Consider the following 144,179-nt stretch of genomic DNA (forward strand, 5'->3'; position numbering starts at 1 on the left):
GCCCGCGCAAACTCCCCTGCCCCTTGCAATGACACGCCCTTGAGCATTGCGCATGCCCAGATCACGGGGAGCAAACTCCCCTGCCCCTTGCAATGACACGCCCTTGAGCATGGCGCATGCCCAGATCACGGGGAGCATGACATGCCCGGGCACGTCCCAAACAAGGCCTAACCCCCCCCTTTTTTTACTAGCAGACAGAGAGGCATGGCTGCTTGCTGCTTGCCTCTTGTGAGCCTGGTTGGCTGCTTGCCTCTTGTGAGCATTTTAATTCCTGTTAATATTCCTTTTCTTTTGCTATAGTGGGGAGGGGGGCAGAATAAATTTTATTCAGGGTGCAAATGGCAAAATATGTGTCTTTAGATTTTTTACAAAGGTAAAAACCAGCTGTGGGTTTTAAAAGGGGCTGTGTTTGTTTGTTTTTTCCCCTGCATTCGAGGAAATGCTTTTAAAACCACCTAGACATAAATACCTTTTAGAAAAAAATATCTTTTAGAAAAAAGGGGTTAAATGCAGGCTCTGGCTGCCTTTCAGGGGCTTCTTTTTCCCCAGCTTTTGAGGCACTGATTTTTAAAAATCCACAAAAATTAAAAGCATCGTTAGGCTAGAATGATTAGAAATAAAAAGCCTTTTTTTATTTTTTATTTCACAGCTCCCCAAAGTAGGGCTTGTTTCCCAAAAACACAGGCCTCTGCTAATTATTCACTTAGCTCTTTGGGGTTTTGAATGTCCATAGAAATAGTCTAGGGTTAACAGCTCCCCAAAGTAGGGCTTGTTCCCCAAAAACACAGGCCTCTGCTAATTATTCACTTTACTTAGCTCTTTTTGGTTTTGAACGTCCATAGAATTAGTCTAGGGTTAACCTAATCATGTACCCAGAGGATTGCCTGCCAATCTTGATGGTATTAGGCCAAAACGTCACATCCGGAGGGTGGGGGCTGAGCACGTCACTTCCTTTTAGGGCTGTGCCCTGTTGACGTAATCAGCACGTGGGTTTGTTTACTTTGATGACGTCACTGATCAAAAGTGCTGATAATTTTCATTAAAAAAAGGTATACACTACTTCTACTGATGTGTTGAATATGTTTCTCACCTTGAGTTAATTGTAAAAATAATGAAGGTGGAATACAGATACCATGTTACATTTAAAAATTTTTTTAAAAAAATATTACATTAACAAATACTTAGAAATTATGGCAAGCAATTTGACAAACAGAATCTAAAATCAATAGAAAATTATTCTCAAAATGTTTAAGTGCCTTTGCTAACGCTAAAATTAAATTAACACTTGGCAAAAACTTTTCAAACTGATTTTATGTACTAGTGCACTATTCTATTAATCCTTAAAGCTGTTTGGCACTGTGGAGAACTGAAATGTTTGTAAGTGCTTTTAAATACATTAGCATTTTCTGCTTCTTTTGCATATTGTAGACAGAAAGAAATGAGCCAGTCCAAACACAGGCTGTTCCTGAAACTCATATTTTCAATACTTTGAACGTGTCTTCTCCCAATGGATTGGTACTTACCTTTATTGGTCAAAAATTTGCAGGTTTGTTAAATAAACATTTTTTTTACAAAAGAAATTGTGTTAATGTTCCATCAGGTAATGAAAACTCTTATGTTACTTCCTGAGTACACAAGCTTTTCAGTCCACACAAAAAGAAAAAGCAATATTAGCTTTAGTGGCTAAAATATCCTTTAGTAAGCATATTGAAGGCAAACAGGAAATATAGTAAACTTAAGATGAACTGGGATCTACTCAGGTTTTTACTTCAACTATATAGGGATGGTGACATATTTTCTACCAAAGCTCTGGATGGGAACCTACCCCAGTTCAGCTAGAATGAATTTACATCTAAGGATATCTGAATCAGGGAAAATTCACTTTTTAATCTTCTAAATCAGACAGAATTCTGGGATGATTTTCCCTGCAATAAAAAATGTTCATATCCATTTTATTTTTACAGCATATATACATGTTCCCATACTTAGTTGTTTAATTTCCCAGATAACTTTTTAACAATATGAAGCACTCTGTTTTCAATCTTTGATGCATCAGTTTCCCTTTTAAATGAAGTTTTCATCCATGTAACCTCACTTCAAAGTATAACTAAGACTTTCAGCAAGATACCTGTGTCAGAGATACTTCTTTAGGTTGCAGATTTAAGATTGGGAAATGCTGAATAGTAGTTGGACTCCATTTGATGCTACCATTCCTCCTGTTGAAAAGACTTTATTTGTTCCTAATACAGTAAAATCTGTGGTGGCATTCTGCTCAGTTTATGGTAACAAGTATAGCTAATGAAACTAATGGTAAAGGTATTAATTTGCAGGATTAAAATATATATAAATAGATCATTTGTAGCGTTACATTTGAACTGCTGCCTTTCCTCTCTGACTAACCTTTCATACGAAGAGGTATAAGCATAAATTTGGGTCAGTATCTGTATTGTTCTTACTGGGTTTCCAGTTTTGACATTTTGTAACATTGGTGAGGTCCACAAGTTTCCATAGACAACTGTTACTATAATAATTTTAACCGATTAACAAAATTGTTTTGCTATGTAAAAGGTGAAGAAAAAGGAGAGAAAGACAAGAACGATGACGAAGAAAGCAAAACAGATGAGACTAAATCAGGTGAAGTCAAGCTGGAAGAAATCAAAACAGAGGACAGCAAAGAAAAGCAGATTCAGCCCCACGAACCTTTAGCTAAAGACAGTCGAGAAAAGACATTCAATGCTAAAGCCAGTGTTGAGTCTGGAGCAGATCTTACTGTCAGGAATGAGACTGCCAGTGACAGCAAGGCTGAGATGGAAACAGAGGATAACAATATGGTCAAGGAATCTCCTTTTGAAATATTTATTAGGCAGAGCTATCCACAAAGAGTAAAACAGTCTCAACTTCACAAAATGGTGAAGAAACCAATAGAGCAAGAAGTATCCAGAGTAATAACACGACAAGGGACTGTTGTAAAGTACATGATAGATGGATCCACTCAGGTATACTTATATTCGTTTAGCTTTGAATGTAAAGTTCACTTTTTATTACTGAATTAAATCCCAACTGAATCATAACATCCTAATTAAGTAGACCACCTCAAATTATGACAACCTGTGTTTGAATATATATCCCTGCATGTTATGTTTTTTCTGTAAATTATTTTTCTCTTAGCTTAGATGCACATGGAGAAGCCATTGTGCTTTGCTAATATTTTCAAACGGTTTCAGTCATTTTTCAGTATGAAACGTGGCCACTGAGGAAGTTTAATTATTGAGTAGATTTGAAATCTATAAAACTGTTTCATCCAAATGTAAATATAAGTCTGTAGAAATGTTAAATCCAAGTATAAAACTTTGTTGAATTCTTTACATGTTTTGGTAATTTTTTTAAAACTTGAACATAGTATTGTATCTGCTGTTCTGCATATCTTTGTAGCTGATCATGTTTTCCTTTGCTGTTTTTAAGATACTCTTTGCTGATGGCACGGTGATTAGGAGTCCCGATTCTGGCCCTGTGATCCCACCTCCACCTGCACCCAGCACACCTCATACAGAGATCACACCAACTCCGGAGACAAGCAGCAAAAAAAGCAGTAAGTCATATAGTCCAGGACTGAAGAAGAAGTTGAAGTTGAAGAAGTCAAACAAACAAACAAATCTTATTGAGTAAAATAATATAATGTTGTATAATTATAGTGCTTTGTGTAATATATAATTTATATCACATTGTTCTGTAGGGCATCCGTAATGCAAAGAATCATATTCAATATTTGTGCCTTTATAAAAAATAATGTCACATATTCTCAAACAGCAGTAAGATGCATTTATCCAGTACTATTCCTTCTCAAAGAAATAGGCTGACAACTGAAAGGATAAAAAAAAAAAAACCTAGATACCTCAAGAATCCTTGGAAACAAATCTTTTCGTAAAAGTCCATCTTGAGTCTGGAAGTCAAATTCTTCCAGATCAGAATCTAAACTGTCTGTGAAAAATAATGATTTTCTTTTTTTGCTCTTGATCTATCATGGAGCCATAGGATTCCATGGAGCTGAAAATCTCTGGTCTAAGTTATGATTTTCTTACAAACAATTTCTGTGTCTATATCCTTTATTTTAGGAGTAGGTATGCTTTAAGGAAAAAGAGTTCTGTATTTTGACAATCAAAGAGTAACCATGAAGGAGTAAGTCTTCCAATGTCCACATTTTGTGGCTAGGTAGTTATTGGAAAAATATATGCTGGCACTTTAGCTGTCCTTCACACAATGAAGTTCTTAGAATGTTATCCAAGTGTATGAATAAATGTTATTTTTTCCTGTTATTTTCTAGGAAAAAATACTAAAGGTCTGCTTGCAGGAAAAAATGAAGCTATTGAAACAATTGCCCAAGAACATCTGCCTGAGCCTGAACAATCATCCACTGATGCCTTTGCTGGCACCTGGATAACGACTACCCCATTAGGCATTCAGATAGGCACCAAGGGAACCGAAAAGCTTGACCTGAAACCACTCTTGTCTTACCAGGCCACTGATCCAGTTAATGGAACGGTACTGTTTCATTATCCTGATGTCTTTATAAGTGATACAATCCATTTTCACAACTTAAAAGATCAAATTACGTTTCCAATGTTTGTATTAAAATATTCTGACATGTTTGTTGAGCATTTAATCCATTTGTGACACTTCATTAATAATTTTCTATTCTAGGTAATGGTAATGAGAGAAGATAAAGTATTAATAGTGGAGAAAACAGATGGATCCCGAATAGTAGATCATGCCGATGGCACCAGAATAAGCACCCTTTTCCAGGACTGTGTAGAAATTGTTTCTCCTAATGACAGTGAAGAAGCAGGTAGATAGTAGTAGATAATAGTATGTTGATAATTTCAAATACTTGTGGCTTTAATTTCTCATTACTTTATTATATTTCTAAAAATATAAATGTAATCACTTTTCAGTGATTAAGTGCAGCTAGTTCATTTCTTTATATATATTCTTCAATTAAAATTGAGGCTATATCTAAGATTAGTCAACAAGAAAAATTCCTGGCTTTTCACTTATTCTTGCAGATGTGGTGCATAAATAAATCACATTGAGAGCTATATCTATTACGATCCGTCGTAGCAGCTTTCTTCGTACTAAGCTTTTGCCAAATATTTATGGTGATCAGATTCCCCATGATCAGATTCTCTTATTTGCAACATGCAGAACCTAATGGTGGGCAAAAAACTTCCAGTTTCATTTGAAATTAAAGCTGACAATTATTAATTTGGGAACTCCTTTTTTCCTAATTTTTTAAAAAAATATTATTAAATGTCTTCCCCCATAGCACCTCGCAAGTATGTGGCTGGGAGATAAGCAGGGAAGTATTTCAGTAAGATTAAAATTCAAACTGGATAAAAACCTCGAGCATCTACTTATCTACTTATTTTACAGATCAGGGAATTCAAACTACAGTAAGCTGTTTTACATACTGATTTGTCTGTGCGAAATATTTCACACAGACAAATCAGTATGTAAAACATGTGGGTTAACACATGCAGATTAAAATATGCAGGTTAACATGCAGGTTAATATTTGGATCAAATTAAAGAACTTATATACATTATACTGCACGTGTGCATACACACACAAACATGCATGATTTTTATTCCATTGTCAAGATCAGTTGCAGGAAGCAGTTAATCAGGCATGGGTTTATATTATTCCTTTTAACTTTATTAAATATTGTTTTACTGCTATAAATAGGAACAAAATAAAGGAAAAAAACATACAAAAACAAAATATACTATAAAACAATCAAATACTATGCCATATTTTAAATCTTTACCACATGGAATCACATTTGACATTTTCCATTTTGCACCTATAAAGAACCACACGAAGGCTGAAAATAAATATACTTCTTCAATTTAGAATTTTTTATTCATACCTTATGTATTCTCCGTGATGCCTCAAAATTGACATATCCATGATTTCTCATAAATTAACAAATTCCAAACAATTTACATATATGATTGCACATGAGGTTCATATCTTTAAAACCTAATTTTCTTCTCAATACCTTATGAATAAAAATATAAATATTAAACAAGAAAGAGACAATCAAAGTGCAGGTCCAAATAATATATATTAAAGTTCAGGGAAATCTGATTATTTTTTTCTTTCATATTGTATATTCAATAATCCAGTCCTAAATATAGTAAGTAAGTAAATAAGAAAGATTGTTGTAACTATAAATCGTAACATAGGAATGCCATAAAACACAATAAAACCAGTGCTTTTTTATTAAAAAAAAGAAAAAAGGTGCTGGAACTCAACACATCATACAACCCGCCTTGCCTACCCTACAAGGTTCCATCCCAAAAAGGTGCCGGAACTCCGTTCTGGGTGTTCTATGAGAAAAAAAAAAGTCCTGAATAAAACTATAGAGTAACAAATATATTAGATCTAAAAAGGTCATAATACAGTAAAGTCAAAGTTACAACTAAGAACTTAAATATTTCTTTCTAAATGATAGTAGAGCAAAAAAGTAGCAACTTGTTTGCTGACAGTTGGAAATATATCTACAAAGGAGATAATTCAGTTTTTCAAGGTCAGAGCCCTTGAGTTCATTTACCATTTGACCCTGATTTGATTGAAAATGAGGCGGTGGAAAATATAATAGATACTGTCCTCCACTTGGCCAGCACTACAAGGACAGAGGTATTGTTTGACAGGGAGCTTACAAAATCTTCCTTCAAAATATGTGTAGGGCAGATAAAGGGATGTTAAAATCTTTCTCAATGAAACACTGGTTATGTTAACTGGGTACTGGAGAGGTTTCTGTGTGTTTATAATGATAAAATCAAGGTGAAAAATTACACTGGCGTTTTTATTAGCATTAGCATCCTTTTCAAAAAAGGCAATCTAATGTTTTCTCTGCTCCAAGATCTAAGTTCTCCCAATGGCGGTAAGGAATACATTTGTAGAATGGGTAACAAAAGTTCTAAATATATGTTTTAAAACTATCCCAAGCAATCGTAAAATTTGGTGATTGCTTATTGCTATTTTTTTAAAAATGCACACTCTATATCTCCCCAGCCATCTGCCCACTCTCACAGGCCCAGCAGCAGCCTCCCCACCAGCCCAACCATGCTCAGGCTGCACCTCCTCAGCCATCTGTGCCTGCTCCAGTTCCCATCGTTAACAAATTGAACAAATGAGAAGTTCTCCAAAAGCATTATTTTATCACAGCATTTCTCTCCAAACGATGGACTATCCCTTCAATAATTCTAGATCATTTGGATTATAGTCCAAATAATTAAATTAGCCTTTTTGAAAGAGAACTTTTGCCTTCTTTCACAAACATACTTTGTTCAATATGAATGCTTTTTTAAGATGAGTTGGTTTTTCTTTTATAGACAGTTACCCTCAAACCACCACAAGGAAGGTGAAATGCATGCGTATCGAAAATCCACACTTTGCAACAGTCCTAACAAACTCTGAGGACAGCACTTGTTGTGCCATTTTTGCTGATGGCACTTCAATTATATCCAAGCCACAAGGAACATATCAGGTTAGTTGGAAATTAAGATCTGTCAAAAGTTTCATTCTTTTTATCTCAGAGATCAATTTATCTCAGTGCTACCAATTTAAGTAAAAACAGTCTAACCATTACTATTGAACGCAATTATATGCACCTGAAACTAATGCTGGAGAAATGATTATTCTAGAAAGGGAAAAGCACCAAAAAAAAGAGTGAGAGTTATACTAAATAAGTAATCACTCCTGATTACAGTCAGGCTTCCTATAGTGCAGTGATGGCAAACCTTTTAGAGACCGAGTGCCCAAAAAGTGGCCCCGCCCCCGCTCCATCCCCCACTCCGTCCCCACCTGCCTGCAGAGCCACTCACCACCTCCAGGGCTCGCTGCAGATCGCCCAGGCAGCCCAGCAGCGCAGTGGCCATGCCCTCTGCCCGTACCAAGCAGCATCAACTGTGTGTGATGGGGCATGAGGGCAGAGTCTTGTCTATGCTGCCTGGCTGCCATGTCCTTGGCTGCGCTGCTCCACATGGGCACGCTGGGGGGCGACTCTCCTCCAGGGGGGCTGCTGGTGAGGAGGGGATCATGGGGGGAGGCAAGGCTGTGTCAACGGCATGTGTGCCCACAGAGAGGGCTCCAAGTGCCGCCTCTGGCACCCATGCCATAGGTTCGCCACCACTGCTATAGTGCCTGATAGATACACTCCTCTTCTTATGATACTAGATTTCTTTTTAAATGCCATATTAGGAGGAGGTACAGTAGCCTCCAACATAGTCTTTATTTGTAAGAATGCTTTTAAGACAGCTAGAAGGAATATCTACTGAATATTTATATTGTATTTGTACAGTTTATTTATATAGTTTTTCCTGCTTTTTATTTTAGCCAACTGGCTTGTCTAGGTATAGTGTATGTTTTGCCAGTGGTTTTGTTTTGACCTGGTGTACATCTTGTTTGCTTATTCTTGTGTAATATGGTGAATCTTTCTCTGAGTTTCACCAGTTGCCTGCTGTGAAGTAGATATTTTTTAATTTGGTACTCCAGAAGCGGTGAATGCTCCAACACTGGAAGTTTTTAAGAAGAGACTGGACAGCCATTTGTCCAAAATGGTATAGGGTTTCCTGCCTGAGCAGGGGGTTGGACTAGATGACCTCCAAGGTCACTTCCATCATCATCATCATCATCATCATCATTATTATTATTATTATTATTATTTTGTGACATTACTTATTTCTGAACTTCATAAATTTGAAGTAGATGTTGGAGCATAAAATTAAGTGCAAACTAGTAGTTTTGCATGGTAAAACTCAGATGCCATAATCTGTTATCCATAAACTCACAAATACTTTATATTTCCTTTAATCTTACTAGTGCGTCTTTTTAAAAAATGATATTTTGTGACTAAGGGCACACATCATGGTAATAGTTGTGTCAGACATCCATAATATTCTTTTGAATGATATGCACTCTAGAAAGAGTGCAGAAAAGAACAACAAAGATGATTAGGGGACTGGAGGCTAAAACGGTTGTAGGAATTGAGTATGTCTAGTTTAATGAAGAAAAGGATGAGGGGGAGACATGATAGCAGTGTTCCAATATCTGAGGGGCTACCACAAAGAAGGGGAGTCAAGCTATTCTCCAAAGCACCTGAAGAAAGGACAAGACACAATGGATGGAAACTAATCAAGAAGAGAAACAACCTAGAACTAAGGAGAAATTTCCTGATGGTTAGAATAATTAATCAGTAGAATGGCTTGCCATCAGAAGTTGTGGCTGCTTCATCATTGGACAGCCACTTGTCTGAAATGGTATGGGATTTCCTGCTTGAGCAGGGGGGTTGGACTAGAAGACCTCCAAGGTCATATCCAATTCTGTTATTCTGTTTTTCTGTTATTCTGTAAATTGCAAATGTGCTCACTAGTTACAAATATTAAAGACCTCTGAAGTGTTAAAGACTAAGGTATGTTTTCTGAATTTCTTCCTTTATTATTGTGGTAGATTTTACCCATAAACAAAGGTTCCCTCTTCATAGATGAAAATTACTCTGCAGTTTACTCGCCAGAGGCGTTTGAAAAAAATGAGAGTGAATTGTCCAGTGATGAGAACCAGCATGTAGGGAAATATATTATGAAACACAATTCCAAGATTGTCTGTGAGATGACAGACCCCGCAGGAAATATTTTCAAGGTAAAATGGAAAGGTTAATGTTCAAATTATTCAATGCTTTTTTCTATGTAATTTGTTTTTAAAATTCTTAATGGATTAACTATAAATTGTGATGTATTTAAAAATGCTTAACTTGAATATCATATAAATAAAAAAAAATTTCTTAACGATACATTTTGCTCCTGGATAATCAAAGGTTTATTTCCCCTAGGCCATAATTGATATTTCATCAATTTACAAATCTGAAATATAGGCCAAAATTACCTGAGGTAATCTCATTCCAGAAATTTCAGAACTGATATATTGTACTCTGCACTTGCAGCTTTATTTGGTTTAAAAATATAATAATTTTAGTATTATCTATTAGCACTGGAGGAATATTGGAAAGAAACCACTTTTTGCATCTTCTCCCACCCAGCAACAGCCAGTTACCGGTATTTCTCTGCCAGTCTAATTGTGAGCCAGTTCTAGCAACTAATTCCACATCGGATACAAAATTGACTGATTAGGGCTTCATCTCATTCTCCAACTCTTATTAACTTTCTCCTCTGGATAGTTAGTTCCTCGCTATCCCAATGAAGCAAGGCTTGGATGTTACTACAGCAGACTGATGAGTCACCTTGTGGGTTATTTGGCCCTAATAAATTCTCAATTTTAGGCCGAATGGTACTTTAGCCATTGATTGATGATGAAGGCTCAGTCTTTGATGCTTTTTGCCTTTGTATTTGTTGTCATGCTTATGCTTAGTTTTTGGGCAAATTCTTTTTTTTTACCATGTTATTGCTGACATTTCCCATCTTGGTCATAGAAGCAGGGAGGAGAGAGAATGGTTGCAAAGTCTGGAATCAAATAGTAACCAATCCAAATATTACATGATTGTGGTAGCTCTGTATGTTTATATGAAAGATGCTTCTATGTGCACTCTACCAAAGTAGGCAGAAGGATAATTAAGAAAAAGCATTTCTTTTGTTTTGCAGGTCATGGCTGATGGTAACATATCTACATTCATTCCTGCCATTGAAATTGAAAGCAAAGTAACTGAACCCACAGAAATTCAGACTCCTGTAATATATGGGGAACATGCACCCAGGTATGTTGTGCATAAATATTGTGGGTTTAATTGTATTTGTCAAGTAATTTGTATGGAATTTTTTGTTTAATTTGCTTTGCATAATTGAACTGATCTCATTTGTGGGAACGATGACCTAGATTCTTCATTGTCCATGCGGATGGCTCAGGAACTGAACTCCTCCGCAGCAAAGATACAGAAGAATATCTGGCCATGGCATATGGTCATCCCACTATAACTGTTCTTCAGGAGGCAATACAAGAATGCCCAGGTAAGAATGCACCATTTCACAGAGATATCTCTTGTTTCTCTGAGCCTGACTTCAGAATTAGATTTTTGCGTGTTAATAAGGAAACGTTAAAGCAAGGTTCCTCCGAATAGAGACAGATGCAGTTTTGTTGTAAATGTATATATGAATTTAAGAAAAATTCATATGCCAGTTTCAAAATTAGTTTTAGCCTTTACATGATTTTCAAATATTGTTTTTTTTTTAATATCACAGAAATATATCCTCTGGTTACATGGCTGTATGAGAATTTTGAAAATTTTCTGAGATGTAATTATAGATACTTGATACTCTTCTATGAGCCTTCTATTTGTTTTAGGAAATGTTCAGAAAAATAAAAATATAAATATTTTTGTACGATATGTATTCTGTAACATAGACCAAGGCTTTTCAACTAGTGGCATGCGACCACCTGGCTGGTGGTACGTGGCGTCGCCTTCCTCCCCCCTGCTCCACTCCTTCCCAGCTCACTTGTTTATGGAAAACATGCTGCTTGGCGGCAGCCTGCACGAACCCTACCGAATGTGCCGTGCAGGAGGGCGTGTGAAGAGCGCAGGTGCAGAGCAAGGCCCCGCCCTCCCCAGGGACTCATTGTGCAGCAACCGGATTGACTTCTTGTGCACGCAGATCAGCGGGATCCATATCGCCCTTCCCCTCTCTCTTCTTACTTCACAACAAGTGCTAGTCTGATAGGAGACAGAGCTGTCCACTCCCTCGGCAGGAAGGGGTTTGACACCGCAGGAAGGGGTTTGAGACCGCTTGCGTCGCGGCCCTGAGCAGCAACATAACAACCGTCCCTCCTTCTTTTCCCCCTCACTCTCTCTCTCTCTCTGTTGTGGCCTCACTCTTCCATCTTCTTTTTCTTCCCCCACCGCAAGCTTGCGATACCCCTCAGGGCCCTCATGTTGCCTCCTGGAGGACTCAGCTGTTCGGCGGCCAGAAGTCGGAGCCGCTCAGCTGTTGGTCGGGATGCCCATGGAGCCAACACCCACGCTGCCAGGTAGAACGGTGCTGACTGCTGGTCTCCTTTGCCACCCCACACGTCGTCCTCAATCCCTCCCCCCGCCTGTTCACATCGAGCCCGCGGGGGCTTGACAGGGAGAGAGGGAGGGAAGGAGAAAGGGACTCCTCCTCCTCTCCTAAGGTTCAAACATGATCAGCTTCCCAAGGGTGCCACAATCCTCACGAAAGCAAGGAGAAGCAAAGGGGGCGAGAAAGCTCGTGGCGGGCTCGAAGGAGCACCTGTCAGCATCAGAGACAAGAAACTCCCCCACAAATCCAGGGAAAGGGGTAAAGAAAAGGAGCCCCCTTTGGGAGGAAACCGCCACCTTCTTCTGCTTGGCTTTGTGCTCTCCTGTTTCTCAGCAGCCGGGCTGCCAAGCCTCTACTGGCTGGAACTCCACGTTTGTTTTGTTTTTTACGTCTCGCCTTCATGTGTTTCTGCCATACCTCCTGGGTACTCCCGGGAACAGGGCGGATGGAAGAAAGCTTGGCTAGGCTAGGCAAAGAAAAGCCACAGAGCAGCAAGCTAAGATCGCAGGTAGGCCGGGGAAGGGGGTGAAGAAGAGGAAGGGGATTGGGAGAGAGAAAACACCAAGCTTGTACTCGCCTCTCCCAAGGACCTCCTGCGCCACCTCACAGGAACACCTGGATTCAGATTTACACCGTAAAAGTTTTTCTCGTGCAGAGGAGAGAGAAAAAACAATTGCGGAACACTTGGGAATCTCTTGCAAGGCACCATGTACCTTGGTGCTTATTTCCTAACGCCTTCCCCCCGTGTTTTCTGCTCTACCCCGAATTTGCCTCCCTTCCACTCTCCTTATGCAGTCATCTATCGTCTTAATACAGCCCTAAGTCTGTCTCGCTTTCAACACCCCCTAAAATTCTTCATTCAAGCAGGCTTCCAGAGTTTGGCTGGCAGGATGCAGGTAACCCCTCCCCCCTGCAGCCTCCCATGGCACCACGCTGTTCCACATCCTGCACCTCCATGTCTCAAGCCTCTGTGGCACAGAACCGCTGGCGTGGTCTCCAATGGTCGCTGACGTGCTCCCCGCCACGGGTGACCATGCAAGCCCTGGCAACTGCTGCAGCCGAAGAAGCGGGCGGCTGGGAGGCCGCCGTGACGCTGACCTCCTGCGCCCGTCAGCTGGCGACCTCCGGACTTGCGCCCATCAGCTGGAACATCCGGCAACGCTTTGGCCGGTGAGGGTGAAGGGGAAGCCGCCGCAGCGCCAAACTCCTGCGACCGTCAGCTGGTGACCCCCCAAACTTTCGCTTGTCAGCTGGGAGGTCTGGCAACGGAGCCAGCTGGCGTGGAGGGCAATGGGGAGGCGGTGGCTCGGCGGGGAGGTTCCTGCCTGCCCACAAATGTCAGGCCACGGGGCTCGACACAGAGTCGATGCTCCGACATAACCTCCCTCCTCGGATGAGAAAGAAGGAATCTCTCCCACCCGTGTCCCTTCCCCCCCCTCAAGCGACAACAGGAGGTTGCAGACAACTAAGTCAGCTGGTGAAGGAAGCCCTGGAAGGGCCGGTCCAGGCTGTCTGGTTGCAATGCTGGATGTCTTTTGCTCCTCCTAAAAGGCAGTGGCAAGAAAAAGAAGTTGTTCAAAGTTCAAGCTAGCTACTGGATGCCTATTCGCACTTTTTTTTCCTTTTTTTTTTTTTTTTTTTGAGTATTTGTCTGCCAACCCGCCCCATCTGTAAAAGAAAAAGTCTTCTGTCCAAGCATAACTTTAAAGGATTTTAAGGATCTTTGAGAGGGAGAGAGAAATAGAGAGGGAGAGAAAGAGGGAAATAGAAATAGAGAGAGAGGGAGAGAGAGAAAGAGGAGAGGGAGAAAGAGGGAGAGAGAAAGAGGGAGTCAAAGGGAGAGAGAGAGAAAGAGAAGGAGGGAGAGGGAGAGAGAAAGAGGGAGAGAGAAAGGGAGACAGTGAGAGAGAGAAAGAAAGGGAGACAGAGGGAGAGAGAAAGAGACAGGGAGGGAGAAAGAAATGGAGAGAAGGAAAGAGAAAGGGAGAGAGAGAAAGAGAGGGAGAGAGAGAAAGAAAGAGGGAGAGAGATTAAATTAGTAACATGGTTGTTCAGTGAATCTGGTTTCCCCACTAACTTTGCTTGTCACAAGGTTGCAAAAAGTGATCACATAACCCTGGAACAATGTGACCACCATAAATAAGAATCATCTGAATGTAAATCACATGACCCTGAGGATGCGGCAATGGTCATAAGTGTGAAAAATGGTCATAAGTCACTTTTTCAATGCCGTTGTAACTTTGAACAGTCACTAAGCAAAATGTTGTAAGTTGAGGACTACCTGTACTTTATCACTTTTTTCCAATTTTTTTGGTCATCAAGATTTTGACACCTTGCTAGGTGACTGGTGGTACTCGAAGGTTGCCATATTCTAAAAGAGGTACAATCGGTGAAAAGGTTGAAAAGCACTGACATAGACTACTGTCCAAGTAGTTTTAATACCAGATAGTATTAAATTCTAATTTATAACTATTCTTTTCCATATTATGTATTTTTTAAGAGTGGTACTGAAAAACTACAAGAGTTTCTGAACTGGGAGGACTTATTAACCTTGATTTTAAAACATATTTATATTATTTATCTCTGTTAATAAGGACAAATAGCCTCATACAAATATTCCACACTACAAGCAGCTATTCGTATATTATTGTATTCCCAAATTTTCTCTCATCTTTCAAAACAGGAGTCTTAAGCATTACTGTTCTTTGCCCTTTGACTGAAGTATCTCAATGGATAATGAAAAAAGACTCTGACACCATTGTTCCTTACAATCTCCAGTCCAGGGATTGGGAAAACTTTCCTCCTGTGGAGGTAGGTAGTTTTCACATCCTTCAATATTTGACTATGATATGACATTTTTGATCTGTTAAGTGACACTATATTATCTTTTCACTTTTTGTCTTTGAAGCCCTGTACCCTGCTGCATCTGTAGGGATGTGTCTATGTCAAAATCTGCACGATAGCGAATATGATATTTGGATCTGAGCTTTTCACCTTTTGTGTATATGTTGACATCACATGCAGGCACAAAACGGATAAGGATTGTACTATGACGTCCCACTCTGTCATCTTGTACATTGTCACCGCATCCATGGATGCTTCTGCCCATTTCATTGGCATCTGGCCGGCTAAGAAGCTTAATAAGTTAAATAAACAAAGTATTAGTTTTTGACAAATTCAGAATTTTAATCACATTATAATTTACAAGAACAAAGAAAAAGCCATAGGAATATACAGTGATTTGTGCTAATTTTCTTTCGTTCCATTAGTAATGCAATTGCATATAAGACTGTGAAGAAGAAAACAAGAAGAGCTCAGTCCTTATTACTAGTGATGTCTAATTCTTTATTTATCTCCCAAGAACCATTCTTTACATTTATTCAAACTACATAGAAAACACATTTTAATGTACTCACGATTACAACATCATGTAACAATTTTGGTCTCAAGAACATTACAGGTAGTCCTTGCTTATTGTTCACTGTATGCAAGTGAATAGTCACTTGTTCACTGACTGTTCAAACTTACAAGGATGCTGAAATTAGAGAACTACAACCAGTCCTCAAAGTTGTTTGCAATCATATAGACACATGAGTGCTATTTGCTATAGCTATTGATCATCATTTGCAACCTTGACAGCCAGCTTCCATCAAGCAAAGTCAGTGGGAAAATTGCAAGAAGTCACAAGTTATGGTCACATGGCATTTGCAATTTACAACCTGTGGTGCTTCACTGAACAATTGCAACTGGAACTGCCATCGGTGTAACCACATGACATCACACATAATTACTGTGCTGCTTAGCAATACATTTTCCAATTCCACTATTGCAGTAGGTGAGGACTGGTTGTAATTTTAGTTTTCTAAATGTACTTACATTGAGATATAATTCCTGTTACGTAAATAGCAAGCATTTCAGTCTCTGGCTGACATTTGATTTGATTATATGCTGTTACTGACATTTATGTAGAAGAAAGTTCAGTAGAATTACATGATAAGCACTCCTCTCCTTTTCCCCTTATCGTCTCGATTCAGAGGAAGACTCCTGGTCCTCCATTTGGAATGCATGCTTGGAAAGGCCTGTGCATTGAGTTCAAGGAATTAGCAGTTTCTCCTGCACCTATAAAAAAATGTCCAAATGTGCTCCAAATTCGTCGACTAATCCAGTATGAGCCAGTCACTGATGAATTAAGACACAAATTGCAATCTTCTGTCAAGGTAAAGTGCAAAAATAAAGTAGGTGATTAATGTATCCCTGAAAAAAAAAGTGGCTTGCTTTTGTAAGTAAGGGAAGAAACTACTGAAAAGATATTTAAACCATAACGTACATGAAAGGGCTGAAATGGTGGGAAGAGACTGCCAGATTAATGTAAGGAGCTGGAGTCAGGTGAAACAGCTTTGGTGTGTGACAATAGAGCAAATGGAAGATGGGGTGGGATTTGTACAAAATTTGTATTTAAAATATGTTCAAAACTAAAATGATTTGTGAATTTCCACCCAAACAATTTTAACGACAGACTGTTTTAATGTAGTTGAGAGCAAGTGAGACATGAAATATTAAGAAAATCAAGAAGAATGGCAGGCATAAAAAGAGAGATAATCAACGTACAGCAGATCATATTGATTGTCTCTGCTCACCCAAATAGATCTGGTGAGAGGAATATGTTTCAGGACCATGACAACTACTTTAGATATTACAAATATATGAGAGAATTAAAATCTCAAGTCTCTTTACTTCCATTTCCCTTAATAAATTTATCAACTTGAAACAATTTAAGGAATCTTGTACTGGCTTTCTCAAATAATATTATTATAAAATTCAGTCAAATTTGGCAAGGTTATTGAAATGAATATTCATTTACTTAATATTAGTTTTCGTATCTACTGTTAGTTACCCTGATAAAATATGCTTACTCAAAAGTAGCTGTCTCTGCATTCAGTGGAAATTATTCCTAGGGAACTGTACAAAGAATCAAATTAGAGATTTCAAGGCTTGGGGGAAAAAAATTTTCTCCCCCCCCATGGGAAGATTATGAAATATATTTTTAAAATATATGTAAAATAGTTAAGATGTTGAAACTTTGGTCTGTATTTATAAATCCATTTCCAAAAGAAATCAATTAACAGGAATTGATCAAGTAGCATGTCTTACTTGTCATATTGTTAGGAATACATTGACAAAATCATTAAGCAAGAAGATGAGATTGAAGATAGGGTGATTAAAGAACCAAGAACGGAACAGGAAAAGAAAAATGCTGCAGACCTTCTCAAGCTTGTTATGGTGAGAAATGTGCTTTTTTCCTTGTGACTTCTTTACAGTTCCAGTTGGGGTGAAAGTGGAAACTACATCAGGCAAGCAACATAGTGTGTCCTATAACACTACTTGCTGCCCCCAAAGTCAGATTATTGAAATTTCATGGATAAATGTTAATGGCATGATTTGGGTGAAATATTTCAAACTTGAATCAGACATTTCTGTTTCAGATGTGAAACAGATTCTTTCTTACCAATAAAGGAGAATATTTGTAGCTCATGGTTGAAATGAGGGGTCCTTCATGCTCTCTGAGCTTGGTTGTTTTCTTGCAGACATTTCATTAACCAAACTAGGTAATATCATGAGTGCAGATTATTTGTTCGATCATTAGAAAGTTTTGCAATACTTTCAATAACTGGATGCAGGTTTTCATGCCCAGTGTCAACCCAGTGTCGGTGAGCACTTTCACCTCTGAAGATACCGGCAAGAGTTGCTGGTGAAACATCAGAAGATCAAATAATTAGACGTGGCTTATTAGCTCACAAACTGAGCTAATAAGCCCATTGGACTTTCAGTCAGGTTTCTATCTTTTTCAAACAATACTTCAGAGTTTGAAGCATGGTATTTTGAGGCCAGAAATTTTTTTAACAGAATTCTTTTTTACAAGCTCACTTTCAACTATTAAAATCCTCCAAAGCCACCTCCTCATCATAAGAAAAAATTCAGCCCAGCCTCTTCTAGTGAAATGGAAGACTTTTGCTGTTGAATTTTGGCTTCTTACTCATCCTTAAATAATTTTAATTATCTAGGTTTATGCACTTATACAAAAAAAGAACAGTCATAACAATCATGTTATTGCTTGGTAGTGGTTAGCTCATTCTGAAATTGTGTGTGTGTGTGTTCTGTTCTCTTAATTTCATTTTTGTAACAAATCATAATTTATAATTTTACCCCAACCACTGAATTATGGCTTGCTTGATTCTGATTTTCTATTCTAGTTCTAAGTACATAGTACAAGGAGTAGATTTTTCTTTATTAGCCAATCATAGATTCATATTCTTTAAAAATTTTATATAAATTATGCACATATTGATGCTGGCTTTTTATAGGCATTTTTAAATTATGAGTTTCTATTCAGAGAATTGCAAATAACTTCTTTATTTCACGACAACGTTCTAAAATTACAGACGACACTAATATTTCAGAGTTTGCATCCTTCCAATTTAAGATTAAGATAGTAATATCATGATCATCATCAACAAGTAATAATAATAGCAGTTGTTCTTATAGAAATAATATTTATGTATGGTGAATACTGCGGAAGTATTCGGCTGTCATAAATGTTTCATGGGTAGAAAGGTATATCCAAAAAAACACAAAATAATGAACAAATAAAATGTTCTTATGCTTGGATAAGTGGGCATGCTTTTGTGAAACTGATACACTTTTGTAAAATAGGCTTAGTTAAATAAGTCAAAATTCAAAAGGAAATATATAATTGTTTTTATGGAAGGAGAATTATTCCTTTTAAAAGTTTTCTGTGTTTTTTTTTTAAAGCAAGTTACATAGCAATGTCATTTTTTCCCTCTTTTATATTGACCCAAATGCATTCAAGACATTGTTGTGCTCTATTTCTGTGGAGATATTATTTCTTACATAGAGAGCAATTCCACCTCCTCTTTTATTTGGTCTGTTTCTTTTAAATAATTTAAATCCCTCTAGCTGTGTGTTCTGCCTGGAGGAATGTTGTCCATGGGGTCACGATGGGTTGGACATGACTTCACAACTAACAACAACAACAGCTGTATGTTCCATTTGTGGGTTTCATCCCATCAAGTTTCCATTAATGACAACAATATCATATCTGCCCTCATTTACCTGAATTTCTAGTTCACCCTATTTATTGCTCATACTCTGTGCGTTGGTGTATAGACATTTGAGTCCTTTATGACTGACCCTGTGTTTACTTTCTACATAACCTGTGTGGTGCCTGAGTTCCCCTATTTTCTTACCTTTTGTTTGATTAGTACACTTGATGTGGCACTCACTATTAAAAGCTTGATTTTGCTTGACAGCTAGGTTGATATTCTTGTCCTCTATGGACCTCTATGTTACACGCACTGATAATCCTATAATTTTTAGATTGACGGGAACAGGAATGTTCTGTATCAATTAACTCACTGTCCCTGTTGTTTAGTTTAAATATTTCTCCAGAAAATGTGTGAATTTATTGCCAAGTAACTCAATCCGTTTCTTTGATGGATGCAAGCGGTCTCTTTTGTACACTTTTTCATTGGACCAGCTGCAAACATAGTGACTAATATAACCAAAGCCTTCCCCTTTACACCACTCCTTTAGCCACATATTGAATTCTGCTATACGCTGGCCTTTTCCATTTTGTTCCTTATACACTGGTGAAACTTCTGAAAAAGTAACCCTACAGCCTATCCTGCTATGTTCCTGCCCCAAACTCTGGAAATCATTCTTCACAGAAAGTACATCTTTTTGGGATAAAGATGATTGGGGGACTGGAGGCTAAAACATATAAGGAGCGATTGCTGGAATTGGGTATGTCTAGTTTAACGAAGAGAAGGACGAGGGGGGACATGATAGCAGTGTTCCAATATCTCAGGGGCTGCCACAAAGAAGAGGGAGTCAAGCTATTCTCCAAAGCGCCTGAAGGCAGGACAAGAAGCAACGGATGGAAACTAATCAAGGAGAGAAGCAACCTAGAACTAAGGAGAAACTTCCTGACAGTTAGAACAATTAACCAATGGAACAACCTGCCTCCAGAAGCGGTGAATGCTCCAAAACTGGAAATTTTTAAGAAGAGACTGGACAGCCATTTGTCTGAAATGATATAGGGTTTCCTGCCTGAGCAGGGGGTTGGACTCAATGACCTCCAAGGTCACTTCCAACATCATCATCATCATCATCATCATCATTATTATTACAATAGCATCCACATCACAGTCCTTGCTGGCATTCTTGACTATCTTAAAAATACGCTTCTTGTCCCTACTGGCAGTAGCACCTGGAAGACACCTGACTTCCTTCGAAACATCTGTATCCTTTCCTAAATTTACATCCCTTATAATTGAATCACCAACCAGAAGGTGGCTTCTCTTTTTGGATACCTTGCTCTTCATGCATGACTGATGTGTAATACCTGATTCACACTTTCCTCTGTCCAAAACATGTTCTTCATCTCGGACCACGATTCCCTGCTTATTTGAGTTATCATCATCACAACCTTGACCTGTCTCCTTGGTGTCCCTATTAAGGCCAGCAAGGGCACTGTATTAGTTATGCAGGGACACAGCGAAAGCTTCGTGTTTATGGTTCACAGGTCTCACCCTGCCAGATCCCATAGTTGTCCATACTGCCCTTCTCCTGCAGAATCTTTGTGGTGAAGGGGGCTGATAGCACAGCACCTCAGTAGAGCAGAAGGGCTGAACTGGACACCTAATTTCTGCCTGAAGAGCACAGATTACAGACCCTAGATAAGTAATATGTCCTAGACTAGTGATTTGTTTACACATAGGACAGTTGCAAGTTTGAAAAGAGTACTGCAAAAGACAGCTGCAAAACAAGTGTTGCACTGAACTAAGCCAATCAGAAGCTCAGCCCTTAACTCATAGCTTGCAGCTCCACCCAGCAACCCCTGGGAAGTTCAAATGCAATGGAGGTCCAACCAGAAGTTCAGCCCCTTTTCTCCTCCACACTCCCCCTTAACTCACAGCTTGCAGCTCCTCCCAGCAATCTCTAGGCAGTTCAAATGCAATGATAAACCACAATCAAATGGCTTGTATTAACAAAAAAAAGTCAATATGTAACATACCCAATTTGCACTCAAATTTTATTTAATGTCATTTTGTGCTTGGAGGTTTAGAAATCCCTTAGAAATCCTGGTTGAACATGTTCTAATGACTCTATGTCTTTATATATTGCAATCATTTAGAAGCTATAAGATAATTTTGTTATTACTTTGACCTCAAAAGCTTTTAGTCTACCTGGTATATAACTTTTTTTACAGAAAAGCCTTAAAATAACAGCTACCTTCTTATTATCTTCTCTTTTGATTATTGACATTGAGCCCCCTACAAGTGCCTTTAGTAGGAAAATATTTAATTAAATTTAAAAATTTAATTGCAAGATATTTAAAGATCTGTTCAGTTAGAGTCCCATTTTTTTGGCATCTTTTGGTAATTACTTATCTGCATATAAAAATAATACAGTAGATTTACTATCCAGATCTGTGATGGCAGGTTTGTGAGTTTTATTTATTATTTATTTATTTATCAGATTTAGAGACTGTCCACCTAACTCACAAAGCTGTATCATTGACACAAAAAATAAGTAGCAAGAAAGCTAAAACATACCCTTGTTTGGCAGACTGGAAAGTAGGATTACAACAGAAAACTGACTTGGTTTTAAAGCCTAATTGGATATAGGCATTATGAGGCAACATTTTAATAAGTGCAATCAGGTCTCTAGCAAAAGATGAGATGTACAGTTTGTCCCACAATCATTTTATATGAATAGAGTCAAGAGAACTTCTATTTATGTTTATTGCAGTCTTTTCCCAGTCTTGAAGAATCCTCAGAATTTTGCAGTAGAGGTAAGAATTTAATATTCTACGTTTTTAAATCTTCCCTTGTGGAGTTAATGATTATTCATATTTTGAATAATATTTTCCTCCATTTTGTAAGTCTTCTTCAAATTCTAATGTGTGTCATTCAAAAAGGATACAGAATTATTAACTATTATTTACAAATGGGAATCCTAGAAACCATTCAGGAAATCTTGTAAATGTTCAGGATTGAAATTTGCCGTACATTTATTAAAAATGTTGGGATGAGTGTGAGCATTTTAATTTGGCACTACAAAGTATAGAAAGTCAATTGCTTCTTTTTGGAAAATGTGTTTCATGGGTCCTAACATATTGAAAATCAGGATTTTCATAATTTGAGGGTTTTTTTGAAACCGAGAAGTATCTGAGCATTGAGTGCTGCAATCAGTATGTTTTAGAAGTTTATACCATGTATCTAAATTAACAGCAGTTGACTCTAAACTGTGTGTATGCACATACACACACCTATATGTATGTATTTTTATGTATACAATTTGCATAATTGTCTTGCAATTGTCCAGTCCAGACCTAGATAGTATCCTAAGACAAGGATTCATGTGTACTTTTGTAGACTGCCTGACAGGAAATTCTCTTCTCAGTAGTTAGAAGCCTTGGCTTCTCACTTGTTCTCGTCAAATTATATTCATAGGGTGCTTTACACCTGTCATACCAATGCTCAAACCTGTCACAATCTATTCAAGAAGCCAGCTAGATTCTAAAAGACTTCTGTTGTGACAAACAAGTGATTTGCAGTAGGGGGAAGAAGGCAGTATCTAGCAATTCTCTTTGCTTGCTTTATGTAAATGGCACCTGCATGTCATCCCTTGATTTACTGCATCAGCCATTTGCAAAAGGGTTTCCTTGCTAAATACTGTGCATGTTATCTTCATTTGCTGTCCAACTGCATTCCAGTGCAAGTGTCAGTCGGGAAGCCCTAATTTCAGTTCCAGTGTAGATTGAAAATGGCAGCTGTGAGGGTATACATTCTCAGCTTGCTCAGATTATTGAAGGAAGAGACCAGTAGAGGAAAACCCAGCAGTTCTGTGGCTCTGTCAGTTAAACCATTTGACCATATTCCCTAGGTTGAGCATTGATTTGGGTAAAGCTTAACTCACAATTCATTATGGTAGCCCAATGTTTGCATTTTACATTGCTAGTAGATAAACCTGTGACCCATTGGATCACTCTTTTGAGATATTTTCTTGTCATGTTCCTCAGTGCTTTAAAAAAAATGACAGAACTTGTAATGTACTACATTCAATTGAAAAGTTGGGATACATATAGAGATATATCTGTCTTGAACTGCATAGCACAGTCAAATATCAATACAAGAATGTTTCATAACATTTTGTATTATGTACTAAACTGTTTTATGATAATGTTTATGTCATAAAATGTTTTATAAAATTTGCTAAATTTTATTTCCACGGGAGTTATTGGCCCCAGATTTTGGATGCATTCTATAAGTTAATCCGTTTGAGGTACCTTGATTCAAAAATTGTTGCCCTATAATGCACTTTTTCTCCTAGTTAAAGGTATACGAATGAGAATTCTAGCATAATTTAGATAGCAAGAATTGAGTACTACTTAAAGATGTTCATATGGAAAATGATCAATGATTCTTATATATTCCCTGTTTGAGAAACAATGACTGCCATGTCTGGAGGCCATTGGTACTCGTATCCTAATTGGAACTTCTTTGTACAGCAAAATACCTGTGAACATATTGTTTTGTGAAGGAGCTATGACATCTTGGCACTGCCACCTTGCCACGGACATGTCGCCACAACCACTTCGGCATAGGACAAATTGCCATGGAAAACTTGCCACGGGACAATTTGACATGCACCCTCCACAGCACCTCCCTTCACATCCTGTCTGCTATTCACCCACTAGGGAGGCCTTCCCTCTGGGCCACATTTGGCGGTTCTTTTTTCCCCACAGGCCCTCATAGGAGGGTGTTCTCTGTGCCAGTCTCAGTACTGCACTGCACATAAGAGGCATGTCCCACCCATTCCTTTTTCCTCATGGGAGGATGGTATCTGTGTCAGTCTCAGTGTTGTGCTGCCCACATGCGAGAAGCATGTCCCGCCTGCCTTGGCATTGCCCATGCACAAGAAGCATATCCCACCCATTCCTTTTTTCCTGCGGGTCCTCACTGGAAGTGTGCCAGTCTCGGCATTCTGGACTTCTTGACATGCTGCGCTGGACCCTGATGGCTCCCAGGTGGGGAGAGGGGCAAGCAGGGATGGTGACAGCTGTCTGGTGACTGTTAATGACGCCTGCTTAGCCTGCCTTTTATGGGGGAGGTTCATCTCCCTTCTCCAAAGGTTTCTTTGCCTCGCTTTCCAGCACACACAGACCCACGAAGGGAGCTGCCGTGGGAGGCTCATCAAGTTATCCCACAGTGAGTTTTCCATGGTGATTTGTTCTGCGCTGAGATGGCAGTGCAAAGATGCCCCTGGTGACATGGCCATAGCAAGATGGTGGTGCTGAGATGACAGCACTGAGATGTTCCATTTCGTTTTGGAAATGGATGAGATAGATCCAACCTTATTCAGTAAAAGAATGAATGCAGACTTTAAGTGAAAAATGGCAACAAATGTAAGATTAGTTTTTGTTATTTTTTTTCCATGAATTTCCAGCTCCAGTTTCTGTACTGTATGAGGAGGCAATGATTTCACAGGTGCAAAGTTCATCACGGGAAGTATTCTCAAAACAAACGGAAGAATATTGGAAAATGATGAAGATGAGGTAAGAAAATTTGGTGCAAGAAACTTTCCCAAAAGTTATAGCAATGGTTTTCTTATTATGTATGGTTGGATATGTGTGATGGAATGTAGTGCAGAGTCGCAGGAGGGAGGATTCTTTCCTAGAGAGCAGACAGCAGAGCTTGGAATCAAGAGGGTGAAGGCGGACTCACCCCAGCAATTCACAGTGTATCTAATAGTTACGCTAGTAGTTGTTTTAGTCTGCCAAGATTTCTGTCTATAGGTGAACAAAATAAAAAAGACTACTCGGAAGTAACTTCACGTGTCATTCTTGACTGGGTCTGACATTAATCTTGCCAGACTAAAGCAACTACCTGCATAACTACTAGAGGTAGTCTGTGAATCGCTAGGGGCATCCACCTTCAGCCTCTTCCTGCTCTCTGGGAAAGCTCTCCTTCCTCCTATGACTGGACAGTATGTCTTCCACACAGTATGTCTTGTAGAGCAGAAATAAATTTAATAAAAATACAAATATTGTACTGTAGTATTTTACAAAACATGAGATTAGTGAAGGAAATCTCCAAAGATTTTTCTGCTGTTGTTACTAAACTGAACTCTCTTCTCTTGGAGATATTGGTATCTAAAACAATCAGATTACTTCAATATCATCATCATCATTCTATCCACTGTCTATCCACTGCAGGATGAAAGCCTCTTCCAAATGTTTCCAACCAATATTGTCCTGAGCTTTCTTTTGCCAATTAGGCCCGCAATACTTGCTGATGTTGTCAATCCATCTTGTTTTAGGTCTCTTTCATGGATGCTTTTTATCAAGTGGGATCTATTCTATGACTGCCTTGGTTGACCTGCCATCAGTTCTTCTTGCTATGTGACCAGCCCATTTCCATTTCAATTCTTTTACTTTCTTGATGATATTGTATAGTTTTATTTGTTCTCTAATCCATGTGCAGGTCTTTCTATTTTTCTTGTAATGCCGAGTGTGTATCTTTCCATAGCTCTTTGTGCCACTTGTAGCTTTTGTATTGATTGTAAGGTTAGTGTCCATGTTTTACTTGCATATGTTAGAGAAGGTAGCACACACTGATCAAAAACTTTTCTGTTCGGGCATAGAAGGAGTTTGTTCTTGAAAATTATGCTTAGCTTGCCAAATGCCTGCCAACCATATTTAACACACTGTTCAATTTCCTTTATTGTATCACCTTCCATTGAGATCTGTTGGCCATGGTATACATAGTGGTCTACTACATCTACTATAGCTCTTTTCCAGATATATTTTTTTCTTTCTTTGGTAAATTTATTAAACATAACCTGGCTCTTTTTCAGGTTTATTTTTAAGACAAATGGTTCTCCTGCTTTGTGCAACTCTTGCATGTGTCTTTGTAGTTCTTATTGGTCTTGTGAGAAGAGAACAACATCATCTGCAAATCTGAAGTGTTTTAAATAGACATCATTGATTTTTATTCTATCTTTTGCCCAATCTACTTTGTGAAATACTTTTTCAAACAGGCGGAGAAAAGGGTAGGTGATATTGTATCACCTTGTCATACACCTCATTCTATGTTGATTTCTACTTTAAGGTCATTACTGTAAATTGTTACCATTGTTTTTTTCATAAATTGATTGTTGTAAGTTTATGTAAGCAGTGTCTACACCTTGGTTGAGCAATGCCTTAATTATTGCTTGTTGGAATACTGAGTCAAATGCCTTTTTGTAGTCAATGAAAGCCATGCACAGAAGCATGGTGTACTCATTGTGCCTTTCAATGACTTGCTGAACAACCTGGATGTGATCCATTGTGCTGTAGTCACTTCTGAACCCTGCCTGATCCTTTGGCTGTGCATCATTTAATATTCTCAATATTCTTTTTGTTATTATCTGAAAACCTTGTAGATGGCTTGAAAGAAGGCTTATTGGGCGACAGTTCTTTAAATCATCTTGGACCCTTTCTTGTGTATAAGAATCACTTCAGCATTTTTCCATGCATTGGGTATTTTTTCTTCTCTGAGGCATTTTAAGTATAGTTTTGCTAGTATCTTGTGTAAACTGTGATCACCAGCTTTTAGCATTTCAACTGTAACACAGTCATTTCCTGAAGCTTTGAAGCAATTTTTAGAGAAACCTCCCAAGAATGAATTTCCATTGACTCCAGTGCTGTTGTCATACTCCAAAACTACTGTTTCTCTTGTGCAAAAGCAGAAAGAAATCGGGAATTATATTCTCATCTAGTTTGATCCTAAAGTATAAGTTCTTACATGGAGAGCTGTTGGAAAATTCCAAAAAAAATAGCTTTAAAAAATGTTAGATTAAAACTCTTCCTGGGTGCCCTAATCCTGATACATTTGTGAGGAATAAATATTCAACTCCAAGGTGTTGGAAAACAAAACAAGTTTTATTAAAGCTTTTTTGCAAAAGCTAGTGGAACTCTTGGTAATGGCAAATCCCAGAGTTCACACCTGAATCAATTTTTGCATAGTTTTTTGTACCCTGTCCCGTGGATCACGCCACATCCTTCCAAAGTGAGCCCAGTTGATAGGCCCACCCAGTCACATGCTTTCTGACTGCCTAGCAACCATTACAGTTACCAAACCCTCCAATTATTAGATCAAAAAGCCCCCTTTGTTCCTGTCTTATCCTCCCTCCCTTTTCTGTGGCATGATTTGTAACATCCTGCTAACTACCTTATCTACAAGGTGAACTGTTACCCAAACTGGATAATTGCAATTATAAAAGATTTATGTCTTCCCTTGTTTATCTATAAGAGTGCCTACTTTTCATCTAAAAGCTATGTGTGTAACAGACTTCATGCTTCAGTTAAACATAGCTGCACTTTGGTTCCTAGTTATACTTTAAAATACTAACTCTAGGCAGTTTTATAAAGAATAAACCTTATATAAATGAATAATATGTTATTCATAAGCTATAAGCTATTCTACAATAGTGTGCACTATTCTAAAAGTATGTTTTAAGTCAGTGTATATAGTTTCTATTCCTCCAGCTTACCATATCTCCTTTCCTAAAAATACCTTAGTTAAGTGCCTCTATATGCCTATTCCTTTAGCAGAAATGAAAAATTATAACATGTACATTTATTGTGTACCTCATACGTTGTTTAATAGATATTGAGTAAGCAAACTACCCTTTAGAGTAGGCATTAGATTTGAAGGTAACACCGTTATTTCAGGTATTGTTTGCTCTTTCATGGACAGTTTATTTTATTTAATTTCATATTTGGTGGACCCAATATTGTGATAGAGGATATCTGTTAGTGTAGCAAGATTTTCTTTTTGACTCCATCCCACTACCAGCTTTCAGAAGTTACTCTAAAAGCAGGTGTTTCCAACCTGCAGGCCATGGGCCGGTACTGGGCCGTGCTCTGTTCGGAACTGGGCCACACAAGTGGCAGATGAGTGTGCCTGTGCACACAGCTCCACTTGCATGAGCAGTGGGCACGTTCGACCACCACTCATGCAGATGGAGCTGCATTTACAGTACACAAGATAAAATATTAAATTAAGGTAAAACCATGATAAGTCACCATAATATGGTGCTATAGAGTCACAATAGGATAGATGTTATAATGGGATATCTAAGGAAGCTAACCATCTAACTCTTTTTAGTGTTGCTGAAATGAGATTATTCCAGGTGCCTTGAAATAGAAACATATGATTGGATTTTACCATATGAAATAGAGCCATATGCCATGTCATATTTAAAATAAAATGGAATGCTTTTTAAATAACTATGAATTTTATGAAATGTTTCATTTTCCTTTATGCAGCCATGACGAGTCCGTGAAGGCTTCTGTCTGGCAGAGCAAATTAGCACAGACGAGGTAATGGTGCATTAGTTTTAGGATATATTTAGAAGCCATAATCAGAAGCTGGGGGGGGGGGATTTTGAAGTCTGAAGATTTTGAATTAGACAATTATTTCTAGTATAAATTTCTGGAAACTGTTTCTCATTTAAGTACTATTAGGAATAACTCTGAGCAGAATTCCATAGTGCTCAGCAAAGATTTGGGAAGAGAGAATCAGAATTGGATGTCAACTTCAAAATAATCTCACCAATGTCCTACTTCATGCTGTTTTTTATAGGATGTTGCTGTAAACTCCTTGTAAGATAACCATGCAAGATTTCCTCTAATATCTCTAACAAATGAAAATCTACTACCTATTTGAACCAACAATTCTATTCCCCATATCCCCTTCTCCAGGATAAATATAGGAAAAATGTTTAAGTAACCTGTTTTTTTATATTGTTTCTTGTATTCTTCCTAGTATTTTCATCTCCTTTCCTTTATTTTCTATTGTGTAAATTTTATTTAACTTAATCTCACAAATTACTACTAGCTTCCCTAATGGGAGAATTCCCACTCCTTTAGCTATGTACTTAATATGGTATTTCCAAGACCTCTTAAAAGTTTACATTGTAAGCAGGTTTATATTTTTATTATATTAGCATGCTCTTGGAGAGAACCAATAAAGAAGGCCTTCGTTGAGCTTGCATAACTTTTTTCTCTGTATGTGCATACACACATACACAAATGATAGCACATGTTAGTAATTTGTAATTTGTCTAGTATCAGTGACATATCAAAATAAAAACATGTATTAATGAGAGAACAGAAAGGCTTTAATTCTTCAGTTGCATCCTGGAATTCTTCTCACTCCCTGGACCTCGCTTCTCCTGCTTTCCTGTATTCTATAAAACAGAGTTGGGGAACTTTTATGATCTATGAAATGATTTTTTTCATTTAATTTTCAGTAATGTACTGCCAGAAAAAAAAGTATATCATTGCAACTGAAAATTATTTTTCTATAAGTGAGCAAGAGAATTACACATGAAAAATGAAAACAGTTTGTCAGTCCCTCAGCTTTTTGTGAATCAGTTTTTTTTTAAACTTACTGTCTTCCAGAGTGGAAGAAATAACTTCTAGAATATAAAAAGTAACTATTATATAAACAGAATAAAGTTTACAAATCTATATGCATGCATAAGGCTTATTCAGTAGTCCTTTCTCTTTATTAATTTGAGCAAAATTGAAAAAATAATAAAGATCTATAAACACATCTAAATTGTCTTTTTTAAAACCAATAGTATGCATTAATAATCACCGGAATAAATTATAAAATAATGTGAAACCATTATATTACTATATATATATTTCTGCTTTACTCCTATTTAAAAAAAAATTCAGGCAGGAAATTGAGGACGGAAAGAATTGTCTTAGGAGGATGAGGTACAAAATGATCCCTCCCTATTTCAAGTCTGAATTTGGAATGCAATTTCTTCAAAAAGAGGTGAGCAAGTTGTGGACGATGGGTCAGGTTAGATTAGTTCAAAGAAACCTTTCTGAAAAGGATTAAGTCACCAAAAGTTGGATATGACTTTTGGCGATTTAACCATTGACTTACAAAATGGTCTAGAATATCTCGAAGAGTTGTAGGCCAGCTACAACAGAAGAACTCTACTGTCAAATATTTTGGAGTTTAAAAAAATGTTACGTATTAAAAAAGTGGAGCACAAAATTGCTATCTATCCTGGTCTCCCGGGCTATGGTCTTAGATTTCAAGTAAAAGCATTTATTCTCTATTGCCTTTAAACAGCACTGGATCATTTTAGTCTTTGATTCTTATTTTAGCTTTATTTTCGCTTATATTTAAGCTAGTCTTAATGCCTTCTTATGTCTGGTGACTCCCTGTTTGAGGCCATAATGGATATGTATGAATATTCTTCATAATTTAAATAAAAATACTTCAAAACACTAGGGAAGAGGAGGAGCTGAATTATGACATTTTGTGTATATTTAATATGAAAATAAATTTTATGGTATTGATCTATGGATTTGCAGTTTTCTTAAGCACATCACAGTTTTTAGGAGAGTTTTTATCAATAAAATATGGTCAAGGACCAGCAGATAAAAAAAAGAAAATCAGACCATATTATGTAGGGCCCATTAAGTTAATCTCTTGTTTTTGTCCTTCTAAACGTATAAAACAAATCCACTACAAATACTAATAATTGACATATACAAATAAACCATTTGTTTTAGAGATTATTGTTTGTGTTCTTTATTTTGTTTTAGCAGTGTTTTTGTCAGAAAGTGCATTTCATCGTTTTGTTCTTTTCTCCCCTTAAAGTTTCCAGATGTTGAAATTGTCTCAGGAATGCTCCCTCCTTTTCCAGACAGAGAAACAAAGGAACCGTTGTTGGATACATTTATAGAGTCTTCTGAAAATGAAGCTGCTAGAGAGAGAGCAAGTAATACTGCATTTACTGCATTTATTGGGTGCTGGAAACTTTGAAGGTGGTAACACTACTGTATAACAAATGCTTGAAAAGTAATATGGAAAGAGACCAGTAATTCATACTGACAGAAAAGAGAATGGGAAAAAAATGCTTTTAGGCTATTGCAGATGTATTTTACAGAATTGTGGGACTGAAAAACAAACATGATGATGATGACGATGACGACAATGTTGTTCATTCAGTGGTATGGACACTATCTTTTGGCAATTCTATGGGCAGATCTCGCCAGATCTTCTTATCTTGCACTACTACTTCTATGCTCTGGCTGGTGTCAGGTTTGATGGCATCCAACCACCATGTTTTTTTGGTGGCCTGGTTTCCTTTTACCTCTAACTCTTCCAAACAGAATTGTTTTCCCCTGTGAATTCTCCCTCATGACATGACCAAAATAAGTAAAATGCAGTTTTGTAATTTTTCCTTCCAGTGACATATTTGCTGTTATGCGCTCCAGTACTTGCTTGTTAGTCACCTTTACTATCCAAGGAATATGCAGGAGCTTTCTCTATTATTACAATTCAAATGAATCAATTTTCTTCTTGTCTTGCTTTGTTAATGTCCAACTTTCAAAATCATGAAAGTTGTGAAAGCTCTGGGGAATAGGTACTATGGGGAATACAATAGAATGGATTATCCTACATTTGCTTGCCAGGCTGATGTCCTTACTTTTCCATATTATGTTCATCACTGCTGTGTGACCTGATGCAACCCGACATATTATTTCTGGGACACATTCACTGCTTTGAGTAATCTGTGACCCTAGTAAAGTGAATTTTTCCACATAGTCTGTCTCTTCAATGTCAGTTTCTATTTTGATGTTTCCAGTGGTCATGAACTTGGTCTTTTTGATGTTCAGAAAATGACCAAAATTCTCACTTTCTTCTTTGATTTTCTTGATCAAATGTTCCAGATCTTCTTTGGTTTCTGAAATGAGAGTTGTATCGTCAGAATATCAAAGAATTTTGATATTTCCACCTCCAATCTTTATCCCGATTTTTGATTCTTTAAACTGTAGGTCAGTGGTGGCAAACCTATGGCACGGGTGCCAGAGGTGGCACTCAGAGCCCTCTCTATGGGCACGTACACTGTCGCCCCAGTCCTAGGCCTTCAGCTGGGTTTTATAAAACCTTTTCGTTTTAGGCCTCCGCCGCCTTGTATAAAAAAAAAAGGTTCAATCAATCAGTCAATTTCAACTTCTCGTGGGAAAAAAAAAGATCTTGCAAAGTTGGAATTGATTGATTGAACTTTTTAATCCCACCCAGTCTGCTGTTACCACCGCAGCCACATCCACCCACTGGGCCACACCCACCCGGCACCCGATGATGGGTAAGTGGGCTTTGCTTTGCAGTTTGGGCACTTGGTCTCTAAAAGGTTCGCCATCACTGCTCTAGGTTCTTCGCAGTCATTTTGGCATACAGATTGAATAAGAAAGGGGAGAGAATGCAACCTTGTCACATTCTTTTCTCTATCTTAAACCAATCAGTGTCTCCATATGGTATTCGCAAAATGGCTTCTTGATTTAACCAACTTGACCAGATGTGCTGGTACCCCCTGGTCTTGTAGGGCTCTCCATAGCTTCTCATGATCAACACAATTGAAGGCTTTTTTGTAGTCAATGAAGCAAATGTAAATAATATTTTACACAGTGTTGTCAGCAATAAATATAAATTATTATTTTTTTATTTCAATGTCCAGAACTTTGTAACCTCCAATGAGAAAATACAGAACTCTTAAAAAATTTGGTTATTTCACACACAAAAAAATGTCCTAATTTACAGTCTGTGGAGATTCTCAATCATCCAGGTATGTCCCAATGGTGCTTTTCCAAAAGGCAACTGGATTTTTTTTTTTTTTGGTTTTTTTCTTTGAAAATGTTTCACTTCTCATCTAAGAAGCTTATTCAGTTCAATTTTTCAATTCTAATTTATATTTTTAAAAAAACCACAAAGAAACCATAGGTGGTATTTAGGAGTGGCATAAGTATAGCATCTTGGACATTAAATTGCTAGCTAATTGCTAATATCGTTAATCGTTAATCAAGAATTCAGTTTCTTTAGAATTTTTTTTAATAACATTTGGTAAGGAAGCTAAAGTGGATGTGCAGATGGTCAGATGGTCAGACTTCTTTCTCCCTGGTAGCTTTTCATCTACTTATAATTAGCTATTTATTAATTGATTTGATTTATATGGCCACATCTCTCAGCCACTCTGGTTGGCTAATAGCACAATAAATAATGCAGAATAAATAGATCACAAAAAAATTGGTTGATCCTAAAATTCATAATTTTGGTCGGTTTTTCCTGAGCTTAGAAACTAGGTTACTCTGGTGCAAAGCTTCTCTGCACACTAATATCTGCAAAGGCCTGGTGAAAACCTTGTAGCATATGTCTATCAGATTCAGAGTGGCTTCTATGCTACCAGTTTTTATTTAGAAAAGCTGACTACTTGTATACATTAAGTATACTTTAAAAAAAAAACACATGATAGAGAGAAATATCCGCAATAGTTTCTGTGTTTTCACTTTTTCTCTCCTGCTATTTATTTTAAATTCTGCAGTGAATAAGGGCAGTAAGATTAATTGGATGCTTTCCTCTTAAAAATCGCATTGTTCTAACTGATTGGTTACCACGAAAATAGATTATGAATTTTCTTCATAAAACTTAACAAACCATATTCCTTGAATGTCCTTTGAAGCATGTTTCTTGCAATTGTTAAATCTTTCACCTGTCAGACCCATCAATACCTGCTGCGGCTAGCAGTCCTGCTCCCACAATCCTGTTCCCTGGATTACTGGAACCATCAACGTGGAAAGTTTGAGTTACACAGCAATGAAATCACTTGCCTTTTTACAGTTAAGATGGCACAAAACTCAAAGAATTTTTCTTGCGTATTGTGCCTTCAAGTAGACAAGAAATTTTAAAGACATAGATAAGCCAACAGTTCTTTAAAATAATTTAATTTTTTGTCATTCACATTTCATTTTGTCCCTCTTTTTCCACCTTTTATTTAAGGATTCTATTCCACCATTTCTTTGTTATTAGTGTTACTCTTGTCCCCTGGTAAGTTGCCCTGTGGTGAGTTGTCCCATGACAAGTTGGCCACTGCAAGTTAGCTGCAGTGAGTTGGCCGTGGCAAGTTGTCGTAGTGGCTGATTTGATTGTGCTGTTGCTGCCATAGGGGAGGGATAGGGGTTTTTTAAATGGATTTTTATTATATGGTGCATTTTGAAAATTTTGTAAGCCACCCAGATTCACCTCTGGTTGAATTGGGCAGATATAAATTAGCTTAATAAATAAATAGCAAAATAGAAATGCTCAGATGAATTTATATTTATGTTTTAGGAGCCAGAGATGACTTGCTCAGACGTAAGCATTCCAAAGAACTGCCCCCAAACACCATTTCTTCCTCAATCTATGCTGAAACCTATCCATCCCATTTTACAAACGGTAAACCATTCCAAAGGACTCTTTGAAAAAAGCAATTATTAATAGAACTTTATAACATGTTAAAACATCTTCTGTATACATTTATAGCTAGTTAGTTGATCCCCACTTAATAATATTGGTAAGTTGCATATATCTTATGTGTTCTACATGTAGCATATTTTGTTGTCAACAGCTATTTTCTTGAGTACAAAAAATATTTATTCTGACACATTAAGCTTTCTTTGGAAGAAGAGAGATCAAAGGCTCAAAATGCCATAAAAGATATATTACTATTTGTGAATATACTATAAGTATGTAACACAGTGGAGAAAATGAGATCTATAGCAAATTACAACACCCACAACATCCACTAACTATCATCAGTATTGGCAATATTTTGAGATGCCAAAGCTAGCTTTAAAAATGCAGGTAACTCACCTTTGGCCCAATAGCCTCCTTTGATCCCTAAAGTATTAAAAATGGCTTCATGCATCTATAAAACTTAATTGACTTAATTGAGATTTTTAATGTAACAAAAAAGGGAAAATATTAAATACAAGATCGAAGGGTATTTGCATTAATTCTATTTAATTTGTTACTTAAACCTCTGGCATGCCACTCAAAAGCCTTCAACCTAGAAAAATTGCATAATTCTGCAAAAATGGAACTCTAGAATAAAGTTCCTTTTTTATTCCTTTGGTATCTTAACTGGATCCTAAAATTAAAATCTATTGTTTATGTATAGGCATATTGCTTTGTTTAGAGTTTGATCTGAGATGACCAAATTGATTTTTTTTGAGCTACTGAAGTAGCAAAAAATAGAAAAATAAAAAATAGCAAAATTTTGGCACTTAATATATTTAATAGTACAGTTGGAGCCTTTGGGCTTACCTCTCCTCAGCGAAAATGGATGCCAGTCTCTTTCCCTTGAAAGAATCAACATTTCTTCCAGGTTAGTTATCAATTGGTTATCAAATAAAATTCCATATTTTTTTTACCAATCAGGTTCTTTTTCTCCTAAACGATCTCAGAGAGCATCACCACAAACAAACTTGTCTTCCTCCGTCACAAGGAACTTTGCTCTCACTGTACCCTAACCTCTTCGGCGAGTTGTAGAATTAGTCTAGGGCAGCGGTTCTCAACGTTTGTGTGACAGCGACCCCCGTCACACAAACGTTATGTGCATGCACGGCACTGCCCCCGGAGGGGAGAAAATGGCGGATCGCTGCCTTTGGCGACCCCCCAAAAATGGTCGATCGACCCCAAATGGGGTCGCGGCCCATAGGTTGAGAACCGCTGGTCTAGGGCATATGCTGTAGTTTTAAAACTCTTTTCCTTTTCAGTAGATGTAGAAGGAAGTGAAAACGGAGTCCCGATCCATCCAAAACTTCAATCACTTCTTATGGATGCTACAGGATCCCCAAGAAAAGAGAAAGTGAAATTGCCCGCTTTGATACAAAGAAACAAGCCACAATCAGTGCCAAGGCAAAAAGTAACATAATTCCTACTTTACAATTACTTTTCTCTTTAATTTTCCTTGACTTTGCCTTCATTATATTTGGAATTGTTCTGTCTCTTGAAACTTTTTTGTTCTAGTTAAGATTATCATGTTTAAAAGAGGTATGAAAGATGTCTTCTATCCAGTTCTCAAGTTTTAGAAATTTCAGCAGAGGTTTCAATGCAATCAGTTGAGCTTTCCTACTGGTGCAGTGCAGTGATTATAGTATTGTACTGGGACAAATTCCCACATCCCAGTTGGAGTTTGCTAGTTGAATCAGAAAATTCCTTTTCCTCAACTCAACCTATCTCAAAGTGATGTTAACGTGAGGATCACATGAACACCACTTTTGAGTTGTTTAGAGGAAAGGTAGACTATAAGAAATAAATGCTGTATAATGATTATTTTCCTCCTAAAACAGCCCACTCCAGAGAAGTACCTTATTGGCACTTACTCAATACCAGCATTGTTGGGCTTAAAATCCAATAGATGGAATTCAGAGGGGTATTTTCACAACAGATGGGTAGAAGATTGAATGTTGAACTTGATCCAAGAACATATCCTACCTGGAATTAATGACTAGTTCAACCATTGGTTAAGAGATGGCATATTAATCAAAGAGCCAATGAGATGTGCTTGATCCTATTTTTTAAAAAATTATTTTATTGTTTTCTTAACATAGTAACCTTAATATTTGGTAAACAGTGTGTTGTCTGGGTTTATATTTAAAAACAATCAATAACAATTCATTTCTATAATTCCTTAATCCACATAGTAGCTTTCCTTGATTTTCTCTTCTTCCAGTAATATTCTCTTTTACCAATCTTAAATTAGTACATTTCTTAGTATTTTGATAGATAAAAATTGAATATAAACATTTTTCTAGTATTTATACAAGTAACTACAACATCAGTATAAGGCTTCTTTTCTAATTAAACATCTTAATTACCTCATCGTAGATCCTGTTTTCAAAGTTCTTATTTAGATTTATTTTCCCATCAATGTTCAAGACATTCTTATCTGTTAAGATTTTATCAGAGTTAATTACACTTAAGTATCTAAGTCTTTTTCCTCATACAAGTCATCCCAACAGTTTTACATTTCTCATATCTTAAAAAGAGAGAGAAAAAAGGAAGGAAATACTATGCCACTTAAAAAACGTATCCCTTTTAAGCTAAAATACATTTATATCATTACACTTAAGTATATAAAACATTTCCCTCATATTAACCATCCCAACATTTTTATATTCTCATATCATAAAAAATACTATGTTATTTGAAGGGCCCATCCCTCTTAAACTAAAATTCATTTATATTCAGAATTTTTCTATTTCTTTAACCTTATTCAAACAATTGTTTAATCTTTAGATATTCCATCTGATAAATCCCATCGTCTGATTTCTTGATTCTAACTTTAGCCTTTTTTTGCCAAACCTCTTTCCTAATCAGTATACTCTGCTAAACCAAAAAGTCTTCCTGTAGTCTTGTAGATGTTGTTGTAAGTGCAAGAGACAAGTCAAGTAAAGTGTTTTTGTAGGAAGGTTTTGCCCATTTGTATTCATTGAAATTTTCTTTCCTTCTTTCTCTCTTAATTTCTTTTATCATTTTTTGTCTCTCAAGTTCTCATAGTTCTCCTGACAGTTCTATAATCCATTTTGTAGAATCTTTTTTCTTGTCCTCACTTATTTTGCAATCTTGAAGTATAAGTTATCTTTTCCATGTCCAATATTTCCTGCAAGTTTTTCTCTGCCTGGGTTAAGTCATAATTCCTTCCATTGATGTTCCATCTTTAAATCTTTTTATTTTGGTTTATATTCAGTTGTCTGATTTATCTGATCCCTCTCTATTTTTATTTTCTGAAAGTTTTTTTTTTTGTTGTGAGGTTAAATTAAAAATGCGTTCATTTATATTTTCAAAGTTGTTTTTAATTTCCTCGTTGTTTAAAATCATTGTCATTTGAATTAGTTACAACATGGCATACATTTCCTCCTGGAAAGTATTTGTTTTTTCCTGATATGTTCTTTCTGCAGATGTTCCATGATAGCCAAAAATCAAAGTTTTCCTTTTTCTGCAAACAGCTTTAGAGTCACAGTTCAATAAGTATTTATAGTCCAGGAAGGTCAATTTTTTTTCCTAAGGTTTATGATTCTCGCTTTGTCGGTATCCAAAATGTTTTCTTTTCTTTGTTGCAGTTGTTCTCTGTTTGGTTAGGACATTGAAGGTCAAAGAAACAAGTTATCTTTTTATGGGCTTCCTGCCAATTCCTGTATCAAAGCGACTACAGTTGTATATTTTCATCCACCTATATGTCAGCACCAATTCATTTTTCAGTTTTCAAAACAAGAAATTACTTTCTTCTGTTTTCATCAATAGTGTTTTGATAAGAAAATCTTAACTATTTCCACCAATTCCAAACTTATCCAGATTTTAGTCTTATATTCATTTTATTTCAATATATTTCTATCCCCCATAAAAGTTTAATTTGCCTGTCTGTGAGAGGGTGGGCAAAAGTCCCCCTCCTCACTTTCGGAGGAGTTTTGCTTCTTGGTTATTTTTTTTCTCCAGGAAATCAATTATCAAATAGAACAGAGAGAATAAATATTCTTACCCAGTTCCAAGCACATTGTTTACGATCCAGCTTAAAATAGTGCTTTTGGGCTTTGGCTGTTTGTAGCTTGGGCTAGACTCTGGAGTGAAGCTAGCCTTTCTCCTGCTGGTTTCTGGAGGGCTTTTCCCACACTGATCAGATCGTCCGCCATCTCTCTGTGGTCGATGGGAACCTCTCCTTCTTCTTTGCCTCTCTGGGGCGACTTTAGGCCCATTTAGGGTCCCCTAACAGGAAGAATTCAGCCGTAGGGTGCAGAGCCGCGCGATCTCTTGGCTGCTGCACTACTGCGCAAAATTGGAAGCCTTGAGATGTGCATGATCCTAAATTATTCTGAATTTATCTAATTTATCTTTTGGGGGGGGAATCTAGAAAAGCTGCTGTCATAGAATGTCACAAAAAAGCATACAGGGTCATCCCTCTACCATTGTATACTCCTTTCCTTCCTTATCAGGATATCAGTTATGACTTAAAGGTTACAGAAGTAGAATAGCAACTCAAGTACCTAAGAGTACTGGATTCCTGCCACAAATCACCACCACAAGTAGCTGTTTTTTCCCCCAGCTGTCACTAAACAATAGCCAAAGGGATTGGAGCAAATTGACAACAGTGTACCATAATCCTCTCTGTCTCCTAGAATGCTTGTAGCTTGGTTTTGGGGCCTGCCTTAGATGGATTAGAAGGAGGGGACTTTTCGTCCCTCCCTCTGAGCTGCTTATATAGTGAGTACAAAATGAGTTTTGCCCCTCTTGTTCACAAGGACAGAAGAAGCTAGGATTGGGAACAAAGGAATTAATTTCAAATCTTTGCTACCTTGTGAACATCGCCTTCTGCTGTTGAATGGCTTCTGCCTATTTTCTTGATAAGTGGTCCAATGATAACCAACCATAGCTTATCATTTAGTAAATCCTGTCCATCTGATTGTGTAAGACTAAAATAGGCTTGATGGCAGCTGAAAGTAAGAGAAGTACAATCCAACATTATGGAATAATACTCAATATGCTCTGAGTGTCCAAGGAGTGTGCAGTATAATTTTACTGAAACAAAAATAAAACCCTTAGCAAAAAGTATATTGCAAATTTCTGTTTCTCATCCAGGAACTTACTGAAGGTTAAATAGATTTCCATGCCTTAAGTTCAAATCCATACTACAGAACATAAATATTGCACATTTGTGTACATGTTGAATTATTCACAAGACTGATTTCACATACCATATTTTCTAGCCTATAAGATGACTTTCTAAAGCGTGGAAATCGGTGTTGAAGTCGGGGGTTGTCTTATAAGCTGAGTCATCTTATACGCCGGAAATTACGGTAGTTTCCGGCAGAAAAGATGACTTTCTAGGCATGGAAATCGGCGCTGAAGTCGGGGGTCGTCTTATACACTGGGTCGCCTTATATGCCGGAAAATACGGTAGGCTAATCCACTTACAATTCAAGGTATATTATGTTCCAATTTGACAAAAATGATTATTTTATATTTAGCCTATTGTGACTTCTGAATACAAATCTTCCTTTCAGAATTGAAGTATCAATAGCTGTGAATTGGTAGAATATCAATCTATAAATGCCCTTTTATTCTTATCAATAGATATATGGATTAAAAGTTTTGATCTGTCTATCCATCCTAAATAATCTCTCTCGTTTGTGAAGAATGTAGATCTTGTTTCTGGCAAAGTCCGCACATGCTCTGTCACAGCACCTTCCCAGAAAATGTCAGGATTCCTTCTTATCCCACCGAAGGTGACATTTGGCATTCTTAAGGAGGGCTGCATTTATTCAACCACAGTGGTTTTGAAGAATGTTGGAATGGATTTCTGCAGGTTTGTATATATTACTAGCAAGTTTTGTATCTGCCAAAGGATAATACATCAAAATATTTTGCTTTTTGGCTGTTTGGAGATATGCCACGGAACTGTTTGTAGATAACAGATTCTTTTCTATATCAATGATGTCAGAGTGGTACATTGTTCAAGGAGAGAGAATTTCATCAGTAATAACAATTTTCAAAATAGAAGCATGCAGTAGCCTTGTTCTTCTATAAGTCATGCATGTAGTTTGTATAACTCAGATGGCACTTTTTAGAGCAAAACATTACAATGGTAAACCTTTTGCCTTCAAGTATTTATCCAAAAGGTGAAATGCCTACCTAATCTCCCTTCTGTCCCCATTGCTGCAGTGTTAGCATTTAGCAACTTTGAGTAGAACTGCCAAGGATACACCAACTTCTGAGGTCTAAGGTTCTGTTAGAATAACATGGAGTGAAGGTGAAATGGCAGTGGTGAATCTTATCCGGGATGATAATGAAGATTCTTCTAGGGAGGAGATAAAGATTTTTCTGGACTGGTGCAATAAAAATAACCTGGTTTTGAATGTTAATAAAACAAAGGAGATCATTGTAGATTTTAGGAAGAGCCTGCGTAGTCATACTCCACTTTGTATCAAAGCTGCAGCTGTGAAGGTGATCAATAGTATTAAGTACCTGAGGTGCAGATAACTAACAATCTGACTTGGTCTCTTCATATGTTATCTTTAATGAAGTGTGCAAAGCAGCAATTGCATTTCTTGCATCAGATGAGGAGAGCACATCTTTCTCCTTCTGTCCTGGCCACTTTTAACAGAGGCACAATTGAGAATGTTCTAACAAACTGCATCATTGTTGTTTGGTTTGGTGGTAGGTCCATACAGAGAGTGGTAAGGACAGCTGAGAAGATTATAGGACGCTTGCTTCCCATTATTCAGGATACTGCTTATAAGTTTTACATGCTTAGAGCTCAAAGAATTGTTAGAGACCCCACACACTCACTTCATGATCTGTTTCTGCTGCTCCCCTCTGGGAGGAGGTTTCAAAGTATTTCTAGCAGGACTACTAGATTAACAGCTTTGTTCTTTATGCCATCTGTCTTGTAAATTGACAGGATTCTTTCCCCCCCCTGCCATGTATACAGTACATTTGAACTAGACTATGATGTTTGTCTGTTTCATATGTGTGTGGGGGGGTATATGCATAATGGTATATTTTGAGGACTGAATGCAATGAAATTTCATTTTAATGTATGCTGATTAGTGTACATTTAAAGTGACAACAATGTTTTTATTCTATTCTATTCTGAAGGTGCAAGTCACCTATAATAATTGAAACTATACTTTGCAATGGCATGAGACAGAATTTCATTTCTGATGGCTTTTTTCAGCAGAACAATCTTTTGATTTTAGAATAAAGGTGACACTATAATGCCCAGTATTATCTGCCCTGGCATTTAAAAAGAACAAGATAGTTATAATAGTCAAAGACCATTTAGTTCAACTACATGGCCTATGGACCCACATGGACATACCTGCTGAATGTTCCAATACCCTCACTTTTACTCAGTTTGCCTATTCAATCCAATGCAGAAAGAAATGTAGTGGATTTCAAACACAATTTTTTGGGTTCATATCCATAAAGTTGCATCTATGCTGAGAGTGAAATCTTCATTTTGGGAGGGAATTATCATGCTAGCATTGGTGATATCTTACAAGTTGTCATGTGGGAGTTTTTCTTCTTCTTCTGTCAATGTTCATCAAAATCTTATTATTCAGGAGAATCTAGTTTGGACTATAGATGAGACCACCAGCAGGAGCATGAAGGGGGCAGTTGCCTGAGATACTTCCAATCCTTGCTCTTTGGACAGATATTTTTGCCTAAAGGAAGCAGGCATGTTGTTTCTCACTGGCCCTTTCCTCCAGAAATTCTAATTACATGACAATTTCATTCCTAGGTTTGATGATAACAGACAGTATGTTTAATAGGCAAAACCACTGTATCCCACATGGCTCTTAAAGAATTACAGCCATAAAGACTAAAGATAGTTTAAAAAACTTTCCTCCTTCTGAAGAGATCTAAGTCACTGTTGGACTGGTTTTTAATAGCCCATCTGAGAAGCTTTCTCAGATGCTCTGTCCATAGTCTGGATCCAAGTTTTCTGCACAATTACATAAAAATCTTCCCATTAATCTAACTGGAATAAGAAGTTTTCAATTGATCCCTTGGCCAAGTGATGTTTGCCTTTTTACTACTTTGCCTTTTCCCTTGTGATAGAGACTACAGAGAACAGCTGGAGGATGTGAAAATTTACATAGCAGTCTCACTTTGGTCCTTTAGATACATATCCTGTTTGAGACCACTTTTATCTGTCATCAGACTGAAGAGATTAGGAGGGAGGCTGCATCTATTTTATGATGCATACAGGTTGCAGTGGGACCAGATTTCCAACCAAACATTTAGCTTTAGATGGCTTCAAATGAGACCCAGTACAAATGATCTTTCAAATACTAATGACAAGGAAGCAATATGCTGTTCCCTCATTAGAAATATCCAAGCCACACTATATAATGTCTTTATTTTAGATAAAGACGGTAGCTAGGAAATGAAAAATGTTGAATGTAGCTTTAGTAACCCATTCTAGGTGGATATTTTGAGGCTTCTTAAGCTATGAATTTAAACTTTGCCTCCATGTCCAAACTTATACTTGACACAGACTGAAAATATCTTAATAATTATGGAAGCCAACGTCTGTGTGGATCCGTTTTCCTCCATGGTCTGCTTATTTCTCTGGTCCAATACAAAACAAGAAATTAATTTTTCTATTACTTGGCAGGTTTCGGGTGAAACAACCACCACCTTCTACAGGATTGCGTGTGAACTATACCCCAGGGCCTGTAAGTTGTAGAGTGTTTAATTAATTTGGATTAATTTTCTTCTGCAGGCAGAACACTGTTCTTAAATATTGCCTATGGGCCTTTCCTCACAACTGAGTTCAAGTGCTATCCACCCATCTAGAACTGGCAGAATATTACGAGCTTCTTAGCTGATACCTGTCTAGTGTCTGTTGCCTCTGAATTGTCACTGAATAATGCTGCTCGTGATTAGTGATTAATAGAAATCAGTGCACTAAAGATTTTCCTGGGCTAATGATTAATCACAAGGGTTCTCTGCAATAGTTAAGGATTTAAAAACGACCAAGCACATCTGTACAACTACTAGCAACAAATTAATAAAGAGGCATAAAATGGATTATCTTACTTCTATGTGGGATTGACTTGATACTCCAGGTTTATTGAGATGGCCCTTCTTTTCAAATAGCAATAAAATATAAGTTCTGAAAACCCGTGGTAGAGAGAAAGCAGAATACCCATGTTTCCTTTTACTCTGCAATAGTGGAGAGGAGTGATCACATTTTTTGAGTCAGGTTTTGTTTTTTTAAACTCTTCAAAACAATTCTGAAGGGTCATGTACAAATGTGTATAACATTCAGGAGAACCTTCTCCTTCGCCGACTAAGATTATAGAAGTCGTTGGAGCAACATGAGAACGTCTGATGCAAACTGGAAAGCATCTCTTCATTTAGCCAGTAAATTGCCCCAAGAATGAGTGCTACTCTAATGAAAATGTGCCCAAGCAGCATATATATGGGTGTCAGGACAAATGGGCCGATTGCTGTATCTTAATAGAATGATGTAGTAATCTCCTTAAGATATTTCATTAAGGTATTTCATATAGTCTCCTATATGTAGTCTGTTTTATCATATAGGCTTTAATAAAACTTCATTTCTTCTAATGAACACATTTCAGCACTTTTTAAAAAATGGACTTATTCCTTTTCCTAAATATGGGAAATCCTTTAAATGCTACTTATCCACAATTCTTTAGTTTTCTTTCTGTCCAAATGCTGTATCATCAGCTTTGAGGATTATACAGTATAGTAACTGGAACAAAATTCTATGTTGAGCACACGAAGGATATATTGCCATAAAAGTGGTTTGGCACTATTCATACATAAGAAAATTACATGGGATTTAGCTTTCTTTCATTCTATGATCCAAACAAGTCATTTGTTACCACAGTTTCAGGTAGAGAAGTTTATAGTAGTAATGTTATGGTGAAAATTCAAGTCACAAATAAAACGTCTCACCAGCAAGTTTATTTAGGGGTGATGGTTAGGAGTAATTTAAAGAGGGCAAGATAGTGGGGTAGGAGACAAGAATCTAATTTTCTCCATGGTGAATTATATGATCTGTCTTTTCTAGGTGGCTGCTGGACTGCAAACTGTACTGGAAATAGAGATTTTTGCCATGGCTGTTGGAGTGGAAGGAGATGAGGGCTTGGACAAACTTTCCCATCAGATTGAAATTCACACAGAAACTGAAACACTATTTCTTCCTGTAGAAGCAAATATCTTTCAGTGTTTTTTTTTCTTTTGTTCTACATTGAATTTATATAGGATAAACTAATGGTCTTCACTTCACTGACAAGTGGCAATCTTACCTTTCTTTAAATCACTTATTTAGTATCCCACCCTTGTTATTTTTATTTATTTCCAGTGCTGTCTTTCAGAGTAAAACCTTTCCAAGGCTTTACAATATCCATCATAAACATTATGCATGTTTATTTTGTAATTGTTATAGGAGCAGTCATGCCTACCTTCTATTGTTCTCTTCAGCTGCTGGCATAATATCAAAAAAAGGTGTTTACATACAATTACATTGCTCCCATTTCTAAGAACCAGAATATCACTTCAATCTATTGTATAACAAAGTCTAAAATGTTTGGAATTTTTCAGTGTTCTATTGTTGTCCCACTAATTTACATCTCCCAGGAGATATCTGAAAGGACAAACACACATTACTGGTTTGTACAACTGAGAATAATGCAGCATTTCATTATCAGCCCCAGCACTGTCAAACACGAGTTGCTATATTAACACCGAAGGAATTATAAACAGTTTATCTGGTGTGCTCTATGACCCTGTGCCACTCTATTACATGGACAAAAATGTAAGCTAGCTGCCATAGGGACATCATTATTACTTTTTCTGCTAAACTGTGTAAGAAAGAAAGAGACTCTGGAGTCTCTTGTCTCATTGTATTATCTCAATGCTTTTTGTGTTGTCAAAATGAAAGTAGAAGTTAGTGGTTCAGGCAGCCCCTTTTTTAAAAACTGTCTTTATGCTTCATTATTAGGCTTTATTACACTCAAGGCTGGAGAAGGGGTTTAGCAAAACAATGTATCTCCTTAACTTGCTTTTTCACCAGTCTTAACAGACACCGTCTATGATGAGAGACCACCAAACTATCCCAAAGGAGGGCAGGCCTCCAACATCCAGTTGATTCCAGCAAGTCCAATCTCTCAGTTTAGAGTAATACTTCCTCACAAGCTTCCTCATTAATGTAAGCAATTGTATTTCAGTGTGGAAAGTCTGGGTTTCAAAAGGAGAGTTTATGAATGGCAATTAAGCCACTATTGGGGGGAAGAAGTAAGGAGCTTGGGATGTACTGGTGGGGAAGGGGTTAGGAAAGCTGGGGGGTCGGGGGTGGTGGTGGAGGGCAACCAAGAGACCATTTGGGTGTAAGAGACATGAATGGCATTGATGGGGACGGATCCTAAATGAGAAAATTACAAGACCAGAATATTCAAGCAACCAAATACATACCTGTTTCTAAGTATTACATATCACAATTTAAAAATGTGCACAAAACCTATTGGGACACTGTATGGTACACATTAAGAGGTGGCTTGCAGAATTCTAGGTGGACACATTTGAATGCAGTTTTGGGGTAGGTGGTACAGAAATACACTATGCTTCTTGTACTCAGGAAAAAAGAAACAGTGAAAAAAAGATTTGGCAAATTGAGATTCCTTTCCCCTGACTCTTGTGTGGCCAACTGCTTTCTGCCAGTCACCTCTGCATCCTGAATCAAGAAAATACTTGGAATATATATGTCTAGTAGTCAGAAAATGCAAATTAAAAACTACAGAAATTCATAAGTTCAAATCATATGCAAGGTTTTTTGCAGAGATGATCACTTGAAATAATTTTAGAATGATTGGATAAGCAGTGATATGCCTTTGGCATTTTTGAGGAAAATGAGACCTATAAGAGGTAGGACAGGATTTTTCTTTCTTTTAGACAGACTTTTAATTCTGTCATCAGTTTTCAGAGGACAGCAGAGGCCACAAGTGATTTCAAGCCCTCTGCTTCATTAAGTAAGAATTCTGTATTTAAGGAAATGTCAAAGGCAAAAATCTGCTTCCATAATTACTTTAACTTACTTTAAATGCACAAGGCAAATAAGATATAAATGATTATATCGACCTGCTGAATTTAGAAGGCATATGCGTTTTGTCAGTCAAGTTAGTTGTACTAGAAAGTTACATCTGAAAACTTGCTTAAAAATGTGTCCATATGCTTATATAATTTTTTATGTTTGTTTTGCAGAGCAGACCTGGATTAATTTTTTCTAATGACAGTCCTGCAGTGTCTAACATTCTTAATATGCCAAGAATGTTAAATCGATGTTTTAATGAAATTGTTTTTAACCTAATATTTATGTAATGTATATAAATTGGTATTGTAAACAATTGTGAGCATGTCATCTTAATAATATGAACATGTAGCAATAAATAAGAAAAATTCTGCACTACAGTAAATCTCTTGGTTTGAATTTATGAAAATTTAACAGAAAGGGTGTGTAAACAAATTGCTACTCCCCTTGCTGAGGTGAAAAAGCACAAAGAGCTTGTGCAACATCTCTAATATCTTGAGAACATCACTAGCATTCATCAAAATCAGCTAATTTTGATGCTAGCGTAGAATTGATAACCCATTAATACTTATTTTGAAATTCTGCCAATGTGCCCTCCCTAGAAAAGTATGAAGATTTAACTGTATTCATGCTGAGCAGCTTGCTGAATTAAATTCCAGGTTAAACGAGGAAATCAGATTCCTTATTAGGCTAAATTAAATTCCCATCTAATATTATACATCTGGAGAACTAATTTTTAACTTCTGTATGCCAGCTAGAAGACTTTTGTTAGGATTGTATCACAGAGGAGCAATGATTTATGTAATTGCAAATGGCAAGCAATATGCAATTGAGGTAAAACACTTGGTCTCATATCTACCCCAAAACTAAGATCAGAAAATAATCAAATACAAACTGCTATTACTAAAATGACAAATTCATTAAATAGCAAAAATAAGACTGAAAAGCAAGTACAAATGAAATCTTCTCAAACTGCGAAGACAGATCTATTCTCAGACCAGGCCAAAATGCTATATTATGTGAAGCATGTCATTCGTAGCCACATCAAATCTGAACAAATACTGTTTTTTTCTTTTCTTTTTTCCAAAGGTGGGGAAAACAATGTTGTTGTAAAACAGAGTAAAAAAATTCATCCATGCAGCAAGAGGGCAGAGAGCTCTATCTGCATGATTTGTCATTATAACGAGTGGGATGAGAGTCAATGTGGGGTCCTGGGATAGGAGGTGGCTTTTTAAAGAAGAGCTAAAGCAGCAGGTCAGAAGATGTTGTAGCAGTCAAAAGCAGGGAACACATGAAGGGGATAGTCCTCTTACAACCCATCTCAAAACCCGTGGATAAAAACTCAGCATGTTTTTTCTCTGGTTCCCTCATCCTCTCCCAAGCCCTTGAAAGTCACTCCCCCTCAGTAGCTGGAAGCATGCATCACAGTGTTCTCAGATAGCAACAAATCCTCCAGCAAACTGCCTCATAGCATTGCAAGAATCATCTTCTGTTTCTTCTTTCTCTTCCTCTTTTTCTCCTCAAATCGGTCAGTAGCATCAGCAAAAAAAGTCACTTCATCCCTGGCTTCAATTTCTCTTTTTAGGAACTGAAGACCGGCCATATTAAATCCCAGAACATCCTAAAGGTACAGCATAAATACAAATAAATAGTGAAGTTTAAGAAAAGACCAGGAAAACCATTAAAGCATCATCTACTTAGTTCCATACCCACTTGCTACTATTTCAGTGCTCAATTGTCTAATGATCCTGACACCCACTTTAAGACTGTAAGATAATGGCAATATTATCCTATTGCTTCAGATGGGGTTCAAAACGGGAGGGGCGGGGAAATCAGAGCAGCTTGCTGTAAGTATCAGCTTATCAAGCAAATCTTCCCCTTTGTTTCAAATACCAGCAAGCTTTAATCCTGCCCTTTCACTACTTGACAAAGCAAGCTACGGGAACTTCTGTCATCCTATTCCATCCATATTCCTAGCATAAGAAAAGAAGGAATGAGACATGAGCTGGAGCTGAGAACATGCTCCTAACTGATAATGCAGATGATATTCAGTGAGATATTCACTTGCTGCCCCTTCCACGATAACGGACAAGGAACTGCAGAGCTTGGGAGATCAGACCAGAATTCTAAACCAGCACTTTTTAAACATGAAAAATATTGTGCCACTACACACTTACTTTCACTTGACCGACTCTGGAAATGGTGGTTTTTTTCAGGTTCTCCATCACCTGAACAAGAAGCTGATTGCTTGTAATCTGCCCAAAGTGTATCCTAGGAGGAAGAACAAATACAGGAAAACTAAGATATTGATACTGTTTGTTGTTCTAAAGTCCTGGAACATCTAGAGCAGGGCTTTTCAACCTTTTCACCCATTGTACCACTTTTAGGATATGGCAACATCCAAGTATCACCAGTTGCCTAGCAAGGTGTCAAAAATTTGATGACCCCCCCCTAAAAAGAGGAAAAAAGTGATAAGGTACAGGTAGTCCTCGACTTACAACCGTTCGCTTAGTGACTGTTTGAAGTTACAATGGCACTGAAAAAAGTGCCCCCCAAACCACAGCCAAGCAAGACACCTGCCTGCCCGCCCAGCGGCGCTCTTCCTCCTGTCTGAGGTTTTCATTGTTGTGAGCATTTCTGTTGAGCATTGGCAGTGAGGGTGAGGTGGGGGTGTTTGGTTTTTATTCCCCCCATCTGCTAGGTGGTTGCAGCAGGTTTTGGTCACTTCACATGACCCTGGGACACTGACTGTCATAAATATGAATCAGTTGCCAAGCATCTGAATGTAAATCACAACATTCCAGCTGATCGGTGCTTCTTCGGGGCTCAGCAGAAGCCCCAGGATCAGCGCTGAGCTCCAGCTGGAGCCTGGCACTGATCCTGGTGCTTCCACTGAGCCCTGACATCCCCAAAGAAGCGCTGATACTGGCACTTCTCCTGAGCCCTGACAGTCCTGCAGCTCCAGCCATCTCTCACTCAGGCTTGTGCGGTGCTGCCATCAGTTCAGCTCATTCCCCTTCCCCGCTACCACTTTTCTAGGATGGTCGCGTACCACCTGCCAGGAGCCAATGTACCACAGGTGGTACCCGTACCACTGGTTGAAAAGCCCTGATCTAGAGAAAGCCAACCTCAAACAAGATTTGTCACTAGCTATTGACATAAAATAAGGAATGTGCATGCTGAATAGGGTGGCCTATAGAACAAATGTTCAATATTGCCAGGCTTTATTGCCAGTTTTACCAGCCTTCGACAATTACAAGATACCAAAGAATGTGAAGTAACGGACAAAGGGACTGGAAAAACTGATATCCAACTTAGATGAAATGTTCATTGCCTAGACTAGAGATTGATTGTATTGGTGTATGTTTTTAAATCAACAAAAATGATGTCGTAGTGACTAAACAAGAACTGCTAAGCTGTGCACAAAAATTGAGCTATTGTAAATGTTTTATAGATGGCATATGACATCAGTAAGATTAGTGAAAATGTTTAAAAATGTATCAAATAATTTATTTATTTATTTTTATTTTTAAAATTTATAAGCCGCCCCACTCCCAAAGGACTCTGGGTGGCTAACAATAAAAAAAACACATAAAACATAACAAAACAACAATACAAAAACAATCATCCAGGGGTAAGGTTTTATAAACCCCAGGCCTACCGGAAAAGCCAGGTCTTAAGTAGCTTACGGAAGACCAACAGGGTGGGAGCGGTCCTAATCTCCGGGGGGAGCTGATTCCAAAGCGTGGGCGCCATCATAGAGAAGGCCCTCCTCCGCGGCCCCGCCAAATGGCACTGCTTGGCCGACGGGGCCTGAAGGAGGCCCAGCCTGTGGGATCTAACCAGATGTAGGGAACTATGAGGTAGTAGGCGCAAATAGCCTGGCCCTGAGCCATATAGGGCTTTAAAGGTAACGACCAACACCTTGAATTGGACCCGGAGACCAATAGGCAAGCAGTGCAGCTCACGGAGGATAGGTGTAACGTGGGTGTATCGAGGAGCACCCACTATCACTCGCGCGGCTGCATTCTGGACCAACTGTAGTCTCCAAATACTTTTCAAGGGTAGCCCCATGTAGAGCGCAGTGCAGTAGTCCAAATTGTTGGAAATGTAAACAAAAACCAGGTGCTTACTACCATACCTGGTGGGTATGTCCTAGTGCATGTATGCTGACTCAGGAATTCTGGAAGTTGAAGTCCATAAGTCATAAAAGAGCCGAGGTTGCCTACCCCTGTCCTAGCGCAAAGAAATTTTGGTTTAAGATTCATTTATGGCTGGAAAAGATGACTAAAATACACATAGAATTTAAACCAGAACTGTTTTTATTGGGAATACTAGGACTTAATTATGGAAAAGAGAATGAATATTTAATATTACACATATTGACAGCTGCGAGAATAGCATTTGCCCAATTTTGGAAAAATGAAAATTTACCATCTGACCAGATTATAATTACAAAAATTTTAGAATGTGCAGAAATGGATAGATTAACCTTAGAGATTAAAGAGAAAGAAGATTCAGTTTATTTTAAAACATGGGAAAAATTCTATCAATGGTTAGCAATATGATCTAGCGAGAAAGGATTGTGAAGTCTATTAGGATGAATGATGTTTATTGACTAGTATTTTTATGATTATGGTTATTATTGATTATAGTTATTTATCATTATATTAATTACTGTTATTTAATATTTGTATCCGGACGACAGTCTGCTTGCTAAAGCGTGGAATTATTGTTGGGGGCAACCCCATTTTTGTACCTACCCTAATGCCACTCCTGAACCCTACCTAATACCCATATCGATCCTATCCTTTCCTTATCCTTGTAAAACTTAATAAAATACTTTAAAAAAAATTGGGCTATTGTTTTTTTTTTATTAATTTCAAATTTGCTTTCTAAGCATGCCAGACTTTGATTAGCTTCCCCATATTAATCTAATGTAAGTTAGCCAGTCTCGGTCTTACAGAAAATAGTAATATACCTGATTTTTTAAAAAAAGAAATGAAATAACCTTCAATTTACCTGAGCAGAAACAGGAGAGCCCGGCAGAGCAATTCTACCTCTAGACCCAATTCAAAATATTGACTGAAGAGCTTCAGAAGGTCAGGCACATAGGAGAAAGGCAAAACCAAAAGGGATTCTTCCAATTCACTATGAGAGGGAGAGAGAGAAATATGGATCATCATTTCCATATCAAGCACCAAGAACGTTAAAAAAAAATCCCAACAATCTGGCAATAAAGTTTTTCTCTATCAAGGGCAGAAAAGCAGATGCTCAAGGCAAAGGGAAGGCATACTTTAAACAGTGTCCTGGCACTGTTATTGCCTCCTTTCCAAGAAACAGAATTAGGGATCACGTTGAATCAATGGTTTCAAACGGTAGGTTTGGTTCTAACTCTGATTCTGTCTTGATCCAGCTTGGTCTCCTTGTTCTCCTTACTTGATGCCAGCTAAATAATATTTAGAAGCAAATGCCTGAAGTTTTTTTCCCAAAACACTTGCCTTTCAAGTGGGCTCTGGAGAAACTTTATCCTGGGTGAAATGTGGCTTAATTTTATTTCACAGCAGAGGTAAGTAGCATACGGGTGAGCTCTAGGTCCTTAGCCATCACGGAAAAATACTAGAGGAATTGCAGTCCAAAGATATATGGAGGACTACAAGTTGCCAATCCAAATTCTAGGGCAATTTCTACCAGTGGAACCATTAATACTCACAGCCATACTTCCATAAAAAAAAGATGGCAATTTGCATAGAAATACTTGAATGAACTGGCTCTCTAGAAGTAAATTAGTTGTATTTTATGGTTCATTTAACACTCAGAAATATTATTTAGCTCCTTGCAGTGCATCTGAGAGAGACTGGAGAAGGAGAATTGCAAAATAATAATAATGTTTCTGTCTATATGCTTCCAGCGATATGCCTGCATATTACTCTGATCATTAGGACTAAGGAAAATGTATATTCTAAATCTAATTAAGACCCAGAACATATATTGTATCATGAGATTCCAAGGATATTATCATATTTGAAGGCTACATATTCAGTAGCGCTCAATACTTTATTAGGGCACATTCTCTTAATGCAGTATATTTGGAAGCTTGACAAAACTACAGATTATGAAATTAGACATGGAATTCATACAAAATAGATTCAACTTGCTGAGACCCTTCTAGCGTTTACCTCAGCAGCTCCCATTAGACAAGCTATTAAGAAATTCAAGATTTTATTAGTAAGAGGTTTCTAAGAACATACCTTGATTTCACCTTTTTCAGAACATCCAATACATATGCAGAAGGCTGCAAGGAAAAACAAGAAAAAATTCATCATAAGCTACAGCAGGTAATTCAAATTATTACCTTTCAGCAACAAATTTTAGGATGTATACTATTTTTCTCAGTACCTCACTACACAAACAACTTATTTACTACACACACAACTATCACACAGAAGTGACCATCTACTTCATATTTGTAGGTGCCCCAAATGGAGTTCAGATATCTGTATTACATGTGGGCCAGTTGTCCAAGGAAAAGTTTAAAAGGCTAACATTAAAAATGTAATTATCAGAAATCAATGCATACATTAAAAGCAACAAGCTCTTTTAGAAGTTCTAAATAAATAGGGAAAAGACCTTAACGTTCAAATTTGATGAGACAAAATTCTTTATCTCTTTGATTTATTTCAGCAAATCATCAAGAACTGACCCTTAATAATAATTTATAGATAGTACTCCACCATTTTGAAATTGCATTATATTTACCAATTGTGTTGGAGCTTAGTAATTAAATTAGTACATATCGGTAGCAATGTCTGTTTAATTAGTTCTTTGGTAAGCTCAAAGGAACAATTACTGTAAACAGAACTGTTACCAATATGCAGCAATTTGTTAAGTATAAAAATTGAAAAAAAGATTGTAAAGAAATCGGAAAACAAAAAATTACACAACTCCTTTTGGAAATTAATTTTAATATGACTTTACTGTCTATTCTCCCAGGAACTACGTAAGATGGATGGAAGTAATCAATTCTATTTTATTATTAGCTGCCATATTTACAATAGCAAAACAAAATGTAAATGTGAGAAAAGGCAAAGTACCTTGAAAATTCCTTTAGTTAAGTAAGATTTATTGGATCTGATTTCTATTCTTACTTGCAGTAAATTATTGAGTTATAATTACAAAACAGTCTTTAAGAGACAGATCTATTAAAGAGCTTTTCAGGCAGAAATATGAACACATAAAATTTAATCTCAAGACTGAAAATATACCTCTATACAAAAGAGAGAATATAAATTGCGTTAAGATTATACTGTTCATGGAAATTTTAAGTTACTGAAATATGAAATTATAGGAACACTAAGTTTGAAAAGGTTAAAAAAAAGAAACATACAAACATGACTTCCAATCCATTATGAACTCTACCAAGACCCTTACATGACATATATACTTCTATTTATGATATGTTTTTATGCCAAGATAGTTCCTTCAAATGACTTAAATCAGACTTACTGAAATATTGCCAGATGCCTGGAGAATTGGATTTACAGGAGCAGGAACCTGGAGAAATAAACCGAGTTACAATAACTAACTTACATGAGAGTTCAAAAGTAATTAGCTAACATATCTTGTTTTGAAAAATTAAATGCATCATTTCACTACCAACTTAAAAAAAACATTTCTTTCTGGTTATAAAACACGCCTCTGTCTACTTAGTTTAATATTTCATAAAATATACATTTAATCTACCCTAGCCAAATATACACATGACTAAACAGCAAAGAACTTTTCTTGACAGGATCATGGCTCTCCAAATAACTCATTTTACGCATGCACGCTCAAATCTGAGCTGTTACAACTGAAGCAAATCATGCGACTACAGAGACAGGGAGATAACATGTGGTGAATCAAATATGAAGAGAACATGCAGCATTAGCGTCAATACTGCTACAGGTATCAAACAATACTAAACAGTAGCAATATCTTAAGAGAGAAACAAATACTAATGAGGTAGTAGTATGTTTATTGGCAATCAAATTATCCTATATTTAGTCCCCATTTCAAAAGTTAAGCCTTTGCATTAAGAGCATTGCTCACTGATGATGAATATTTCTTGTCTGAAGCAAAGAAGATATGCGAGACCATGTTTGTTTCAAGTGAGCTTTTTAGCCAGCTTCCCCTAGGGCAGGGGTAGGCAACCCAAAACACTTAAAGAGCCACTTGGACCCGTTTCCCACAAAAAACAAAACACTGGGAGCCGCAAAACCCTTTTGATATCTAAAATGAAGATAACATTGCATATATCCTTTTTTACCTTTATTATAGGTGTGTGTGTGTTTGTGTGTATATATATATGTATATGTGTGTGTGTGTGTGTGTGTGTGTGTGTGTGTGTGTACACACACAGGTTAAAAAAGGATATATGCAGTGTTATCTTCATTTTAGATGTCAAAAGGGTCTCTCTCTCTCTCTCTCTCTCTCTCTCTCCCTCCCTCTCTATCTGCCCTTGGTCTGCCACTCCTCTTCCCCCACTTTCTTTCTCTCTCTCTTTCCTCTCTCTCTCTCTCTCTCTCTCTCTCCCTCCCTCTCCCCCCCCCTCCTATCTGCTGCTCACCTGGCAAGCTTCAAGCTGTTGTCCAACAAGCTCAGGGGTAAGCAACCTCGTCTCTTTTATGACTCATGGACTTCAACTCCCAGAATTCCTGAGTCAGCCTAGCTGGGCTAGCTAACTCTCTCCTGCCCTTCCTGCTTCCTGCTTCCTGCAGAGACGCAGCAAAGGGAGGAGCTCCGCCCAGTAAGCTTTTCAGCTCCTCAGAGAACACTGTGAGTGCACTCTCTTTTACACATACACACAGACACACACACACACAGACAAAAAAACACAAACACACACACACACACACACACAGAGAGAGAGAGAGAGAGAGAGAGAGAGAGAGAGAGAGAGAGAGAGAGAGAGAGAGAGAGAGAAGCAGGGAAGCGCAATTGCCTCTCTCTGTCTCTGTCTCTCTCTGCAAAGGCAGAGGAGGCTGGGAACCACAGGGGAAGGCCCAAAGAGCCGCATAGGGATAGGACAGTCTTCTTCTATGTCCTATCTTAAAAATTGGAAGAGACCATTCAGATGTTGAGTCCAACACTCAACATTAAATTAAAGCTTTCTTGACAGATGGCTATCCAGCTTCCTCCTCAACAACAACCAGTGAAAGGTGGTCTTTGGATAGTTGTTTGTAGTATGACCCTGCTCTTGCCCTTTGGAAATGTTTCATAATAGTTATTTGGAATTTGCTTTCCTGTAACTTAAAGCCCATTATTCTCTTTGGAGAAAGAGAAATAGATACTGACCCTATTTTACATAAGATCCTTTGAAATATTTGAAGAGTACTTATAAAATATGTTTTTTTTCACCACCCTTGGGAAGGAGGGGTCTCAGGGGCAGCCTGGAAGGTGAGTTGATGTGATGTTTGTCCTCCTACTTTCTTGGGTTTTATCTGTTTATTTTTTATTGTTTTAGACTGTAACGGAGTTTTCAACTCTTGTGTTGTATGCCACCTAATCAGATGTTTGTGAGATGGGCAGCTATATAAATATGCTAAATAAATAAATAGGGGCTCTTCTAAAGTTCCTTTCAACTTGGCCAAGGATGAAAACTGAAGGGAGATAATCTAACCAAACTTAAATAATAGCAGATTTTGTTTGGGGATTTTCCTGCGTTCCTAGGAAGTTGGGTTTAACTTTTATTTGGATGGTTCTGTTACATCAAATGGGAAGAACCTTTCACTGTAAATGATTAATGCACTTTTATCCACTTTACTACATGGATCTCAAAAATACTAAAATCAGCTGAATATTATGTATAAGACTGATGATGCAAAGATTATGTCTCTTTTCAGCCCTGTAAGCATTCTCTCTGATAATAAATAGGTTTGCTTGCACTACACTGAACAAAACACAAGTCGTTCCTTCCTCACCTCTTTTCCAGCAACTCTGCAGACGGCCTTGTGCTCTTCCAGTTTCGTAGTCTCCTCCCTGTAGAGTTCAATGGCTTCCATGATTCGTTCAGCCTAGAGAGAAAAAAAAAAACAAACCCAAAACACATGGTACTAATTAATTAGAAAAGCCTATTAGAACAAATAATTGCAATCTAGAGTCATTACAATAGCAATGCTGAAAAAAATCAATTGCATTTTATGTTTTAGGGAAGGGAGTACTGTAATACAGACATGTCAAACACAAGCCCTGGGGGCTGGATGCGGCCCGCAAAGTGGTTTCATGTGGCCCACAAAGCCATCCTGGAAACAGTGAGGGAATGGTCCCCCTGCCTTGGCCCTGGCCCAGGCTGGCCGGGAGCCAATGTACAATTTTGTGGTGGCCATCTATGCTGAAACGCATTCAGTCTTAGCTCCATAAGGCCATCTAGAAACAAGCCCCTGCCACATCGGCCCCACCCCCTGGGTGCATGCTGGGGAGGTGTCACCCTTTATGAGGAATGAAGAAATGGACCATGACTTGGTGCTTGCCCCGGTCCCATCTTCTGCCAGAGACCCTCAGATCTGTCTCACTCCTGCCCAGGCCCCCATAGGCACCCTTGACGCGAACGATGTAGAGCTGGCCATGCCCACCCAGTAGGCCGCACCCACTCCATCCACGCCCACCAGTAGGCTGCACCCACCTTGGCCACACCTACCCATTCCCCCCCCCCGAGGGCAACCGCAATGCTGATGCGGTCCTCAATGAAATTGAGTTTGACACCCCTGCTGTAGTAGTTTCAAATCCTGCCATCGAGCTAACAAAAGTCCTGAAGGTGTGTCTAAGGAAACATTAATATTTCTCCCTTGATTGTTCAACTGCTAGGAAAATGAGATAATGTAGAGGCTGAGTTTTTCAATGATGATTTATTCACTTATAGATCTGCCTCCCACTGAAACAACACACAGGCAATTAATTCAGTGTATTAGAAAGTTTGTGCTTAATTTGGACAACTTTCTGATCAGCAATTGATGTAGAGGATTTTTTTAAAGGAGTGATATGAATATTCTGCCATTATTATTATTATTATTATTATTAAAACAAAAGAAGGAATCTTCCCTTTTAGTAGAAAATTCTAGGAAAAATGAACTTACAGCCTTGACAGTTTCAATGGTCTTCTTCCCAGCTAATCCAGCCTCACCCTGAATCTCCCCAGGAACCTGGCAAGAAACAAAAACATTTTAAAATTAATATCTGTAAAATAGGGATACATCTCCTGAAATCTAAATATGTCTACTGAAATTTTAGGTCCATTTTGATTTGAACATCCATGACTCTCTATTTGAATTGTGTACCTTTTGTATATAAATAAGTTCTGCAATAGCCCAGGGCAAATACTTTGATTTTTTATGGACCAGAAAATTAGAAGAAACTAAATGATAAGAAAAGCATAAGGCTGGCAGTGAGGGCAATATTAGTGACTGTTGCTTTCCAGTTGAAGTGAAGCAATTTCTGCTTTGTTTCTGAAATCTTTGCTTTGTCTTCTGTTTGTGTATTTCCACATGCTCTCTTAGTCATTTTTTAAATTTTAACTATTAGCATGCGATGTACAGAACTGAGACAATGCTGTTAAAATTCCAAGGCAAAATCAAGAAACAAATGAGATAATTCCTCACTGTTTTAAAAAGAATAATGCGCTATTGTGACCAAAAAATGAAATATTACATAGATACAGTGATGGGAATCTTGGATTAGAAAAAAAAAACAGGAAGGTGTGAACTGGAAGTTAGTTCGAAAGCTTATGGCTATTACTGTGCTTAATTCTGCTGACCAAAATAAAGCTAGTTCAATCTGACGGGGGTACTGATTTCATATTAGGATTGTGGGGTTGAAAAAGAATTAAGCTAATATGGGTTAGAATCAAATGCAGAGTAAGCTTTTTAGCAGAGATTTTTTTCGTGGGATCTGAAACTATTTTACAAAACAGACGTACTAAGTATATAATTATGATGTCCAACAAAACTAATTACATAAACATAAAAGTAAAATGAAAAATTAGCATTTGGGTTATTCATTTCTGCAAGTTTGACCTAAAATTCAGTTCAAATATGAAGGATAAAGACAATCAGGAAATTCTAGTCAGCTAGTTGATAACAGCAACCAACCAAGCATCCCATGTTCCAGTCTCCATGGACGCTCCAACTCCATCTTGAGGTCCCCAAGAAAGGCAGCTTGAGAAACAAGAGAAAAAAGCTGTCCAAATAGATGTTGCTTACCACTGGCTGATCTTCCTTAGCGACACTATCTTCATAGTCTATTTCTCTTTGCTGTGAAAGGAAAGTATCTTGTGTGTCAGGATGTCCAATTATATTAAAATGGAAAACAATTCTTCCCAATCCAGAGTATCCAAGGAACCTATTTTTTTGAGTATATACCTCATTCCAACCAGCTCTGAAAACTTTATTCTACACATTTTTTCCAAACAGTTCAAGAATATTTGCTTCTCTTCTCTACAATTTTATTATGCTCTCAATACCTACCAAGAAAGCTAAACATTAAGGGAGGCTTGCATGAATGCTTCAGCAAAGGTGAAATATAAATGAAATACAGCAATGAAATAGCAGTGGGGTCTTTGATGCTCTCTGAGCTTGATGGTTTTCTTGCAGATGTTTCAGAACTTTCAGTCTGATGATGTTACCTAGTTTGGTAATGAAACATCTGCAAGAAAACCACCAAGCTCAGAGAACACCAAGGACCCCACAGCGCAATCCTGAACTATAAATATTCTCTTCTAACTGGGTAGTGTTATAAGATGCCATGACTGAAAGAAATGTTATGTGTTTTATTATACATGGCTGAGGCCTCTTTCCCATCTCCAGATCACTGCTGGTTCTCAAGATAGCTCTTGAAGGCTAGGGAGATCATCTGAGGAAGGTTTTGAGGGGGAGAGGCAGCGGGGTGGGGAAAGGGAGGTAGGGAACACCCCTTTTTCACATGAAGCACATAAGTAGAATTTATTTCCTGAAACTTGGAAAGCTGAGCTATCCTATTTTATGAAATAACACATGTTTGAACAAAGCAGCTAATTTGTGCCATGCTGCCCCCTTAAATTAAATCTTTTGAATAAACCAAGCTTATTTTACTTATGAAATACACATTTGCTTTGTTTCATTGACATTTATAAGAAGATAATTCTAATCCCTATATCAGAGAATAAGAGAACCTTTACCTTTAAATATTTTTGAGTGATCAGCCAAAATAAAAATTTACAACTTTCTTCCATTCAACCAATAGATTGACAGTACAGCCTGCTTGGTGTGAAGCCTCAGCATTGAGCTAATAGATATGTTTGCAAGTAGGAGACCACTATTAAAAAGCCCTACTAATGCAAGTACATATGAATGTATACATTAGAAAACTGGGACTGGAATTCCTCTAAATAGATTCAAACGAGAAGTTCTGATTACTTCCTACCATTTCCTTCTCCTCCTCCAGAATAAGGGGTTCCCTTGTTCTTTCCCAGAGGCGCAATGATTTATCATGAGAGCAGGAGACAAGGTAATCTCCATTGGGACTGATGGCCAGGGACCACACTTCCTGGTGATGCCCCTATGAATTAGACAGGTGGTTAGTTATAGGGAAGGGAAGAAACCATTTTTTATTTATCCATGTAGAGGCTACCCAATATGGAAAAACTATAATTTTAAAAGTAGGAACAATACTATAAAAAGTAATAAATTCATAAGTACCCTGAACATAAGACATACACATCCATCCAATGAGGGCTTAACTTACCAACCCCTGGGATCCCGAACAACCAGATTTTCAACAGCTTTTTGAACATCATCAGGGTGGGAGCAAGGGGCAAGCGCTGTGACAAGTAAGGCATATTTCCTGGGTCCCACTAGATGACATTGCTAATTAATGAGACCCAAAGTGCATCCTATGTGCAGGACTTTGCTGGATGGGCAGAAACATTTGGAGATGATGTTTCTCCATTATCTCATTTCTCCATTATCTCAAGTAGCCAAACCCTATGCCATGAATGTTTTATGGGTGAGGTGATAACTGATACCTTGATTCACACTTGGAACCTAGTGATAGCCAGCACACACATGGAATAGTGTAGCCACATGGACATAATGAAACATTTCTTCACTGCTCATACCACATTCTTGACTAGTTATAATTTCCGAATGGTCCGCACGCAAGCATGCACATATACGCAGCAAGTTTCATGAGCAGTCTATTCCTAAAGATATTTTATTTTACCTCTAAAGTCTGGATATGCTCAAATTTATCGGCATCCCACTGTTTAATCTTGTGGTCCTTTCCTGCCGTAAAGAAGAGGTGGGTCTTTGGAACAAACTGAAGATACATTACACTAAAAAAAAAGGAAAGAAAAAAATAACTATGAGAAGATATGGAAGATCATTACCATTTCCAAATTCCCATTCGCATAGTCACATCAGGGAAAGTATTTTAAAAAGGGAAGAATATACTTAAGATCTGCATGTTATAAATGCACGTATATTTCCAAAAGATAAAGACTTATGAATTCAGTATATGTTGACTACATTAATACATTTTATCCTATATTTTTTTTAATTGAAGTTGGTGTTTTGGGGCAAAATTGCCCAATTCTGTTCTTGAAATTTACCATATATACCAAGATAATTTAATGAGCAAACAGTGGCAAAATATAAAAGAACTCTCCAATCTAATTAGTGCAAGTTGAAAAAGCTACATTTTGTACCAAGCTCATGAAAACAAATTTTTTTGCCCAAAACAAATCTCTCTCACGTGTTTCAAGCAGCCATTATAAGCTCAAAACCCAGTGCACATTTTTACTGTTAAAATTTCTGAAGAAATCCCTCCACTACCATAAAGCCCACAAAATAAACAGTGTTTATATCTTAATCTTCCAAAGGAGCTGTAAATCTGTCCAGCTTCACAAACAGAATTGCAAATTGTGTGGAAAAGGTTGTTTTTCAACTCAGGTGGCTTGATGCCAAAAGCTGTTAGTTAAGAAAAAGAAAGGAAGACGATAGGTAAGGAGCTCTAATCAGGAAGATTCATTGTCCTGAAAAGTGCAATACGTGCACCACAGGTAGTTCTACACAGACTACAATATAATAGATTTCTTTCAGGAATGTAAAACTTTTCACCTTTTACGGAGAGATCTCTAATCTCACAATTCCCACTGACCTACCTGTCATCGTGAGCAAAAAGGGACCTATGACAATCCCCAAAGTCCAAACCCCAGATTTTCACATTCCGGTCAGCAGAGCCTGTTGCAATTAATGCTCCGTCCTTCAGCAGAAGAGAGAGGAAATAACCTTTTCAGTTAAGGTGTTCCTGCAGTTCAGTCTAGCTTACATGTATGTGTACTGTCACGTGTCTGACTAATGAAACACTTCAAAGAATTTTCAGGCATGGTTTAACCTAAAAAAGCCTTTATTAGTGTAGAGGCGTGTCAGCACGGCACGATGGATGCCAAGATCTGAATTTCCCTTCCCTTCCCTCTGCACATAACATTCCAGGCATTTCCCCTCCCCTATTTTGGGATCATGATTCACATCTTCCAATTAACCTGGAAGGCAAAGATTCACTTCCGTTCCTTTTCCTGGGCTTTCCTTACTAATCTCCTCCCTTTTTCTGTCATCTGAATTAATTCTAAAAATACCAGACAGTTCTGCATATTTTGTCAAAGCAAGAATATTCAATATTAGCAGCGCTGACATGTACCTTTTTCTGGAGCAGAACAAAATCCTGCACATGAACTGGGATCAGGCAGCTAAGACAAATCTTGTTTCTGGTACAAGTAGTCCTCACTTAATGACTGATTTCTTAGCAATCATTTGAACTTACAATGGACATCCTTAGAATTATTTATGGTCTGTCTTTGGAGTTCCAATAGCTGCACACGCGCACACACACACACACACACACACACACAGCACAAACAGACACAGAGTCATGTGATTTCATTATGTGTGCTTGGCAGCCAGCATTTGTGGCAGTTTGCAGCATCCTGTGGATTTTCAGTGTCTTTTGGCCTGTTTCCAGCTTTTACTTCTGGTTTCTGGCAAAAAAAAAGCCAACTCCAATTGGGGAATACAAACTTATTTAATGATCATGGGGCTCACTTAAGAAACTGCTACAAAAAAGATTGTAAAATCGAGCACTTCATTTAGTGACCCGCTTAACGACTACAACTTACAACTGTATCTTCAGGTTCAACTATGGTTCTAAGTCAAGGACTATCTATACAGACATTGATAAGTACTATTACTACTACTACCTGCCTAGTGTTGATAGGCAATACTATTTCAATACAGACTAAGAATCAGTCAAGTTCATTCAAACTTTTGGCTTTACATTATTACATCAGCCCTCAACATCAATAAATATGCTACATAAATAAACTCAACATGATAAGTAAATACCCACAGAGACACTCACACACACATGCAACCTCCAGCATAAAGCCACCCCAAAATCTCCAAAGCATGGTGGTATACTTACATAAGAGATATCCATGCACAGCACTGGCAATTTATGGCCATAGAGAGAAAGAAAAAACTGAAAACCAAGAAGACATCGGTTTCACATTTTAAAAAGTAGAGTGTTAGTAAACACCTAGATCTTTCCAGCTTTCACTGATATGAAGTCCTGCTTTTGTTTGGTCTTAATCAACTATCCAACCCAGAGAACTTTGTCGCACTACAGGATTTAGCGAACTGAGAAAATGAGGAAGCTGTGTACATCATGCCTGCTTCTGTGACAAATTCAGCATGAGCAACTTTAACACCAATTTCCCATGTTTCATGCTAGGCTCTCCAGTTGTAGGGCTCACAGTAAAGTTAGGGATTACACGCTGTATTGGGGAAAGTGGATAAGGACTTGATGTTTCCAAAGAGGAACTTCAGTTTTTTTTTCTTTTTTTCCTCTTACACTAATGAGGAATCAAAGCAGTTATCCGCTATTTTCAGTAAGTCTCCTTAAAACATTTAATCAGATTTGTTGACCAAAGATTATTTTTAAAACTTCTACATAAGAGGCTGAGAAAAATTATCTAAATTCCTCCCACAAAAGAGGAATAACACTAGCTAATATCACTGCAATAGCATCTTTAACAGTATCAGAAAATAACCAAATCTGTGCTCTCGAGGATTTTGTCCTTTCTTTCAGCTCAATTGCCTTAGTCCAGGGGTAGGCAACCTTGGCTCATTTGTGGATTTCAACTCCCAGAATTCCTCAGCCAGCATGGCTCAGCTTGGAAACCTCTCCTTTTCCCCTCAGCGTGGCTGGCTCAGGAATTCTGGCAGTTGACGACCACAAGTCAGAGAAGAGCCAAGGTTGCCTACCCCTGGCCTAGTCTCTGTTACTTAGAGCATTGTCAGAAGTATCATCTATCTCTATTAAGGCACGATTATAGAAAGCGCTAATTATGCCCTTTGAGAAAATTAAATTATTTTTCAACTGCAGCAACACTGCTTATAGCCAGAACACCTGGCTAGAAAGACAGGAGGTTCAGCCAGACCCTGCTCAATTGCTGTGATCTTGGTAGCAGACCACTCTGCCTCTGAAGACACCAGGCACAGTTATCATCAGGAAACCTGTTCTCCAGACCCGGGTCACTAAACCTTGAAGCCCAATACCACCCAACAGATACTGGCTATGAAAGCCCACACCACATCTGCTTAGCTGTATCCATAAACACCGCACGGTCTTTGTTACTTGCCCTCCCTTCGCCCCCCCCTCCCCCCCATTTTCAAGGATGTTTTTGACTTCCTGAACCATACATTTCAAATACTGCACAAAGTAACAGACAGAAAAATTTGGCTTGATTTTTTTAGTTTAAGGAAAACAAGTAAAAAAGTAATTAAAATCAGAAGGAAATAGAATACTGAAGAAAAACAATAACCCACAAAAGAAAATTATCATAAAGAGAATTATTTCTGGCAAAATGATTGAAAGAACAAGCAAGCAATCACAGCAAAATAGGATCAAGATTTGGCCTTCACTTCTTTCTTTTCCTTGGTCACAGCAGAGAATTAACTCATTATATGGCTGGCTCCTTCATATCAAACTAGGAATGTACATTTTTTTAATGCCTAAAAAGAATCTCCATCACTTTCCTTACTTTTATATCCGAACTAATATTGGTTACCTTGAGCGTATCAGTATAGAATATTTTTACAGTACAGTCCAATAAGGCAGCGGCCAGAAATTTCTGATTGGGGCTGTACCGAACACAGAGAACATCTTCATCCAGCTGCAAAATGCGTGTCTGCTTCACAGAGAGCCTAGGATGGGATGAGCACAACATATGGATTTTTACTGCACAGTCAGATTCAGAAATCAAGGGGGAGAAACTGATTCTCCTCTTTGCCTGCATGAAGGAACAGGCCTTAATGGGCACTAGTGACATCAGCTAAGCATTCTGCATTGATTTCATCCAGCCCCCCCCCCCCCAGGTCAGCTGCAAAAGTGGACTTAATCCCACCCTTTTCTAAAGGACTTGTTTTACAATTGGCGCCCACGACAGCTTACAAAAATACTTCCCGGAATAATAAAAAAAAAATCTGCTCAACAGACAATTTAATTGAAAATTGCTTCTTTCTACTTTCCACTTTTCTGTGCCATAGCTCACTTTTACGATAAAATGAGGCAGATAAAATGGCTCTACAAGGCCAAAGAATTAATGAATAGGACAGAATAGTTCTACAGACAATGAAAGGCCCGTTTTTGATAAGCAGTTTATATACCCCCCCCCAAATGATTAAATTCATTCTCCATTTATCTTGAAAAGCTTTAACTCAGTGCATCTGGTAAAGAAATTAGTTTAGAGAACAAATATAGTTCTAACAGATTGTAACCAGATAACTTGATAGTAACTAAATGTTTAAGCAAAGAACACTTTTTATCATTTTAAATATTTTTTAAACACTGCTTAAACAAAAATGTCATGTTTTTTAAAGTTTTCAAATATATCCATCTTACCAATGAAGATATTAATTTGGTGCAAGAAGTATAAGAAGAAATATTAATATAAAAGATATTATCAATATTTATTTCTACAAGACAATAGATAGTATGTCTTAGAAATGGTTTATAACCCAGAAGATATACAATATTATTTCTATCCAATGTTTTAAAAAAAGGACAAGCACTCCACATCGTGCTAGCAAGCTCTATGCATCAACAATATTATGAGAATAAAATTTAGAGCTCAAATATTATTAATTTCTAAAAAAACACCTTCACCTCTTTTGGATACTGTTCCTGTCTTTTACCAGCTGAAATTCCCAGAACTTGACCGATTTATCTGCACCGCCAGTTATAAAACCACGCTGAAGGAGAAAATAATTTAACTTAAAACTAAGCATGGTCACTTTTGCTATATATAAAAGATGACACAGCAGAAACTTCAATATTGCTTTATTCATTCTTCAAGAGCATCTTATATCCAGAAAAGCTAGTGAGTTGATCTGAAAATACTACCATTTGCAAACCATTATCAATTTACTTCTGTTTTTATTGCTTCTTCTCCTAAACCAGGGGTGTCAAACTGCCGGCCCGCGGGCTGGATGTGTCACGATGAAACCGCACTCATCCCAAAAACTTCCAATATGTCACGCGACATCATGTGATGTTGCGAGTTTGACATGTCTGTCCTAAACAATTTACGATGATTTACTACTCCCCCTTGACTAATCGCACTGAAGATTATTTAGAAGAGAAGCAGTATTAAAAAAAAATTGGATCCCAACCAGTTTTTTTTCCAGGACTGGGAAATCAATCGGTAGCTTATTTCCATAATAATATGAGTTTGCAACAAAAGCTAAAATCCTCACCAATCCAAATTCTAACTTGGATTCTCTACCTACAGATGATTAACATCCCTTTTGCCTTATCAACTGCTATTACTATTTCACACTGTTAATGCAAAAAACTACTCAATCTGACATTATACCTGAACAGCCACCATAACTTATTTTTAAGTAATTACTGTCATTATGCACAAGATCTGCAAAGCATTGCAAAAAGCAAACAAGAATCAGGAAGTATCAGAAGCATTCCAGGAGCTACCAAGTGGCACAGAGAAATGTAGCTCTCCGTGGAATGTTGGAAGATAATAACAATCTTTACAGTAGATAAGAGAAGCTAACTACTATGCCCTTCATTTCCATCCCCCCAAAACTCTACTTATTACAAGCTATTATGTCACCTTGAACATAACTCTATCAAGACATTCAAATAATAAGGAACAAATTTAAATTTGACCTACTTGATCTGAAGAAAGAGATATGGACCACAGAGCCCCCTCATGAGCATCAACAGTTTCCAATAAGCATCCAGAAGCCAGATCAAAGAGCTGCAGCTTTCCAATCTAATAAAAATTATGAATTATCATTTGTACACAAATTTATACCAGCTATGAATACCAGCAATTTTTCAAAGATTATATCAGAAGAAAGTGCCAACGAAAGGAATAGACAAACAAAAAATATTACAGGGAGTCAAAACTGTGTTACTATAACCCCAGCTGGTGATGGAAGAGAGTAAAGCAAGGAAGATTTTTCCATATTTTTTGCTCAAACAAATTTACTTTAAAATTAGAGATGTGAAGAACTTGGGAGAGTTTTCTGACAAAAGCCTTTTTTTAAAAAAAATCATTATTAAGGTTCATTAGTTAGCCAGATGTTTAGACTGGATTTGGCATTTTTAATCACCTATCACATCTTTTCCAATTTTTATATCTGGTGTCTTATGTAGCAACTGCTTGTCTGTTAGAGTTCTAAAATCCCAGAGCACATTAGCACCTACATTTTCTATTACTTTGCCTATTTTGTAGTAGCTTGCAGACAAATGGCATTTCTTGCAGATATTCCAATATACCATTGTTGCTACTTTGTCACACCGTTCTTTGTAACTAACTAGGTGGTCCATTGTTTCTGCAGCTTCTTTGCAGAAGCAGCACTTATTAATGTCATTTGCTTTTTGAGCTGGGAGAAAAGAATGATTGTGTTATTTGTTAAATTGATACACTTCTTCCTCTTTGATGACAGAATCAGGAAAAGAGAAAGAATTTTATTAAATATACTTGCCTCTCTTTTGGAACTATTTAGAGTTTAAAAATTTCTATGGCTGTTGATTGCCTAAAGATGGCTCATTTCAGGCACTAGGTAAAAAGCCCTTTTCAAGGAGAGATGCTGAAGAAAAATGACAACAGAACTACAAAGTGCATAGGATCTGGTATAAGTTTTGGAAAAGATGAGTCCCATTACCACAAGGAGGAAAGCAAAGGAGATGTGACAGGAACTTCTTGCTGTCCCAAAGTGAGTTTTTCAAATTACTTCCCTCCTGGAAGGGGATCTAAAGGCACTCTGCTTTAGACTCCTACACTGATAGTTTCAGACTTATGGAGAATCAGGGCCACATGAGTGAGTTCTATCATTAGAACAGCTGGGATAGCCAAGTTGGTCAAGCGCTGGGGTCTCTGGTACATCATCAACAGGGACATTTGGAGAACCAGCAGTTTGAATAGAGCTAGGAATGTAAGCTCCTTTGTACTGCTGAACCAGAGGCAGATGGACAAGTGATATCATTGATGGGAGACCTAAGGGGAAGAATGAAGTATTTCTTGTTCCTAATTATTCAAACATGGGTGGATTACTTAGAATGTTTAAGGAAACGTCTGCCACCATAATCAAAGCCAGAGTAAACAAGAAAGAAGAATGGAGAGAGAGAAGTTTCAAAGGAAACTATAAGTTTTTTTTTAAAAGGAGAACTGGAGAGGACTATGAATTAGTTTGAAAAGAATAATTAATTAATAGGATGGAGAACAATACAAACTTTGTCTGTCCCTATCAAGAAAAACTGAGATGAGTTAAAGCAATGCCTGATCGGGACAACTATAAACCATACATAAAGGAAACTTGAAGGAAAAAGATGGGACTTCCGTAGCAGTAGCAAAACTTCTGCAAAGAAGAGTAATGGCTCTGTATTGGCTAAATATGATTTTTTGTATTAAACATATGACATTAGCAAGATCTCCTAATGCTTCAGAAAGGACGAAAATCACCTTTGTCCCTATAATGACCTGCCGGTCTCCTGGGACAAAAAGGGAGCAAAGTGCATAATCACACTCCATGGTCCGGATACACTGCAAGGTAGACCTGGGAAAAGAAACAACACACAAAGTTATCCATTGTACACACAGGAAATAAATTTACTGGAGGTACTTTTGGAAAAGAAAATTAAAGGATTGGAGATAAAAGGGGAAAAATATAAATTACAAGTATTTTCTGATGATTTAGTGTTTATTCTAGAACAGGGCTTTTCAACCTTTTCACCCATTGTACCACTTTTAGGATATGGCAACATCTGAGTACCACCAGTTGCCTAGCAATGTGTCAAAAACTTGATGACCAAAAAAAAAGGAAAAAAGTGATAAAGTACAGGTAATCCTCGACTTACAACAGTTTGCTTAGTGACTGTTTGAAGTTACAATGGCACTGAAAAAAGTGCCCCCCAAGGCACAGCTGAGCAAGACACCTGCCTGCCCACCCAGCGGCGCTCTTCCTCCTGTCCGAGGTTTCCTTTGTTGTGAGCATGTCTGTTGAGGATTGGCAGTCGGGGTGGGGTTGTTTGGTTTTTATTCCGCTCGTCTGATGGGTGGTTGCAGCAGGTTTTGGTCATTTCACATGTCCCTGGGACACTGTGACCGTCATAAACCTGAATCAGTTGCCAAGCATCTGAATGTAAATCACAAGATCCTGGAGATGCTGCAACATTCCAGCTGATCAGCGCTTCTTCTGGGCTCAGCGGAAGTGCCAGGATCAGCACTGAGCTCCAGCTGGAGCCTGGCGCTGATCCTGGCACTTCCACTGAGCCCTGACAGCCCTGAAGAAGCGCTGATCCTGGTGCTTCTGCTGAGACCTGACAGCCCTGCAGCTCCAGCCATCTCTCACTCAGGCCTGTGTGGTGCTGCCACCGGTTCAGCTCATTCCCCTCCCGCTACCACTTTTCTAGGATGGTTGCGTACCACCTGCCAGGTGCCAATGTACCACAGGTGGTACCCGTACCACTGGTTGAAAAGCCCTGTTCTACAAAAATAGATTTATGACTTTCTCTCCCCATCATTCTTTCTTTGTATCATTCCCTGAAGGAGTGCTTATCTGCCTTTCCCCCAAGCCTGCAACTTATGGCAAATGAAAGAGTTCAAAATAAAATTCAAAATAGTAATCCTTAGAAAGCTCATGTGAAATTAGCTTAGCAGTCTATACAATTGTCCTTGGCTCCACTTGCAGCTGCTTTATAAATAAGAATGATGCCAAGAGATCAATGAAAGAAATATTTTCCTAGATTCCTAGATTCCATATTAAGAGTCCAGATTCACACTTGGAAATGTTTAACAGTCCTTGTAAACAGGCATTGCAACTCACGTTTTCCTTCACCGTTCATAAAGGATTCATACCTGTTCCATATCTTAACTGATTCTGCAGCAGCAGAGAGAATGGCGATGTTATCAGAGCTAAATGACACTGTTCTAACATCAGTACGGTGACCTCCAATATTTATCTTTGATGTCTGCATAACTTGGGGAGATTGTTCTGACAGCTTCAGGCTGTAGCATTCAATTATGTTGTTCTGGAGCATTAAGGTGGCTTTCAATTCTCCTTTTGGATTGAGCATCAAGTCAAAAGATCTGTTTCAATCAAATATTATTTATTGTTTAAAAAAGGAGTAATTGTCATGTTAAATGAATTAAAAGCAATAATACGTAAAAGAAGTCAACAAAGATAAATATAAACTTCATTTGCAATCCAAGTTTCAATAATACATGAAAGGACAATTAGCAGACATACATGCCAAAATCAATAGTCATATTGTTGATCTCCAATGGATAATGGCAATAAGGAAACACCAGATATTTATTTCTGCTTTATAAATTATACTAAGGCTTACACAAATGTGTAGATCCCCCAAAATTGAGAACAGCTTTTAAAAACACAGATGTATAAGGCTGCCTAATTTACCTATTGAAATACTTTATGACTGAACAAAAGAAGCTTCAAATATTGGAGACAATATTTGAGAAAACCTTGAGCCAAATAAGAACAAATTATTCAGCAGTAGTGGAAGTACTAATGATGAATAATAACAATGACTGCTTAGTGAAAACACTGTAATGAAGCTCAAGTTAAATATTTTGGAAGTGTAAGACCCATTGAAAAAAACTCTTATCTTTGGAAAAATTGGCCACTAGAAGAAAATATGGCTGAAGTGTATGTATATTAAACTGTGGGTTTTTAAATGTTGTATGCCATCCAGAGTCACTGTGAGTTGAAATATAAAGGAATATTTCATAGAAATATAAGTCTGTTTAATAAATAAATGTATCACTAGTTACATGAGCAAAAGTATACAAGACTTCAAAGAAGCCATTACTGAAAATAATCACAGAAAAAATGACATCCATCCTGTCACAAAGAGAGAGAATACAACAGAATGTTGCAGCCTTCATTTCCAACAAAGCTCAGTCTCTACCTACAGTCCGCTATAGCTTTCTCCCAGTCTGTTTTCCCTATGATTAACCAACGTCTCTGCTTTTGACTTTTATCATGTATCTCCAGCATTTAGCAGCCAAATTAGTATTTAATTACACAGCCCAATCCTTTGTGCATTGTTATTTTTGAGAATGTCTCTGTTAAGCTACATCAAATCCTACTTCACCAGAAATAGTTTGGCAGAGGAGAAAGAATAGGAGTGTAGTTGACTATGTTCATTTTGTATTACACAAAAGCTTTCCTTCTCCTGTTCTCTTTATTGTAAAACATATTTAATTACATTTTTTTTATTTGGTCCTAGGTTTGGGCTTATATTACAAGAGAAGCAGAGACTATCCAATCCCCTGGTAATATACAGTGGCCCATGAATCAATTTGTTGTGCTATCATGAAAAGGGACAATATTAGAAGCAATCAGTAACTTTTTATATAGTTTTAATACACTTTAAAAAGTTGAGTTATTGTACAATATTATTGCTTTTTTAGTACTTGATTGCTATTTAAAGAAACAATATATTTATCATCCTTAGTACTTGAAACCCACTTGATTTTAGCAGAAGCTTTGATGTTAACAAGACGTTGAATCTTTTCCTGTAGACCGCACTCTACATTGATATCAAGTTCTTCCTCTTCCACATTTGACTTTTGCCTAGAACAAAAAACACAACCTCTGTATGAATCAGAAATATTAACATAAATAGGTTGTACCTTGAATCCCTCATGATGGAAGTGTTCCCATTTTAATTTGATCATTTTATGGATAACTGTTCTAAAATAATATGTAATATAGTTCTTCTATGTATCAGAAAAATATTTTAAAAATGACATGCATAGCTATTGTATTGCATTCACTTGGCTTTTTTCCTTGCTTTCCTCATTTTCTTCTCTAATTTCTTCTGAACTTCTTCCTTGCTAAGGATATAGAATATTTCCAGGACCGAGTCTGTTCCCTTAAGCAAAGAAAAAAACAAAATAAATTAGAAACTCGCTGACCCAGAAATTTCTTTCCACAGTTATAGGGCCAGCGGTCTGGCAGTACACTCCCATATGGTCCAAAAGCTACCCAACTCACATGGCAAGCAAGGATTCTCCCTGTTCGATCAGTAGCAAGACCAACAACACGATTCCTTCCTTCCCTCATGATGGAACCAGCTTTCTCACACCTTACTGTGTCCTAAAAAAAAATCAATTAAAAGAGGACTAAACAATTACGGTCTGAAAATTTCAAGGAAGTCAATAAAATGCATGCAACACAGAGGACTGAACAGCAATTATTTATTACTATCCAAGCAACTGAAAATGACAATATTGCTGTGACAGTTCGTCTGTGGCTTTAGACCAACAAAGGTGTCCAATCACTTTACAGCTCTCAGTGCCCTTCTTGGAAAAAACCCATCGACAAACATGAAGGAAAACAAAGCAGTGAATGGGTCAAAAGAAAAGAAAACCCTGGGTTATCATCAAAGAAAATTAACAGAGGGGGGATAGCATAGAAAAATGGGTTAGCTCAGCCAAAATGGCATAATACAAAGAAGACAGGAAAAAAGAATCTGGCTAACTACCAGAACTAAACTGTCTGAAAAGCTGAACTGGCATTTTTCCCACCTTTCTTTTTCATCACAAAAAGGAGAGGATATCTGTTCCCTCCAAAGCTTTTTCTCTTTTTAAACGTTATAATGGCAGGGAAGGGGGATTGATCTCAGGCAGAAATTGCTTGGTTGTATTTGTTTGCAATGGTCAAAGGTGACTGTGCAGGCACTGAGTTTCTTTCCATGCCACAGGGCATTCTTTCCAATCCGATAATGGATCAGCTTGCGGTATCTGATTCTCTTTCATTCCTATTCATTCTCCTCTATTCCCTTTCATTCAGTGAAGGATCCTACACAAATCACAATGCTGGAAAGATCTAATGGAGAATACAGGCAGAGATCCAAAGACCAAGGTGTTGGCAAGAGATGTTAAGACACTGAATGCATGATGTACACACACACACACACACACACACACACACACAGAGAGAGAGAGAGAGAGAATGTACATCCAATAAGATAGTAAAATATATGAGTTTGTGCCCTTCAAAATATTATTCATTTACTGTATTTGAAACTAGCAAAGCACTAACATGGAAAATCTGCTTAAATTGGAAGCACCTATCCTGTCTATTTGCTTCAGATGGAAGCATTTTATGCATTTTCAATATGGTAAATTATGTACTATCAGTAAGTATACTTTAAAAAGCTACCTCATTTTGGTCCTCATCTTGGGCATCTGCTTTATCATCTTCAGAAGATTCTTCCAAGCTCTGAATGTGTCCTTTGTTTCTCTTGTTTTCAGGCTCACTGGAGTCTTGGTCCTATGAAGTGTACCAAAAACAATAAGAGACCTTGGCTAAAAGGAGAGGCTCACTCTGAAAGTTTTTTCTTTCCTGCAGACAAATCATTTCTTTCTTTACTAAGCATCTCAAGTATATAGCTGGTTTAGACATAAAGCCAAAGTAAAAGCAACTGCTTTGTAAGTAAAATAACATATCCATCAATGCTGAATATTAGAGCCAGGGACTACAAAAGTTACAAAATAGGTAACATCCAATGAAAATTTGTCTCTACGAATATACAGCTTCTACAAGATGATTTATTTCAAATTAAGGGAACCATGTGATATGAAACAAACAGCTGAAGTATCTCCTGGAAAAATAGATGGCTTCATAACTCAGTTGATTCCTTGCAATACGCGCAGTAAAAGAAGCAAGTTCATTTCCATCGATATACTACTAAAACTTTGTTTGTAACCTTCGATTAGCCCAAATGGTATGCTGTAGTGCAAAAACTTTTGTATCCAGGTGCCCCAAATCTGCAAACTTAAAACAATGCATACAAAATCTGGCACCCATTACTCCTGTGTAATTGACATTTCAAGGATTTTCACACAACTATAGTGCTGCTTCGATCACGTAATTGTGATTTCTGATGCTCCGTGCCAGTTTCCCACAAACAAAGTCAAGGGGGAAGCAGAAAGTCAGAAATCGCTTCCACTGCCATTGCTTTTTTGGCCACTTGTGGTCATTCTGTTTCTCTGTTTAGATAAGGAAATTTCTCTGAAAGGATGACCCAACAGGTAACACTACAAAAGCACTACCTTACCAAGGATAAGTGAATGACTCTTTTCCTCACTGGGCCTACATTAGACTTCTCTGTGTTCAAAATTATCAGAGGTATAACATAAATTGCCCTAAGCAGTGCAAGGAATATTATTTGACCCCATTTGCATTTTTTATATTTTGATTTTACACATTCAGTACTGAAGACACTAAAAATAATGTACAATAGCTTTAACGTGAATAATCATACAAATAAAGTCAAGCAGTAGAAACATCGAGAACTGACCTCCTGGGAATACGTGATGTTCCAAGCTCTCAGTTCACTGTCAGCAGACCCGGTAATAAGAAGTCTTTCTTCAGAAACCAAAACTAACCCCCAAACCTAAGGGAGAGCACACCAATGGCATTTCTTATTTTAATACTGTAGTTCGTTCTTCAGAGAAGACTGAAAACTAAATCTACTTCCATCATTTCTGTAAGATTAATTTTCTCTTTTTCCTGCCAGACAACCCGAAGCCAAAAAGATAATAATGGTCCCTTCAGATAAGATTTGGGCTTACCATGATATGCTATTTTACTTTAATCATTGAAAGTTATTTGCATTTAGGATACTCTTCTTACCCAAATAATAGGTAATTCAGAATAACATTTTACAAATTCACCTTAGTCTGTAAAAACAGTCCCCTTATAAAAAAAAATGCACATAAAGTGGAAAAAGAAAATCCCTGTGATATTATAACTAAATGAGCATTCTGTAAGTGAGGGCTACCTATACAAGTAGTCCTGTTATGACTGGTTGCTTAGCAACCATTCAAAGTTACAATGAATCTACCACTGGGCTACTGATAACCTGGATTCAAAGTTTTGATGGTTGGGGTTCTTCCATGGTTATGTAACTGAACTTTGGGTGCTCAGCAACAAGGCCACAATTTATGACCATTTGCAGCATCCCACAGTCATGTGACTGCATTTTTGCTGAAAATTGGCACTTTTGGTTTGTGGCAAAACTGCACCAGAGAACAATTGGTTCACCTAATGACTATGGTGTTTATTCAACAACAAAAAGGTCATAAAATCAGACTGGTCACATGACCAATCTATTTTATGGGCATCATAACCTTGTCATAACATGTCAAGGACTACCTGTACTTTTAAAAAGCATTATTTTTTCTTCCTACTATTCTCACCTGCACATCTGCGTTCTACTTACTTCAGAGCGGTGCCCAACCAATGTTTTAAAACAGTGCTGAGTATCCAGGTCCCACCATTTTACTAGAGTATCTTTTCCACTGCAAGAAAATGTGGCCTCATAAATAATACTGAAAATATTACATGAGATCAGAAAGTTACCCCATTCTGTACCATATATAACATATACACAAACAAAATTAAAACCTACAGATTGTAAGTTCTCCAGACAATGCATTATTTCAATTATTACACAGTCTTTTTGAATATGTAGACTATTCTTTCCTAATATCCTTAATTTTCAAAAAGGAAATATCTATGCATATTTCATGTAGGATAAATTGCAGGTTAATCTTCTCAATGGAATAAGAGGAAAAAAATTAAAGTTTCCTTCAATTTATTCACAGATTTGGAGAATTAATGCAAGAACATCTTATTTGAGGTAGTAACACTAAGCCAACTGTCTCCAACGTAAACAATACAACTGACCCAATAAATAATTAATCATTAATTTTCAGGGTTAACTTTTTCCCTTAATTCCTAGCAAATTTTTTGAACTTAAGTAAAATTGCAGTACTTAGTATGAGATTGGGAAGGGGGAGATAGTTATATGTATATGTAGAAAACAATTACCTAGAAATCAATATATTTCTTGTTTTGAAGAACAATAGCTGTGTAATTGCATCCTTATGGCCTTTCAACCGATACAAACCACTCTCATTGATCACATCCCAAATTATGATATCTGTGTCCTAGAAAAAAAAATTAAATGGCTCAACATGTTATTTTCCTGGCAATGAACAGGCTAAACTCACCCCTTTACCCAAGCGCCCAATATATTTCCTGTTTCCATATAATCAAAAAATATAAAATTAAAAATGCCATTCCTGATTTTTTTTTAAAGACCAAAACAGCAAAAGGCAATGGTCGATATTTTTGTTGTTTACTTACTTCACTGCATGTCCTGCCTATCCTTCAGAAACGCCTTCTTAAACTATTTGATAATAAAAGAGTAACAAAATCTGATAGCAAAATCTCCTTCACAAGACTTAAGAGCAGTCAGTGGTGTCCCAGTTGTCACTAAACTACAAGTCTCAGCAGCCCCAGCCAAGGTTGAGAGATGTGTGAAAGATGCATTTACATGGAGTCTGGACTGTTACAAGTTTTCTAAACCTGGTCTAGAGACAAAAACGTTTCTGTATTCATTTCTTTCTGCCACTCAGGTTATTCATAGCAGAGTCAGGTTTCTTCATACCTGTGATTTGCTACTACTTCCTTGAAGCTACATTTACTGTCAAGCTTTGCTTGCCTGATTCTTTAATAACCTTTATATGCAGCTCCGTGTAATAATTAAGGGCACTAGGCTAGAACCAGGAGACCATGAATTCTAGGTTGCCTTAGACATGAAGTCAGCTGGGTGATTTTAAGCCAGTCAATCTCTTTCAGCCCGAAAAGGTAGTAGCAAACCACATCAAAAAATCTTGTTAAGAAAACTGCCAGGACTGTCAAGGAAGATATCAGGAATCAAGACTGATTTGAAAACCCCAAAAGACAAAACAAAACTAAAAACCTTTATCCTAAAAAGGATCTGAAGGCAATAGACAAAAAAAAAAACCCTAGTTAATCAAAGCCTATAAAGTTTGACTGTACTCTGTAATGTAGATTAACCTACATGTACCAAGGATTTCAGAGGAATCTGTGAACTGATTTATTTAGGCACTGGAAATCAAGTTATAAGACTGGAAGACATGTAAGTTCTTACAATTTTATACTGTATTTGGAACTATTTCATTGCATGGTGCAAAAAATTATGAAAGCTTGTTCTTCCTTTAGGGTAAAAATCTCTAAATCAGGTCTCAAAAATTGAGAGGACGTTTGCAATTCTAAAAATGTCCTGCACACTTCCAATTAGCTACTCTGAGAGGAATGCTTCCAATAAAAATGGATAGTATTTCCATTTTTCTTTTTGTGTCTACTTACCATATGTATAACAATTTATTTTCATTGTCTGCATTTTCCCGATTCCTCACTGATTATTTCCCCAAATGGTGCAGATTTTTCACCTTAATTGCTATTTCTCCAATCCCAAGCATAGTTGTTTAATTTCAATATTAGTTGGTAAGCAAAAAAGACATTCATCTTCCCTTGTCTTTCCCTCATTTCATGTTCCAGGTCAATGGATAGTCTCGATTAGAAAATCATGGGTCCCAAAATGAACAGAATAAAGCAGAAATAGACCGGTGACAAGCACAAAAACTCAGCACATACCTTGGCATGTGTTAACATGCTACCACTCTCAATACAAATACTAAATACTTAGAAAACTAATAGGTACAGTGAAGTAGAATCATATTCATGGAACTTCAATCTTTGCATTAATTTGAAAAAAAGGTCCATTAAAGGTCCATGAAAAAAAGGTCCATATCTTAGTTGGGAACTACCAAAAAACATGTAGTTGATCAGTCATAGAAACAAAATCATATATTCCATTCTTCTGTTATACCTACCTGTTTTCCCCATCCCCCTTATTTCTCTCCCTCTTTTCCTAAACCCCTAAAAAATAGGGACCTAAAATCTATCTCACACAAATTCATTCCATATATCTGCAATTACTTTGCACTGAGCCTCAATCATATATTTCTTTTACATCTATTATAAATCAGCTTCTCAAAAAAAATAATAATTCTCACCTTTGATCCTGATGCCAAACATCCTCCCAGCTCATCAAATTTCAAGACTGTAACAGCAGCTGTATGGCCATTGAATGTGACAGCTTTTTCACCACTTAAGAGGTTGAACAAACAGATTGAACCATCCTCATATCCAAGGACCAAATGCAAACCATCTGGGGATGGGCAGAGGGCAGTGACTTCCTGTTTGGGGCCCTGAAAAATGAGAATCTGCAAAGCAAAGGAATGGTAAAAGATTCAGAAGAAAGCATCAATCAGTACATGGTTGATCTGAGGAAATAGGTCATTTTATATATTTCTGTTATCTTTCATCATTCATTATAACCAAGACACTTAAAAGGCATAGAGTAAATGACATAATCTGGCATAGAACCAAGACTCACTGCTCTATTATTCCAATACTGAAACTTTGGGTGTTTTTAATAGGAAAAGAAGGGTCAACTTCAATATTTTGATTTTTTTTAAAAATGGGCATGTTGAATTTATCAGAATGATACTTTTTTCATTCACTCTCTTATTTTTTTCCATCTTGTCCTATTAACAAGGACTTTCTCTCTCTCCAAATATATATATAATTAAAGGGTAGTTTTTCCTAAAGATTTTATACATGCAAATCTTGAAGTTCCCCTAAGTTGACAATACTCTTCTCTTATAAACAGACAACTGTTTTGGTTATAGAGTAAAGCTGCATATTTAGAGAATAACTATATATATAAACAGCAGAAGTAATTACTAACAGTAATTCCATAACTATTCAATAACCTTTAGCAAAAAATGTGGAATGGTGACTTTTTCTTAACAATGCATATTATTTATGATTAAGGTGTTGGCCAAGAAAGAAGATTGTGAGGCTTCCCTTAAGCACAAAAGCCATCTGGGTAACTTTAGGCCAATCTCTCTCTCTTGGCCCAACCCACTTCACAGGGTTATTGCTGTAAGGAAAACAAGAGGGAGGAGTATTAGGTATGTTCGCAGCTCTGAGTTTTTACATATAATACTAATAACAACATACAGGTAGTCTTTGTTTAACAATCACAATTGGGACTGGCTATTTGATTGTCAAGTAAAGCAGTCCCTCAGTGAAACTGTGACTGTATCTATAATATATACCTATACCTTATTTCATCTTTTTTTTTTTGCTTTACAGATCTGTGAATGTTGTAAATGTGGAGATAGTCATAAAGTTATTTCTTCATCACCATCACTGTTCCTAAATGAGGCAATCATTAAAAGAGGGCTACTTATGTTTTTGTGACTCCCTCAAATATCAGTGTGATCGTAACAATAATTTTAAATAAATCTTCATTTACATCACAGCACCTTTGTTTAATCTTTTAAACACAAAAGCATCAAGAAGAAAATCCCACCATGTACATAATGAGCATGTCTTTGTTTACCTTTTCTCCTTTCCTTGTATCCCAGAGAAAAACATGTTCACAGGCTGGCACTGCAACATAGCGACCTTTCTCACCACGCAGGGTCACATAGGCAATATTGCCTTTCTGGCTGGCAATCACTCCAAAGAGGGCAGTGTCCGCATACCGCAAATATTGCTTGATGAGGCCCATGGGAAGGCTTCGGATTTTTGCAAATTCCAAATTAGGCTAGTAGAACATTATTTCTGAAGCAATGCTAGACATAAAAAAAAAATCATTACCTTTTAGCCAGCCATCATCACTCTTCTACTTCTAAAAACCTAACACAGAAAACACTGCAATTTCTGGTATTTTGCAGAGTACACTTCTGCTTCTGCAGAGCTCTTTTTGACTCTGCAGTTGTTGGATTTTTATCAGGTACGACCGAATTGTAGATTGGACTCAGCCACTGAAATTGGCTGGACAGCCCAGCTCAGTTTCTCTGTCAGTCAACTCCGAAGACAACACGAGGTTGACAACCGATATCACTGCATAAGAAAGGGGAGGAAAGGGGCTCACAATCGCGCCAGAAAAATTAAATGTCCTATCACCCACCAGCTGCTACACGTGTAGACAGGCTAAAAGAGTAACCTGCCATCCCAGCATGCTTAGGAGAGGAACCGGAAGAGGCGGGACGAGAACAAACAGAAGATGGAGCTATAGAAATTAGAGAGACTGATCTCACTACCGTATTGAACTCTCGAGTTTCAAATGACAATCGTAGCTCGCTTAAAGCACAAGGAACAACTCTGCCCACTTCCAACTGTAAGCATAACAAATGTAACGCCTCGCTCAAACAAGAGTGTGGCACGCAAGATGCACCTTGGGATTGGGCTGGGGACAGTTTTAAGAAGCCTGAGGTGGGGATCAGTCAAGTGGGACTGCCCAAGTGCCACTGCCCAAGTGCCATGTCTCAGTACATCTTTAGGACCAACAACGATGTAAAAGTTGTCTTCTGCTCTCCCTCTCAATTCCGATTTCAAACCAATTACAAAAATGATTAGTAGATAAGTCTATGTAAGCAATCATTGAAAAAAAAAAAACCAAAGTTGCTATTTATAACATACTCCTTCCTTCGGGATCTATCCACAATAAAAGCAAAATCCCAAAATTAAACGGCAGTTAATATGATCCATATCTGTTTTTCTCTTTGCCAACTTTAAGAAGGGTGGACTTCAACTCCTAGAATTCTCCAGCCAACATGCAAGCTGGGGAATTCTGGGAGTTGAAGTCCATATTTCTTGAAATTGTCACGTTAGAGAAATCCTGATCCCTATGCATATAGTGATAGCCGCAGTGAACGGGACACTTTCGCAATAGACAAGCCTTTAAAGCGGTCTACCGTCTAACTTTATAGACGTTCCAACTTCTAGCCTTCTTCCCAGTTTGCAAGAGGGACCGGGGCGGTCTCGGCAATTGTTAAGCCCCACCCCAAAACCCACAAGGCGCGCAGGTAGCAAAGGAACCTGTTTCTCGGCCAAGAAGTTGACCCGCCGCCCCTGTCGTAGAAAGCTCAGCTGGCTGGTCTGCCATCTTTGGGGGCCTCTGCCAGGCCGGACAGCGACTGGAGTGACCGATCGCAGCCACTCGTGTTCTGTTCCATTCTCGATCTTTTCTCGCGTCTCCGGCGTAGCTTGGGTTTGGAGACTCGGATACTACGGGGCGGAAAGCAGAAGGCGGCGCTTGGCGGCTTGGGGCGTTCACCGGAAGAGGGACTTACGAAAGGGACGCGGGGAGTCGGTGGCTGCTTTTCGCGATTCTGCTGGGCTATGGTTTCACGAAGCCCCTGGAAAAGGAGACGTCCTGGCCGCCGGGGGTAGCAGCCATGAGTGCCGCGAGGCATCACGCCGAGGTGGGTGTCCTCGTCGTCTCCGGGGGCTCGGCCGCCTGCTTTGCCGCGCGGAGCCCGGGCTGTGCGTGCCTTCCTATCCCCGGGTTCGCCTTTGGCTCGTGGCCTCTCTCCGGGGGGTGGGGGCGGAATTCTTGACAGTCGTTCGCTGGTGACGGGGGAGAATTATTCTCTCGTCAGATAAGAGAGGAACTGAAACTCCGGGGAAGAAGAGGAGGCAGGGCGCGTTCACCGGGCCAAATTTGTTGGTTCTGGGTGGTTCCTCTGCAGTCGGGGTTCGTTTTCCATGCATCCATTCTTTTCGGGTGCCTGAGTTTTGCTGTTAGTTAAAAGGCTGGAACCTTTGAATACTGCCCGGACAAATGTTAAGTTTAAGCTAAACTTCTCAGGGGGGGAAGATATCCCATTGGAGCTGGGCGGCTAAATAATTTAAATATATATAAATATTGGTATGCTTATAATTATATAAATGTAAATGTAATAATATAATTATAGTAGTGATGTAAATAGTTTTTTTATAAATTAGAAATAAATATATGTAAAATATAAATAGCAATACAATATGTTTCTAGATTATTTAAGATGGGTGCTGGGTAAAAAATTGAACCCATTAAATGTTTTTAAAAATCCTCATGATTTTGGGGGGGTATCTGAAGCTCATTCCAATCTGTGTGCATGTTGAACCATAACTCTCATAGCTCCAACAAACCCCTGCCTTGTTACCCAAACATGGATTTGAGGTATAGATACCTATGGGTTTTCATATGCAATACTATTGAAACTACTGTCAAAATATGGACTTCATACAGCTGCATGGAATGAGCCATATTAACCATATAAGACGGGGTACAGCCATAGGTTTACATGTATTACCATGTGATCCACCTAAAGCCATAAATGATAGGTTGCTTCCACCTGCACAAAAGTAATCACAAGTTACAGATCTGAAGAAGTCTGTTGTGGCACTTAACATCACCAGATTTGTAATTGCTTTTGTTCATATTAATGCAGATTTCTCTGTGATTTGTTTTAAAAATATAAAAGAAACCAAATGCATAACTTCTAGTTTTTAATCAATAATTTTGATCATGTATTGCTCAGTATTTCCATCATAATAGTTCAAAAAATTGTCACATCTTTAATTATTTCAGGCAGATCCTGGATGAAAATTGTGACAATCCATACCTCTGATCTGCATTTCTGTTATAGCGGAATCAAAAAGATCAGGATTTTTTTTTGTGTGAAATATTTGGTGATCTTAACTTTGATACTTAAGCTGAATGTGTGCTCATAGCCACTTACTTCATTAATTCTTATTGTATGACTCTTATCCGAGTTAATGTTTTCCACCAGTTCTCCTGATAGAGTTCCAGCAATTAAAAAAAAAATTCCAAAGAACCCTGAAGGCAGATTTCTGCCCATCTAATGAAACAATGATCTCTTGTATGGTATACAGAAGCTGGGCAAGACCTTAGACTCACATGCCTAAGACTTAGACTTCCTGTTGTATATTATGGAGGGGGGGGGATTGAAGTTTTTGTGTGTCTTTTCCCTTTTTGATGTAAGCAGGGCTTAGAATTGTTTTTAGCCCATATTTGTTTTATTTCAACTAGACAGTTATAAAACTAAAATTTGATGTTGGCCTCTTTAAAACTATAGGCAATGGGAATAACAAATTGATATTCCAGGTGATATTGATATTCCAGGCACATGAACTCAAAACTTGTATGACTTTATTTTAGGTATGTTGTACTAAATCATTTAAAAAGGTGTATGAATGTTCTGATTGTGATAGTAAAGAGACTACATTGATGTTAAATTTAATTACAGCGGCAAGGTTGTTAGTAGGGCAATGTTGGAAGAAGGAATCTTTGCCTACTTTGCAAGAGTGGTTTCTTAAAGTTTCTTACTTGGCGGAAATGGCAAAGATTTTGGCTTTCTTGAAAGATCAATCGCAAGAGAAGTATTTTTTGGTATGGAAAAAATGGATAGATTTTATACAATATAAGTTGGATATAAAAAAATATTATTTAGTTTTTCAACAGTTTACATTTAAAACTTAAGATATTTTATAGATTTTTCTTTTTTTAATTCTTTTTATTTTTTTTTGTTTTTCTTTTTTATTTGATTCTTTTTTTCTGTTTCTTTTTTCCTTCCTTCTTGTATTTTCTTTTTATATATTATTGTTAACTATTTTATAACTTGTTTAATTAATGTATTTAGATTTGCTTATAGTTTATATGTGTTCTAAGATTTTTTGAAAAAAATTGAACTAAGCCTGTATTCAGCTCTGGGAAGGTCGGGGGAGGGTATGGGAGGGTTGGGGGGGTTGGGGGAAGGGAATTGTTTTGTAAAACTTAAAAAATTTTAATTAAAAAAAAGGTGTATGAATGGAGTTATTGATTTAAAGATGAATAATTAGAGTGTTCTGCTGTATTAAACACACTGAATTTTTATTTTGTTGTATGTTTTAATATGAAACAATAATATCTCAATAAGCAGTGAAATGCTTATGAAGTGAACTGAAATAAGTGATTCCATGGATCCTTTGGGAGCTCCTTCCAATTTTGTGGATATTAATAGTTTGCCAGGATGGTCTAATTATCACAATGAGGACCAATCAAACAGCTCTCATTTACCAATCAAAGGGGGAAAAGTTGATGTTCAATCACCCTTCCCATATAGGAAAGACATCAATGCAAAGATAATATTATGGTAAGTTTGCATTTCATCTTAAGTCACCATTAAACAATATCAAACGTTTAGATTTCTGACAGATTCATTCCAACAAGAATGAATCACATTTACAAATGCACAAAAAATCTAAGAATTTCAGATAGCTAGTATTTTAAAAAAGAAAATGTGGAAGCAGAGTTCATTATGTTATTATGATTATATTTATTTTACTGACAGTGTAAGAGCAAATCCTCAATTTTATGTGAAGCTTATAAAAGAATCTGTAAGATTCCTCATGTAGAGGATTCCTCCAGATATTCTGGGTTCCTTTTTATCATTCTTTACCACTAAACAGATTGGATAGGTTGATAGGAGTTGGATAGAATTCATTACACTGAGAAGAACAGTTTGGTGACATATATTTTATGTATTTAAAACAGAAATAGACATTTGAGGGTTATTGATAGGCTGCTATCATATAATGCTTGATGTTTTCCAAGACTTCAAAAATAATCCAGAATGGAACCAAATTTGGTATAAGAGAATCTGGCAAAAGAAAAATTAAGATTAAAAGATTAAAAGGGGAATTAAAACTGGTGGTATTTTTTGAAAATAACCAGATGCTTAAATGTGCAGATCTTAGCTACCTTCCATTGCTGTCTACCTCGTTAATCAGTACTGCTATGGGAAACAAATAACTAGTTGAAGAAATTCCTTTTTATATGCAGGTAGCTTTGATTCTGCTTTTATTTCTTCTACTTTGTTAATGAATTATAATCTTTTCAAAGGAGAGGAGATGTAGCACTGCTGAACTGCACTGCTATAGTAAACACCAGCAATGAGTCCCTCTCAGATAAGAATCCAGTCTCTGAAAGTATCTACATCCATGCGGGACCTGACTTAAAAGTTGAACTACAGAAACTTAAAGGTCAGAATAATACGTCAATTTTTATAAAATGAACTTTGCTTTAGTGAACTTTACTTAGCTATAATTGCATTTTTAAAAACTAAATGATCATCTTTATGCAAAAAAATTCATTATCACCCAGGTAATATGTAAAACAGATGGGAATGAAATTACAAAGTATTGGAAGAGGTGTTTAGTTTCCTTCATCTTCTAGAATAGAAACTTGGTTCCAGGAAAATGTTTCAAGTTTTAAAGGAAAGAATGGATGCTGAAGCAAGAAATAAAATTTTCAACTGGAAAAAGTCTATGATTGTCTGATGGACAGAAAACCTGAAGCACTAATGAGTGATCTCACATTGGTCATTTAAGTCTCTTGGAACAAAAATTCTAGAGTATTGCACTGCAAGGTCAGATATTATTACTCCTTCTAGTTCAGGAAAAGAAACTCCTGTGCAGTTGGTGAAAAGTAGACAAACATATTTTAGAGCCATCCAAATGCAATAGCAAGCTGTCGGACCTATCCTGCTACTTTATGGAATTTCTGGTCAGTGAAATGGACTTGTAGATTCTTGTTATTATAATCACACCAGCTCTCTACCCTTACTGACTGCATCTGGTGTAACCTGACATATAGTTCTAGGAGTAACTCTGTTCCCTCTTTCCTCAGGCAGGTCTTATAATAAATGCCAAGTCAGTATTTTCATTCAAGATGTTTTATCAGAAGTTGACCTGGTATTAGAAGACTTGTAATCCTAAACTAGACTTTTCCAGATAGTTGCCATCTATCAGTGTTGGTTTATAATTTCCAGAAATTCCAGACAGCTAACAAATAGTTATAGCATAACTAACAGGTATGCAGTTGGTCTGCTAAATTATACTTTAAAATAAAGGTGAATGAAACTTATCTTTACTGAACAGCCTGTCTCTTCTCCATCCAGCTTTCCACTGGATGACACTGAGTTTTTTTAAAAAGTGGACATAGTGTATAACAGACCTGGGCATTTTGTAGGCCATAGGGCACATCCAGCCTGCAGGCTGTCACAGTTGGGCCTGGGTGGGGCTGGGGGCTTTGGCTTTGTCTGTCCTCCACAACAATCCCAGTTTCTTATGTGGCCCCTTGGGAAAATTAATTGTCCAACTCTGGTATGTAAATCCCTGGGCCCAAGCCCATCCAGGAATATAAAGGATTTAGAATAAAAGGTTCTAAATTGAAAACAAAATGCTTCGGTGACCTTTGGTTTGATATTGCTCATCTTGTTCTGGTTTCTTATTAGGTTGCCGGACAGGGGAAGCAAAGATGACCAAGGGGTTTAATCTTGCTGCCCGCTTCATCATTCACACCGTGGGACCCAAATATAAAAGCCGATACCGAACAGCAGCAGAGAGCTCCTTATACAGCTGCTATCGCAACATCCTTCAATTTGCAAAGTAAGCATGTCTCTTCTTTGACAGGCAAGTACCTTCTCTACACACCCCAAAACATACACTGCATGTAAACTATGAAGTTCATGTAGCCTGCAACCAGTGTAAAAACAGAGGTTTTAGAATGCACCTTAAAATAGGGCAGTGTATCTAAAATGTTACCAAAAATGGCTGCTATGAACTATTAAATACCTATTAACAGGTGGGTGAAAGATACAGCAAACACTGAGGAAGATGCATTGGTGAGGATAAAGGGCCCAGTGCACAGATTTTGACTCCACATTAATTCAAAATTAATCTTAAATCATTTTTCCACACGTTAATTCCTGAATGAAATCTACCAATCCTTCTACACTCCTGAAATCCACAAGATGGCAACAACTTTTTTTTTAATTCGTATTTTTGGCCCAGCTGCCAATTTAAATGATTATTTTTTTTAAAAAAAAATAGTGTGACCTAGATGGGCTAATAAACACCTGCAAATAGCTCAGAAACCACAGCTGTTACATCCTGTTTCTCTCAATCTAGCGGATTGTAAAATTAATTTTACAGACATGTGCCACCACCTTCCTCTTCTTATCTACTTCTGTAATTTTAATTATCCTCCCCACCCCCACCTCCAAATATTAGTTATCCAATATTAGGAGTAAAATACTAAAAAGTATGCATATTCCTCTGAGCAACAGTATAATGAATGCTAGGAATGAAACAAAAGTATTTGTTAAGAGCACTCTTTTTTTCCTTTCTTGAAATAAAGAGAAATCACCAGAAATATCCCCTGTAGTGCAGAACCTGGAGCCCATGAATTTTTAATTTAGCGCTGATGAGAAGTAAATACCAGTTCCAGTCAACTTTCTCTGTCCCCTGTCAGATCATATCCCTTATTCTTTGTTGTTTAGTTACTTGTATGTTATGTTAAGCCCTGAATTGTGGTTTATAAATCACAGTAGCTTGGTTCAAATATTCTAAGTCAAAATCAAACCACCACCACATTATGGCTTATCATGATGGGTAAAGCCTGTTTTTCATTCCTCGGAATATGATATGCAAACTTTTTCTGATTTACAAGATTTTCCACATTTTTTAAATATAAGAAATGCTTCAGTAATATTCCTGATCTTAGATCTAGGACTTAATAACAACAACAACAACAATAATAATAATAATAATATTAGCAAGCAAGGGTAGTACCAATAGTAATAGGCTCCTTGGGTGCAATCCCAAAACAACTGGAGCACCACTTGAACACCATTGGCATTGACAAATTCGCTATTAGTCAATTGCAAAAGGCGGCCTTACTAGGAACTGCTTCCATCCTGCGACGATACCTGTAATACCATCAAACATCCACATCTGCCTATCCCAGGTCCTGGGTAAGGACTCAATAGGTAGACAAAATGCCAAATCCAGTCTTAACATCTGGCTGACTGTGCGATGATCCATCATCATCATCATAATAGTTTTAGTGAATTAGTCACCATTCTGGTCTTCCTAGATTGACTCAACACTGTTAACTAATTAGGCTCATCTGAATATTATTTATAATTTTCTCAAATTCTTTTCACATTCCTTTTGGGTTTACAGTATTTTATTCCTCTAGACCAGCGGTTCTCAACCTATGGGTCACGACCCCATTTGGGGTCGATTGACCATTTTTCGGGGGTCGCCAAAGGCGGCGATCCGCCATTTTCTCCCCTCCGGGGGCGGCGCCGCGCATGCGCAAAACGTTTGTGTGACGGGGGTCGCTGTCACACAAACGTTGAGAACCACTGCTCTAGACCACTACTGAATCATTGGACTTTGTTTTGGGATGAGATGGGAGTAGTGGTAAGATTGTCCAAGAAATTTAGAAAGATTCACAGAATTCATATTAAATGGCAATTCATTATAAATTTATTTGAATTTAGTTTAATCTATGAAATCAGTAATTATCCAGATAATTACATCATCACAGCCATTTTATCCATCCAGAATAGTTGAACATTTACTTTCTTTTTATTCTGTTTTTAATCCTCTAATATTTAATGCTTTTTGCTTGTACTGTCCTCATGTGAAGAATTTGCATATAATTTTATTTTTATCTGTTCGATTTTGCCACATTTTTAGGCTTTGATCCAAATTCTACCTTTTGCTATATTAGTATTTATTTATATATATTTATATATATATTATTTTTTACAAATAACACAAAGCGGTGAACTGTTAAACCAAGGATGGTTATAATACATTTTTGTGTGGGTGGGTGCATTTCCCCTTCATATTGTAATACTATCCCTCCCTATCTCCGTATTTAAGAGCAACATGATGGAGGAAGGAATCCAAATGACTCTTTTTTGCCAGCCCTTTGAGGTAGTCTAGATCAGGAAACAAACTAGAATTCTGTTGCTACAGGATATAACAACAGAAAGTTGAAGTTACTGCTTTGTTATATTAAAAAGAATCAACGTGGGATAATCTTATATTTTTTTCTCACTCACTCAGCACTTTAAAGGCTAAGATGATATTCATGTAATTTCAGTTCTTGCATTCCTTCCTCAAAATTACTTTGTAACCTCCCTATACTTTTCAGAACAACCTTTTTCTCTATCCACAATACACATTTTTAAAATCATCTTTGAATGTTCTTCCATTTTTAATTCTGTAAATAGGCCAAAGGTCCTCTTCCCCCCCCCCCGAAAAAAAAAATTAGGAGAAAGCGTCCAAGTTTGACTGCTGTTCTTAATCACCATAGTTCTATCCTAAATAAATACATACAGGAAAATTGGTATGCATTTGCTTTGACTTAGTAGAATTGACGTTCTTACTCCTTGCTGAAATTATTTACAAATGTTATTTTAGGGAACAAGCAATGTCCTCGGTGGGATTCTGCGTGATAAACACTGTGAAACGTGGTTATCCTTTAGTGGATGCAACTCACATAGCATTGCGTAAGTATCCTTGAAGAGGTGATTGTTGACACAATCAAATTTATAAAGCTGGTACTTCAGAGATCAGATCTCTCTGCCTGAAGCACCTTACAATCTATTAGTAGAGCAAAAATAGACCACAGGAGAAAGAAATAATGGAGGCAAGGAAAGAATATGTGATAATATCAATGAGTAGCTGTTATAGAATGATGGATTAAGAGCAGGTGGGCAATCTTTCTTATGGCCAGAAGAGGTGTTTATTTTTCCAGGGTCTGGTCACAAGTGCAAATGATTGAATTATGTCACTGGAGTAAATGAGGTTGAATGTTTACTTATTTTGAGTTATTTAATGAGATATTCTATCCCATATATGGTCATCACACTCTGGGGTGTTAAGGGATGTAAGGCTTATTGTGCATCTTTCTACCTCTTTAACAATTCACAAATTTTTATGTTGCATTGATTTTGCTCCTTCCCTTGTTTCCCATTTCTCCACAAAATGATGGGCAAGGTGAATGTGTAGGTTATGAAATACCAGGTCTGATTTAAAAGTATATGCCAAAGATTCTGCAAAATTTTATACATTGTATTTCAGTCATAAAGATATAAAAAGTTTCAAAACATATGTAATAATTGCATGATTGTGGACTCTTCTCTATTTCATTTCAGGGAATACATAAGCTTCAGTATTAATATTTGAACCCACATCCTTTATTCCACCTTCACCCTAGTCAGCATGGCTAGACATTGTTATTTATTGTATTTTATAAAATGTAAATGGTACAAAATATATAATAATGCAATAGTATATTTATTTTAGTATTTGGCACACAATTGGGCCATTTATGTTACAAACAATAATTTAAAAATAAACTTTTTGTAAACACAAATAAACACCCAGACTTGCTTTATTTATCTATTAAAGTATTTGTGGCCAGATCATGTGACTCTGGACAGCATACAAGAAGAAAAGAAAGGAAAATGATCATCAACTGATACAAAACATATTAAACAATACAATGGGGATTAAAACTGACATCTTCTGTAGCTCATCAAATTGGGAACTCTTCTTATCCTGATCCAAAGGCCCAGGGAAAGAACTAGGTCTTATCCACCTTTCTAGAAACTTATGACGATGAGAAAATCATTCTACAATTTGGTCTAGTGGTTAAAGCACCAAGATAGAAATTGGGAAATGGTGTGTTCCCAATTCGCGACTTTGGGACAGACACTCTCATTCAACCCAACTCTCCTCACAGAGTTATTGTTATGGGAAAAATAGCAGGAAGAAGGAATATTAAATAGGTTTGCCACCTTGAATTGTTTATTAAAAAAGAAACAATTGATATAAATAAAAAGTAAATATGCAGGAGAGTCAAATGATGAATAGGCATTACAACAAGAGTTCTGCCCCTTTTATACCCATGTTGCAATATCACACGTATAAATGTAAAGTGCAGAGCTTACTCGGCAACACTTGTTTTAGCATTCTGATAAAACATCTGGATTCTGCAGCTACTTCTGCCCATTGACTTCTCTATTTGTTGTGTAGTTCTACTATCTACAGATCACTTTTGTATGGTTTCTCTTTCAGTAAAAAAAATATTTGAGACAAATAACATGAGAATAAGATTACAACAATTCCTGAAATGCTGCCTTTCATCCATCGATAAAATAGTGTTGTGGGTAAACACTGAGGCACAGGTTATCATCCTTTTCATGGATTCTGGGTGCTGTTTCATGTGGAGGAATTAAAGGGCTGAGTAGATGAGAAATGGATATGAGATGTAAAAGCCAATATAGAATAGTAGTTAAGGTGTTAAATGTGGAGGGAGGGGACGACCCAGAACTCAGCCATTGAGTGCACTTAATGACTTTGATCAGTCTGTCTTTCTCAACCCATCTTATGTTACAAAGTTTCTCTAGGATGCATGTTAGGCAAGATGCGACTGTATGCTGATTTCAGCTTTTGGAGGAAAGGTAGAATATAAATGTGGTAAAATGCTGACTCTTCTGGAAATTGGACTATAAAACTCAATTTCACCTCTCAAAAATCATCCCCAAATTCAAAAAAGTAATGGGTACACACGCAGAGATTCTTCCGAGCAGATTTCTTTATTATTTTACATCTATAGACAGAATCTTGTGACTGAAGTAGACTACTACTTATATGAAGCATATACTTTGGGAATTTTTAGGGAGGGGTTGTCTTCACCTTCGTATTTTTCATGGTATCTGAACTGAGTTGTATCTTAGTTCCCTGGAATGGATCTTTCCTCCCACTGTATTCAACCACGGATGGGATGGGAATGTTGGTCCTGTACAGTGTTATCATCAACATCTGTACGATTATTAGAGAACCTGCAACTCTATGCAGCAAGAAAGGATTTTGCTTTTACCCTGTGCTGCTAAGTAGATCATGTGTGAAAGTTAGACAATCATTCCTGCAAGCACTTTAGGTATTTCTGCTATTTCATATTATTTCATTTATTATGTGGATGACTTTTAATTAAACGTTGGCTCCCTCTCATTTTTCTGATTTGTTTTTCTTTTCATTTTCTCTACCCATAGGTACAGTCCGACGATTTTTAGAGATTCATGGGGAAACACTTGAAAAAGTAGTGTTTGCTGTTTCTGATCTTGAGGAGGTATGTAAAGTACATTGTTTATGTTTGCAAGTCTTAGCTGTGCAGTTATGATGTTTGTTTTTCCATATAGCTTTCTTTTGAAATGTATAATAACTTAATTTTAAGAAAGTTTTCATTACTTTATAGATTCCTAAGTTTTGCTTCAAACTCCATGTATTTTGATTCAAAAGTGGATGTATTTTGGATTGCAGATAAAAAATTAGTGAACCCTTTCATTTGTTGATCTTAATTAAAGTGAAGAAGTAGATTTATGTTTTATTTCTAATGTAACTTATTAACCAAGTGATAATGATTAAACTGATGCTGATTTCTTGTATGAAATATGGCATACTATAGAAAATATTAGTATATAGTGGAACCTCAGTACTCGATTGCTTTAAAATTTGTCAGATTTGGTACTTGCACACTCGACATGCAAGCTAGGACTTGTCACTGTTGGCTACCTCGTAACTCACTACCTTTTCCAGCTGACACAAAGAGTCATGCATTAGTCACGTGGTTCGTTTGATACTCATCATTTTTAGTACTCATCGCGCCTTCTGGAATTAATTAATTAATTAACAGTACTGAGGTACCACTGTAAAGAGGGAAATATATCCCTGGATTCCCTGTGTTCTCTTAAGTGACTATTGAGTGTCACTCAATAAATGTAGAATAATTCGTGATTGAAAAAAGCATGAAAAGTGTGAGCAAACATATTACTGCACAGGAGCTCAATATCAAATAATATATCTCATGTCAGAGATTCTTCTTAAGCAAGTTTCTTTGGAGCTTGACAATGTGATGAAAATAGAATGGCTTGTGGTTCAAAAATTTTATTAGTTTATCAAAGCATAAAATACAAAATATAAAGAAAAATGAAAATAAAGGTAAAATAGGGGAAGAAAAAGGGAAGAGAGAAAAGTGTAGGATAGAGGGGGTGAGAAAGAAAAAAAATGACCTCCAACTTCTTTTGGTGCAGTAGAATTAAAGCAATAACACAAACCCTCAACTTTTTACTTTTACATACCATAATAATAATGTATACTAGCTATTTCTATAACACGAAACCTATCTAATTCAAAATCAAAGTTTCATTTTTTTCCACCTAAAGCACAAATTCCAAAAGTGATTTCCACGTCAAAATTAAATTCATTGTGTTCTTTTCTTTAATTAAAGCAGTCAATTTAGCCATCTCTGCTAACTCCATCAACTTTTGCAGCCATTATCAATTGTGGGAATCAAAATATCCTTCCATGTTTGTGCATAAAGTAATCTTGCTACCATCAACATGTATAACATCAAAGTTCCCAAAAAATTTTTCAAATTCTTTATCCATTAAGCCTAAAAGTAAAGTCTATGGTTTTATCTTTATAATCACTTTTAAGAACCTTCTGTATTAGATTGTGAATCCCACTCCAGTATTTCTTTGCTCAAAAACCATATCTTCCATACTTTACATATAAAGGCCCAATTTAAGTTGTCAAAAGCCTTCTCTGCATCCAAACATATTAAAGTCGCCTGTTTCTCATTATGATAAGATGTGGTGAAAATAGAATAAAAATACGTTTAGATAAGTAATCCATGTTTCTGAGTGTATTAACTTAAGAATGCTTCCTCAGTGTAAAAATACCTCTACATAAAATGAATGTTGAAAGAAAGAACGACAATACAGTACTAGGTTTGTGTCACTGTTGCAGCTTTTTACATGTTGCCAATTCTATAAAGTGTTCTGTGATCCAAAAAAAGTTTGCAAATCCCTACTTGCTACAAGTTACAATTTTCCATAATATAAAGAGTTGGGAAATTATCCTTGTCAATATATAGGTGTTTTAGGACAGGGCTTTTCAACCTTTTCACCCATTGTACCGCTTTTAGGATATGGCAACATCCAAGTACCACCAGTCGCCTAGCAAGGTGTCAAAAACTTGATGACCAAAAAAAAAAAAAAAAGGAAAAAAGTGATAAAGTACAGGTAGTCCTCGACTTACAACCGTTTGTTTAGTGACTCTTAGAAATTGCAGTGGCACTGAAAAAAGTGCCCCCCAAGCCACAGCCGAGCAAGACACCTGCCTGCCCACTCGGCGGCGCTCTTCCTCCTGTCTGAGGTTTTCATTGTTGTGAGAATTTCTGTTGAGGATTGGCAGTGGGGTTGGGGTAAGGGGGTGTTTGGTTTTTATTCCCCCCGTCTGCTGGGTGGTTGCAGCAGGTTTTGGTCACTTCACATGACCCTGGGACACTGTGACAGTCATAAATATGAATCAGTTACCAAGCATGTGAATATAAATCACAAGACCCTGGAGATGCTGCAACATTCCAGCTGATCGGCACTTCTTTTGGGCTCAGCAGAAGTGTCAGGATCAGTGCCACTCTCTAGCTAATTGGTGCTTCTTCAGGGCTCAGCAGAAGCACCAGGATCAGTGCCAAGCTCCAGCTGGAGCCTGGCGCTGATCCTGACGCTTCCACTGAGCCCTGACAGCCCCGAAGAAGCGCCAATCAGCTGGAAAGCGGCACTGCTCCTGGTGCTTCTGCTGAGCCCTGACAGCCTTGCAGCTCCAGCCATCTCTTGCTCAGGCTTGTGTGGTGCTGCCACCAGTTCAGCTTATTCCCCTCCCCCGCTACCACTTTTCTAGGATGGTCACATACCACCTGCCAGGTGCCAATGTACCACAGGTGGTACCTGTACCACTGGTTGAAAAGCCCTGTTTTAGGAGATACCTTTGCTATTCCTAAGATATGCTTCATTTTGCAATTGTTTTCCTATATCTTTGAGAAGTTGCTTTGCTTTCCCGTTGTTTTTTATACAAGTAACCATAGCATCCTCCTCGCTGTGAGCAGAGCTGGAGGTTTTGCAGTGCTTCCTTTCTCATCTGAAGGGTTGAGTTCAAAAAGTGAATGTTACTGCACACAGGCAAAACCAATGCCTTGAAGCAGTTGTGATTCAGCAAGTAGGCTGAAGCTGAATCCTAATCCAATTTAGGTCCTGTAGGTAGGTGGTATTTGGAAATTTAGTAGTTTTCTGGGCCAGGTCCTATATTCCCTGCAGGAAGAGGGTTGTAAACTAGTGTTACTCATTGGATTATCTCTGTTAATGGAGGCATAATCATGCAAATTTTGCCCGCAATATGGAAGTGGCATGTACCAAGAAAGACATAGACTTGTGATAAGCTGTTCTGTAAAGCTATTTCTCTTTCTTTAAATCCTCCACTAGAAATGAAATTGTTGGCTTTTTAAAAACAATGCTAGTACATTGTACCTCTCTAAAAATATGAAGATAGTCTCAACTTTTCTACTCTGCCTTATAAAGTTGGGACAGTCCCATTGACTAGTCCAACTAAAACAGGTGGTTTTGGTTCTGCATTTCAAGGCATCCTGAGAACTTCAGAAGCACTAAACTCAGCTGATACAGACATATGTCTCTGTTTAGTTCAAAGATAGTTAATACCAAAATGTCTTCAGAGGCACACAAGGTGATTTGGAAAGAGCTAGGTACTTCCTTTCTAGCTTCAAACTTAAAAATTGGGAACTTATCGTCTGGATGTTAGGTTGGGATATCTTGGAAGTTTATCACTGTCTGTGTGTGCACGCGCATGTGCGTGTGTGCTATTTCTGCATATGTCAGAATGCAGAAGAAGTTTTGCCATAGTGAACGCACTGTGACGCCTACCATATGTCAACTGGATTTTCAGATAGTTGCAGAGGTTAATTTTCTAAGCTGAAAGAATAAGAATTCGGTTCTATCAGAGATTGAAAGAGAAATGCCAGGGGCTGCTCTACACATTGGAAAGCTTATATTGGTCGATCATTTGATATGATATTGGCGTGACCAGTAATTTCATTTTAGCACCAGTTAATAACTTTCCTGATTTCAGTCTTGCCCTGAAAAGTGAAATGCAAAATGAGACAGTTTTCACATTCTTTTTTCTATAGGCTACTTATCAGAAGATGCTGCCTCTGTATTTTCCAAGATCGCTGGCAGAGGAGAGAGAGTCCCTGCCTTTACTTCCTGAAGATATAGGAAATGCAGAGGGGGAGCCCGTTGTGCCAGAACGTCAGATCAGAATTTGTGAAAAGCCAGGCGCTCCAGAGGGTGAGTCTGCATTTGTGCCCCAAGTAACTTGCAGGAGACTTAAAACAGGCAACCAACCTTAAAGGGCTGTGAGTTTTACATTTAACATTATTAATATAAATTATATTTCCACAGTAATTTAATCCTAACCCATTTTTCAAAGTTAGCTTATGTATGTTTGATTTTTATAACTAAGAGTTTAACAAACAAAATAAAAAGTTAGAAAGTAACCAAAAAAAGTGAAGAAAAACAATTTTTGAATAATCATCGTCTTAATTTTTTCCCACCATCTTTATCCTTATTTTATCCTGAAATTGTCAATTTGATCTTTTCTTCTTTCAACAAAAAGTCCGTATAAGTTCCCAGTCTTTCAAAAAGGTTTTATTTTCATTTCTTCTCGGACCAATTTGATCAGTTTTGACATTTCTGCAAATTCAGTTAGATTTATAATCCAGTTTTCAGCTGATGATATCTGTGGCTTCAACCAGACACAGAGAGAAATTGAGACAGGTTTGATGGGAGAGTCACCCTTCACGTGCTATCCAGTGTTCAGCACTACTGATGCTTTTTTTCTCTTTTTGATCTGTTCAAAGCTTGCAACATTGTAAATTGTAAGTGGTAAAATTTCATCAGTTCAGATTGCGCCAGAGATAGAACTGCTACTAATCTCTGATGTTTTGCTATAGAACCTCTTCTAACTGCAATTTGTTTTCACTTAAATGGCCCCTTGTTTTCCTGTATTGGATGTGTAATATGACATTCTCAGTGACAGACTCTTCATTATCCTGGAATATCTTTTGCAGATAATTCTGATGAAGAGGGGCTGGAAGCTGACTTCTCATTTATTGGCTCTCATGCTTTTGCTCGAATGGAGGGAGATGTTGATAAACAGAGGCGTCTTATCCTTCAAGGACAACTGTCTGAGGCAGCACTACAGAAACAACATCAGAGAAAGTAAAGCACTTTTACCAAAGTCCATCTCCTGTTTGCAGGCCATTTGTTTTCAGTCTCTGGGGTAGCACATGCTTAAGAGCAGTGTACTTACTCATTTTGATCACAGGATAGTGTTCTGCTGTAATAGATTTGTTTTTTCTTTGAAAGGGGAAATAGTGAACTGCTAGTGGATTTGGACAGACTTCTTAAAGTTGGCATGCAGATGATGGCTTGGTTCCGATATTTGTTTGGTTGTTTCCAAACAAATTCTTTCATAATTAGTTTCCTTTTTAGATTAAGTAAGAAATGCATTAAGATATTTGGCAGTATACATAGCATCAGGTTTGACGTCTATGCTAATTGTGCTATTAGAAAACTGTTAACTATTTTGCAATTCTGTGTGGTTGCCTTCTAGTTACAACCGTTGGCTTTGTCAAGCAAGATCTGAGGACCTGTCAGATATTGCTTCACTTAAAGCATTGTACCAAACAGGTATGTTTAAGGTCACATTAACCAAAATGTCTGTGACTCCCGATTGATGATTGTGTAAAGAAAAAGCAGTGAATCTCACATCGTAATGCTAACAATGAGAAATTTAGCCTATAAGAGTTTACTTATGGTTAATGTTCCTTGAGAGTTACAGCAGCTACGTAATCAATATTCAGTGGAGAATAGCACTAGCAAAAACACTTAGAGTTATATACGATTCCATAGTGCTTTACAGTACTCTTTGAGTGGTTTATAATGTCAGCATATTTTCCCCAACAATCTGGGTCCTCATTTTATCGACCTCAGAAGGATGGGAGGCTGAGTCAACCTTGAGCCAGTCAGGATCGAACTCCAGGCTGTGAGCAGAGTCTGCCTCCAATACTGCATTCTAACCACTGCGCCACCAGGGCTCCTGGTGAATATTACATTACCTGATGTAGCTGATAAGATAGTTCAAGGATTTCAACAGTTAAGAAATAGTGTTTTACTTATATTTTTTAGATTTAGAAAAAAGGTAGCCATTCTCCTGAAAGAGGACATAATGTGAGTTATGTAATCTCATAATTATGCAAGAGATATAATAGGTAGTCTTTGATTCCTGTGCAATCCCAAACAATGCTGATAATTTTCAAACAATGACTTTTAAGCTGGATTTGATTTAGTGTGTATGTGTGTGTGTGCATTTTAAATTCTGGAATCTAAAATATTGTCCTGATGTTGTTCATTCTGTTCATAGGAGTTGACAACTGTGGTCGTACAGTGATGGCAGTTGTTGGAAGGAATATTCCTGTAACTCTTATAGACATGGAGAAGGTAAGATCCTGAGAAAAATTTCAATAATGATAACAGATTATTTTACAATTTTAAGAAATCATACATCCAGATTCGTTCTTCATCCTTAAAAGGACATTTGAGACTAAAAGTAAAAACCCACTCTGGACACAACTGAAAGTAGACATTCCAAGGTTTGGAGAGCCTACACAACTGCCTCAGAAGACAATTCTATAGTGCAAGCAATTTTGCCTCAGCTGAATGTACTTTGAGGTCTACTGATCCTTAGCCACACAGACTATTATACGTGAAACTTTTTTTTTAATTATTCTCACAGCTGACTGGAAACCAAAGCAGTTTCATCTGAATGCACATTATTAGTCTGCAAGTTAGTTTCCGTTCATTGCTCACCAAATAAAACTTAGAACCATTTCCAAAGTCAACTTTGCAAACAACTGATTATAAAAATCATACAGGATTTTGCTAAGAATATGGATCAGTGACCTGGACAAATTGCAGTTAGTGTAAACTTTGTGTATTTCATATAATAAACATTTCATATAATAAATGTTTCCCCTTTATGGATTACTGCCTTGTCATGGCGAAGGGGCTTGCGTAACTCAATGAAGCTATAAGCTATGCCGTGCAGGGCCACCCAACATGGACAGGTCATAGCAGAGAGTTCTGACAAAATGTGATCCACTGGAGAAGGAAATGGCAAACCACTCCAGTATCTTTGCCATGAAAACCCCATGGACAGTACTAAAAGGCAAAAAGATATGACGCTGGAAGATGAGCCCCTCAGATCAGAAGGTGTCCAATATGCTACTGGGGAAGAGCAGAGGGCTAGTACTAGTAGCCCCAGAAGGAATGAAGCGACTGGGCCAAAGCTGAAAGGACGTTCAGCTGTGGATATATCTGGTGGTGAAAGGAAAGTCTGATGCTGTAAAGATTTTTTCTCCATAGGAACCTGGAATGTAAGATCCATGAATCAAGGCAAGCTAGACGTAGTCAAAAAAGAGATGACAAGACTGAACATCGACATCTTAGGAATCAGCGAACTAAAATGGACAGGAATGGGTGAATTTAACTCAGATGACCATCAGGTATACTACTGTGGGCAAGAATCCCTCAGAAGAAATGGAGTAGCCTTCATAGTCAATAAAAGAATAGGAAAAGCAATACTGGGATACAATCCCCAAAATGACAGAATGATCTCAATTCGAATCCAAGGCAAACCATTCAATATCACAATAGTCCAAATCTATGCCCCAACCACTGGTGCTGAAGAGGATGAAATTGACCGGTTCTATGAAGCCCTACAGCACCTTATAGAATTAACACCAAAAAATGATGTCCTTATCATCATGGGGGATTGGAATGCTAAGGTAGGAAGCCAAAAGATAACCGGAATAACAGGCAAGTTTGGCCTTGGAGTACAAAATGAAGCAGGGCACAGGCTAATAGAATTTTGTCAAGAGAATACGATGGTCATAACAAACACTCTTTTCCAACAACCCAAGAGACGGCTCTACACATGGACATCACCAGACGGCCAACATAGAAATCAGATTGACTATGTGCTCTGCAGCCAAAGATGGAGAAGCTCTATACAGTCAGTAAAAACAAGACTGTGGCTCAGATCATGAGCTTCTCGTTGCAAAATTTAGGCTTAAATTGAAAAAAGTAGGGAAAAGCACTAGGCCACTCAGGTATGAACTAAATCATATCCCTGATGAATATACAGTAGAGGTGACAAATAGATTTAAGGAATTAGATCTGTTAGACAGAGTGCCTGAAGAACTATGGATGGAAGTTCGCAACATTGTACAAAAGGTAGCAACTAAAACCATCCCAAAGAAAAAGAAATGCAAGAAAGCAAAATGGCTGTCTGAGGAAGCTTTGCAAATAGCTGAGGAAAGAAGGGAAGCGAAAGGCAAAAGAGAAAGATACAGCCAATTGAATGCAGAATTCCAGATAGTAGCTAGAAGAGATAAGAATGCCTTCTTAAATGAACAATGCAAAGAAATAGAAGAAAACAACAGAATAGGGAGGACCAGAGATCTCTTCAAGAAAATTGGAGATATGAAGGGAACATTTCATGCAAAGATGGGCATTATTTATTTATTTATTGGTAAAATTTATATGCCGCCCAATCCCAAGGGACTCAGGGCGGCGTACAAAATTTAAAACAACAAATATAACAATTAAAAATGAATACATTCACACGGCATGTCCCAATTGAATCCCGCCTCCCCCCCCCGGGGACATCAACCCCAGGCCTGCCGGAACAGGAGAGTTTTAATAGCTTTCTTGAAGGCCGGCAAGGTGGGAGTAGTTCGAATCTCGGGGGGAAGTTGATTCCACCACGTCGGAGCCACCACAGAAAAGGCCCTTCCCCGAAGGCCCGCCAGCCGACATTGTCTGGCCGACGGGACCTGAAGGAGGCCCAGTCTGTGGGACCTCATCGGTCTCTGGGAACTATGCGGCAGTATGCGGTCCTGTAAGTAACCTGGTCCTAAGCCATGAAGGGCTTTAAAAGTGACAACCAACACCTTGAATTGCGTCCGGAGACCCACAGGAAGCCAGTGCAGCTCGCGGAGGATAGCTCTTGCAGCTGCATTCTGAACCAACTGCAGCCTCCGAACGCTCTTCAAGGGTAGCCCCATGTAGAGCGCATTACAGTAGTCCAGTCTTGAAGTGACAAGGGCATGAGTAACCGTGAGTAGAGCCTCCCGGTCCAAATAAAGCCGCAACTGGTGCACCAGGCGAACCTGGGCAAAGGTCCCCATGGCCACAGCCAATAGATGTTGTTCCAAATTTAACTGTGAGTCCAGGAGGACACCCAAGTTGCATGCCTGCACTGAGGGAGGTAAATTCCCCCCCCCAGGACTAATAATGGACCATCAGAATGACCCTTGGGGGGCAAGACCCAGAGTCACTCGGTCTTCTCAGGGTTGAGTCTAAGCCTGTTCACCCCCATCCAGATCCTCACATCTTCCAGGCACCGGCACATCACGTTGACTGCTTCACTGAAAGGACACGGAGTGGAGATATATAATTGGGTATCATCCGCATACTGATGATACCTCACCCCGTGTCGCCGAATGATCTCACCCAGCGGATTCATGTAGATGTTAAAAAGAAGGGGGGACAGGACTGAGCCCTGAGGCACCCTATAATTGAGGCGCCTAGGGGTCGATCTCTGTCCGCCCACCAACACTGACTGCGACCTGTCAGAGAGGTAGGAGAACCACCGCAATACGGTGCCGCCCACCCCTACCTCTCCGAGACGACGCAGAAGGATACCATGGTCGATGGTATCGAAAGCCGCTGAGAGGTCAAGAAGCACCAAGATAGAGGAATGACCCCTATCCCGGGCTCGCCAGAGGTCATCGGTCAGTGCGACCAAAGCAGTCTCAGTGCTGTAGCCGGGCCTGAAGCCAGATTGAAAAGGGTCCAGATAATTTGTTTCATCCAAGGATCGCAAGAGTTGGGACACCACCACCTGCTCTACAACCTTCCCCACAAAGGGGAGATTGGAGACAGGACGAAAGTTCTTCAAAACAGCTGGGTCTAGGGAAGGCTTCTTGAGGAGGGGCCTCACCACCGCTTCCTTCAAAGGTTGCGGGAAAGACCCCTCCATCAAAGAGGAGTTGATTATCGCCTGGAGCCAGCCTCGTGTCACCTCGCTACTGGCAGAAACCAGCCAGGAGGGGCACGGGTCCAATAAACAGGTGGCGGCATTCATTGCCCTCACGGCCTTGTCCACTTCATCGGGTCACAGGCTCAAACTCACTCCAGATAACATGACTAAGACCAGCCCCCGGCATCTCGGCTGGCACTGTCCAGTCGGAGTCCAGATCCCTCTGAATCTGAGCGATTTTGTCCGAAAGAAACTGAACGAACTCCTCAGCTCTCCCCTGCAAGGGTTCCTCCGCCTCCTCCACTTTAAGAAGGGAGCGGGTCACCCTAAACAAGGCGGCCAGGCGAGATTCTGTGAACGCAATAAGTGCGGAAAAGTGAACACGCTTTGCCGCACTTATCGCCACTAAATAAGTCCTAAGATAGGCTCTTAATAGTGATCGGTCAGATTCCGAGTTACTGGCCCTCCAACGTCGCTCTAGACGTCTCTTGTGGCGCTTCATCTCCTGGAGCTCCTCAGTAAACCAAGGCGTCCTCCGGGGACTACTACCACAGAGAGGTCGCAAAGGCGCAATTCGATCCAGGGCCCCAGACGCCGCCTCATTCCAGGCCGCAACCAGGGACCCGGACGAGTTGTGGACAAAGGAGTCAGGTATTTCCCCAAGCTCCTCCTGATAAAGGACCTAAATGGCAGGGACCTAACAGAGGCAGAAGAGATTAAGAAGAGATGGCAAAACTACACAGAAGAACTATACAAGAATGAGCTTAACATCCCAGATAACCACAATGAGATGGTCACTGACCTCGAACCAGACATCCTAGAATGTGAAGTGAAATGGGCCTTAGAAAATCTGAGCAACAACAAAGCTAGTGGAGGTGACAGTATTCCAGCTGAGCTATTCAAAATCTTAAAAGACGATACAGTAAAAGTGCTACAGTAAAAGTGCTACACAAAGTTATGCTTAAAATCCTACAAGCTAGACTCCAGCAGTATGTGGATCAAGAACTACCAGAAGTACAGGCAGGATTTCAAAGAGGCAGAGGAACTAGAGATCAAATTGCCAACATATGCTGGATCATGGAGAAAGCTAGGGAGTTCCAGAAAAACATCTATTTCTGCTTCATTGACTATGCTAAAGCCTTTGATTGTGTGGATCACAACAAATTGTGGCAAGTTCTTAAAGAGATGGGAGTACCAGACCATCTCATTTGTCTCTTGAGAAACCTATATGCGGGTCAAGAAGCAACAGTGAGAACTGGACACGGAACCACTGATTGGTTCAAAATTGGAAAAGGAGTCCGGCAAGGCTGTATACTGTCGCCCTGCCTATTTAACTTATATGCAGAGCACATCATGAGAAAGGCAGGGCTAGATGAATCAAAAGTTGGAATTAAGATTGCCGGGAGAAATATCAACAACCTAAGATATGCAGATGATACCACTCTAATGGCAGAAAGTGAAGAGGAACTAAAGAGCCTCTTGATGCGGGTGAAGAAGGAGAGTGCAAAAGTTGGCTTGAAACTCAACATTAAGAAAACCAAAATCATGGCATCCGGCCCTCTCAATTCCTGGCAAATAGATGGGGAAGAAATGGAGGTAGTGACAGATTTTATTTTTCTGGGCTCCAAGATCACCTCAGATGGGGACTGCAGCCAAGAAATTAAAAGACGCTTGCTCCTGGGGAGGAAAGCTATGGCAAATCTAGACAGCATACTAAAAAGCAGAGACATCACCCTGCCAACAAAAGTGCGTATAGTCCAGGCCATGGTTTTCCCAGTTGCAATGTATGGCTGTGAAAGTTGGACCATAAGAAAGGCTGAGCGCCAAAAAATTGAGGCCTTTGAACTATGGTGCTGGAGAAGACTCCTGCGAGTCCCTTGGACTGCAAGGCGTTCAAACCGGTCAGTCCTAGAAGAGATCAACCCTGACTGCTCTTTAGAAGGCCAGATCCTGAAGTTGAAACTCAAATACTTTGGCCACCTAATGAGAAGGAAGGACTCACTGGAGAAGGGCCTAATGCTGGGAAAGATTGAGGGCAATAGAAGAAGGGGACGACAGAGAATGAGATGGCTGGATGGAGTCACTGAAGCAGTAGGTGTGAACTTAAATGGACTCCAGAAGATGGTAGAGGACAGGAAGACCTGGAGGAACGTTGTCCATGGGGTCACGATGGGTCGGACACGACTTCGCAATTAATAACAACAAATAATAAATGTTCTATATATTAACAGTGCTTTAATCATCTGTAAGGAGGAGTGCAGTTACAGGTAATCCTCAACTTGTTCACACTTAACGACCAGTTGCCAAGTGCTTCCAATTACGTGGTCATCATTTGCAGTCTTCTCTGCTGGCTTCCCCATAAAGTCAAAGGGGAAGCTGGCAGGGAAGGTTGCAGTCTGCTGCTGGCTGTCAAAGATTTCCCAGTCACCTTCATTCACAAAATCCTCCTTTGGGCTGCAGGATCCCTGCCTTGTTTCTCCAGCCCAATACACAGAGGGGAGAGGAATTGGGCTAGAAAAACAAAGAGGGGATTGCGAAAATTGCAACTTCGTTTCTCCAGGAATTCCCTTCCACACATAAAAGGAAGGGAACTCCTCCAAAGGACTTGCAGAAATGAAGTATGGATTCCAAACTTATTTTATCAGCATAAAAGGGAACCAGTCTGATACACTGCTGAAGGTGCTGAGCTAGAAACCCAGAGAGGGTTGAGTTCTAGCCCCCCCCCAACCCTTTGTCATGAAAACTGGCTGGGGGACTTGGGACCAGTTGTACTCGCTTGGCCTGGCCCACCTTTCAGGATTGTTGTTGTGGGGAAATAGGACATTATGTGAGTATATTTGTTACTCTGAGTTATACATAAAAAAGATGGGATAAAATTTTAATAATTCCTGTAAAACAGATTAGGCTGAAACATAGGCAAGGCCACCAGATCACTTTCATAGCTGAGAAGAGGGTCTGATACCTTTTTTTCTAAATCCATTGTGTCTTACTCATTGCTATTCTTGATGACAGAGAAAAGCCATTTAGCAGAACAAAATGTACTATTTTCTTTCTATTGAGGAAATTATTTTCCCCAGTACTATTTTTGTAGAATTACAAAAAAGAGGGAATGCCCAATTGTCTCTGATAAAATGGGTTTTTTTTCTCCAGGCTCTCTTGTACTTTATCCACGTGATGGACCATATTGTAGTGAAGGAATATATTATTGTGTATTTCCATACACTCACCAATGTCTACAATCACTTGGACTCAGATTTCTTGAAGAAGCTCTCTGACATTGTCGACGTAAAGTAAGGTTTTTTTTATTGAAAGTTTTTAAATTTTACAAAACAAATCCCTTCCCCAAACCCCCCCACCCTCCCATACCCTCCCCCACCTCCCCAAACCTCCCAAACCCTCCCCCAACCTTCCCAGAGCTGAGTACAGGCTTAATTAAAATTTTTCAAAAAGAAACTTAAAACACATATAAATCCTAAGCAAATCTAAATACGTTAAATTAAATAGGTTATCTTCTCTAAAAAATAATAATTGCAATCATTAAACACGTTATAGTATACTCTAAACATTTTCTAATATCATACTTATATTATTATCCATCATTCTTTATAAACTCCCTCCAAAACATAAATTTAAACATTACTTTCTTTAAATATCTATACCTACGATATAAAATCTAATCTCTCCCTCTTTCTTTATCCTAAAACACAAAAATAAACATATAAACATTCATTATACCATTAAGACTAAATACTCCTTTGAATACTTAAACTAAGTACTTAAACTTAAACTTCTTATCTAAAATTTTCATTCAATCTCCATAATCTTCTCTCCTATCAAAAAAACTTAAAAGACATATAAATCCTAAACAAATCTAAGTACATTTAATTAAACAAGTTATCTTCTCTTAAAAATAATGATAATAATAATAAAAAAGCCCAATCATTAAACACATTATAATATACTCTGAACCTTTTCATATCATACTTATATTATTATCCATCATTCTTTATAAACTCCCTCCAAAACACAAATTTAAACATTACTTAAAACATTAAAATTCCCTTATACATATTTAAATCTTTACCAATAACAAATTCCATCCACAATAAACACATTGCTTATCAGTCTCTCTTATCCATAAACCTCGAAAGAAGTGCTTTGAAATCTGCCCTTAAAAGTAACTCCAAAAAGTTTGTAAATCTTGCTTCTCCCGCAGACTCAGTACTCTTTTGAATACTTAAACTAGGTACTTAAACTTAAACTTCTTATCTAGAATTTTCATTCGATCTCCATAATCTTCTCTCCAGTAACCAATTCCATCCACAGTAAACACATTCCTTATCAGTCTCTCTTATCCATAAACCTCGAAAGAAGTGCTTTGAAATCTGCCCTTAAAGGTAGCTCCAAAAAGTTTATAAATCCTGCTTCTCCCACAGACTCAGGAACCAATACTTGTGAGGCTTCCTTAAACTCCTTCTTCTGTTGCTCTTTTTCTTTACGTTTATATGTTGCACGAGTTGTCCTCTGCTCCTTCATCTCGACTTGTTGAAGCCCCTCGAACTGAGATTTCCCATTTTTCATTAATATAGGCTCTTCAGACTGCAATTGTACCCTTAAAGGTTGCTCCAAAAAATTTATAAATCCTACTTCTCCCGCAGATTCAGAAACCAATACTTGTGAGGCTTCCTTGACCTTCTTCTGTTGCTCCTTTTCTTTACAGTTATATCTTGCACAGGTTATCCTCTGCTCCTCCATCTCAACTTGTTGAGGCCCCTCAAACTGAGATTTCCCAATTTTCATAAGTATAGGCTCTTCAGACTGCAATTCTACCTTCTTTTCTTCCAAAGCTTTAAACTTAATAGATGGCGATGAACATAGGACCGAAGTATAAAAGTCTTTTGCTTTAGAAACAGTATTAAGTCTATAACGTATCCCCAGGTAACTCACCACCATTCCAGTCGGAACATCCCATCTGAACAAGATTCGTCTCTTTTTAAGTTCATCTGCTAAAAAAGCAAACTCCTTTCTTCTTCTTAAAATTTTAGATGGGATCTACTTTAGAATTATAACATCTTGTGAAGCAATTTGAAACCTCTTCTTATAAAAAGCTTATATAATTTCGTTGCGCAGGGATCTTTTCCCAAAGTAAATTACCACATCTCTTGGCAAATTCTTTTGCTCTGCCACCACAGAGTTAACTCTAAATGATTTTTCAATTTCACTAAGTATTTCCTCTTTTTCTTTATTCAAAATCACAGCAAAGTCCTTTGCAACCATCTCTCTCAGGTCTCCTTGCACAGACTCTCTCAAACCTCTGATTCTTAAAGCATATTCCATTTGTCTATATTGAAGCATAAGAATCTCATCTTGAAAATTTTCCATCTGTTTTTCCATGCTTTCAAATTTTCCCTCCATCAATTCCACTTTTTCTGTTACCTCTTCTACGCGAGAGTTCAGCTTTTCAAGAACAGAGGCAACACCTTTTAAAGCCAAAACTATCTCTTGCCTCAAAATCTTATTATTTTCCTCTAAAATCTCTTTCATTTCTCCCCTAATTTGAGATATAACATTTCCCATCATATCTTGCAAGTCCTTCACCATTATTGGCTGTACCAAAGAAGAGGGTGAAGCTATTGATTTAGGTTGTTGTGCTGATGATAACACCAAAGAAGAAACCACCTTAGGAACTGTAGGAATTACTGGACGCTTTGGAGCCATCTTAAAAAAATCTTTACTCCTTCTTAAAAATTACAAAAATTAAGCAAAAGAAAAAGAGAGATTAACTCCAAAAAATCAAAAATCCTTCAAAAGGAGATCATTATAATAAAAAGAAAGGAGTTAAAAAAAAGGAAAAAGGAAGAAGAAAAAAAATGATTAAATAGAAAAAATCCATTCCATTTTTTAAAAGTACAAAAAACAAAACAAAGAAGTTAAACAAAAATAATAATGCTTCTAAAATCCAAACCCAACCTCAAAAAATCATTATAAATAGTCAAGTCCACATTCCGTTCCAGTCATTAAAAAAAAAAAAGAGAGGGAAAAAAAAACACTGAAAAGCCTGCCGATCGCCATTTTACTTTCCCTTTCAACAAAGGGAAAAAAATAAATAAATAAAAAGGGAATATAAAAGTAAAAATAAATCTTTAAACTTAAAATCCAAATAAAATCAAAGAAAGCAAAAGCTAAATCCTCTACTCAGCTCTGTCCGTCTCTAAGAAAAACTCACCAGTTCACTTTAATCGTGGAGGTGGTTGCAGCGGCTTGTTTTGTCCCTAGGGACAAAAGCAGCTGGGAAGCGGAGACAGTCTGAACTCCGTGGGAGTACTCTTTTCACCCCCCCAAAAAAAGCCTTGGGAGTGCATAAGAGGCTCTACCACTATTCAGACAACCCTCTTCCCCCCCCTTTGCCCAGGAGGGGGATTTTGAAACGCTGAACAGCTGATGTCCGCTGTTCATAGCGATTCAAACACTTACCCAGGAGGACGGCTACAAAGTAGCCGCCATCGCGCGCGCAGATCCACTGGAAGTCGACGTAAAGTAAGCTTTATATTCGAATATCTTGAAGCCATCTCTCCCTATTGGCATCTGTGATTAAAAAGCACTGCAAAGAAAATTTACTTTAAAGAATGTACTGTATATACTCATGAATAAGCTGAGAATTTTAGGTGCTAAAATGCAGGTTTGACTTAGCTGGAGATGGGCTTATATGACAGTATATATATATAATAATACTTTTTTAAACTACCCATATTTCTCATATACTTTCATGTATAAGCCCATTCACGGATAAGCCGAGTCTTTAATTATTAACCAAAATACCATGAAAAATGTAGGACAACTTATCTGCAGGTGGTGCAGTTTTGATGGTATTTTGATTAAAAATTCAAGGATCAGCTTATCCGCACATGAGCTTATATGCAAACATATATAATAATGGTTGGGTGGGGGAAGGGGCGGAGACATAAACTTAATAAACACCAAAGAAGGATGAGGATGGATGTAGTACTTTACTGTGAAAACTGAGATAGACTTCTTTGCAAAATCAGAGGTCTTGTATCAGTTCCTATCCAGATATGCAAAAATGTCAGTCTCATTTGGTTGCTTAGAGTAAGCCAGTTCAGTGAATCGGCTGGATGGTATCAATAAACATATGTCATTAGTCAAATGTTTTAAGATTTAAGGAATTTATTTTGTTATTAACCAGGTACAAAAGAAATCTGAAGGCCTTGTATTTTGTCCATCCAACATTTCGCTCGAAGGTGAAGTATGTCATCTCCAGGTGGAAAATGTACATTTTTGCATGCAGCCGTAAATAAGTGTGCCCCTGAAGTATTGAACAATATTGCTGAGGTTACGCATACTGCTATGGAGGATCGCTTAGGTTACCGCAGACCCTTGGAGGAGTCACAGGATATAAGCCTAACCAGCAAACAATCAATTGAATGAAAGGGTTTTGTAAAACAAATTACGCCTTCAAACCGATTTATTTACACTTATAGCATGTTGTTCTCTCCTTTTCCTTGACATATTTTCTATATTGTCTATCTTTAAAAATTAGTTGTTTTGGGAAAGAAAACTGCTTTGCTTTAAAACCTTGCAGAGTACACTTATGGCACTGTATTAAATATGTTTCTGTTGCATGTCTCATAACTTCAACACGATTTTGAATCATTTGCAGTCAAAATAATTTGTGAAAGCATTAATTTCTGTATTCTTCCCTTCAGGTTTCAACCTGGTTCTTCACAACCTTTACGGTCTCAGGTCTAAAGGACAAAGTTCACCATGTGGAAAACCTCCAGCAGTTGTTCACAGCAATACCCCCTGAACAAATTGACTTTCCTCCATTTGTTCTTGAATATGACATCAGGGTAGGTGATTCCTGGGAATATACATTAATTTAGCACTCTTCGATGTCTTTTAGATTTCATGAAGCAGAGTGAAGATAAAGAAACATTTCTTTCTCTTAGTTTACAAAGATGCCTATTGTTTTGCTTTAGGAACAGCCAAGACTTGAAGGCCATGTTGGATTGTTTGGGCCTTTAAAAGAATATGCTGCAGAATACTGTTGTGTATTGTTGAAAATACACATTATATTGCTGTAAGAACACATTATCTAGAGAATAGATGACCACTCATTTTAGAGCAAAAAGCTGCACTTCGTAGGAGGCTGGTATTATAACCTAGAAAATGTTGAATTCTATAGCTTTTGTCATCTTGAAAGCTAATGAGTGCCTGGGAGGAAAGGAAGGCATAAAGCACAATAGTATGGAGTAGATAACTGTTGTCTAATATAAAGCGCATTTTAACAAGCTGTTCCTTATCCCTGAAGGACATTTTGCCTCCTGTCCGTCCTACTTCATCTGTTTTTCCTTTCATTCAATCATTTCTAAATTAAGGTTCCTGGACTTCATTTATGGTGTAGTTATTGGGTATTTCATTTTTTTATTTTATTTTTTGAAATCTTATAGTGTACATTGTGGCAGATGTTTTTTATACAGTTTCTCTTGTAGTGATGTGGGAAGATGCAAGTGAAAGCGCTTCTCTAGTTGTCCCTTTTAAAGAAAACAAAGAGAAAGCAATTGTTGCCTGTGACCCCCCTTCCCTTGATTCATTCCCTGTGTATTGTGGCTTCTTGTTGTTTCTCTGCTCTGGCACATTTCTTTGTTTTCATGCGAAAGAACTTGCTGCTGTTGTTTTCAGCATGGATACACCATTACCTGAATGGATACACCATTTTTTCAGATATATTCTCCTCTGGCTAGGCAGGGTAATATCTTAAAAAAAAAAAAAAAAATGGAGGCTCCCTGTAGTTGAAAAAGAAGGAAACCTGAATGCAGATGAAAAGAAAGAACAGTCAAAAGTGAGATTTGTACAGTATACAATTTGTCTTGTGGTGGGTTAAATAAAGCAACCTAGTCTGGCCCGTAATATCTTAACCTTTCTAGCTTTCCAATCTGTTCAGGAGTAAAACACTGCAATTCAGATGACAGGGCTTCTTCCCCATACAATAAATGGCAGTGACTTGGCCCAGAGTGCTATCTGTGAAATTAAGCATGTAGAGGTTTCACAGCTCTTCATTTAATACAGTGGTTCTCAACCTGTGGGTCGGGACCCCATTTGGGGTCAAACGACCATTTCACGGGGGTTGCCAAACAAGGCTGTCCGCCATTTTTTTCCTCCTTTTCTTTGGCCACACCCATGGCACCCAGTGATGTATAAGTGGTTGGGGGTCACCACAACATGGGGAACTGTATTATGGGGTCGCGGCATTAGAAAGGTTGAGAACCACTGATTTAATAAGATCTGAATGTGATTTCTTTGTATACATATGTTCTTAGTATTAATGTTTTTTTTTCCCTCTCTGCAGGAAAATGGATCCTACTACTCTTACCCTTCTTCTCCAGACCTCTGACTCTTCAACTCTGCCATTGTTTTTGATTGCTCAACAATCTTTCACACGTTGCTTGCCAATATCATATTAAGTCAATCTAAGTTATTTACAGAGTTCAGAGATAGGGCTGTCTTCCCCACCTCTGCTATTTTTTTACAATGAGATAGTTGCAAGGACACAAGCAATCAGAAAACTATAGGATAATGAACTGTATTTCAGATCTAAGTATCCAAGAGAAAATGGATTTTCCATGTGGGAACATTCTTTTTTCTTTTGCAAGATGTCAAGGTGATTCTGTTGTTACTACCATTATATTTTCCCAAAAGATCAGCGGCACAATCTGCAGATATTCTGTTTTGGGGGAGAAAGATACAGTATCTATTTAATAGAGTTCTATGGCCTTTGTATATTGAATCCACCACTGAGACATATATTTATAGAATTCCCTTTAGTTCTGCAGGTGGCAGAACTAAATTGTAGAGTTACCCCGAAATACTTAAACTAAAGGATTTGTCATCTGTTTCTGTCTTGCCAAATGATGTGAGATGTAAAGGATGTGCTGCTGTGGCCATTTGCACATCCCTCCTCCAGTAAAATTCAAGGGCACATCAGTACTGCCTGGTGTAGTTGTGTTTTGCAGTCATTTGGGGAATAATACAATGTGTTGATTGCAAGTTTGAAAATTAATTTATGTCATTGAAGAAATTCAGCAATTCATTTTTTTTTTGTTTTGAAAATAAATTTATTTGTATGCATCTTTGAGAATTAAGCCTATAATGTCTCACGCAGATTAGCTGTTGCAGTTGCTTTGCTCATTTCCCAGATTGTGAAATCAGTGATGGTAATAGAACATTTTTACTATGCAGCTATTATAACAGAAACAAAATAGTGATATCAGCAGATGCCAATAGGTTACGTATGACTTCAGTGTCACAATGAACTGTACAAGTAGTTCTTGAGTTATGACCATAATGGAACCTGCCCGTTATAATTGTAAATCATAAAGTCATAAACCAATTGTGCAATGCTAGCATCCCTCTTCATGCCTGGGAAAGGAAGGTTTAATTTTGTATTCTGTGAGAGGCAGTGTGGAATTGGAGTGGCTGTCCTGTTCATTAATCCTAATGCAGAGGAAACCTGTTCACAGCTGTGCCTGTGGAAACTTTTCATTTACAAACTTAGTACAGTGGTTGGGAGATAGAGAGTGCCCTGGGTGTTTGCACAGGGATAAGAAGATTTCCAGATTGGGAGAAGGAATGCTTGAACATCATTCCAACATCAAGAGCAATGTGGTATCTAAATTAAGAAATTAAACAATTGTGTCCCCAAGATCCCATACCATTCTCATATTTTAAAAAAATATTTTAAAACAGCTGGAAGCTGGTGAGCTACAGTGCAAGGAGTCTCCAGGGATACAGGTTATTTTTCCCAAATGCTTTGGTGCTAATGTGGGCTTTGGAGGCATTCTTCAAAAACAAAACAGCTGAATTGGCTGCAGCCAATTGCTTTGTTTACAACTGATCCCAGGTAATGTAAGTGGGAGCTAAGTTGGGGCAAGCTCAGTCCACAGACAGGAAGAGTTAATTATTTTGTTTAACTATAAGTAGCATATTTCTGTGTGCAAGACACAGATGGAAGGGAGATATTTATTTTGTTTCGGCAGTATGCATATGATATGTATTTTATGTTGTGAGGATATGGATGTGAGAGATTTTCCCAGGTTCAGATCATATTTCTCTACTCATGACTTAGTTTGCCTTCTGTGGCATGGATTTCATGTTTTCTGGATAGGTTCAAGCTTCCAGCAGGCCTTGCCACAAGCTTCACTACTAGGTTGTTAAATCTTAGGTTCATCCGTTTGCTTCTGTGAAATCTAAAAGACCTAATCCAAAGCAAATGTAGATGTTTGGACAGTTCAAGCATCCTCTTTTAGCTAAAGGAAGCTACTTTTCTAATAAACTATTTGTAGAAATATAGGGCTGGAAGGGACTCACAGTTCTTCTAGTCCAAACCTCTGCCCAGGGCAGGAGACCTTATTCCATCCTGGATAAATGGGCATCCAAACTTTTCTTGAAAACCTCCAGCAACGGTGCACCCATAATTCTGAAAAGCAAGCTATTCCATTGGTTAATTGTTCTGTCAGGCACGCTACTCTGTGAGTAGCTTCCACCCATTGCTTCTCATCCTGCCCTCTGGTGCCCTAACTCACGGTGGCAGCCCCTCAAGTACTGGAAGATACCTATCATGTCATCCTTAATTCTCTTTATTCGCTAGATGTACCCAATTCCTGCAACCATCTGTTTTAACCTCCAGACCCTTTATCATTTTTGTTGCTCTTCTCTGCACTCTTTCTAGGGTCTTAGCATCTTTTTTTTTTAACCAGAATTGGACACAGTGTATTCCAAGTGTGGCCTCACTAGCGTAGTATAGACCAGTACTATGTCATGATCTTGATGCAAATACCTCTGTTGATGCAACCTAGAGCCCCACTGACATTTTTGGCTGCTGCAACACACTGCTGGCTCGTGCTTCTTAAGTGCTTGTTCACTAGGATATTTAGATGTGTCATGAATGCAAAAAAATCACAGAACCCTAGAATAAAAAGAATAGATTTGAGAAATTTATTACCTTGGGATAAGTAGTCATATAATATTACCACTCATCACTTCTGTCAATTGTGTAATAAGCAGTACCATTATGGCAACAGCCATCTTGTGGATGGGCACTGTGTCCGTGTTAGGGGCTTTCTGATCTGACCACCATGTCATTTGCTCAAAATCCAAATCTGACTCCAAAGAGAACTGGCTATCTCTTCAATTCTTTTAGCAGCCCTGCTACTCAAATCCCTTTCACTTGAGATGCCAGACTTGAAAATTCTTGTGTCTTTTCTGCATGCTGAATATAGCTCTGCCACTGAAATGTGGTCTACCTCTTTAGTAAGATGGCAAAAAAAAACCATACTGCACTTCTTTAAAACACCACATGTAAATCATAAGACAGATTTTTGTTTTCTTGTTACCTCCCACTTTCCACAATGCTTGCAGAGTTTCTCGTCTCCAATTTAGAATCTACCCTAGCAATCACCTGCATACTTGCTCTTTACTCCTCCTTCTCTGATCTACTTACTGAATTTTCCCATATAAAATAATGGTGAATTGTTTCCATGTAAAATAACCAATTTGCTAAGATAGAAAAAAAAACACATCCACAAAAGTTGCTAGCAAGGACACAACAACAAACAGGCAGAGAAACAGCATATCCTGCATATTGAAGAACCTAGATCAAAGTTGGAGAGATCTCTTTAGGCAACTGAGTATGCTCAGTTCAGGAACACAGTTTACAGTATTCTAGACAAATGGTGGTCCAGGCTCTGATTGAAACTAGCCAGTGAAGGAGAACTATTTCTCTGGGTAATGGGTTCCCTGTCAAGCTCTTAACTGATCTCCAGAGATGTGTTTCATCTAGTCCAAAAGACTTTAATTCATTCCATTAGATATTCCCTGACTATGGTTCTATCAATCTTAAATTTTAATCTTGCCCTTTCATTCTGTTCCTCAATTTCCAAGTGGGTCCTATATCATTTTGCTGGAGAAGATTGAACTGAAATAGGATTTGAATAGCTTTGCCTTTTTAGTTACTGTTTGTGTTTGGTCCCATTATTATTAATAACAGTAAAAGTAACAATTTGTTAAATGCGTATGCTGCCTGAGTTCCAGCGATTCAGAGCAGTTTACAAATTATTAAAAACATTAATAACAAGAAAACCACACAAAGCAAAAAGGAACAGAGAGCATAAATAACTCAGGAATAAAGAAAAAGGAAAAGCAGACTTCAACCACATTCGCCAAAGATCTGGGTGAACAGCCAAGTTTTCAGAGCCCTTCAAATTGCAAGTAGAGTGGAGGCTGTTAAAAGCGCCAGAGAAAATCTTGTTCTTGAGGGCAGGTGCTGCTATAGGTGATGCCAAATAAACCTTACCTTCTTTGATAAAGTTACTAAATTAGTGAATCAGGAAAATGCTGTGGACACAGTGTACTTGTTCTTCAGTAAAGCATTTGCTAGACCACAACCTACTTCTAGTAAGGTAGAACAACGTGGGATAGTACCATCATCAGATAGATTTGTAGTTGGCTTACCAACTGTATTCATTGTTGCTTCTCAATAGAACTACATCTATGTGGAAGAAAGCATGCAGTGGATTACCTGAAGGGTTTTTTCTTGAGCCCAATGCTCTTCAGCATCTTCATAAATGACCTACATGAAGAAAGGGGAACTCATCAAATTTGGAGATGACACCAAGCCAGAAAGGGGGGGAGGGATTGCTAACATTTAGACTCAACATTCAGAGGGACCTTGACAGACTTCAACATTGGGCCGTTATCCAATAAGATGCAGTTGAGTAGTGAGAAAAGTAAGGTCCTACACTTAGCCAGGAAAAATCAAATGTACCGGGTCAAAATAGGCAGTACCTGGCTCAACAGTAGTACATATGAAAAGGTGTACTGGTGGGACCACGGCCTATGTATAAGCCAGCAGTGTGCTGCAACTGCCAAAAAAGCCAATGCAGTCCTAGGCTGCATCAACAGAGGGATAGTACCAAGAACCTGTGAATAGTACTGCTCTATACTGCACAAGTAAGGCCACACTTGGAATACTTCCTCCAGTTCTAGTCATCACCATACAAAAAAGATGCTGAGGCCCTAGAAAGAGTGCAGAAGAAGAGTAACAAAAAAGAAGGGTCTTGAGGCTAAACCATATGATGAATAGTTGTGGGAACTAGGTATGTTTAGTCTAATGAAGAGAAGGCCTAAGGGCAACTTGTTAGCCATCTTCCAATACTTGAAGGGCTGTCACAGGAAAGGGGGTTGATTTATTTCCAAAGCATCTGAAGCAGATCCAACCTGGAACTACGGAGAAACTTCCTGTCAGTGAGAACAATTAATCAATGGAACAGCTTGCCTCTGGAAGTTGTTGGTGTTCCATCACTGGAGGTTTTAAAAAAAAAAAACACTTTTCCCAGATGGAATAAGTACTTATGCCCTGGGCAGGGGGTTGGACTACAATACCTCCAAGGTCCCTTCCAGCCCTGATTCTATGATTTGGAAGCAAACTGATAACCAATGCAGTCCACAAAGCAAGAATCATACCGAGGCATTCCCATCACCACTCACACCACTGCTTTCTGGACTAGGTGAAGCTTCCAGACAGTTCTTCAAGATTAGTTCCATGTACAGTGTTTCAGGACTCAAATTGTGAGGTGACCAGAGCATGAGTGCCTGTTTGAAGTCCCTTCTCCCCCATCTAGAAAAGGGTACAACTGAAACCTTAGATAAAACTGTGCAGTTCCTCCCCATCCAAACCCGCACACCTCCAGGCACTGTGACAGAACTGCAACAGCCTCACTTGGCTGGCCTGGAGTGAAAAGATATAATTGGGTCACATCAATATATTATGATACCAAATCCCAAACTGGTGGATAATTTATCCCAGAGGTTTCCTCTAGATGAGGAAAAGAAGGGGAGAATAGAACCCTGAGGCACCCCACAAAGAAGGGATCTGGGAAAGATCTCTCTCCACCTATCCTGACTGAAACTGGCTCCAAAAAAAGGAAGAAAACTGTTGTAAAATAGTTCCCTCAATCCCCAACCCAAGGAGCCATCACTGAAGCATACTGCAGTTCAGAAGTCTCCAAACTTGGCAAGTTTAAAACTTGTGGACTATAACTACCAGAATTCCCCAGCCAGCCATGCTGGTTGGGGAATTCTGGGAGTTGAAGTCCACAAGTCTTAAAGTTGCTAAGTTTGGAGACCTCTGCTGCAGTTGATGGTATCGAAAGCTGCTAAGATATCCAGGAGTGCAAAGATGGATTAAGCAGACAGTATATAGATTCTTTTATTTCGAGCATATACAAAAGTAGCTTCTTTTGTTGTTTTGTCATCTTTCTCTAACTTCAGCTTATCCCGAGTTTTTGATTTCTTGATTCCTGTTCAGGACTACCATCTGATCTTCTTTATATTTCATATATATGCCCCTTTTTGCTGCAGTTTTTAGATTTTCACTAAGCTCTTTATGTAGTCACATATTTGCTGTCTCTAATTCTTTTTCTTCTTATTGAAATTGTTTACAGTTGCCCATTGAGCTCCTTTTTCTTTAGAAACTCCCTATCTTTTTAAGGTCCTTTTTCAAATTAGCTTCTTCTCCCCATGGGATCCTACTTACCATTGTTTTAAATCCATTTTTGGAAATCCAAGATACAGGTTTGATTACGCTCCATTTTAATCTCCTTAAAATCAGCTCCAGCATTATACTCTCCCCGCCCTTTCCATTTCCCCAACTAAACCTTCTCTCTTGATTAGAATCAAGTTGAGAACTTCTTGTGCCTTTTCTCACCCTGTGAAGGATAAAGCTGTCAGCCACACAAGTCAGGAATTTGCTGGAAGAACTACGCTTGACAGAGTTTGTCTTCCAACTGATGTCCGGTTAATTAGGTCCCTCATCAACTGACTTCATGCCTCTTTGAAAGAGCGTCATTTGTATGATTCACATCTTCTCCTTGTCTGGAAAGGTGATAGTAGACACCAACAGCAATGTTGTTTCTACTTGTACCTCTACTTACTTTCACCCAGTTACTCTACAGCATTGCCAAGTTTATTACTTTGGCTTTCTGGGCAGGAACATGTGCCTTTATCATCTTTTTCTTCTGTTCCTTTTGAAGAAGCTGCATTCTTTATTTGCTGTATTCCAGTCATTCCAGATTTCTCTGAATCTGACATCCATTTAATCATATCTCCTATTCCCAATCACCACCTAGTCTAGAACCCACATTCTAGTGATAGAAATGATTCTAATATCAGAAAGGAAAAGGGATCAAATTCCTCTCCCCTTTGAGTTTAAGAATTACTTTGTAGAATAAAGGATTGCAATGTGGAGAAAATAAATTCAGATATTCAAGGGAACAATTTAATCACTTGCAAAAAGATACAGGAATTGTGGATCGTCACTGATAATAGTTCAGATAGCACTCCTGTGTGACAGATATGATCCTTTGATCCAGTATATTAACTAGATGTAAGCCTTATCTGAAATGGATGCAGTTACTATACTTAGTGTCCCTGCATCTGTTTCTGGATATCCTTTCTAGGAAAGAAGACCTTTGCAGCCTGATTTTTACTTTTTACAAAGGGATGCAAAGAGACGTTTTCTATCGCTATATTTCAGCTTCTGAGACAGAGTGATTCTGCTGGAATAAAAAAACTGGCTACTGTTAAAGCTTACTTTCAAAATCCATCTTCAGACCAATCTGAGAAAAAATTCCAGTCTAGCGTGGCCTCTCATAATTGCCATTATATTCTGCTGTCTTCACAAGGAGTCTCCAAAGTACACGGGAGCTAGCTTTCCTGCGGAGGATAAATAGTTCATAACTCAACAACTGCCCTGGTTACAGCTAATAAGATTAAAGTATGCATCTGCTAGGATGAACATCAATAGACACAGCAAATCAAGTTTAAAAAAGCACGAGTAGGTTTTGTGACATCCAGGCAATTAGCTGAATGGCTTTTTTATTGCTCTCACTCAGCTGCACTGGGCAAGTTCAAGTCGCTGTGCAGCCCCAGAGACATAAGGACAAAATGATGCCCTCTCCCATTCCATGTCTAACCAATGACCAAATTGGACTATAAATCTTACTTCAGCATTGGAAATGAAGATTCCCCGGAGCATGCCGCATCAGAATGAATGCTCCTGAGCTGATCTCTGTTCATTTTTGTATAATGTCATTCTCCTTTCCCCTCCAAGCAAAGGCAGAGTACAAATAAACAAGGAGAGAGGAAAATTGTGTCTTGGGCTCTTTTTATCCAGTAACTTGACTGTTGCCGTCTTGCCTGCTGTCAACACAGACAGCTTCCAGCACTGCCATTCAAGCCTTGGCTCCTTTAATGTACAATTAACCTTCTGACATAGGCCAGGTGGCTTGCAGTGCTGCCTTGCGGAGTGGTGGAGTTGCCTCTCAGGTCAATTGGTTGTTTTCAGGATTTTTCAGGGCTGGACTGGTCTTAGTGCTCCAGGTATCAGTGGGTTTACAAGGATTCCTTTGCAAATCTACCTCACCTTGCTCCAAGCAAAGACCATTTTTTATTAGGTAATGTAAAGCATGGGTTCACATGTCACTCTGAAAAATAGGATTGGGCTTACTGCTCCAAGAAAGTGATTAAAATAAAGAGAGACAGTGAAAATGTGCAAAAGAATCTTTCCAAGCCATAGGGAATTGAGCAGTAGATTGGCATTTACAGTTTAATGTAGAGAACTATAAAGTGACGCATTTCAAAAGAAATAAATCCTGAATTTATGTGCATAGAACATAGAATTGGAAGGGATCTCGGAGGTCTTCTAGTCCAACCCCTTTTATCATTTCAGACAAATGATTGTCCACTCTCATTTTGAAAGTCTCCAGTGATGGAGTACCCACACCTTCTTAAGGCAAGCTATTCCACTGGTTGATTGCTCCAACTGTTAGAAAATTTTCTTCTTAGTTCTAGGTTGCTTCTCTCTTTGGTTAGTTTCTATCCATTGTTTCTTGTCCTGCCTTCTGGTTCTTTGGTAAATAGGTTGATCCATTCATCCTTATAGGATGGAGATGGAGATGAGATGGAAAATGCAGATGGAGTATTACCATGCATTTTTAGTATTGCGTTATTGCTGAATATAAGCTACTCAGAGCCTTTGGGAATGGAGTAATATAGAAACAGGAAGGAATCATTGACAGATGTAATGGCTGCTCTTGATTTAGATAAAACCTTAGTAAGACCACATCTGGAATACTTTTGGTCACCACACTACAAAAAAGATGTTCAGACTTTGGAAAAAAATCAGAGAAGAACAACTAAAACGATCAAAGGCCTGGAGACTATAACATATCAAGAATGTTTGTAGGATTTGGGTTTGGCTAGTCTAGGGAAAAGAAGAAATAAGAGTGACATAACAGCAGTATTCCAGTAATTGGGGGGCTGCCACAAAGAAGAAGGGGGGGTCAAATTATTCTCCAAAGCACCAGAGGGCAGGACAAGAAACAACAGTTGGAAACTGATTGAAGAGAGAAGCAACTTGGAATTAAGGTGAAACTTCCTAACAGTGAGGACAATTAACAAGTGGAACAGCTTGCCTTCAGAAATCATGGGCATCACTGGAGGTTTTTAAGAAGAGACTAGACAGTCACTTATCTGAAATGGTATAGGGTTTCCTGCCTGAGCAAGGGGTTGGACTAGAAGACCTCCAAGGTCCCTTCCAACTCTGTTATTCTATTCTATTCTATTCTATTCTATTCTATTCTATTCTATTCTATTCTATTCTATTCTATTCTATTCTACTTTAAAAGGAAATAAAATGGAAGTTTGGAGGTGGGAGAGGGAGATCCAGGGCTACTATCATCCTGGGCTATATACTACAGTATTTGGTGAACCCAACAGAGCTTAATATATGGGCAATGAGGAAACTTCTGAAGTTGAATTTTTCATTATTGGTAGATCCTTTCTATTTTCTTGGACAATAAAGGTGAAGAAAGAAGACCGGCAGAGTTGATTTTCTCTCCCATGTCCTGATGAAAATGGGCCATGCTGACCTTGGGCCAGTCACTCTCTCTTAGCCCTAAGAAAAAGGGAAGGGCAACCCACTTCTGAAAATCTTGCCAAGAAAACTACAGGGATTAGTTCAGGCAGTTGCCAGAACTCAACATGCACTCAAACCTACCAAAAAGGGGTGGGGGGGCAGAGGTGGGGGGGTGAGAAGTTTGTGGAAATCTTGAAAACTGGATATTTTAGAACCCAATTCATCTTTAAACTTATTGATGTAAAAGTTTCTTATCAACCACTTTTTGATACAGTGAAGAGGTGGCTTTTCATTTAAAGGAACTACAAGCCTATGTTAATCTACACATTTTATATTTTGCAAAGCACTATCTTTCTCAGGCTCTGAGAACCAATTAAAAATAGAAAATGTAGAAAGGTGTAACTTAGTGGTCTTCTCTTTTAGATAGATAGAAAGATAGATAACCTTTATTGTCATTTTTTTACTGGAACACATTAAAAATGAAATTTTGTTGCCTGGTCTCAAAAGTGTACACATACATAACACATAAACATGCTATATACATACATATGTATATACCTACACCCTTACATATCAATACATATAAATATTAATCACTGCCATTTGAATACATAGTGGAAAGAGGAAGTTTGAGAGTTCACAAGGTTAATACTGTATGGAACAAAATTGTGACTGAATCTTGACGTTCTCCTTCGGATACCACAAAGCCTCTTCCCAGAAGTTAACAGGGGAAATAGGTTGTGAAGAGGATGTGTAGTGTCCCAGACAATCATGCGGACCCTGCTCAAGCAATGCTTATATGCTATGTCCTGGATAGAAGGGAGTGAACTGGCAATTATCTTTTCTATCATCCTCACCACTCTCTGCACTGCCTTCCTGTCTGATGTAGTGATGTTTTTATTATTGCATTTTACATTGGATTTATTAACTAGTACAGTATTATTACAAACTATATATATTGAGAAATATCAATGCCAGGACCTTATTGTACTCATATTCATATTCCTTAAGACTGGCCATGTGAAGAAAAAAAAGACCAATGTAGCAATAACTCTATATTCTTAAATCTTTTAAGCAACAATACCTTCTCTTTCTTTAAACAGTAACCAAAGTGAATAAAAGATCCATTGTTTTGAGTAGGCAGATATTTTTGTGAGATTTCACTTCTAGAACAAAATTCCCTTGTCCAGCAATATGAGTCAATAAAATATTAAACATAACAACTGTATGTTCTTTTTTTAATAATATATTTACTAGAGGGTTTTTTGTTTGTTTAATTTTTTTCTTAAAACAAGAATGAGAATATTTCTTCAGGATTTGGGATGGCATTTGCTTTGTATAGAAAAGTGGATTGTGGGTTGGATCAGTGGTGGGATTCAAATATGTGAACAACCGGTTGGTTCTCTGTGTGGATACCACTTCTGGAAGTTCCTTGTGGGCCTGGGCAACAAAAAATTAGCTACTGGTTCTGTCGCAGTGGTGCGAACTGGCTGAATCCCACCACTGAGTTGGATGGTTGGATAGGGTGTTATAAAAGTCAAGAAAACAGATTTGGTCATGTGACTGAAACTCTGCCTTTTTTATTTGCGACACACACAAACCTCCATCCCATCCCACCCTATGGGCACCACTGGATGGATCCTTAGAAATTCAAACAAAATTAACTTCTACAATATGTTTTTTTTTATCCTTTGAGGCCCAAGAAAGCATAAAAGAAAATGGATGCAAAAAAGCAAAACGAAAAATAGGCTTGTCTTGCATGAGCAGAAGACACTTTCCAATCCATTGTCCATGAAGGCATCAGCTCGCCCTAGATGGCCACAGAGATTCTATAGTAGCAGTTCCCATGAACAGATTGTTTGCACTATTTCCAACCAGAGTAAGAGGCTAGTCTCAACAACAGTATGATCATATAGCTTTGAGAAGTATTTCCTTCATACTAGAAATTAAAACTTTATTTCTCTTTTTCTGCCCCATCCGCATTTCAAATTCGTTGCTTTTAAAAATTTCCCTACAGTCCCTTTGCATTAGAAACAACTTTCAATATAAAAAGACCAAGCTAGACAGATTCTTCTGACATATATCTGAAGGTTGTTTCTTTGATATTTAATCTTCCACAGAGTAAGCAAAGTGATCAAGCGAATGGTGGAAAATTAATAAGATTCTGATAGCAGAGTTTACAGATCATAGAATAACAGAATTGGAAGAACTTTTGAGGTCTTCTAGTCCAATTCCCTATTCAGACAGGAGAATCTATACCATTCTGGACAAATGGCTGTCTAATCTCTTATTAAGCATCTCCAGTGAGGAAGCACCCACAACATCTGAAGGCAACTCATTCCACTGGTTAATTGTTCTCATGTCAGGAAATTTCTCCTTAGTTTTAGGTTGCTTCTCTCCTTTGATTAGTTTCCATCCACTGTTTCATGTCTTGCCTTCTCATGCTTTGGAAAATAGTTGACCCCCTCTTCTTTGTGGCAGCCCCTCAAATACTGGAATACTATTTTCATGTCACCCCAGTCCTTCTTTTCTCTAGATTAGACATACCCAATTCCTGCAACTATTCTTCATATGTTTTAGTGTCCAGCCCTCTAATTATCTTTGTTGCTTTTCTCTGCACTCTTTCTAGAATCTCAAGATTTTTTTTATATTGTGGCAAGCAAAACTGGATGCAGAATTCCAAGTGTGGTCTTACCAAGGCATTATAAAGTGGTATTAACAGTTCATATGATCTTGATTCTATCCCTCTGTTAATGCAGCCTAGGACTCCATTGGCATTTTTGGCTGCTGCAGCACACTGCTGGCTCACTGAGAGTTTTTAAAAAGAGATTGGACAATCATTTGTGTGAATTGGTATAGGGTTTCTTGCCTGAGCAAGGGGTTGGACTTGAAAACCCCCAAGATCCTTCCAACTCTGTTATTATGTTATATTTAAGTGGTTGTCTACTAGTAATCATAGATCCCTCTCACAGTTACTATTATTGAGCCAGATTCCACCCATTTTATGCCTGAACATTTTTTTTTTTTTTTTTTTTGGCTAAAGGTAAAGCTTTACTTTTCTCACTGCTGAATTCCATTTTGTTAGATAGGGCCCAATGTTCAGGTCTGTCGATATCCTTCTGGGGTATTGCCTATTCCTGCCAGCTTGGTGTTGTCTGCAAATGTGATGAGTTCCCCTTATATTCCCTCATCTAAATCATTTATGAAGATATTGAACAGTACTGGAGCTAAGACAGAATCTTGGGGTACCCCCCTGCTTATTTCCCTCCATGTAAATATAGTTCCATTAAGAATTACACATTGATTGTCAGACAATTACAAATCCATCTGGTTGTGATGCTGTCTGCCCCACATTTTTCTAACTTGCTAAAAAGTAGGTTGTGGTCTACTTTGTTATATCCTTACTGAAATATAAGAATACAGTGTTCACTGCATTTTCCTGGTACACTAATTTAGTCACTTTGTCAAAGAATGAAATAAGATTTGTTTGATGTGATCTGTTTTGCCAAACCGGTTTTGGATTCTAGTTATAATTTTGCTTGCTTCTAGGTGTTCCAGATCTGTTACTTGGTTATCTTTTCCAGAATCTTCCCCCATCATTTTCATTTTTTCTCAGACATGAAGCAAGCATGGGGAGCAATGGTATAATAACCTCTCCCCTCATCAATGATCAAAAATAGTCTCCTTGAAGCCTCAAAAATTCTAAACAAGGACAGAATTGCACCCACAGGAAAATGAGTGAATGGAGAAAAGTCTGGAGTTGGAGATACGAGAAGACTTTGTGAAAAGCAAAGTTTTATCTGGATGCAAAGTTTTACTCTGGTGAGTTCAGCTGAGTAGTGTGATTTTGTTGGGGGGAGAGAAGCTCTTCCTTTGTTATGAGAGGGAGGGAGAGAGAGAGAGAGAGAGAGAGAGAGAGCAGACAAATGATAGCAACTCAGCCTTTATTATCTCTTCTTTTCTCTTATATAAACTGTATTCATTTTAATTTTTAAATATAAATTGCATGTTTTTTTATCATTAATGTGTATACTTTCAAAAATAATAATTTGGTGCAAATCTTTTTGCAAAGGTTTTTTTTTTACTTCTTATAAGGATTATAATCTCTGAACTGTACTGTATATTTAATAATAATAATAGTAAAGTTGGAAGGGACCTTGGAGGTCATCTAGTCCAAGCCCCTGCTCAGGCAGGAAACCCTATACCATTTCGGACAAATGGCTGTCCAGTCGCTTCTTAAAAACCTCCAGTGTTGAAGCATTCACCACTTCTGGAGGCAGGTTGTTCCACTGGTTAATTGTTCTGTCAGGAAGTTTGTCCATAGTTCTGGTTGCTTCTCTCTTTGGTTAGTTTTCCTCCATTGCTTCTTGTCCTGCCTTCAGGTGCTTTGGAGAATAGCTTGACTCCCTCTTCTTTGTGGCAGCCCCTCAGATATTGGAACACTGCTATCATGTCCCCCCGTGTCCTTCTCTTCATTAAACTAGACATACCCAATTCCAGCAGCCGTTCCTTATATGCTTTAGCCTCCAGTCCCCTAATCATCTTTGTTGTTCTTCTCTGTACTCTTTCTAGAGTCTCAACATTTTTACATCGCGGTGACCAAAACTGGATGCAGTATTCCAAGTGTGGCCTTACCAAGGCATTGTAAAATGGTATTAACATTTAACGTGATCTTGATTCTATCCCTCTGTTAATGCAGCCTAGCATTGTGTTGGCCTTTTTGGCAGCTGCAGCACACTGCTGGCTCATATTTAGATGATTGTCCACTAGGACTCCGAGGTCCCTCTCACAGTTACTATTATTGAGCAAGGTACCCCCTATATTATATATGTGCATTTGGTTTTTCTTGCCTAAATGTAGAACCTTGCTTTTTTCACCATTGAATTTCATTTTGTTAGATAGCTTCCAGTGTTCAAGTCTGTCCAGATCCTTCTGTATCTTAAGCCTGTCTTCTGGAGTGCTGGCTATTCCTGCCAGCTTGGTGTCGTCTGCAAATTTGATGAGTTCCCCATCTATCCCCTTGTCCAAATTGTTGATAAAGATGTTGAAGAGCACTGGGCCCAGAACAGAGCCCTGGGGCACCCCACTACACACTTCCCTCCATGTAGATGCGGTTCCATTGAGGACCACACGCTGAGTACGGCCAGTCAACCAGTTACGGATCCATCTGGTGGTTGTGCTGTCTACCCCACATTTTTCTATCTTGTCAAGTAGTAGATTGTGATCTACTTTATCAAATGCCTTACTGAAGTCCAAGTAAATTATGTCCACAGCATTCCTCTGAGCCACTAATTTTGTCATTTGGTCAAAGAATGCAATAAGATTTGTCTGGCATGATCTATTTTTGACAAACTCATGTTGGCTTTTAGTAATGACTTTGTTTGCCTCTAGGTGTTCGCTGATTTGTTGTTTGATTATCTTTTCCAGGATCTTCCCAGGTATTAAGGTCAGGCTGATAGGTCTGTAATTTTATATGAACTAACTGATCCTGAATGAACTGAATATGAATTCTTATATTGAATGATCCTGAGAAAACAGAATGATCATTTATTCAATATTTTGTTTATATTACAAGGTTCTGCTTACACTATAGACCAGGGGTCTTCAAACTTGGCCGTTTTATGACTTGTGAGCTTCAACTCCCAGAATTCCTCAGCCAGGCATGCTGGCTGAGGAATTCTGGGAGTTGAAGTCCACAAGTCATAAAAGGGCCAAGTTTGAAGACCCCTGCTATAGACTTTCTGGCTGTTATACAGCAAATCTTATTTACACTCACCACAAAACAAGATTGCAAATTTACAAGGATTGTAAACTGATTTATGAGGATTGTGAAACTTCCCTAAACTGCAATAAGATACTGCAGATTCTACTTATCTGCAATTATCAATTTTCTTTCTTCTGTGGATTACAAATGATAAAGGATACATCATTTTTAAAGGAAAGAATCTCTTCAGTGTTATTATAAACTACTATTTTTCTATAATCCTTTACACTAGCTACAAACTGATATTTCATTTTTTTTAACTTTCAGCTGAGATACTATTTTTTCTTTTTAGCTGAGATTTTAACTTTTGTTTCATCATTTATTCATTTGCCTTTTTTCATATATTTATGGATTACAAACTATATCTAGAGAGCAATCTCACTTGCATTTAAGTTCTACTTCAACATAAACCACAGGAGGGACCAAAAGATTTCCTAGAAATATAGAGAAATTTCTTGACTATGAGAACAATTAACCAGTGGAGTGGCTTGCCTTCAGAAGTTGTGGGCAGAGTTCTGGCAGAAAGTTCTTATCCTTGCCCTGAAACAAAGGCAATTGTTTCCCACCCAATAGTCAGATTGAAATGAAGAACTTGGAAGCAGCCAGGAACATTAAAATTAACCAAGAATTAGATAAAAATGACCAATATGCAAATAGGCTGAGGGCAGAATCTGTAGTCCCAGAGTAAGTATGACTGGTTTATGACAACAGCAAGAGAGCATTTGGTACACTAGTTTCGAATGAAATTCGGTCATTATTGTAAGGTGATCCATGGGCCATTATTAAAAGGCGATCTCAGAAATTCACATCATGATTCACTGCAGAAAATATCTCTGTCCATTAGGGGTGGAATCTATAGTCCTATAGCAGGGGTGTTAAACTCACAAAATGTCATGACGTATCGCAACTTTTTTTCCATGGCCAGCAATGGGGTGGGTGCGGTTTCAGCGTGACTCATCCAGCCCATGGGCCGATAGTTTGACACCCCTGTTCTAGAGTAAGTATGACTGGTCTATATTGGATATTCAGCAATCCTGGTAGGACTGGGTAGATCCTCCTGATCTCAGGTGACAACAACAGACAGTCTGAGAGTAGAATAAGATAAACATGTCATTGATTCCTAGAGATCCTTCAGTACATAATATATTAGACTCTCTACCCCTCACCAGGCTTAAGTCTAGGAAACCAGTTTGTGATAACATATCACAGTCTTATAGTCTGGATGAAGAATAGTGATTAAGATGGGCAACTTTCAATAACCACAACCAAAGATATCATGCAGATCCAACAAACCACTTCCAGGAATGGGGTTGCCCTGGAAAATATGGAGCCATCTGAACAGAATCAGGATGGGCCATGCCAGAACTAAGGCAAAGCTCTTGAAACGGGGAATGGCCGAGAGGTCACAATGCGACTGTCATGGTTCTGATAGACATAGTAATATATGGCTGTGAGATTCGGATCATAAGGAAGGCTGAGAACTGATGGTTTGGAATTGATGGTTTGGAATTGTGGTGTTGGAAAAGACTCTTGACAGTCCCTTGGACTGCAACAGATCAAATAAGACAATTCTAAAGGAAAACAACACTGACTGTTCTTTGAAAGGACAGATACTGAAGCTGAAGCTGAAATACTTTGGCTGCCTAATAAAAAGAGAGGACTTATTGGAAAAGACCCTGAAGCTGGGAAAGATTGAAGGCAAAAGCAGAAAGGGATGGCAGAGGATGATGGTTAGATAGTGTCATTGATGCAATAAGCATGAATTTTGGCAAACTGAGGGAGACAGTGGAGAACGGGGGACTGGCCATGCAAAGATCCATGGGTTGTAAAGAGTTGGATACAACTTAGCAACTGAACAATGAAAACCTCTTTGAGACTTTATAATTTAAGAAGCTGAGCACAGGAAGGGAATAAATATTCAAGGGAAAAAAAGAAAAGAAGTGAAAAACCTGTCTCTCATCTTTAGTCAGCTTGGAACTTGTAAAATGACAAAGGACAATGGACTCACTATTCCATAGAGTCGCAGGAGCCTGCGACTCTATGACTGTCTTCTCTCACATCTAACTGGTGCATCAGTTGTGCCTATTCCTAGAACAGGAGGCCATCAGACGATCCTTTACGCACTATTCACCAATTTGGATAAGGCTTTCCAAAAGCAAATTGAAGGTCTTTTTAAGAGGCATTGTGCAATAGTATGAGGACTTTTAATTATCTCAACATTGGTTAAGAGACACATTCTGCCCAGCATGGCCCTTCTATGAAAATTTAAATTTGTATTGCTGATAATTTTCTGCTTCAGAGAATGAAGGAAAATTCAAATAGCTCAATTATCCATGACTTAATAGAAAACAACAGGGAAGATTTAATTAAAAGGATGGAGCAGGAACATTGGGAAAGGAAATAGTGTGATGCTGAAGTTCTTGATTTTAAGGGAAACTAAAACTGAATGCTGTCAAAGTAGATTCTCTATGTTAGGAGAATCCAATAGGGAAAGAATTGGAAGATATGTGGAACTTCCTTAAAAATACATGTATGCATACATACATACATGTGCAACCTCTCTCCTGCGGATCCCTCCACTTTCCGTGTTTATGGAACAATTGATGGGGTTAAGAGATGTCTAGAATGCTACTGGAAGTCAATGAGGAACACATTTGACTGAGCATCCTTATGTTGTCCACTGATAGCTGAATTGGTAGCTCTGTTTAGGGTGACCCAAGCCTTCTTAAGTTGAAGCTGCTGGGTGGAGTCATCCATCATCATCTATATTATCAGTATATTGATAATATCCAGCTGGTCATCCCCACTCATAGAAAACTAAGCAATGCTGTAAATATCCTGGCTTACAATTCTGGGACACTGTAGGACTTTGTATGGAAACAACAGGCCTTGGTTTAACCTTGGCAAGAGTAAGTAGCTTTGGGTTTGGGGACCTAATGGATCTGAGAATTTATCATCTTTGCACTGCTCCATACAGACTTGGTGCACCATCTGAAGTTCCTTCTGGACTTATGGCTCCTGCTTAAGAAGCAGATGTCAGTTTTGGCTAGGAGGGTCAAAACTTTATGTTTGAACCAGTTGTACCAATTCCTGGATCCAGAAGCTATACTATCAGTCACTCAAGCCCTGATCATTTGTTGAATGTATTACTGCAATGCACTTTACATGAGGCTGCCTTTGAAGAATATCTAAATGCTTCAGCTAGTGCAAAATGTTCTTCTAGAACTGCATGACTCATCTTGACTCTGTGAGCTGCATTGGTTGCCAATTTGCTTCTGGATGCAATTCAAAGTGCTAGTTACAATCTTTAAAGCTGCACATGGCATACAGTCAGGTTGAGGGGTCACCTCTCTCAGTTACATTTATCCATCCCATCAGACCTAGCAGGACGGCCATATTGCAGGTCCCATTGGCCAAGGAACTTTGTTTTGTGAGACCCAGGAGAGCTTTTTCTCCCATGGTACCCACTCTCTACAGCATCATCCTCCCCCGGGATGAAATTGGACCCAACCCTACTGGTCTTTCAGAAGGCCTTTTAAAACTTGGTTCTGCCATCAAGCTTAGGGACCCTATAGTAATGTAGAGCCTGTTTAATGCTTGCACAGAATGTAAATTTATAATGCATTCTCCCCTAAGAGGACATGTGATGTGACACTCAGAAAAATATGGCATACTCCATTTAATCCTCCAGGGAAAGATTGAAGACAAACGAGGTCCAGGCAGAAGAAGAACATTATGGCTTCAAAATCTAAGGGACTGGTTCGGACAAAACTCAGCAGCACCTTTTCATGTGGCTGCTGATAAAAACAGGATCGCCAACATGATTGCCAACATCCGATAACAGATATGGCACAAGAAGAAGATTCTCCTCTGAATAGAATAATATTTTATTATAATATTTGTAACTGTTTAACTGTATTTTTAATGAGTTTGTTTTAATTATGCTGATTATGTGTCACCTCACCTGCAGTCTCAATGCCACTTCTGTCCTTAAACAACCTGATGTTCTGTCTACCAACAGTTTTTTCAGTGCCAGCAAAGCACCACAGGCTGCCTGTTCCTATAACCATTGGTTCCCGATAATTAGGTCAGGGTGTAGCTAATAATGATGGGAGTTCTCTATAGATAGCAGTGTTAGTTTGAAGAAGAGACGAGAGAAGTAAACAAACATTGTGGGTGGATGTGTTTCCTTTCCAGAAGTCTAAGACAAGTCTTTGGGCACAAAAAACTGCAGAACTTCTAAGCATTTCATTGTAAAAACTTAAATATTAGGTAATTAAATAGAAAATTTTGACTAAATGCTGGTCCTCACAATCAAACTGAACAACCATTCAAAGAAGTATAAATTTCATTCTAATCTCAATTTATCTGCAGCATTTTTTCATGCACAAATGTTTCTATGGAAGGATTTCCTGTTATAACATAAAAGTAAGACACCCAATAATGATAAAAACCCCAAAGAAAATTTCAACCTAAATATTTCCCTGATAAGTAATACCTCTTGTTGCAGCAACATAAGAATACTTGCTAACCAAAAATATTCTTCCCCCCAAATTATATTTCATCTTAAATTTCACCATAAAAAACACCTCTAATTTTAACTCTGCCAACAGACATTCTGTACCCTAAAAAGTGCCATAAGAAATTAAGACAACAATACAAATTTACCTTGAAGTTACTTCTCACATGAAATTGAACCACAGATCTTAAAAACACCTAATTCTAATTTCATCCTATAGCATATCCATAGTTTTTAACCTAAGAGTTTATCTAGAGATAAATTATCCCATATCACAAGTGTACCACTGAATAAAAATCATACCAGAAAACCAGAGCTAACACTATAGTTAAATTTCACCACTGTCCTCAAGGAAGCCTAAACCTAACCTTATTCTGACCTTCCTGCCCATAGACATTTGTTATTCCCCAAATTAGTCTAAAAAATAATTTCCACAAGAAGAAACAAAACCAGACAACCACAATCCATAGAAACTCATTCTAAATCTCATCCATATAAGAAATTCAACTACTGGAAATGTATTTAACTTAGCCCTATGGCCCTTACTCTAATTTTCACCCATGGCAAATCCAAAATTGCTTAACCTAAATGTTTTCCTAGAGGGTAATCCAACTGTATTGTGAATGTAGCTCAAATCATAAAACTAATCTCAGAATTAGATTCTACCATTGACTAAGAAAGTCTAAATCAAAAGGTACCTTAACCGTAACCCTTGCAGCAAGAGAAACTGTTTATCACCAAATTTAGTGTCAGAAATTCCTACATACAATTAATACTAATCTCTAAAACTAATCCTAATTCCAAACTGAACAATAGACATCCAGGAATCACAATCCAGACCCTAACCTAATTACATAGCTAATCAAACATTTTTAACCTAAATGTTTACCAAATGGCAATACTACTGTATCATGAAGGTAAAGTAAAAACTCACCCCAACTGAGACTTTCCCTTCATGCCATACAATGACATTTAACCAGAGATCTCAAGGAAACCTGATTTATCTTTCCTTCATCCTGTTCCAAAATTGCAATGCTTTACTACAAAAGTGGCCTGAGGAAAAAATCCAGAGGAAAAATGAAACCAAATAACCCTTAATGAGGAAACTCTATTATAACATTTCTAGAAAGCTTATATCTATCATTGTAGCAATAGAAACTCTTTACAAAATTCATATTTTATAGGTAATCCCCACAAAATACGAACAGTCCACAGGTCAGTCACCAAATACTTCTACAAGCTGGTCTGGCTCACAAAGCTAAAAGTCAAGGAGCAGGAGCACAGGTCTGACAATAGAGGGTTATTTCCAGGCTGATGGATGTTTTGAAGTATGCCCAGCTGCAGATATTGCTCAGTTAAGCATTCTTGCTTCTTGAAGAGCCAAGCAGATCACCTCTGTCTTGATACCAATGCATCATTGGGCTAAAAACCTGACCAGGTTCTGGGCATCATCACCCAAGTCTACCTTCACATGCTTATGCTGATTAACTGCCTCATCAGCCTCATAAGGCCGATTGCTTGCTAACTCCTTGAAGGTGGCAATCCAGTGGTTCAGACCCTTCAGCCGGACTCATAGGTGTCACATAATCAGAGTAGATCATAACAATTAGAGAAAATTATGAGTACAGATTGAAGGAACTGGGCAGATTTGGTTTCAAAAGGAATGGGAATATAATAGTACTCTTCAAATACCTAAAAGCATGTCACATTGAAACAGATCAGTAATTATTCTCTATACTTTTAGGTAGAACATAGAACAATAGATTTAAGTTAGAGAAAGACAATTTCCAATTAACTTTTGAAAATTCCTTAGTAAGGATTGTGTTACTGGAATCTATTATCCAGAGCAGCTGTAGATTCTATTTCATTGGGTATGTTGAAACAGAAATTAAACAGCCATTTATCTTTAACTTGGATTTTTTCATTGAGTACGGGGTTGAGTTCAACTGCTTAAATTGTCTTTCCAATTCTATGATTAAATTAACCTACACTAGCACTAGTACTTATATATATTTTTATATCTTTTCTTTTCAGAACTGCAAAACAGTACTATCCACTTTTTCAGAACACATTTTCTGCATAAGTAGGTTATGCTACATGATTTTTAAGGAGTCCCTGGGAAGTGACATTTAAAACATTACCATTCTGATTTGAAATAAAATCTACATTTCTCTTAAAGTTTTGAAAGCAATTTTGTGGAATTTACAGACTGAAACTAACAGCTGTCAGAAACCAAAAGGTTGTTTACTTTGAAGCCTTGAGAACAAGTTATTCTGAAAGATCCCAATTTAATCTTCTAGTATCTGTTTAGTCAAAATAGAAAACAAACTGAAATATGGTCAATCCTTTAAAAAGAAAAAAGCATGGTTTTAAGACAGTCTAGATCTCAGTGAGTTAGAAATTCAGATCTTGGCCACTTAAGGGTTCAAATGTCTTCAAGCCATTCTCAAAGATCTGCCCATAAGAAATGCTGAATTTCAGAACATATCATAATATAAACTATTCATAAGAGTATAAAAGGAAAGGAAAGCAATGGTGCCTAGATATTTTGAAGGAGAGAGATTTGGCAAGACACGTTTTGTCTATAGTCTTAAGGCAGACCAAGGTCATAACATAGGTTTCATCTGAAGTTAACTCTCTCTTCAACATATGGTAGAAAACCAAGACCAAGAAACCATCTTATTTACTCAGATTACCCCAAGAGATATCCATAGCATTCTCTTCTTACTGCTGTCCCCAGAAGATTATTGCAAAGTACAGAAGATTGAACAGATGACAGTCCCTGTGAATCTCTACAGCTGAAAGTGCATTTGAACCTGGGTCTTCCAAGTGATATTGCCCAAATGTATCCTCCAATATGTATTTTCCTTAATTGAAATGAGATGGTTTCATGGGCAAGAAACTGGTACTGTGATAACGTTCAGGTCTGGCAGGATCACAAGCACTGGAGAGAACACAGAGTTACAATGACTAGTTGGGAAATTGGGAACAAACTGGGAAGTTCTTTGAAAGTCTCCTTATTTTATGGAGGTGCAGAGGAAATAAAAAAGGACATACACCATTCAATTGACCAAAATATTTTACTTTAAGCTTTCAAGTTGAAGAAAACCAAAATCAGGGGCATGTCAACAGCCCTCTCCAAAGCTATCATACTTATCTAGCAACTGACAGTATTTTTGCAATTTAAAGAAACATACACTTGCCAGAAATGCACACAAAATAAGTTTCTACCAGTGTAAAAAATTCATTTGGACATCATCTATGCATTTCAGCTTTGAATTAAATATTAAACAAAGGTCTAAACTTTAGCTTGTTGTGCCCTTTTTGATACAATTCTATTTTATATTCCCCTCTCGCCTTAAGGTGCAATTCTACAACAGGAAGCAAAATAAATCTTTTCATGAAAATCGTGTTTTACTGTTTAGCTTTGTTTCTGTTTTTGAATAATCCAGCGCAATTAATTTCAGCAATATTCAGGCAATTTGATATGGTCAAGCAAAACATGTAGCCTAACTATAGCAAGTGAAATTGGCTCAACATTTCTCTGCTTATCTGTTTGATTCAAGAAGGAATTCAACAAGGCGGTGCCACTTTAGCACTGCCAAGGTCATCCACCTTTCCACAGATAAGAATTTATCTCTAAGTTACAGAAGAAATGCTACTTTTAAAAAAGCTATCCTATTTTGAACTTTTATTGAGAGAAACTTAAGGATTTCTATCACTCAGTAATGAACATTTCCAAACATGTTTTCCTTTGTCATTACCTTGCCCTATTCTTACCTAGTTTCCTTTTCTGGAAATGTTATGCTTATGCTATAATACAAATACAACAGTTTAATAAATAGCCTTTTGCAATAGAAAACCTGTAAAAACTCTATAGGTTGAAAATTATCTTTACCTTCTTTCTATATTTAATAGACAATTTAGGAATTTCAGGTGTTCTGCTGAGATCTGGATTTGGTAAATCTATGCTAATCAACCATGAATTTCTTCAATAATCTAGCAGAGTATTCTGTATTATTAGCTTTGCTGCAAGAAAATGCAATTGAGAAAGAATCCTGCACAAGTGTTTTGAGCCCTCTTCTTTATGAAAAAGACAGTGGAGCTGTCGAAGCATGCTTGACAGATTTCCTTCCTACAAAACCTTCATTTATTCACCAGCTGTGACCAAGGGCTCTTCTCTCCTTTCTATACCTTTGAACTTTAAGAGGCTTCCTAAAAATCTACAACTACCAATAAACCCTGAATAGTACGGTAAGAGCTAGAAATCTGTAACTGTTTTAAACTGAACGCACTCTTAAGAACTTTTTTCAAGAACCTGGAGTGTTAACTGAGTGCTAACTGAAGTATTTTATTCTCAGGTAACTACTTAAACCATCATTTCCATTACAGTTACTGCTACCCACATCATCAATAGCATTAATTCCCACCCTTACCATCCTCCCAAAATCTGGTTCCATATATTTAAATTTTCTTCTAGTTTGCATTCATTTCTTGGGATTTTCATCCTAATTGAAAATACTTTTTAAAAATCTATAGTTTCAATATAATTTTAGAAAAATACTAACTCCATATTCTGTACATGCCCAGTTGCAGGGGAAAATAGAATTCCAAACTGCAGATTCATAAACCTCTATGAGGGTTTTCCGGTGATTGTTATGCTGCCTAAGATGTTTTCCATATTTTTTTCTTTTTTTGGAGTATACTATTAAGAAAAGGCAAATATACAATATTACCCTTGCAAGAATACTTTCCTGCTTCCTCCTTTGCTTGGCAGTCTTCCAAACAGGAAGCTAGGAGAAATAATGGAACAGGCCTCCTGCTTTGGGATTGCCGCAAATCAAGAGCTCTCCATTGCCAATGCTGCTATCCTAAAAATGTTTAGACTTTCTTTGCCTCCATTGCTGCTACCTTCCTTCTTCAAGGAAGGTGAGAAGAAGAGATCAGGAAAGCTATGTATTCGGGAAGCCATTTCTGCCAGCACGAAGTTGCCAGAATCCAATTTCTTTAAACTAAAATCCACCAAATTGAATGTAAGGATTTTCCTTTTTAAAGACAATTTCGTTATTACCGCTATGGCGCCAGAAGGAAACTGATTAAGACTTTCAGGAAAATGGCTCTCATGTACCTACATTAAACTGCTTCAATTCTGTTCCTTTTAGTGGGGTTTTGATCAGCTAATTTTGTGCTACAATATAGCTATGTTTCCTGCACAAGAATACCAGATTAGTCCTCATTACTTCCATTAAATTGGGAACAGAACCTGCAGACAATGAAATGTCAAAAAGTAAGATCGCATGGAAGCAATTAAGCATCTATCAATGTTCTGGTGTTGCTGGACATCATCTTTCTTTTAAAAATTGCAGACCCGCATTAGGACAGATAGAAAAGAGATTTTCTTTTATGTAAGGCAGTACTATTTTATGACCTGACTAAAGCTTGATAACATTCGTCCTATTTAAGCAGCTAAGAGAAATGCAGGAAACACTTCATTCTGGCTGAATTAGAGCCCCCCCCCCCGAAGATAAGAAATCAATTGCAAGGCAACCAGGTGGGACACACCTGGCCGGAAATATCTGCAACATAGTAGCTGCTGAAATTTACATCACTAACATAGGGTGCTGGCTGGTAGTAGCAAGTGACATTACTAGCGTTAGGGATGATGTTTTGCTCCACAAGAACCCTGAGGGCCAAAAGGGAGATAAGGTTCAGGGTCTGTCTCCGTTCGTGCCCCATGAGGCATACTGTGCTCTCATTCACCACTTTCCGCAAGATCATTAGGTAGTCGTATTTGCTTCTGTCCTCTTCGGCAAAGTGATTCTGCAGGTAGGTTTCCAACTTGCGCTGCTGTTCCAGAATGTCTGGGAAGTCTATGAAGAACCTGGAGCACATGTAACGCTCTAAGGTTTTAATTTCCCCTTTGTCCATGGGCTTGAAATCCCTCACAAGAAGATTGCTGTATTTGAGGAGCCCGCCTCCCCTAATTTCCTCGGGGTTCTTGGTAGTTATCAGTCTGTTCTTAAGATGAAGAAAGGCTGCCTCAAAATCACCATACATACTTTCCCCAATGACAGTTGGATGGAAATGCTCAGACATTGGGTTTGCTGAGCACTCATAATAAAAAAGCAGAGAGTCTAATATTATTTGAAAAGAATCCACGCTGAACTCAAATTGCCGTCGTATACGATCCACAAATTTGAGCTCTACATTTCTGCCATGTTTGTTAGAAAGAGATATTAAGCTCCATCGGTCAATTTCAGTGGACACCTTCACCAACTTTTCAATGTATACTTCCTTAAGAGTCATGGGCGTAATCTTGAGTTTGTTTACACCTTCAGGCAAAAAATTTAAAAGGGACCGCAGCACCACTTCTTTGACCAACTGGAACTCAGTCTCACTTGGGAGGGACACCTGAAAAACAAGATCTAGATCTTTACAACCCAGCCCGTTATCTTTAACCAAGACATGACCAGCTGCAGAACCATTCAGTCGAACGTCATGCACTAGAATGCTGGCTTCTTCCAGCCTGCGCCGAACAGTTTGGATTATCTTCTTCAAGGTTATCTTCAGAGTTGGAAAATTGCCCCGTCCATGAATTGGCACCACTTCTGACAGAAGCTCATGCAAGCGACTGACCTGTTCCCAACTTAGTACACTGCAGGAGGTGGAGTCAGCCTTTGGTCTCTTGTCTGCCATTGTAGATGAATGTCTGAACTAGAAGGGAAGAGAATATTGAAATAAGATACATCCTATTAGGACAATTAAGCAAATTTGAGATCTTTACAATGACTGATTGGGAATATTCTTCATGGAAAGGAATAAGAATCTGGATGAAATATTACAAGCACCGTTTTATATTTGCTGTAGTCTAAACTAGTTCATTGATTCTTTATATTCAATTCATTACAATTTTCTTTGCACGTTAGAGCTCCAACAACTTCAATATTTCTCAGAATCCCTGAAATTCTCATATTATTTTTGTGGGAGGCAAGAAACCCTGAAGAGAAAATTTTGCGCTTGGGATACTTCTGCTCTTATTTGTTAGATCAAAATTTATATGAATATATTAAAAACTATTTTCCCAGCTCCTCCCTTTTTGCCCCTAAAAAAATTAGGCTGGAGACCTCTCATTCTACCCTCATTCTAATGGCTGGGAAAGGGGAAGATTAGACGCTTTCATGAACAGAATTAAATTCATGACAAGTTGCCTCTGTTAAAGTTTGATTACCCCCTTTATCTGTATACCAGAGTCTGCCCTACTTATCACTTTCCTCCGACATAGTATATCATTTTAATGGGATTTGAAAAGGATTTCATGTGAAAGAAACAGAGAAATCCACTTATAAGAAACCTGTTGAATCCTTTAAATCTGGAGCCAAACCATTTAGCGTTTCTTTTAAAGGATTTCTAGGCTGGCTTGTAAGACAGAGTTCTCTCTAGACAATTAATAAATACACATTACAAAAAAATAGCTAATTGTCAACAAGTATTTTCAGTCAGTCTATTACAAGTTTCACTAGATAATGCTGGACACAACAATTACAATTTCACACTTATCCACACAGAAGCATATACTCTAAGTTTAATTATTTGAATTTAGGTGGGTAGAAGAAGTATGCTGGCTGCCTTGTTTTAGGGTAAACAGAATGGCACAGAAAAGTTCTCAACTGAAACACTACTGCAGAAAGAGGATCATAAGATACAAACTGGATTGCCCTAGACAGAGAGAAGAACTTCTCCCTCATCTGATATGTACGGTTACACTATGCTCACATTGCACTGAGCAGTTATGTGTTAAGTTTGGATTTGGTACCATTAGATAGATAAACTTTGCAAGAATTACATCTCAAATTCATGGTTGTTAACAATTGATCTTAATAATCGGAAAGCAGCCACTCTGGTTTGTAATCCCTAATTTAAGAATTAGTATTACTATGTGGGAACCCATAAGTAAGTTATCATAAAAAAAATACTCCAGAGTTTTAAATAATGTATCTATGTCACACTGTTTTCCACTGTTTGAAAAGGCCTTCCCTGTTAAAGAACTATATGTGAAAATCTCTTCAGCCACATGAAGTTTGTGAAAATGACAGATGGGATCTTCCAAACTACAGAACTATGAAGAAGATGCCTCCACATGTATGCTCTAATCCAGAACTCGATTTCAAAAGAAATGAGCCCTGCACCCAAATCTGTTTGTATCCTTCCCCTCTGCTACCACTTTTGTTTTCAGAAGACTATCCTTGGAGGAGAAAGAATTTTGCTATTACTGTTAGAATATTGGGAATCAGAAATTCTTGCTGGTCTGCAAATCCCGGGACAATACCAGCTAATTTCCGTATGAATCAAGTGCTTAGACAAAAGACTCACTTTCTGTTGAGACCGAAATTTGTCCCATCTCTGCTTTTCTGCCACATTACTTCAGCACCAGTAGCAGAAGAATGCAGCACATATGGTATTCACTGAAGCCGAGTTGCTTACATGTGCCCCTTATCTTCTCCCTACTTACTAGAAATTCTCAAGGTGGGCATCAGCTGGCTGCTGGCATGAATGGCAAATTCCAGCAATAAGACTTGGCTAAATGAAAAGCAGTATATCAGGAAAGGTACTATTTGTATGCAGTTCCCTTACGAAAGATCACAGCATCTTATCTGGGATATTTTCTTATTTAGAAGACTGGACAAGAACCAAATGTCTAGTACCTCCTTAGCAGAACTGCTTAGATTAAAAATGAAAGTGCCATTATATCCCCCATTATGTGTAGCCTAAAGAGGCCAAATAACTTAAGAATGTCAAGTAACAGACTTTCAATGGGTCCCATTTGAAACACTAGACATGTTGCCCCTTAAAAAACATATAGGAAAATCATCTTAATGTATTCAAGGCAGCATTAGAAAACTAAATATGGAAAGCAGCAAAAGGAGTTACATCATTTGAAGATGCATAGGAAATATTATTCTAATAGCTCTTATTTCACAGTATTTATCTTTATATAAGAAGCACATCAGCAATATACTATATAATTCAAAGGATTACTATAAAATAGATCAATATTGTGAAATATTTTTCAGGAATCTCTATGCTCAACAGCAATGCTGAGACATCACTTCAACATACAAACCTATTTTTAGGCTGTAGATCCATCAAGGCTACTATTATATTACTAGATGGTAGTATTTCCCTAGAGACTTACACTGAAGTCTTTCCCAAAACTGCTAAACAAGATTTCTTTAATCCGAGGTACAAAGATCACTGGAGCCGTTCACATAAAAAGCAAGTGCTTATTTTGTAGAGTACACTCTTTCCCGTAAAATGGTCAGATATTAATGCTTAGTAGAGTTATTTTGCTCTGCAGCTTTCCTAGAAAGCTGATCTGAAAGGCAATGCAGATGGAACAAAATGTGATAAAGATGGCCTGCTCATTCTTTATTTCAGAGAAAAGTTTCTGCTGGATCCTTCTGCTTTCTATTTACAGAATGCTCAATTTGAATCTAACCCATTCATCTGAAGCAGCCTAATTACAAGGTATTTTTCATGCAGGAGTCATCCTCCCTCATTCACAGAATGTTAAAGGTACCCTGCAAGTAAGAGTAACTACTACCATTTTTTTTAAAGCCACTACATATATAAAATAAAAATAAAATAGTTGCATGATAAAATTGAACAATGCTGCAGGAGTTTAGGAGCTGTCCATCCAAAAGCACCCTTCATTACAGACATCTGGCATTGGCTGGAAAACTGAAGCTCAAATATTAGGGAGTGCCTGCATTAGAAAAGGCTGCTGTAGAAGACCACTGTTTAATAATGTTTTATAGATTCTTGTTTCACAAGGCCAGAATTGTATGATGGATACAACATGGAAAGAAGAGTCTCTAGAATAATCTCTGATGCTTGGAAAATGGAAGGCTACTTTAAAAAGCAGCCAGGAGAAGGCAAATGACTAGACTCTTATCACTAGTTTGAAAGGTTTCAAAAGTAGTTTTTTCTGATAAACCAACACAAGAAAATAACACCCATCGGATCAAGAAGAGTAGGAAGCGACCAAATAAATGAACAACAACAAAAGTTAACTTATCACTGAAGCCCATGGTATTTCAGCAACAGGTGTGGCTGTTAACACCCACTTAGTAACTGGCTTCTACAGAAACACCCAGCTGCCTCAGTTCTCCCCAGGGAAATTGGTGTAAACAGTCATTTTATTCGGCTCTCTCTCTTCTGCTAAGAAGCCAGGGAAAAATCTTTCAAAGCCATACTCCTTGAAAAGGTCTACCAATTAATAAGAAATGCTGCCACTTTTTAAAAAAAAAATAATCACGCAGGCATTGCAATTCAAGCCACATCCCCAAATCACACCGGAGCCAGCATCTGCGCTTTCGCGCGAACTACACCGCTCAGCCCACACCGTTCCACGCGTTTCATACTGAAACGCGTCGGGGAGATGCGCGCTAAACATTCCGGGCGAACCAAGATCCGCCACGGATGTGGGAAGACGCCACCCAGCTGGCCCAGAGGTCGAACCCGAAAGGGGACGAAGCCTAAACCGGCTTTTTTTGGGGGGGGGGAGTCAGAACCAGGTTTCTCCGCGTGTTTCACTACAAGGGCGACCAAAGAGGAGTCCTTTTGTTTAGTCCTCCCCGATGTCGCTGCGACAGCAAAGGCTTTTCCTGCTGCGTTTGGGGGCCAGGGCGCTCAGTTCTACACAACCCTCAGCATTTCGCACACAAACCTCCGTTTTCCAACTAAGTCGGTGAGCGGGGAGGGCGCAGGAGCCTCCGCGACGCTGGACCCTTCACCGGCGGTGGCAGCCCGGCCGTTCCGCTCTCTTCTTGCAGCTTAGCATTATTTGTTTTTCCACCCCTCGCGGATTCATTTATAAGCCCCGCCCTCGGACAGACTACGCCCCTTCAGGCGGGGCAGCGAAAACGCTTTTGGCTTCTACCGATGGTCTAAGAGTGGGAGCGAGGTTTAGTGGGCGAAGTGGGAATGACTAAAATAATGGGGGTTGGAATCAAGAGCTCACTGAACATATTTTCGGATTCCCTAATGGGTAGGTCCCGTCTTGTTTAAAAATAAGTTGCCGTCTTAAGAACTTATGCCCCGGAGATATGGAAATAATTGGATCCATTCATGAACCAAGATACAAACTGATGTTTTCAGGACCTAAAATGTTCTCTTCTGATTTTTGTTCCCCAGCACTGGACTTCTTTAGAAACTTAACTCCCTGCGCCACGTTCAACACCAAATTCACCGTGGCCAGATACCTTGCCTAATGGGTTCTTGTATCATCATATTGAATAGCAGCTCATCGAATAAACCACAGTTAACTGAGTTCACATCTGCTATGTAATAGTTCTCAAACCATAATTTGGCTTGTCTAAATACCCACTTGTGGCTTATTTAATAAACCATGGTTAAACCAAACCTGGCTTATTGCAACTTGGGAATTGTTCTTTATATTTTTAAAGTGTGCGTTCCATCCCGATTGGAATGTAAATGTAAACTCCATTGTACAACATGTGGAAAGCCAAATGTACCTTTTTAACTCTCCACTGGGAGAAATAAGCCCAAGTGCCTCTGGATGGCCAAGGCTCCAGCAGAGCCCAAAACATCAGAACAGACATTGATGCAGTTAAATGGCGAGTGCTAATCCCCACTTAAAGCTAGATGGGGTAAGGCAATTAATGATTAGGGGGATATGAGGTACAGTGGTGGTGTGTGAGGACCATCTCCAACATATACAGTAACATTACACCTGCCGAAATTTTCTTATCCTAGGGGCAATCCATTACTGAAAGAGCTAATTGAAGCAAACATGGTTGCAAGGTTAAAAATGTTTTTGAGAGGTCTAACTCTCACACAGTAAAATAAATTTTTCTCGAATTCACAGTTCGCATTTCACAGGAAGGGAGAAGTGAGTCAAAAAAGATAAAAATTGAAAATAGCTCATAAAAGGCCCCTTCGGAACCCCCAAATTTGGCTAGTTCAACAGGAATTTATTGTGCAGGAAAGGCAAACAGAAAAGTAATTTCAAGATAGTGAGGGACTTGGAAGCTTTAATCAATCATTAAACTATTTTATATTTTATACTTTTATTAGCACAGTGTATTTTTTATACAGTAAAAGCTCATTTCACAGAAACAGAATCATTTAGAGAATTGAAAACACAGAACAGTACATGGAATAAAGAAAATAGCAAGGCTTAAGGAGCAGCTTTTCCACAACTCCTATATTCATAAAATGCTAAATAAAAGATATGGAGAATTTTTTAAATGGGGGGGGGGGAATAAAGGGCTCTGGAATAAGCTCAATACTATCTCAAATAAGCCTGCAGACTCCTGCAGATTTGAGTCCTTCAGAAAATTTCAGGATCAGAGCCTCTTTGATAAGGTTTTCAAGAAGAGTAAGAAGAGTAAAACTAGAGTAGGAGAGTCAACAGCCAAGCTGTTTTCTTCTTGCCTTAAAGAGATTTTGCTGTTTACTTGGGTTTTAGATGTGTATTTAATACTGCAAAATCTGTACATATGGGTAGTCCAGCAAAAGTCCAGCCTAGGAAAATAGGGTGATTGATGTTAAACAGTACAATTTTAGAGAAATGACTATAAAGTAGAGCTATGAAACATCTAATGGGCAGAACGGTTTCTGGGGTGAAAAAGAAGTAAATTCTTCTATCGTTGCTTTGAATTACTAGGCCAATTAAAATGCACTGAGCTGAAAATGAGAAGGATGTCGAAAACATTTTTTTAAAGATATTTGCATGGAAGCAAGAACAGAACAAAGTACTAAAATGTAAATCATTTTACAGAAATGACTGAAGTGTGGGGGGATGTGGATGAAACTGGAAAAAAAATCGTTTATTTTGGACGCTTGTGAGCAAACTCACGAAACTAAATCCTTAGTTGCTGGAACAGGTGTTGAACAAAATAAAACCAGAAAGCATGTTTCTGTGAAAAGACTGCTGGCTTTATCACCAGCATGGGCTATTAACTACTTATCATCCATTCTGTCCTTTGAAAGTAGAATGGAGATTTCATTTCAAAGCTTAGACCAAGATTCAAGATTATCTCATCTAATGTAT

At 38.0% G+C, this 144,179-nt stretch overlaps 4 protein-coding genes across 8 annotated transcripts; 2 read left to right on the forward strand and 2 right to left on the reverse strand.

Annotated features, from left to right (window-relative positions):
* Positions 1 to 1,428: 1,428 nt before the first annotated feature.
* On the forward strand, positions 1,429 to 47,642 carry LOC120298763 (sperm-associated antigen 17-like; the record flags this gene model as incomplete). Its single annotated transcript, XM_039322792.1, has 23 exons — positions 1,429 to 1,546; positions 2,569 to 2,996; positions 3,463 to 3,589; positions 4,322 to 4,539; positions 4,699 to 4,843; positions 7,395 to 7,549; positions 9,511 to 9,699; positions 10,656 to 10,768; positions 10,888 to 11,018; positions 14,749 to 14,876; positions 16,100 to 16,282; positions 17,232 to 17,345; positions 21,897 to 21,939; positions 24,597 to 24,705; positions 28,462 to 28,515; positions 29,881 to 29,983; positions 30,824 to 30,944; positions 34,331 to 34,435; positions 35,758 to 35,906; positions 40,174 to 40,343; positions 43,161 to 43,221; positions 44,589 to 44,733; positions 45,591 to 47,642. Coding segments are annotated over 23 exons (3,246 nt in total), but the record flags the coding sequence as incomplete, so codon positions are not given.
* Positions 47,505 to 81,384, reverse strand: WDR3 (WD repeat domain 3). 4 transcript variants are annotated; one of them, XM_039322798.1, is made up of 28 exons: positions 81,002 to 81,223; positions 79,518 to 79,752; positions 78,121 to 78,330; positions 76,064 to 76,182; positions 75,453 to 75,531; positions 74,529 to 74,624; positions 73,388 to 73,498; positions 72,218 to 72,319; positions 71,998 to 72,095; positions 71,690 to 71,794; positions 70,054 to 70,284; positions 68,659 to 68,752; positions 66,862 to 66,963; positions 65,838 to 65,923; positions 64,741 to 64,876; positions 63,093 to 63,149; positions 61,777 to 61,877; positions 60,837 to 60,948; positions 60,039 to 60,173; positions 58,841 to 58,891; positions 57,719 to 57,784; positions 56,567 to 56,659; positions 54,111 to 54,158; positions 52,856 to 52,899; positions 51,627 to 51,755; positions 50,746 to 50,840; positions 48,782 to 48,875; positions 48,116 to 48,225 (listed from the first exon to the last, which is right to left on the reverse strand). In XM_039322798.1, the coding sequence occupies exons 2-27, from the start codon at positions 79,686 to 79,688 to the stop codon at positions 48,829 to 48,831; spliced, it is 2,718 nt and encodes a 905-aa protein (XP_039178732.1). In that variant the 5' UTR covers positions 79,689 to 79,752; positions 81,002 to 81,223; the 3' UTR covers positions 48,116 to 48,225; positions 48,782 to 48,828. The 4 variants fall into 4 exon arrangements, with proteins under 4 accessions (XP_039178731.1, XP_039178729.1, XP_039178730.1 ...); XM_039322797.1 differs by lacking the exons at positions 50,746 to 50,840; positions 81,002 to 81,223 and adding an exon at positions 81,256 to 81,384 and having other exon boundaries at positions 47,505 to 48,225; XM_039322795.1 differs by lacking the exon at positions 50,746 to 50,840 and having other exon boundaries at positions 47,505 to 48,225; positions 81,002 to 81,221.
* GDAP2 (ganglioside induced differentiation associated protein 2) lies at positions 81,245 to 111,976 on the forward strand. Of its 2 annotated transcripts, none has more exons than XM_039322799.1 (14): positions 81,245 to 81,387; positions 83,887 to 84,099; positions 84,849 to 84,988; positions 86,242 to 86,395; positions 89,228 to 89,316; positions 91,867 to 91,943; positions 95,853 to 96,012; positions 96,795 to 96,945; positions 97,340 to 97,416; positions 98,150 to 98,226; positions 104,981 to 105,120; positions 109,035 to 109,089; positions 109,555 to 109,698; positions 111,198 to 111,976. In XM_039322799.1, the coding sequence occupies exons 2-14, from the start codon at positions 83,924 to 83,926 to the stop codon at positions 111,240 to 111,242; spliced, it is 1,485 nt and encodes a 494-aa protein (XP_039178733.1). In that variant the 5' UTR covers positions 81,245 to 81,387; positions 83,887 to 83,923; the 3' UTR covers positions 111,243 to 111,976. The 2 variants fall into 2 exon arrangements, with proteins under 2 accessions (XP_039178733.1, XP_039178734.1); XM_039322800.1 differs by having other exon boundaries at positions 81,254 to 81,387; positions 83,884 to 84,099.
* Positions 111,977 to 134,165: 22,189 nt separating this feature from the next.
* Positions 134,166 to 141,984, reverse strand: TENT5C (terminal nucleotidyltransferase 5C). Its single transcript, XM_039322756.1, has 2 exons — positions 141,831 to 141,984; positions 134,166 to 137,818 (listed from the first exon to the last, which is right to left on the reverse strand). Exon 2 carries the CDS (start codon positions 137,798 to 137,800, stop codon positions 136,637 to 136,639), a length of 1,164 nt encoding a protein of 387 aa, XP_039178690.1. The 5' UTR covers positions 137,801 to 137,818; positions 141,831 to 141,984; the 3' UTR covers positions 134,166 to 136,636.
* Positions 141,985 to 144,179: the final 2,195 nt, after the last annotated feature.

This window comes from Crotalus tigris, unplaced genomic scaffold, assembly GCF_016545835.1.
Source record: "Crotalus tigris isolate CLP2741 ecotype Arizona unplaced genomic scaffold, ASM1654583v1 scf7180000024124.1850442, whole genome shotgun sequence".
NCBI classification, from domain to species: domain Eukaryota; kingdom Metazoa; phylum Chordata; class Lepidosauria; order Squamata; family Viperidae; genus Crotalus; species Crotalus tigris.

What these genes read in the sequence shown, in the direction of transcription:
- WDR3 (XM_039322797.1), bottom strand. Translation starts at nt 79,688, where the DNA reads ATGGGCCTCATCAAGCAATATTTGCGGTATGCGGACACTGCCCTCTTT. An exon ending in GTTTGGCATCAGGATCAAAG is followed by an intron (nt 76,183 to 78,120) that starts GTGAGAATTATT and finishes TTTTTTTTCTAG; the next exon opens with GACACAGATATCATAATTTG. An exon ending in AGGCATCTGGCAATATTTCA is followed by an intron (nt 52,900 to 54,110) that starts GTAAGTCTGATT and finishes TTTTCCTTGCAG; the next exon opens with CCTTCTGCATATGTATTGGA.
- GDAP2 (XM_039322799.1), top strand. Translation starts at nt 83,924, where the DNA reads ATGGATCCTTTGGGAGCTCCTTCCAATTTTGTGGATATTAATAGTTTG. An exon ending in AATGCAAAGATAATATTATG is followed by an intron (nt 84,100 to 84,848) that starts GTAAGTTTGCAT and finishes ATCTTTTCAAAG; the next exon opens with GAGAGGAGATGTAGCACTGC. An exon ending in ATCCAACATTTCGCTCGAAG is followed by an intron (nt 109,090 to 109,554) that starts GTGAAGTATGTC and finishes TCTTCCCTTCAG; the next exon opens with GTTTCAACCTGGTTCTTCAC.
- TENT5C (XM_039322756.1), bottom strand. Translation starts at nt 137,800, where the DNA reads ATGGCAGACAAGAGACCAAAGGCTGACTCCACCTCCTGCAGTGTACTA.